Source organism: Athene noctua, chromosome 20, assembly GCF_965140245.1.
Source record: "Athene noctua chromosome 20, bAthNoc1.hap1.1, whole genome shotgun sequence".
Classification (NCBI taxonomy): Eukaryota; Metazoa; Chordata; class Aves; order Strigiformes; family Strigidae; genus Athene; species Athene noctua.
The window spans coordinates 3,537,802-3,675,400 of NC_134056.1; the positions used below are offsets into that span (position 1 = coordinate 3,537,802).

The 137,599-nt window shown below is 53.3% G+C and overlaps 6 protein-coding genes, 1 long non-coding RNA gene and 2 other non-coding genes across 17 annotated transcripts; 3 read left to right on the forward strand and 6 right to left on the reverse strand.

Moving 5' to 3' along the window:
- Nucleotides 1–8,409: 8,409 nt before the first annotated feature.
- EGFL7 (EGF like domain multiple 7) lies at nucleotides 8,410–29,636 on the forward strand. 4 transcript variants are annotated; one of them, XM_074923474.1, is made up of 10 exons: nucleotides 8,410–8,547; nucleotides 13,274–13,342; nucleotides 18,663–18,848; nucleotides 20,498–20,620; nucleotides 20,832–20,944; nucleotides 22,123–22,218; nucleotides 23,517–23,681; nucleotides 24,568–24,632; nucleotides 24,961–25,123; nucleotides 26,902–29,636. In XM_074923474.1, the coding sequence occupies exons 3-10, from the start codon at nucleotides 18,769–18,771 to the stop codon at nucleotides 26,922–26,924; spliced, it is 828 nt and encodes a 275-aa protein (XP_074779575.1). In that variant the 5' UTR covers nucleotides 8,410–8,547; nucleotides 13,274–13,342; nucleotides 18,663–18,768; the 3' UTR covers nucleotides 26,925–29,636. The 4 variants fall into 4 exon arrangements, with proteins under 4 accessions (XP_074779575.1, XP_074779573.1, XP_074779576.1 ...); XM_074923472.1 differs by having other exon boundaries at nucleotides 24,961–29,636; XM_074923475.1 differs by lacking the exon at nucleotides 20,498–20,620 and having other exon boundaries at nucleotides 24,961–29,636.
- Nucleotides 29,637–29,779: 143 nt separating this feature from the next.
- Nucleotides 29,780–38,220, reverse strand: AGPAT2 (1-acylglycerol-3-phosphate O-acyltransferase 2). Its single transcript, XM_074923477.1, has 6 exons — nucleotides 37,929–38,220; nucleotides 33,825–33,958; nucleotides 33,081–33,256; nucleotides 32,781–32,876; nucleotides 31,073–31,145; nucleotides 29,780–30,148 (listed from the first exon to the last, which is right to left on the reverse strand). The coding sequence occupies exons 1-6, from the start codon at nucleotides 38,123–38,125 to the stop codon at nucleotides 29,997–29,999; spliced, it is 828 nt and encodes a 275-aa protein (XP_074779578.1). The 5' UTR covers nucleotides 38,126–38,220; the 3' UTR covers nucleotides 29,780–29,996.
- A 12,369-nt stretch (nucleotides 38,221–50,589) lies between these two features.
- Nucleotides 50,590–57,638, forward strand: DIPK1B (divergent protein kinase domain 1B). 2 transcript variants are annotated; one of them, XM_074923404.1, is made up of 5 exons: nucleotides 50,590–50,781; nucleotides 53,585–53,719; nucleotides 55,703–55,810; nucleotides 56,002–56,178; nucleotides 56,819–57,638. In XM_074923404.1, exons 1-5 carry the CDS (start codon nucleotides 50,719–50,721, stop codon nucleotides 57,629–57,631), a joined length of 1,296 nt encoding a protein of 431 aa, XP_074779505.1. In that variant the 5' UTR covers nucleotides 50,590–50,718; the 3' UTR covers nucleotides 57,632–57,638. The 2 variants fall into 2 exon arrangements, with proteins under 2 accessions (XP_074779505.1, XP_074779506.1); XM_074923405.1 differs by having other exon boundaries at nucleotides 53,585–53,605.
- A 2,824-nt stretch (nucleotides 57,639–60,462) lies between these two features.
- LOC141968582 (uncharacterized) lies at nucleotides 60,463–65,937 on the reverse strand. 4 transcript variants are annotated; one of them, XR_012634906.1, is made up of 6 exons: nucleotides 65,915–65,937; nucleotides 65,491–65,663; nucleotides 64,895–65,029; nucleotides 64,049–64,098; nucleotides 62,865–62,910; nucleotides 60,463–60,601 (listed from the first exon to the last, which is right to left on the reverse strand). It is a non-coding gene; the product is annotated as an uncharacterized LOC141968582 (long non-coding RNA). The 4 variants fall into 4 exon arrangements; XR_012634907.1 differs by lacking the exon at nucleotides 65,915–65,937 and adding an exon at nucleotides 65,735–65,867 and having other exon boundaries at nucleotides 64,895–64,942; nucleotides 65,491–65,700; XR_012634904.1 differs by lacking the exon at nucleotides 65,915–65,937 and adding an exon at nucleotides 65,735–65,867 and having other exon boundaries at nucleotides 65,491–65,700.
- On the reverse strand, nucleotides 63,876–64,009 carry LOC141968892 (small nucleolar RNA SNORA17). The gene has a single exon (XR_012634950.1). It is a non-coding gene; the product is annotated as a small nucleolar RNA SNORA17 (small nucleolar RNA).
- Nucleotides 64,571–64,703, reverse strand: LOC141968891 (small nucleolar RNA SNORA17). Its single transcript, XR_012634949.1, has one exon. It is a non-coding gene; the product is annotated as a small nucleolar RNA SNORA17 (small nucleolar RNA).
- Nucleotides 65,938–66,433: 496 nt separating the features above from the next.
- MRPS2 (mitochondrial ribosomal protein S2) lies at nucleotides 66,434–70,176 on the reverse strand. Of its 2 annotated transcripts, none has more exons than XM_074923331.1 (4): nucleotides 70,100–70,176; nucleotides 69,948–70,025; nucleotides 67,714–67,843; nucleotides 66,434–67,331 (listed from the first exon to the last, which is right to left on the reverse strand). In XM_074923331.1, the coding sequence occupies exons 1-4, from the start codon at nucleotides 70,125–70,127 to the stop codon at nucleotides 66,782–66,784; spliced, it is 786 nt and encodes a 261-aa protein (XP_074779432.1). In that variant the 5' UTR covers nucleotides 70,128–70,176; the 3' UTR covers nucleotides 66,434–66,781. The 2 variants fall into 2 exon arrangements, with proteins under 2 accessions (XP_074779432.1, XP_074779433.1); XM_074923332.1 differs by having other exon boundaries at nucleotides 69,948–70,022; nucleotides 70,100–70,148.
- Nucleotides 70,177–70,212: 36 nt separating this feature from the next.
- Nucleotides 70,213–72,079, forward strand: PIERCE1 (piercer of microtubule wall 1). The gene is made up of 3 exons (XM_074923333.1): nucleotides 70,213–70,415; nucleotides 70,521–70,599; nucleotides 70,808–72,079. The coding sequence occupies exons 1-3, from the start codon at nucleotides 70,303–70,305 to the stop codon at nucleotides 70,991–70,993; spliced, it is 378 nt and encodes a 125-aa protein (XP_074779434.1). The 5' UTR covers nucleotides 70,213–70,302; the 3' UTR covers nucleotides 70,994–72,079.
- A 340-nt stretch (nucleotides 72,080–72,419) lies between these two features.
- PPP1R26 (protein phosphatase 1 regulatory subunit 26) lies at nucleotides 72,420–84,803 on the reverse strand. Its single transcript, XM_074923330.1, has 3 exons — nucleotides 84,606–84,803; nucleotides 77,568–81,677; nucleotides 72,420–72,892 (listed from the first exon to the last, which is right to left on the reverse strand). The coding sequence occupies exons 2-3, from the start codon at nucleotides 81,614–81,616 to the stop codon at nucleotides 72,874–72,876; spliced, it is 4,068 nt and encodes a 1,355-aa protein (XP_074779431.1). The 5' UTR covers nucleotides 81,617–81,677; nucleotides 84,606–84,803; the 3' UTR covers nucleotides 72,420–72,873.
- Between the last annotated feature and the right edge of the window lie 52,796 nt (nucleotides 84,804–137,599).

Genomic DNA, 137,599 nt, shown 5'->3' on the forward strand with positions numbered 1-137,599 from the left:
GTCCTTTATTTAAGGATACAAGAAAATAGCTAAATGCTAATTCAGTGTAGTGCTATGCACTTTAGCATGCTGCATGGCAAAACAAAAGAAGGAGAAACATATCCCCGCCCTTCCAGTTGAATTGTAAACTGCACACTGATTTGAGTATAATGGGTATTTATGAAAGTTATACTAAAACATTTACCAAAGTCCAGTGCAAGCCAAAACCCTTCAGTCAGGAAGTTTTTAGCTACCAAAAATAATCACCAGGCCCTGGCTAATATTTTTAACGATCATGCGCTCTTGGGAATTTCCTCTTCCCTCTGTGGAGATAAGTGATGAAGATAAAGGCAGTGGTCATTCTGATACACTGCGACGTGTCAGAGAAGAGACGTACCAACAGTTCTTTTTTTGTATCTTTTTCCTAAATCTTGACTTCTGCATTCACTGTCTGACTTTTAGGCTGAATTCAACTTCTCTATTATGTTGCTGAAATCCAGTGAAGTCAGCAGAAAAGCCATGAAAGTTTCCTGGGTAGGACTTTTAAGCCAAGGTAATAGATCCACTAATGGGGAGACAGTTATCTATGACATGACTTATTAATTTTTATAAAAAGGACATTGAGCTCTATTCAGCTGCATGTTATTTGGCTTAATCATTTCTCTAGAATGCCATTAGTGTAACGTCCTGTCTATTCTTCAGGTTTCCTCCATGGAGACCTCCTCTGGACTTGGTCCCACACAGTGAGATCAGAATGAACCGGCCCTTTGAGTGCATTTTTGAATACACCAAGTATTTTTGACATCGAAAACTTTTAATCAGTTGCGAGTGTTTTGTTCTGCAACTGGGCAGTTTTAAAATGTCAGTTATTATTTTCTGTAATGACCAGTAAGTGTTGCTGGGAAAGGGAGTATCAGCTGCAAGCAGGGAGGAGGAGGAGGGCTCTTAGCTCTCGGGACTTTGGTGGAGCATGGAGCAGCCCAGAAGAAGTTGCCTTCCCAGGATCTAACACCATTTTGTGCTGTGCAAATAGTTTTGTTGTGGTGAGAAGGAAACGTTTCCCCTTTCGGTGCCTTCACCCAGCAGCCAGCGTTGTGTGAGCCAGCAGGAAGGTGCTGCTCAAGACTCTGGCTTTAGGCACCAAGGGGTTCATGCCTCTGCACCACCCAAACCGTATGACTGCTCTGGTGTGGTGCATGGCTCTTTTGTCAGACCCTGCAAAGGGATGACTTTTGTTCCTTATCCTCTGCTTTCATGATATGCCTTTTCCTCATGGTGTTGCATAAGAAATAAATGGTCACTGAAGGTCTTCCAAACCAGGTCCTTGTACGGGAGGGCAGAGCACAAAGAGAAGAGCTGCGCTCCTGAATAGTGATAAATCATCCTGGAGAAATCCAGCTCATCCTTTTCAAATATGCACATGTGTCAGGGAATTTAAAGTACGTGGCTTGTTGCAATAAGATACAGCTCTCACTGACTCATTAAAACGAGCATTAATCTTGATTATCTCTCAAGATGTTCTTGTATCACCAAAGCAATCCATTAAGCTTTGAAGCAGGGAGAGGACGTTTTTCTTTTTGCATCCTCAGGATGAAGGCAGGTCTGTGGTGGTCCTTACTCAGTTGATCGTTTGGTGTTACTTTGTGGGGAGAATTCAAAATGCAGATTTTGGATCTTTGCTGAAAGAAAAGTATCTGCATTTAGGATTTGAGCTCTGTTGTCAAAGGATAGTAAAAATAAAAGGATGATTGTAAATGTATCCATCTGGAGAGATGCTGCTGGTACAAGAAAGGGGCAGCTGGTTTGACTGAGTGAAATTTTAGCAGTGGAAAATGTTTTCCCATCTTTCTGTGCTGGTGGGATCTGACTCCAAGGCAGGCAGCAGGGACGTGCAGGGACCGCATCTCCTTGTACCTCGGGGAATCGAGGGGGAACACGTAGGTTTCCCAGCCCAGTAAGGAGATGAGGCACTCAGGTCCCTATCTGGTCTGTGATAATTCTTCTCCATAGGGACCTGCAATGAGAGAGGCCCTCGCAGCCCAGTCCTACAAGCTGAGGAAACGTGCTTTGTCCTTGCATGAGCAAGGAGACACTGAAACCCCTGCAGTGTAGATTTAATCCACCCTGTGTGTCTTTCCATTGCACATGGGTTTCAAAAAGATATGGTCTTGCTCAAATATTTTCTGAATGCCTGATACCTTTCTGCAGCAAGGGGAGGTATCTGTGAGCGAGACAAAGCTGCTCTGGCAGGACAACACTGAAACCTTATCTCACGCCAAAGGGCAGATAAAAAAGCCCTTTACCAAGCCGGCTTAGCAAAAGGGAGGCTCTGGGCTTTTTCCCATCTCGATGTTATCACAACAGCAACAGCAAGGCACAGCCACATCCCCAACCCTGGGCACACCGGGGTCCCAGCGGTACCCCAGACCGCACTGCTGCAGAGCAGGGGCGTTTGTCCCCCAACCCAGGGTTTGCTGTCTGTGTGAAAGACACCAACTTGCACAATATTTAGTCTCCCTCACTTTCTCCCCCTCTCTTATCAGGCTTTCCTTGCATTTTTCATCAAGAGCAAGAGTGAGAGGGGAGGCTGGGCCCGCGGGGTCGCTCAGATGAAGTGCACCAAGGGCTGGCGTGCTGCTCAGCCCGCCTGCGCAGGAGCTGCCCACCACCAGTCTTACAGGAACATATTTTTCACGGAAAATAACACACAAGCTTTCTTGGTAACTAGTACACAGTCCTTGGCAGCTCCGTGTGTGGGAGTGCTTCTGTAGTGTCTCAGGGCGATTCTGATTCAGGAAAGCACAGATGTACGAGGTGCTTTATGGTAAGGTCTGGCCAATCTTTTGATGCCAGTCTTAATTTTGCTGGAGTTGATTTATGGGCCTGGACAAGCTGACCTTGATGACAGAAGCTCGTTGGCGCTGAGGTTCCCCTGTGCCTCTGACACAGCACAGGAGCATGTGCAGGGCTCTAAGCATGCACTCAGGCGTTGCCCACAATAGAAACACTTCGCTGGCCAGGGGTTGTGTCCCGAGCCCCAGGCCGGTTGCTCACGCACGTAGCCTTTGCTTTGGTTTATTTCCATGTTAGAAACGTCCTGGAAGAACCCACCAATCTTCTGTAGGAAGCAGTACTTAAAGTCGCTATTATAGAGGTCAACCTCCAGCTTTCTGTCACCACAACCCCAACTCCTTGTGCAACATGATGTTGAATATCTATTTAACAAATTGGTAACAATTAGCCTTTGGTGTTAATGAGCAGCTACTAGTACCAATGGGAGAGAGAAGAGGGTGTCAGGACACCTTGAAAAGTTTCTTTATTGCAAAAGTGAAAACTCACGAAGAACGAGAGACCTGCCCAAAGAGGAGGTCTTTGCCCGAAGTGGCCCAAGCTGACTTCTCCTGGGGAAGAGACCCAGCCACTCTCTGGTGGCATCTGCAGCCCCTGGTCCTGGTGGTGTCAGCGGCAGCTCCAGCCATCCCTGGATGACATCATGAGGTGCTTCCCAAGTGTTGAAAATCAGGAGTCTTTCTGACTCTCCCTGTCAGAGATAAAATACACATTTACTGTGAGATTAAAAAATCTGGAGACACAAAAAGCCTTGGGCAAGGTGAAATAACAGGGGAAGATCTTGGAAGAGGCAGCTATCCAAAGCATCTTTTCTATACCTCTCTTCATGATTTTTTTTTTTTTTAATGAAAAGGCTAATAATCAAATTGCTGAGGGAACAAACATTCCCCAAACAGCTCTGTCAGAAGAGCCTTCCCCAGTGCTGTGCAGGGGGGTCCTGCTGGACACAGAGCTGCAGTGACCCAAAAACCTCTCTGCCAGAAGAAGCCATCTCAGCTTGTCACCCTGCATCATGCCCCCATCCCAAACCGGCCATCATGTGCCCCGGCTCACGGCCTCCCCAGATGCTTCACTGGCAAGGTTTTGTTTTAACAATAATGCTTTTTTTAAACTCTTAGGTAAATTTGAGTGAGAAAAAATACTATTTCAACTGATCATTCAAAATTCGGGACTTTAAGTTTCAAAACTCAGTTTATGAACTTGGAGACTTTGATAGTTGCAGAGGAACTTTTTTCCTGAATTCTAATTTCTTTGAAATCTGCAACAATATTTGCAAAACGTGGATAAAATTCCTTTTCATAGAAGATTTTCACCAGGAAAAGACAGATCTGTTTCCCAGCCAGGCTGCAGTTGCCTGCCAGACTCCCAGGCTCTCCCTGCACAGCAAGAAGCACTAACGAAGAATACAATCTCTGAACTTGATTAATTACGTCTGTACTGCGCGGGTATTCCCAGGCACCCTCAAAACTTCTTGGTCCTGCCCCGGCACACAGGAGGCACACCATAATCTCCGGGCTGGACTCTGCCCAGCCCTGTCACCTGTTGTTTTCACCAGCATCTTCACCTCAAGGATGGGCTGGAGAGCAGCCATGTAGAGTTTAGAGGTGCCACTTCTCCCCAGGAGCTCATGAGGTCTGGGCGTGCAAGACGTGGTGCCTCACAAGAAATATCAGCGAGGGGATGAGTCGACTGGGTTGCAGCTCATCCAGAGGATGGTGGGGTGCACAGGGCATGTAAGAAAGGCTCCCAGTGCTGAAACCTGGCTGCTGGGGGTCTTGCACTGGTACTGGTGGCTCTGAGCACCCTGGCAATGGCATGGGCATGCTGCAGAGCGGCGCCAGGACCTGGCTCCGGGTCCCCACAGGTGCCCTGTGCATCCCATGTGCAGCATCTTTAGCGGCTGGAGACATCAAGAGGTTGTTAAAGCATGAGGATGGCAACCTGAGTTCAGCAGAGAATGAGCGGTGAAAGGTTTTGCTTTTGCTCCCCTGCTCCCTGAAGCTGTAAAAGGTTTGAAATACCATTTCCCCTTATACTTCGAGGCTCAAGCAAGCATCTGCATCTTCTGCTGAGAAATTAAACCCCATGAGAAGTTCACAACACCTAAAATTAGGAGTTAAATTTATGTAGGTTTCCTACAGGAATCTAAAATCAGTTCGTGGATGTTAGTCGAACAAGCAGCACAACATCCCTGCGATGGGACTGGTGCTTTTATTATCCACTGATGAGAAAGCAGGCAAGGGATGGTAAAATAGTTTTTCCATGGAGAATACAGGAAGTGGGTGGAAACAAGAACCCGGGTGGCCTGGATCCCATGTCCCCACCCTATGGCCAGGGACCATTCCCAGATGTAGTGTGCTCCCCAAGAAGCAGTCATCACTCAGGGACTTGGAGCGGCTCGAGCCTGGAAGCGTTCAGCACGGTGCTCCTAAACCCGACACAGGTCTGGGCCAGCTCCATGGGGGTGCAGCAGCGCTTTGCGCCCGCTGAGGCTTCGAGCAGTCCCTCTGTGAACAGCCTGCACCCCCCTGCCAGGCACACTGGGCTGAACTCAGCTCACTGCACTGGCAAAACCTGCACAAACTGAAGGTAGAGTTTTTGTCATCTTGCTTGGCGATTCATTTTATTATTTCAAGTATCAAATGTTGCTACGGGACAGCATTTTTCCCGATACTTGCTTGTATGTTGATTAAACCCCGACTGACCACAGCATCGCAGTGAACAGCAGCACGCTAGCAGAGAGCAGCCCAAAAATGCCAATAAAACAAACCAGGCAGAACTTCATTTCTCAGGAACAGCTGAGATAAGAGGGGAAAAAACACGCATAAGACAAAAGTTCCTGCCTCAAAACCATGGAGGAAAACCAGCAATAAAACAAACACCGCCTCAAACTGAAAGGATCAGCGTGGGCAGGTTGTATTCAACAGCAGCCACATCAGCTGACAGGAGAGCTGCATGCAACACTAATTGGCTAGTGCTAATGAGAGCTAAAGCCCCCTTCATCCCCCTACTCAACTCACGCCTGACAGGCCCTGAATGCAGCAGAGCCAGGGCAGAGCGAGCTGCCCAGCCTTTGGAAAAGCACGTGTCCCAGCTAGGGGCTGCCTGACCGCCTGGGTGCTCTGCTTTTGGTGGGTCCCACTGCCACCCGCCACCGTGGGCTACTGAAATTGTCACCTTGGGACAAGCTGAGGAGGCTGCCAGCAGCTTGCACCTCGGCGCATGCCGGAGGGGGTGTCAGCAGGAGGTTTGGGGTTGATGGGGAGGTGCAGGCAGAGGCAGGGGTGCAGACATGGTCAAGCACAGCTGGGTGTGAGGCACCAACACCCTGTGGCTCCCCCCCTCCTTCCCTCCCTCTCACACACCGTAACTGAGCCTTGGCTGACACCCAGGTTTTCCCCAACATCAACTTCCATGGGAGGGTAGCGGCAGCTCTGCAAGATGAAGCGTCATGATTTCAAATTTAAAAATACCCATTCGTATGGCCCCTGCCGACTGCTTCCCGCTCCAGCAGCTTCTACTAAAGATACTAAAGACTGGGTAAACAGGAAGTGTTTTCCACACATCCCGTTTCACTGCCAGAGCAATCCCGCTCCGTGCTCAGCTCCGTGTGTGCGTGGAGGTGTGGGTGACCAACATCCCAGCCATGCACCACGACCTGTGTCCATCCCGGGGCGGAGGACACGGGAGAGATGGCATAGGGCCAAGCGGTGGTTGCTGCAACTGGTAAAATTTGGGTCTAGAGTTTTTCTCATAGTCCATGAGCTTCAGTTTTTGAGGAGGATGCTAGGAGCCTTTGTGACGGCTCTGTACATTGCAGGACTGAGCCTGTGTGTCTGTGGATGGTGGAGAAAGCTGTCAGCTCTGGACCTGAGTTTCCAGCGTGCAATCTTTCTGATCTGAAAGGAGCATTCAGCGCTGCCTCTTCTTGCAGGCAGCACGTGCCGTCCACGCAAGCCCTGTAACTTTCCATGGGGAGCTGCTGCTTAAAACTCAGCCCCAAGCACAAAAACGGACGGAGATAGACCCTCCCTACAGGTTAATGTAGCAGGCACACATAAACACACACAGCTTTTCATGCACAGCTGAGCACAAACACACGCTGGTGTCTATAAGTGACTCCCCGGGACGGATGCACTCCCATGGAGTCCCTCAGCTGGCAGTGCTCACAGCGAGCAGCATGCAGTATAAAGTCACCTATTGCCAGAGAGAATGATGGGTGGCAGAAAACAGCCTTAAAAAAAAACATCTGCCAAGGAAAACAAGTGAGGTCTTTCTTCAGCCATGCATTTATGTAAATAAACACAGGAATATTTTTCAACTCCCAAGGGACTTGCCCGGAGTAATATTTTGCTGAATAAGGGTGGGAGTAAATCCTCTGCTCACCGTAAGCCTGTGCACAAGCACTTTGTGCTGCTCGGAGCGGGAGGATCCAGGCGTCTGCGGGGAGAGCTGGGGACGTGGCTCTGCTCCAGGGGAGTCCCAGACAACATGTGTCCCCCGACCGGCACCGAGTGCTCTGCTGGGACAGGAGGAAAACCTGTGGGCTGACGTGGGGGTCTTGCTGCCCACAGCAGCAGGCAACAGTCTGGCAGCCATGGGGATGCTCTCTTGGTGGCTTGGTTGCATCCTCTGAGAGAATCAAAAAATAATTACCACTTTCCCAGCCCTTGTGTTCCAAAATGCTTCCTTTCCTGGCACAGTCTGGATCAAAGTTTCAAAATCCAATTAAAAAGGTGTACTATTCCTCCTATGGCTATGCAGAACCAAGGTCATGCAGACATTGAATTTGAAATCGCACTCAGCTTTGCACCAGAACGGCCTTGGAAAAATCACAGAGCTGGGGCAGTTGTTTCCACACCTCTCTCCGCTGCTGAAGACACCATCTTTGCTGGGTGATGTCCTGCGGGTTTAGTGGCCTGAAGTGCATATATCTCACTCTTTCCCAACGCAGGGACAATGTGACAGGGGTGACAAGCCATCCAACAAACTGACTGAGCACTGCGTTTTAACCCAAATTTCAGGGGGTCGCAGAACATGCTCCACTGTGCCTGATGCCAACATGGCCCCCTCTTGAGAAGATGGCCGCCAGCCCCACCATGCTTGGCGCAGGAGGTGAGGGAGGCCCTGGCGCTGCAGGGGTCCCCAGTGGCCCCCCATCTGCTCTGTCCAAGAGGGAATGAGAGGTGGCTGTTGCGGGGGCTGCCGAAGTGTGCCCCATGCCAGTGAGGAGGGAGGGTGGGGGGCAGCAGCCATCTTAGGCCTAGTGTGAGGCGCAGGCGGGGAGCCCAGGCGGGCAGCCCGCTCCCTCCCTGTGTCCCCGGGGACGCGTGGCTGCCTGCTCTCCATTTTGGCACCCGGTGGCCGTCCCTGATGGGCACAGCGTGGGGGTGCCGCCCCACGGCCCTTCTCCCCCTCTGGGTGCGGGGCCAGCCCTGTTTGTTCTCCTCTCGGCGCCCGTTATCAGCGCACAACACACACAGGAAGTCCTGTCTGCGATTGTCCATCCCCAGCCTGATTTATACAGGAAGAAAAGCATAAAAAGCCGCCCTTCCACCTCAGCAGCCACCTCCTGCTTGTGTGCGGCCGGTGGCCGGCCATGCTCGGGCTGCGAGGCGGGTGCTCAGGCCCGTCGGAGCCGGGGCGGTCGGGCAGGGATGGCCACCAGGAGCCATCGGGGAGCAGGGCGGCGCAGCGGGGGACAGCGGGGCACCGCAGGTACCATACGACCCGCGGCCATCACCTCAGCGGGATTGGGGTGGGATGGGATGGGATGGGGAGCTGGCAATGGGGACAGAGGGAGTGTGTCCTCTCCAGGCCAGACCCTGGGGGATCCGGGTGGGTTTTTGCCCCTGCTCAGGCAGAGGTGATGGTGGGAGCCTCGGGGGCTGGATGAACACACAGCACTGGCAAAGGGCTGCTGGAGAAATCGGGTTTTCAAAACATCCTTCGGCTGCTTGCAGCGAGGCTGGCTCTGCTGTCAGCCACGCACGTGCCGAGCTGAGGAGCGTCTCCAGTGCTAGTTTGCTCAGAGCAGAGCCCAACCTGCAGCACTATTATTTTTAATTCACTCCACTGGCACTCAGGCTGTTTTCCAGGAGCGGACATCTCAGAGGGTAAATATTACCTCCTGTGCATGTAGAGAAAAGCTACAAACACTTGCACAGATACCTGAGAGATAGCTGGAAATTTTTAGCAAATCTCTTTCCATAACTCATTCACTTTTTCCATTTGCCTGCTCTCTGAACACCTTTGATACAATGCCACGTTGTTCATTCTTCTGTCTGCTCTCCCCTTGTCCGCTCTCACTCCCCTCTGCTGCTCGCCCTCGGTGCGGTGGGACCCTGAGCCACGGTCTCAGATTGCACCACGGCAGAGTTTGGCCCCTGGACGCATCCAGGTCAACGTGGGGCTGGATGGGGCTGCGGGGAAGGATTGTCCCTCCTCTCCCACAGACCTTGACGCTTGTCCTGGCTAACGGCCGAGCCTGGAGCGTGCCGGTGTGTGTGCGTGCCAGGAGCTCAGCAAAGCCTCTCGAATTTATAACTGGAGCTGGGTGATTTGTATGCTGTTTTCAGCTACCTGCAGACCTGTGAGTCCCGTCGTCCTAATTTGTGGCATCACACAGCGTGGGCAGTGAAGCACCTGGGATATTTTGGGATAAAAGGCTGGCTGTGGGTAGGAGCAGCTGGGATACCCAGTGCGAATATGGAGCTGGACCACACCAGTGAATGGCTTTCAGTAGCAATAACCTGGCATGCTTTTTCCCAGGGTCTAACATTCACAGAAGCAATTAACTGGGCAAAGAATCAAACATAAGAAGAAATAACAATTCTTTGTCAGTGATAAAATTAATTTAAAAGTGGATTGGGAAGCTCTGCCACCGCTTGGGAAGCTGTGTGAGACAGAAGCCCAAGTGCAGTGGCCTCCTCGAAAATCCGCTGCTCTTCTGGGCAGTAGCAGAAAACACAGAGTCTGCACTGAGAGATTTTGAATGTTATTCCCTGTGATCCAGCATTCATTCTGCTGATTGAGTTAGTCCCCCTCTATGCTGTTAAACTACCAGCTCTGCGCAAGTTTCCCTAGAGGTAAGGAAGACAAATTGAATCTGGGCTGTGGGCTCATTTGAGGCATTTCCCAGACTCTACCGCTGCAGATGGGGCTGGCTCTGGGGAGACAGATTTACAAACTGCAACAAATTAGAGTAAACGAACCTGACTCAGTCACACCAGCAGCAGAAGGGCATGGCAAAACACAAGGGAAGGTTTAATCTGAGGTTTCAAACCAGACAGAGAAAGAAAAGGGTCTCTGTAAACAGAAGTGGATGATCAGAAATGTTATTTCACTCTCCGTCCTCTTTCCCAAAGCGAACTTTTGGATTCTCAACTTGCCCATAGCCCGGGAGGTGACTGCAGAGAGGAGCTCTGCTTAGTGCAGGCTTCTGGAGCTGGAGGCTTTCTCCTGTTAGAGAAGGATAATCAGAGCAAGAAAAAGAAGTCTTGTGCTCTCTCTCGAGCGGCTCACTGGGACGGCCGTGATGAAGGCACCGAGCCGGGCACGCAGTTCCCAGCTTTTCCCACCACACTTCCCATGTGCTCCTCGGGGAGTGATTCACTGGGAAAACACAGAGGGGAACGATGGCGTGGGGGACCATTCCCCACTGACTAATGCCACTTTTTGCCAGGGAAATTTCACAGAAAGCCACAAAATTCAGTTTATTCCTGGGTGAGATGAATCATTTCCCAGCTTTTATGCAGCAGCCATTACTGCCTCCTCTAAATGTAAATAAGAACTGCTCTGTGTGCACTTAAGAGAAAATAAACCTGGCTACAGGATGTTGCCCTGTTCAGGCACTGGGTTTTGCACAGCTATAGCTAGTCTGCTGTATGTCTCTGCAGTTGTCTTAAATTATAACATACCAGTCCCAGGACACTTAATGCTTGTGAGGTTCTTAGGCAAAAAAAAAAAATTTAAAAAAAAATTGTGGGAATCAGGTCTCGGTCATAATGTGCATAGCACTGGGCAACTGGTGACGACAGATCGAGAGCTATGGGACAAGTACTTTTCTTGGTCTGACCTGCTTTGATCCCACTGACATCAATGGACTTCTCTAGATTTCCACAGAGATAACTGGTCTGCAGCTGACGCAACCGAGAACAATATGGGACATAATAGAATAGTGGGAGGTCATTTTCCTCTGCAGAACAGGGGCTGCTCCAAAGCCTAAACTTCAGTGTAAAATTTACAACAAACAGCCTTATGAAGAGCCTGAACAGAAGCGTTTGTCCTAAAACAGGAAAAGCCATTCCCTCTTTTTTCAGAAGCACCAAAAATTCCTATTGCTTTAGCAAGTGCTTCCAGTTCTGTGCCAAGACCCCTGCGGAGGTCAGCGAAAGCCCATTGTACGCAGCAGGTATGGGGTCAGCCGTGGCTTGTAGTAGCTGAAAAGTTTTGCATCTGTGTGTGTGTCACTCTTCTGTCTCCCCATCCATCCATCCATCCATCCATCCATCCATCCATCCATCCATCTTCATCTGCCACTTCAGCACCTCTGGCCCCAGCTGGGGACGTGCTCGTGTGCTTGGGCATGTCCCATTTGTTGTGATGGGCTGTAAGCACTCCTAAGCAAGGGTTCCTGATGTGGGACCTTAGTGCTGATCTCCTATTCATTCTTCTCCGTTAATCATTCCTTTGTCATGCCTACAGAGCCAGAGCAAAGTTGAGACCCCCCACCCCAGCCCCAGACACCCTCACAGCCCCTGAGCTCACCTAACTGCAGGGGGGACCGGCTGGCAGCCCAGCCCACCCTTCCAGCTCTCAGTCCACTGCGGATGCTCTCAGGGTGATGTTGGATCTGGAGCGGGTGCAGTGTGCTTGGCAGGTCTGCGGGACGGGCTCTAGGAAACGGGGTTGTGGAGGGAAAATCTCACCTTGACAGCCAGCCCGGTGCTCAGCCTGAGACCTGCTCCGGGCCAGCACTCAGCGTGCCTTGTAGCTCACACTGGTCATAAAACCGGTGGGAGAGGAGGAGATTTTGACATTGTTAAATCTAAGAGGGAGGTTGGGCAGAAACATTTCTTTCTTGGCCTGGAGACAAGCATTAATATTAGATGTCGTGGGAGTACACTTCTATCGTCCAAGGGAGAGAGCTTTGGAGGAAACATGTAAAACACTGGTCCAGGGAGGACTTCAAATTCAGATAGACTTGCAGTCAGGAGCCAAAATCCCTTACTGCCTTTGTCAGAAGCCCATCACACCGATATTAACAGAGCCAACAGATCCGATCTCCCCGCACTCTGAACTGGCATAACTCCTCTGCTTTCAAGGGAACTTTGCCAGGCAGTGTCCTGGGGGATTTCCTCCCTGCATAATGAATATTAACATATAAGATGCTGAGCCCTCCCAAAGAGCAGAGGATTAAATGCTCTTTTAATGGACTATACGTAGTTTTTAAGCAGCTGATAGGGGCACTTGCTCAAGCAAAGATTTGCCCCAGAAAATGGAACTGAAAAGCAAATATTTTGCAATTTGGATACTGGCAGAATTTTAAAATGCTGCAGTGCACTTAGGGAATAATTGCCTAATGGCTGAGAAGGCTCTAACGGAGACCCCGAAAGGCGACGTGCTTCGTCCTGCGCCGCGTGATGTTGTCCCACAAGGAGCTGAAAGATGAGTGATGCTCTGTTGGTGCCCCCATCTCACCACCAAATTCACACGTGGGATCCTGGGAACACGTGCAAAGGTTGTCTGGGCAGTTAGGGATTTTTGTCCTTAAATGAGCGTGCTGAAGATGATAAAATATGGTGTTGGGGTACAGCAGATGCAATCACAAATCAGTGTAAGGAGACTTGGATACACCCAGGAGAGTGTCAGCAGGAATGGGGGGGGGCACCCTGATCTCTTGAGGTCTTGGTAAATCCCAGCCTTGGGCACTGGGGAAGCTGTGGGAGGGGATGGCTTGGTGTTCAGCATAGCCCAGTCACTGCGTGAGGTGGAACCAGGGCTTCTGCCCTGCTCAGCCCTGCTCGTGCTCCTGCCTGCTCAGCCCCAAAGAGCCCAAAGGCACCGTGGGTCTGCCTGGCCTTTCCCACGGTGACCTACACTGCAAGCTCGTGTGAGCGAGGGGAGGTTCAGGACCCATAGGGTGCTCCTAAAACACCCGCTGTGCAGGGAAGGGATGGGCCTCCCCGTGCCCTGCCACCGGTTTGGCAGTGTCCGTGCCTCTCTGGCACACCAGCGAGCCTTTGCGGTGTGAGCTCAGCGCCAATGCCAGGCACGGGCACGCTGTGGCCACGATCCTGCTTTCATCCTCCACTCCACTCCACAAGGACCTTTGGGAGCATCCTGGGAACCCACACCAGGTCCTTCGTGGGCAAGGGCAGGTCTCTGATCTCTGCCTGCATGACAAGGGGAGTGTAACACTGGGCTTTCTCTGTTCTGACAGTAAGAAACCAAGATGCTCCGTAAAGAAAGGATCCCTGCCTGGGACAAATGATGGAGCACCGAAGATAAGGTGAGTGTCTCAGCTGTGAAATGAGATCCTGTGCTTTCAGTATGATCAGACAGAGAAGCTTTCCATTGGCTTCCAAAGGCATTTTGCAATCATTAGATAAGTTAACTATCAGGCTCTGTTCATCTCCCCCATACACCAGAAAAAACAATAACACTCTTTGCATAATAAGATAATTACCGTCCCTTCCAGGCTCTTGGGAAAAGTCGCCTGTGCTCCGTGCTTATGAGATTAAGTGAGCTGAAATCATTCCCCAGAGGATCCAGACAAGAGTAGGCAAACCTGTTTGTGCCGTGTGAGATGCTGTGTAACGTGGAGCTGCGCTTCCACCAGCACCAGCGAGCCTTTCCCCTGCTGCTGGGAGCCATCCCGTCTCCCACACGCTCCGTCCTCCCCGGCAGTGGAGCTCCAGCTTCACCAGCACGTCCCGGAGCTGGTTCCCCTCTGCTCCGCTCCCTTCCCCGGGCAGAATCTCACCAAAGCAGTTTATTCTCCTTTTACACGTGTCCACCTGAGAGCCCCATGCCAGCACCTCTAGCACCCAGCAGCTTCCCCGGAGGGTGCAGCGCGACCCGAGACCGCCCCGGTTCAATCAGCAGCCTCAGCATATCCATGAGGAAATACAGGGGATGGGCCAGTGATCTCAGCTGCTCTTTTGCAGCCATTATTGTTTAACTGGTGAATATTTCCCTTAAATGCCTACATGCTTTAAAAAAAAAAAAAAAAAAAGGCAAAGTTTAATGGGAACAAATATTCCCAGGGGTTTGTAGCCTGCCATTGATTTGCACATCAGACCCCTGCGATCTTTAAGGCTGGTTCTGAGCTCAGGCAGGCGCCTAAGTCATTTGAAAAACAATAAGCCTCTGTGCTTTAATTTCCCAGAGAAAAATGTAGACAAAACAAGTGGCAGTTTGGCACAAAGCAAACTGCAGAATTTGCTTTAATAACCGGGTGTTTAACGGGAGAAGCCTGTAAGCAGCTGGGGCTCGGCCTGCCTAGTCTGTCCCCGGGCAGGTGTTGGCAAAGCTGCGCCCTGCGTGGGTCTGGGTGTTGAATTTGGGCGTCTCTCCGGGTCGAGCCTCGAATCGCTCCACAGCTAGCAGGGCACCCAAGGAATCCTTTCAGCATCCTTTAGGCTCGCTGGAAACCAGCCTCCCCGTCCTGGCAGTTCATCGCCTGCTTCTGGAGGACTTTACTGTTGTAATGAGCTCAGGGGAATTAAGAATATAATTATATGTCTTACATGTCCTCCTGGGGAATGCAGAACCAGCTACAGTATTTTTTAGCAAAAAGAAATAAATAAGCCCTGGTCACTGCACTGGTGAGGGAGTCTGAACACCCCTGGGCCAGGGGCCGGGGGCTCTGCTGGGATCTGCCCCTCTCGCCATTAATCCCCTGCCCACCCGGGGGGGCAGGTCTTGGCAGCGGGGGCAGAAATCTTGTGTCTTGTAGCATGGGGTGCGCAGAAACGGACTGGCAGGGCTGTGGGGCTCAGCCTGCTGCGGGCAGGTTGGTGCCGGGGCAGGGATCCCCCCCAGCCCCGGCCTCGTCGGGGTCAGCGCGGTGCTGACAACATACAGCATCAGCGTGTCCCCCCCCGGGCTGGGCTTCTGCTCTGTCCCTGCGTGTCCCCCCCCCGGACCAGACTTCTCCTGGAGGGGCCCTGCCCTGCCTCTGCCCGTCCCCTTAGGACTGGGCTTACCTGGGGGGACCTAGCTTGTCCCTACATGTCCCCCCCCAGGACCAGGCTTCTCTGGGGGTGTCCTGCCATGTCTGCACATCCCCTCAGATACTGGCTTCCCTGGGGGTCCTGCCCTGTCCCTCCACGTCCCCCCCCAGGACCAGACTTCTCGGGGGGGGTCCTGTCCTGTCTGCATGTCCCCCCCCAAGACCAGACTCCTCCAGGGGGGTCCCCAGCCTGTCCCTCCATGTGTCGTGTCCCCCCCCCAGGACCAGGCTTCTCCGGGGGGTCCTGCCCTGTCCCTGTCCCGTCCCCGGGGGAGCCCGGTCACCTCGGCGGGGGCAGGTGGCGGCGGGGGCCGGCGGGGCGGGGGCAGGCGGAGGCTCCCCGGGCCCCGGCGCTTCCCCCCGACCGGGAGGCTCCGCTTTCCTCCCCGCCGGGAGCTCATTGGGCCGGGGCGGAGGGACCGGCTCGGGCCGGGGGAGGAAATGCGCGGGGGGCCGCGGCGCGGTGGCGACTCCGCGGCTCCGGCACCGCCGCCGCCACCGGTGAGTCCCGGCGGGCGCAGCCCGGGGCGCGGGGGGGTGTCGGCAAGCCCCGGGGGGGGCCGCGGCTGCATCCTCCAGCGGGGGGAGACGGGCGGGGGGGGAGCGATTCGCGGGACGGGACTCGCTGCCGCAGCGGGAGCTCCCGGGGGTCCCGGGGCGGGGGGGGGGGGGGTGGCGATTGGTGTCCCTGGGGTGGCGGCAGCGGGACTGCGGGCAGGGCTCTGTCTGCCCCGGCGCGGGGGGGGTGCAAGCGCCCGGGGGAGCGGGGCTCGGCCTGCTGCGGGCCGGGGTGAGCATCCCTGCGCCGGCCCCCGTGTCCCCCACCGGTCCCCGTGTCCCTGTGCCCACCCCCGCGGTCCCCGCGCCCCCATCCCGGCTCCATCCCGCCCGCATCCCTGTGCCCGAGCCTCAGCCCAGCCTGCGCAGAGAGCAGCCGGCGGCGTTTGTGGGGGGAAAATCCATCTCCGCGCTGGTGCTGCTGCCCCTCGCCGGGAGGGGTCGGCTCGCAGGGCACAACGCGCAGCTGGGAGCAGCGGTTTCACCTGCAGGACTAGGCCAGAGCTGTGAGTGCATCTCTCGCCTTGCCGGGAGGGGAACTGCAGCCTCTCCCGCACCACCCTGCAGCCAGACCCCAGTTCCTACTGCTGCCGTCAGCCGGGGTTTCCACCTGGGCTTCGTGGGCAGAGCTGGACAAAGCACGGCTCACCTGCACGGCGGGCTGCTGCGGCGGGTTAGGCAAGAGCAGACTTAGGAAATGCTTCTGACCCCCCCACCCCGGCTCAGAGCTGCACATGCCCGGGCCAGGAGACGGTGCTGCCCCCCCACCCCACCCCGAAACAGCAGAAGCTCAGATGCACCCACATGGTTTCACTTACCAGATCATGGGGCTTCACCTCTTCATTTGAGAGGCTAGAAAGGCACTGTCAAAAAAAACCTCTATTTTTTTTTCTTAAGCATGAAAAGGTTTGCCTTGTGTGTTTTAAACGAGGAGCATTAGAACAGATAGTGGCAACAGGTTGGAGGATCAGCAGCAGCTTTAAAGAGGCTGATTTTCATAAACTCCCCAAAAAGACAAGTATAAATTATCCTATTTTCCACTTTTGCAACTTTTTTTGGTATGAAGCAACCATAATTTTATGACCCAGAGGGATACTCTGACCACTTGAGGTAGGGCAATGCTGCTCCATTTCAAAGCAAAAAAACCATCTATATTTTAGGCTTGTGCCCTGCATTTCTTGCCTTCCCCACAGGGAAAGCTCCCACAGCAGTCACGGGAATCCTGTGGGAGGACGGAGATGGCAGAGTTTGACTTACAGACTTCTGGAGGAGCACTGCTAGTCCAGGGATCTGTGATTGTGAGGAAAATATGTGTCCCAGTATAGCCCTGGGAAAAGCTGGCTGGCTGAGCAGTGGGGAGTTAGTATGTCCCTGTACACTAGTGTCCCTGGGATGTCTCCAGGAGGACTGGGGAGAAAGAAGGTTTCTTCACAATTTTAAAAAAATTTTCCAGCAAGTCAACCAAGATTTGATTTCCTGACGGTGGAGATACCATATATTAATCATTAGAAGATGAAATTTATTGCTACATTTGGTGGAGAATGGTGGACTACAGGCTTTATATCACCAAAATCATCCTTACCTCCTCAAAGCTGGGCTTGCCCGGAGGTTCAGATGGGCCTGGGCTTCAGCAGTTCCCTGCTGGGCTGCGGCTCGGTGGGGAGCTGGTACTGCTGTGGGAGCAGGGTGGGCACGTTGCTGTCCCCAAGCCAGAGCCTCAGCTTCGGCAGTACCGCTGCATTCAGGGACTGACTGAGGGCCTGATAACGTTTCATAGCAATAAAGTCGATTTGCTGTGACACAAAACCTCCCTGTTGCCCAGCCAGGCAGGGCTGGTGCCCCGCTCATGGACCCAGACGAGTCCCTGGCTGGGTGAGGAGGGGCAGGGGCTGCTCGGCCAGCTGGCCGGCCCACTCAGCGCTGGAAATACGCACAAAATATTCGATATTAAGGGACAGGAAAGCACCAGGCAGGTTTCTTTCCAGATGTGGGTCTGCATCTCTCCATGCCTCAGTTTCTTCACCTGCACAAAGGAAAAGATGACACTGAGTGCCCTGGAGAAGGGCTTTGAGACCTGCAGGGTCAACAGAATTGGCAGGGTTATGCCTAACAACTCGGCTTGGAGTTAGGAATTGGCCCAAAGGAGATTGGGGATGAACCTGCAGCTCTTCAGTCCAATCCTGCCCCATATCACCTGGGGATTTTAGTTTATCTGCTTTTTCAGAAGGATGTTTCATTTCATGTTGCCTCCCCACAAAGCCACTCCTTCTCCAAGGCTTCATCAGAAAGACTGATTCTGTCTTTAATTCACATATATTTAAGGTGGGTTTCTTTAGTCCTCACTCCTTTAACTGCTGCCATCCGGAGGCCAGCTGTTTTGTTTTAAAGTAGATATTGTTTAGTTTAGATATTGTTATTGACCTTCTTCAGCCTTGTTTCATATTTGTCCTCTGCTAGAAAATCAAAGCCTCTTTATTCATGACTCGGTTAGCCCTGACTCTGCAGACGGTACATATGGCCCTTACAGCACTTTTCTCTGGCGAGAATTTGTATTTTAAAGAGAAGAAGATCAGATTTCAGTGTGTTATGTGGTGGGAAAATGCAGCTTTACAATGCTGTATGGATTAAGAAATTACAGGCCATTGTTTTGCCCTCGCTGCCTGGAATTGGCAGCGTATTTCAGAGTGCCACAGGTCCCTTTCCTGGCACTTGGTCCCCAGCGCCACAAGAGCATCTCCTGAGTGCCAGGCCAGACGTAAACTGCTGCCACACCGGTGACTTGAGTGGGGCAAAGCGGGTTTGTGCAGGGGGAGCATCCACCCTGCGAGGGGTTCACGGGACCCTCGTGTCCCCTGTGCTTTGGCACGTCCCCCTGCTCTGCTGCCAGCCAGCGTGCTCTGCCCCAGCCCCTTGTGCTGCCCTCAGAGGGTCTGTGTCCCTCCAACCCTGGGAGCAGGGGCTGGCCCCGTGGCTCTGTCCAGTGTCACCGGCCGGGGACAGACACCCCACGTTCACACCGCTCTTCTCTCGGTCGCAGGGTTCCCCGCTGAAGGACGAGACATGCGGTAGGAGCCAGCACTTCCCACCAAAGAGGGAGACTCGGTCGTGCTGCACAGCCCGGGGCACCGCGGGAGGGACAGGACATGCGCCGCATCGGCTGCTTCCTCTCGGGACTCCTCTTCATCCTCAGCGCGGCCAGCACCGGCGGCTTTGCCCGGGCAGGGTAAGGCCCGTTTTTGTCTGCATCTCCCGGGTGTGCCCACCTGCGTGTCACAGCGAGGCGCATCCTCATCCTCTCTGGGGGATGAAGGGCCCTGTTCAGCTGCACATGCATGGGAAGCTCACTGGGCTGGCGAGGAGGTGGGAAAAGGCTCTTCTGAGTCCTCCCGGGGCAGCCGGGGTTCAGCAGCCCTTTACTTGTGTTTGTTTTTTCACTGAAGCGAAAAAACCTCTCAGAGATAATGCCCTGGCTCCGTTTAGCTCCATGCAGGGGATACAAAGACACTCTGGGCTTTTTGTCTGGGAGAGTCAAAAGCTAATCAGGCCCCGAGCTGTTCATGAATTATTATCGTCTCCTTCAAGGACATCCTTGCACAAAAATATCTCACCAGTCAAGCCTTGCAAACGAGGCATCAGAGGTGGATGCGTCCAGGGGCTGCAGGCGTGGGAAGCCCGGCGGGTTGTTGCCTGCTGTGCCCTGTGCTCCTGGGGACGAGGCAGCTGCCCCAGGGTGGCAGCTCCAGCGATTCCCCTTCCCTTTCTGGGAAATGGGTCCAAGACGTGCCCTGGATCCCAGCACAGCCTGGGCAGGCACAGCCTGGCTCCCACCGGGTCGGAGGAAGCCCAGAGCTCGGTGCCCCAGTTTCTTCCCCAGCCAAAAGGAGCTTGAGCTCAACACCCACCCCCCCAGATACAGCTCACATCTCCTACAAAGTTTGTTTTTACACTGAAATACTCTCCTCTAGCATTAAACCTTCTGCATTCTGGGTCGTGACAGAAACCACAGGCTGAATTCCTTGCTCGCACGCACAGGCTGTAGCTATAGCTTTATTCTAAATTTTTCAAAGCAAACAATTGCCATTTAAAAATTGCATGTTCTATAGCATTCATCAGCGAGGCTGAGAGGAGTTTTCTGGAGTTAATGGAAGCCATCTGATGTCCATGCTGATTCCCAGGCTTTTTATTCTAGTTTCTAATTGGGCTGGGAGGCTGAGACAAGTAGACGAGTTCCTCAGTGGGACTGACCTGCTTGGGCTGGAAAATGTTGAAGGAAAGAATTTTTAACCAAGACCACTTTGGCTGTTAACCTTGGGAAAGTTTTTGACTGGATCACAGTTATCTTAGGAAGACTGGAGGGCAACTTTCATCTGGCCTCTACTCTTTTGCGGTGAGCCTGACCCTTCCTGTGAAATCATTAATTTTTTTTGCTGACCACAGGGGCATCCATTTCAGGAGTGCAAAAGTCTCAGACAGGAAAAATCCACCCGGAAAGTGAGTGATTTTAGGGGAAGGGAAGCAATGAATGGAAGGAAAACTTAATTTTGAGTTAAACTCCCTTAAATCTGGGCCCCAACTGCTCCCCCGGGACGGAGGGACTGTGCCGGGGTGAGTGTACGAGGAGGCGCAGGGGCTGAGGAGGAAGAGTTTGTGCAGCCAGCAGCGCTCAAGCTTCGTGTCGCTGCCCTGAAACAGCTTGAAGTAGCCTCCTGGGTCACTCGGGCTATGAGCTGCTGCCGTTTAAATAGCCCTCTGTAGAGAGGGACTGTCTGGCCACGTCCTGGGCTGGTGTAAATCAGTGGAGCCCCTTTGCCCCGAAGGGAGAGGCGGTGGGTTAGTTTTTAGCCGGTGTCTGACCTGCTCCCCTCTGCTCAGCCGCAGAGTCTGTGCCGTGGCGCCGCAGAACCGGGCGGCCGCTTACACCGAGTCCCACGTCCAGCCCGTCTACCAGCCCTACCTCACCACCTGCCAGGGCCACCGCCTCTGCAGCACCTACAGGTGAGGGCAGCTGCCTGCACCACCCACCCCGGCCCTCACAGGGAGCTGGATCCGTCCCAGTGAGGACTGGGGGGGGAGGTTCTGCCTCTGTCTATGAGGAAGAGGCTCCCAGCCCCTGGGCACGGGATGCCAGCGCGGGGGGACCTGACCCTGGCCGGGGATTTGGGGGGGATTCTCCATCACCCAGCTCAGCCCCATCCTTGTGTTGCAGAACCATCTACAGAGTTGCCTACCGGCAGGCGTACAGGCAGCTGCCCCCGCCCGCGGCCTCGTGCTGCCCCGGCTGGAGCAGAGCTAACAGCCACGCGCTCAGCTGCGACAGAGGTAAGAGGCTGCTGGGCCACCCTGGTGCCAGCACTCAGAACCCTCTAGGTTGGGAAAGACCTTGAAGATCTTCTCGCCCTCCCTCCAGATCCCGTGGGCCGGGGAGCTCAGGTCCCTGGATGAGGCCGTGGCAGCCAGCTCGCTCTCATTTATCGGCACTCTGCCTCTCAGGCAGATTCTCCCTGTAGGAAAGCATTTAAATTTTTGGCGTCACAGCTAAATGTGGTTCAATTTCTGATTAATTCCCAGCCTTTCTTTGCTGCCTCGCAGGCCTTTTTCCTTTGGGATTGCTTATTAACTTTATAGTTACCAGAGGATAAATAAAACGAGTAAGTCCTTTCCATATAAATCAGCAGTAATGGAAGAGAAATGCTTTCAGGAGGCAGTCGTGATGTACAGCACGAAACAAATGCATAACACATCAGTGATGAGCCCGTCCCCAGATGAGCTCAGAGCAGAGCACCAAGGGCTCCCCAGGGCCCGCTGCTGCCCACGGGTCCCCCTCCCTCCCGGCTGGGCTTGGCTGCTGGTGCCTCGGCCTCTTTCCAGGCTGCAAAACCAAGGTCCTGTTCATCCCACACCCACCCTGTGCCCCGCTCCACCGCAGTCAGCTCAACGCCACCACGCTGGGGCTGGTGCTGGTGTGTGTTCTGCTGTGTGCGTGTCTTATGAGGAGCGGCTGAGGGAACTGGGGGGGTTCAGTCTGGAGAAGAGGAGGCTGAGGGGAGACCTCCTGGCCCTCTGCAACTCCCTGCCAGGAGGGGGCAGAGAGGGGGGATGAGTCTCTAGAGCCAAGGCCCCAGCGCCAGGCCCCGAGGGAATGGCCTCAAGCTGCCCAGGGCAGGGTCAGGCTGGCTCTGAGGAAGGATTTCTGTGCAGAAGGGGCTGTTGGGCATTGGAATGGGCTGCCCAGGGCAGGGGGGAGTCCCCGGGATCCCTGGAGGGGTTGAAGAGTCGGGCTGAGCCAGCGCTGAGGGACCTGGGGGAGTTGGGAAGGGTCAGGGTGAGGGTCATGGTTGGGCTGGAGGAGCTTCAAGGGCTTTTCCAACCGAGCTGATTCTGTGATTCTGTATGTGTGTGTGTGCACAGTGTGTGTACACACACCCACGGTAGCAGGGGAGGGTGCTCAGGCCCCCCAGAGCTGCCCGATGACGCTGTGCTGGTGTTTTGTCTCGCAGCTCTCTGCTGGGTGCCGTGCCAGAACGGCGGGAGCTGCACCTTCCCCGGCAGATGTGCCTGCCCGCCCGGCTGGATGGGGCGAGCCTGCCAGACAGGTACCAGCCACACTGCTCCTCCCCTCCGGGCTCCCTGCATCACGCCTGCCCTGCCAGGAGAGCGGCCATGGGGCTCTGGGGGTCCTCTGCCCACAGACTGACCCCGTGGTGTGGGACAGGGACCAGCACCGTGGCACACGCCTCAGAGAGGGACCCTGTGTTACCCCTCCACACACACACACATACTGCTCCAGAGCAGCGATGCCCGATGGTCTGGCCAGGAAAGGCCACAAAACTCAGCTCCCAGAGGAGCTCTGACGTCCCTTTGGCTGCCTCAGTGCTCCCAGCCCTCATGTGCAGCCCCTGGCATCAACATTTCCTCTCTCTGCTGCTCTGTGCTGGCTCGGCGTGAGCAGAGGCTGTGACTGAGCAGCCCGCAAAAGGCTTTTGGGGTCGGTCTGAGACTGTGTATTTGTAATGACCCATCTCCCAGGCTTTGTAAACTCTCGTTGTAATCTAAGACGCCCATTTACTGCAGAGACTAAATCTGTAAAACGCAAATATCCGGGGGTGGAGGGGAAGCCTGGCGATCTCCCCGCACTGAGCTCCTCTCCAGCATGAGAGCGGCCCGACGCTCCTCGCCAGAGCACAGGGAAATCAGGCAGCTGGTGCACACCACCACGGTGCAACACCCTGCCACGGCGTTTCCCGGTTTTCCGCCCTCCCGCGAGGCAGAGGAGGAGCGTGTGGCATTGACCCACGCTGGGCCAGGCAGGGCTGAGCCCATCGCTGACAGCTCCGGCTCCAGCGCAGGGGGGAAAGGATTTTCCCACTGCCTAAAACAGATTCGCTTGGGCGTGGGAAGTGGTTCAGCTCATTTTGCTTTGTGGGAACAGCTTTAATAACTCCCCCGTGTGAGGAGAGGTTACTGGGTTTTGTACACACTGGAAGGGCTGATAGCTCCTCGCCACGGCTGGCTGGAACCAAAACCCCGGCCATAAATCCAGGATGAGAGCCAAGCGCTGCCTGCACCCGCCTGGCCAGAGCAGGGACGTTTCTGACCAAAGCTTTTGTTTTTGGCTTTTTTGTGGGGGGAGCAGGCGGAGGGGAGGAGACCAGCTCCCCCGTGGCGTTAGCCCAGGTTTACTGCAGCTGGGTGCAAGAGGAAAGGCTGCGCCAGGCGCTCACACCCCGCGGTGCTGACAGCCCCCAGCGCCGTGCCCAGCTCAGCCTGGGCCGTGTGGCCTGGGCCCTCGCCGGGGTGCCGCTGGGCCTAAGCTGAGCCACCGGCGCCCCTCGGCCCGGGTAAGCACCTCCTCGCCCCTCCTGCCCTCGCTGAGCCCTCCCTGTGGTTTCAGATGTGGACGAATGTGCCGGCCAGAGCCATGGATGCGGTCAGCTCTGCATCAACACAGCCGGGAGCTACCGCTGCGCCTGCCAGGACGGCTTCAGCCTCGCTGCCGACGACAAGACGTGCCAGCCTCTGGTGCCAGCTCCCGAGCCAGAAACCTTCAGCCAAACAGGTAACCTGTCCCCCCCCGCCGCTGCAGGACAGCCCTGGCTGCTCAGGGCCTTCGCTGGAAGCTGGGATTAACACTCAGCATCGCAGGGTGGCTGGAGCAGGAGGAGGGATGACAGGCAGAACCCCTCAGCTTTGTTCTCAGTGATCCAGGAGTCCCTCTACCACCCACCCAACCTCCCCTGCGCTCAAATCCAGCCACTGCTCCATCTGCAGAGGTGACAGAGCCTGGCTGCAGCATGCGGGGGCTGGGATGTGGCTGTTCTCTCCATCGTCATCGTCCTTCCCGCAGGGCAGGTCTGGAGCCACGAGGAACAGCGGGCGCCGCTGGTGACGGCCCATTATTACTTTTGGTACGCGCTGTGACACTTCAAACTCGTACCGTGAGTAATAATGCGCTGTGGCCAGCACTGGCATCACGCAGCAAACGCCTGGGAGAGCAGGACACCGTCCAGACGCGCCCCACAAGCCACCTGCTTTTATCCCCCATCCAGGGCCCTCAGCAGGGACGATCCTTTGTGCCCACCATGGGATGGGGCAGACCCAGGTGCTAACTGATGTGACAACCCATGAAAGGCCAGGCTTTGCCAGACATCTTATCCTTTAAGCATCACCCCACTGCCTGAAAAATTCCCCTGCTTTGTTGCAGGTACTCCAGCAGCAAGGAGAGGCTTGTGTGTGTTAGCAGCAGGACTAGATGCAGCGCTTGCAGCGGGCGTTGGATCCAATTGATGCCCCGGGGGCTGGTTCCAGCAGGGCAGACCCCGGGGGCTCGCTAGGAGGGGAGCAAAACGCAGCAGAGCTTGGCCTGAGCCCTGCAGCAATGTCTCTCCCCTGTCTCTACCTTCCACTTCACCTCAGGCAATGGGCTTCTTTTGGTCCCTTTGCAGGTCCCCCCAGTGAAATGAAGGAAGAAATGAAAGACCTGCGGAGCAGAGTGGAAGCGCTGGAGCAGGTGAGCGCTCAGCCCACAGCTCTGCCCTGCCCCTGTTGCAGCTCAAGGCCGCGCTCAGCCAGCTCCCACCCGGGGGCCGATGGCAGCCAGAGTTTCCCTCCGCCCCGGCTCTATTTTTAACACCGTGCTGGCCTCACGCCGCAGCGATCCCAGCTGTGCTCCACGCTGCCGGCAGCACCCACGCTGCAGCAATTTCAGCCCAGCGGCCCTTTGAACGCACCCAAATTTACCCCGGTGGGGTGCAGCCCTGCAGGCAGCGTGTTCCATCGCGTCGGGTGGTCCTCCTGGCTGCGGGGGGACACGCTCAGGGCTCCGCTTCTCCCTGCAGAAACTCCAGCTGGTGCTGGCCCCCTTCCACAACCTCATGCCATCCGCGCCGGAGGACGTCGGCGCAGACCCCATCAGCCGGCTGTCCCACTCCCTCCAGCAGCTGGACAGAATCGACTCCCTCAGCGAGCAGATCTCCTTCCTCGAGGAGCGGCTGGAGACGTGTAAGTGCCAGGAAAAAGCGGGGTTGAAGCATTTCACTCCACCCAGGCTGGCCACGGTGAGCAGATGCGGGCCAGCGAGATCAGTAACGCACATGCCCCTATTAATCTATATTTCCCTCCAGCTCAGCAGCCTGTAATTAATAGAAGATGAACACAAACAGCCCATTAGTTTCATTTCAAAGCTGTTTCTATGGCTGCGCCATCTGACTGCCCTTGTAGCAGCCAAAAATCCTGAGACTGGCACATGGAAACGGGGCTCTGGGGCAGAAGCGGAGGGAGCCCGCTCCGAGCAGCGGGTCACGGCTCGCGACCGGCACCCTCACCCATCTGTGCAGGTTCAACTGACTCCTCAGAGAAGAAACCCCAGCTCTTAGGAAATTAACAGTCCAAAAAAAAGTCCATCAGGGAAGTGGAGGGAGTGTGCAGAAGTTGGCAGATTTACGAGCCTGGGAAGTTTTAGGCATTTCTTTTCTGAAGTCTGGTCCAAGCAGCGGAGCAGAGAGGGTCTCCTGAGTAGCAAACTCTGAACAAGAGACACGAGGCAGAGTGAAATGGCTGACGTTGGGGGGTTCTGCAGCACCCCAGAGCGGGGCAGCGCTCGGGTCCCCGAGGCGGCGCTCTGCCCCCCAGCACTGCAGCTTGAGGCAGGGTAGAGCACAAACCATATGAACACTTTATTTTCTCTTTGCGAGCTTTTTGCAGTTCGTTTTATTAAATAATTCCAGTCAAAGACGCCCAGCTCGGGAGCTGCTGTGAAGCAGCAGCCTGGCGCTCACACAGAGGGGTGAAGGTGCTTGGAAAGATTGAAGGGGAAAAACTGTTTGAGGGCATGTCACGTCCCAGTTCACTGCTTGCAGTAATGGCTTAGATAGAAAAGACTTCAAAGAACTTGTTTGAAGACTAAGTAGCTGCAAATAGACACTTAAAAAACATCTCAGAAAGGGGTAATGATCAGAACCACTGAGTGTTCCAGCAGAACGAGTTTCCTGGTATTGCCCTGTACATATTATTAGTGACAGCACCGAGGAATGTGAGCAGTATCACAAGGTAACATGGATTTATTCCAGGGGATGACTCCAAAATCCTCAAATTAACTTCTGCCAAGCCCGTTCCAGCAAGCAAAACTTGTTTTTGTCCCTCTCAGGGTCTTGAAGGTCCCTGGAGGACACAAGACTCTCCGTTCACGCTCCAGCAAGCGCGAGGGCTTGCAGGGCATCCCACGGAGAGTGAAGTAACCGTCCATTTTCTGTGCTTTGCAAAGCATTTCACAACTGAGTGCAAAGATACAGCTGCACCCTCCAATTGTCTGCGCAGCGGGGATGCGCATAAGGACTGAAAACCGTTCTCTCTTCTTTAAACCACCAGTGAAGGCTCGAGGTCGGATCTCTTTAGGCCAGAACCATTTTAGCCCCCCCCCACGTCCGATTCACCCCCACGTCAGCCCAGGCTGTCCCTGCTTGGGGCAGGGGGGGGTTGTAGGCTCCCCACTGTGTGGGGCTGTGTCACCACCGCCCCGTCCCCAGCCCAGGGAGCTCCCCGGGCGCTGGGGCCCTCGGGGACCAGCAGCACCTGCTCCCACTCCCTGTCACACGGAGCCAGCGCCACGCTGGGCGCCCAAACACGGTGGGACAGAGCCAGCCTGGGGGGGTGGCAAAGGGACAGCGGGGGTGACATTCACAGAGGCTGAGGTCAACCTCATCCTTCTTGGGGAAGGAGACAAACTGAACCCAGGCTAACAACGTTGCTGGATTATTTTTGTTTTTTCCCCATTTCCTCAGGTTCCTGCAGGAATGAACTCTAACCAAGTGCATCCACAGCTCTTATCTCACCCTCCAGCCCCAGGCTGGGGATGAAGCTGCAGCACCGACAGGAAGGCAGAGGGTAGCAGGAGAAGGCTGGTTTCCCATCAGCACCTCCATCATTTTCTCTTCCAAGTCACCTTATCAACGGTCATACAGTTACTTCCAAACTGGACTCTGAGCCCTCAGCATCTCACCCCCTTCCTTGCTGGAGAGGCAGAAAATAAAATACCTTACCTCACGCCGTTAGTGCCTGGCTGTGCCAGGGAGACCGGCTGTACGCGAAGCCGCGTGGTGCCCAGCTTTGCCTGGTTTTTACTGAGCGTTACCCTGGGACATCGTCCCCCCAGGACCTGGGGGCACGGGGCGGTGCTGCTGCCTGCCCAGGGGAGCACAGACCTGGCCTGGGCAGGGCAGCTGCTGCCCCCACCAAAAACCTGGGGACAAATCCGTATTTTGGAGAACCACAGCAGTAACAAGGCTTCTCCACGGGCCTGAAGGTGCAGAGAGTCTGGTTTGACTTGAGTTAGCAAACCTTTCCCTGCGACGCGCCCACCATCGGCACAGAACAGGCAGGGACAAACCTCTGCCCCTGGGCTGTGCCAAGGAGGGAGGGACAGTCCCCTGTGCGAGGGCGGGTGCTTATGGGCATGGCCACCGGCTGCTGCGTTAGCCGGTCCCTGCCTGACACGGCAGCCACAGGCTCCTACCTCCCCCCAGCACCGTTCTGCCCAGGCCCAAGGACCAGTAGAGCTGAGCAGAGGTAGCCAACCTGGTACAACGCTTCCTTACTTGCCTCCAGCAGAGAGCTGAAGGGGTTGTACCAAAATAAAACCTCCTGCTGCATCAGGACCTGCCCGGAGGGTGCTTGCGCCGAGGCCCTGCTTTAACACAGGCACCACCTTCCTCCTCCCCTGCCAGAGGCCCCTGCGGGTGGTTGTCCCCCTAGTTCAGGCCAGGCTGTGGCTCGGGGGGGGCTGGGGGGGGTAGCAGCACAGCCCTTCTGCCTGGGGAGCAAAGGGGACAGGAACCTGCCCTTGCCCCTGGGTCACCAAACCCACCCCCTGCAATAGCCAAGGGCTCAGCACCCTTCTTCCTCCCACAGCAGCGCTCCCACACAAGACCAGGAGTCTCCTTTATTTAAATAACCAAAGGTGTACTTTGTTTTTCTTTAAAGCACATGACATTATTCTCACCCCGATGAAAAGTGAACAGCAGAAAACCGCACCCTGAGGCACCGCTCCCTCCTCCCAGGGACGGACGGGTGCTGCAGGAGTCGCTCGGTGGACGTGGTTATGTCCCCCCCAACCCCAGGAGCTCTCCTAGGAGCCTCCTGGGTTCAACCTCCACGACAACCCTTTATCTGCTGCTCTTACAAAGTGCTGGTTCCGTTCCCATCCTCCCACCCCGACCCGTCCCACAGCGGGTCTGACCCCTGAGTCTGTACTAAGGCCCCTCTGGTAAAGCCCCCTGGCCCCCGCCAAGGCACCAGCTCAGCCCGAGGGGCCCCAGCTCCCTCGGGGCCTCCCTGCCTTTCCCTGTTGAGGCTTGAGCCCCCAAATGCCCCACGACTGCAATTCCACCAGCGCAGCCCCAGCTGGGCTGCAAAACCCAGTTGCGTTGGTTGCCCCAGTAGCCCACCTCAAGGTTAAACACCGTGGGCCACAAACAGGAGGGCTAAAGCCTCCCTGACCCCGAGTGAGAGGGGAAGGCTCCCTGCAACCACGGCCCTGCCCCAACCCTGCTCTTCGCAGAAGGCACCAACACTTCTGCAGCTCCCAGCTGTGGATCCAGGAGCCCTGTTGACCCATCACCTCAAAGCACAGGGGAACCCCCTTTATCTGAACAGAGAAAAAAGCCCATTTGCCCCAAAAAGGAGAGCTGAAGCCTCCCGAGCCCTCTTACAGCTGTGGCTCTGTAGGAGTTTTACAAGCCTTGCAGAGCAGCAGCAAAGACACACGGGAGAGGCACCATCTCTTGGCCAGTGCTGACCATGACAAGTGGCAAAAGGAGCAACGGCAGGGCCCTTTGCATCGGCAGCTGAACCACCACCACGGCAGGGAGCTGGGGGCACTTTCCCCAACACCAAAGCAGCCCCGAGCCCACCCTGGTATCCAGAGGTGGGCCACAAACAAGTCACACACGAGGACAGGTTTGTCCTGATTTTAAAAATCAAGCTGGTGGCTCTGAGCAGTAGAAACAAGGGTGGGGTGTCATTCAGAGATGACTAAACTGGCAAGGCTGGGCAGTGTTCAGCTAAACTCGGCCCAGACCATACAATGCTGGCTTGGTCAGACTGCAGCTTCCCTCTCCACCGCTGTACCCTGCCCTGAGCAAGGGCCCCCGTTCAGACAAGGCAATCGAGCCCAAAGAAACACTGTAAGGCCCCACACCTTCCCTTCCGCAGCCCGGCTGAGGTTACTGGCCCCAAGTGCCTCCTTCAGAAGCAAAAGGCTTGGCTCAGGAGTGCCTGGGCAAGACAAAACCCCAGCACAAGGTGCTGCTGCCACCCGAGGACGACTCTCAAGGAGACAGGTCCTGCCCCTGGCACCGCCACGCCACAGGGCAGCGCTCCGGGAGGACATCGCGCTCCCAGCGAGCCAGAGCCTGGATTTTCACCGGTTTCTCAGCCCCGTTCGAGCAGCATCAAGGTTGTGCAGATACAAACTGCTGCCGGGTGGTTTCCATCAGGGGCAGCACGGGGCCAGGCCGGCACAAACACGGGTGCACTGACGTGAGGCAGAGCCCTGCCTCCAGCCAGGTTTTCATTGTCACCCCACATCAGATGCCTGAGCTGGGGGAACTCACCTCTCTGGTCATTGAGTCCTTTGGTAGCACAAGTTTGATGCCTGAGAAATTCAGAAAAAGAAGACGTTTCATTGCGAGATAATGAACCCACAGGAGAAATCCACTCAATGGGGAACCTCAGCGCTGGCTCGATACCCCATGTGTGTGCCAGTCTGTGGTGATCCCGGAGTTCGAAGTCGCTGCAGAGGAAGAGAAGTTCCTTGGGTATTTGGCAACAGACGGGTCCCTTCAGCCACCGCCACACGGTGACGCCACTGGAGAAGCATCTAGGATGAGTCCTTGGCCTCACTTGGACGGCCCGACAGCCTGAAAAGGGTGTCCCTCATGGTGCGGAAACATCTGTCAGTGAGGTCGGAGACATCGTCTGATGTCAGGCCTTTGGTCTCTATTGGAGGTAGAACCTCAACCTTGATTTTGCCTGGAAACAAGAGAAGAGCTTGTGAGAAACCCTCACGCCCCAGGAATGCTGTTCTCGGCCCCCCCAGGCCCCCTGCTCCCCCGGCCCTGGCCAGCCCCCAGCACAGCTCTCAGCCCCTCACAGGGCTTCAGGAGGGAGCGCAGGCAGAGCCGCACCCCTCTCAGGGCTGAGGGGCTGCTCTGGGATTCGACCCTGCCCTTGAACAGCTGTGCCATGCAGAGCTTGGCCACCCTTCTGCCCCAAACTGACACCCCAGCAAGAACTTGCCCCCTTCCAAGGCTGGTGGCCGCTCTGCTCGCACTCGCTGGCCAGAAGAATCGGGAGAGCCCAGGGCCACGGACCTGCTCAGCTCCAGGGCCGTGCCAGGCACAGCCTGACCGGGTGCTCCCTCCACCTGCCCCCCTCCAGCCCTCCTACCTTTGGGGGGCTCCAGCCACGTGGGAATGGAGCACAGCAAGCGTGGCTTTTGCCCAAAAATGAGAGTTACTGCTCCAAGCTGACTGCAAGCCAACTTTCTGCCCAGCACCTGCACTGACAGACTCCAGAGCTTTGATACAACCAGCTTCCTCGGCTTGCTCACAGAGGGGTCCCTGCTTTGAAGGGTCAGGAGGCAGAGCACGCTGGCTCCTTCCCCCAAGGCCTCACCAAAAGACTTGGGTTGTGCCAGTTATGAGAAGGAGAGGTGGTGTCCATTTTTTAATGACAACATCCCTCACTGTATTTAATTACATTCTTTTCTGAGTTAACCCAGCCCAGGCTCTGGTGCCAAGTGCTTTCAACTGACTCCACACATGCCCCGGAGGAACGACTCCTGTTTACCCCAGCTCTGCTCCCCTCTCCCACGCTAGTGAACCAGATCCCCACATGGCTATGGCATCAGTCCTGTCTCCAAGTGACTGTAAAGACCCTTAGGCTCTTTGATACCTGATGTAAATAGCTTCTTCTTTGGGTTATAGAAGGTAGTGAAGGAGGAATAAACCACAGGGATCACCGGGACCTTGGGGAAGAAGAAAAAGAGGAGTTACTTGCACTACGGCAACTCAGGGCAGGCCAGAGGTAAGCGGCAAATCCCATGCAGCAGAGCTGACCTGGCCCAGCTCTCTGACACTCAGACACTCACGAGGCAAGACCTGCTTCCAAAGGCTGGGAGAGTCAGGAGTCAGATGGGATCAAAACTACTCCTCAGCAACTCAAGGTACAGGGACACTCAAGTTACGTTTCAGGGCGTCTTGTCCCAAGCCAGGCTTCAAAACTCAGGTACCTATTTTGTGACCTGCAAACATCTGGAGGGTGCCTGTTTTGACAGGTCCTGCCGAGCTGTACAGGCACATGTCTGGGGGAGGCCGGCTGGTGTGCCTTCAGTGTCTAAAAAAAGGAGTCACCAGTCGCAATCAATTGCTCTCAGGGAAGCGTCAGACAGGCAGAGACACAGCCAGGAGGGCAGGCACACAGTCATTATCTCAGTGCTAATAACACAGACAGGATCTACAGTCGGTGACTCAGGGGGAGTATTAGCAGAGGTGGGTACCATTTCCACTGTCTTTTCCTTCTAGCAGCTGCCAGCCCCTGCCTGGGTTGCGTCACGCCGGCAGGAATGAGGATGGTACAACCCAGGCTACACCCTGGGCTTGGCCAGTTGAACCCAGCAAGAGATCTGGCACTTACTCCCTTCCCAGGATCCCTGCTGTAACACCTCTTCTAGGGAAAGCAGTTTTCCCTCAGGTCTTGAGTCATCCCAGTCCCAAGATTCGAGGCCAAGCACGCGTGGGAAGGCAGAGCGCCCATCTCCTTCCTCCCAGCCACCTCTCTGGCACATAGTCGCCAGCACCCGGGAGCCGAGCAGGGTGGTCCAAGCTTCCAGCAGCCGCCGGGGCGCGGGGAGCAGAGCCAGGCCCGCAGTGCCGCTGGCACACTGCCCCAGAGCCCTGCCCGGGCACGCACCACCGCTCCCTCAGCGGCACTGACAGCTCTAGCTGTCCAGAGCCAAGGAGCTGTTTGTCTGCTCCACCACTAACGGCTCACGGATCTCGTCATTTTGGAGAGAAAAGGCATTTAAGACATATCAAGAAATACGGTATGGCTGTCTGGGAGGGAGCAGCTATTTCCACACAGACCAAGCCCAGACGTTGCTCTAAAGCCCTGGCACTGCCAATCCTCAATCAACACTACACTATTGCAACCTGGGGGATTGAGAAATGCATCAACAGCTTCGGGATGCCCCAGGCAAGCTCACAAAGCGCAGCCCCCGCTGGGCTCCCTGACAGAAGCAAGCTCTGTGCTGCAGACACTGCACAGCCACGCTGCCAGGCAGCTGCCTGCAAAGCCCAAGTGCTGCCTGTCCCCCACACTCTGCCCTCCAGATGGGACACGGACTGCAGTGCTGGGGGGGCCAGGGGAGGGGACAAGGCAGCTTCTCCACCCGTCCACAGGGGTCAAGTCACTCCCGCAGGGGATGGAAAAGGCCCTTGGCTCCTGCACTGATCACACCTAAGGGGGGTTTAGTCGAGGAGCTCAGCTGTGGCCTGGGAACAGAGCTCATCTGAGAGCACATAAAGCACATCGCTGCATGACCCCTCTGCAATGCCACTGCAAAAGCACTCAGGGTCCCCGTGGAGGAGCAAAGCGCTGTTACCTGTGCCTGGACGGCGAGGTGAAATGCTCCTTTCTTGAACGGCAGCAGATCCCCAGTGCAGTTCCTCGTGCCCTCTGGGTACACCCACACCTTCACCTGCACACAGGGAGATAAGGTTCTGCTCCAGCAATCCACTTGCAGGTTCCTTTCCTGCTGGCCCAGCCACCAGCCAGCCCCACCAAGAGCTGCTAGGAGCTGTAACTGCAGGCAAGCCAGCACCAGGAGTTCCACATGCCCCCACGTCACCCCAGGACGCCCAGCCACATGCCAACCCCCACCAAATGCCAGAGTCACACTCACATTTTCAGTTGTCATAGTCTTGGCCACCTCTGCCATCACCATCTTGGCGCTGGTGGTGCTCTTCCTGTTGATGAAGATGACACCGCCGAGGTAGATGATGAGCCCCACGGAACCGGTGTACATCAGTTCCTTCTTGCCCACCTGGACACAGTCGTCGGGCAGGACCTCCATCAGCCCTAACACGATGGCAGAGGGTGAGACCCAGCAGCCACCCCCCTCTGCCTGCACTTGGAGGGGACAAGAGGGATGATCTGAGGTGTGGAGGGGAGCATCAGGGACAGACCAGTGCCTTGTTTCTTTGCTGGCTCCTGCTGCCATCAAGAGAGCAGAGACTCGACGCACAGCAGAACGACAAGGGGCGGGGTGGCTGTAGGTCACAGCAAGACTCCTCAAGAGGCAGCTCACTCCTTGGCCCCAGGGCACACAGCAGGGCCACCCCGCACACTGAGACGCCTGCTAGGCCAGCCAGGCTATCAGCTAGGCTATCAGCCAGGCAGGGAGGTAACAGGGAGCCGAGAAGCACCTGAAACTGAGCAGTACCTGGGGTGCTGCACAGGGGTGTGACAGCTCGGAGTGAGGGGAGAGCCTTCCTGCAGGCAGCACTGATAGAAAAAGCTGGAGCAGCCAGCTCAGGAGCTGTGCTTGGGGGCAGGGGGCTGCTTGGCCAGGAGATGAGAGCGAGCAGGATTTCTCTGCCCAAGAGCAAGAGAACTTCTCCCTCCCTCCCTCCCACCCTCTACTCACCCATCATGTCGAGGATGCTCTGGTGGTTGGACACAATGATAGCAGGGCCCTCCACCTTGAAGTTCTCCAGTCCCTTCACCTCAAACCTCAAGCCGAAGAAATACTTGAAGGTCTTGACCACAGTTTTGATGATCCTGAAGAAGAAAAGAGCAGTCAGAGAGCAGCAGGGCAGGAAGGCGACAGGGTCTGCTATACCCAATGTGGGTGGAAGGAGAAAGAGCAGCTCTGTGACAGAGTCCAGTCTCATTTTCCCTGGAGCTTCCAGCCTCATTTGCCCTGTGGTACACCCAGGTGTCTGTCCTGCACGGTCCCACGTGCTCACAGCACTTCAGCTGCATGCTAAGCCCTGTGCACTCCCAGGGTGGGAATTTTACTGGAAGCCCAGGGGAAGCTGATTGTAACTTTGAGGCTGGTACAGCCAGACTTGATGGTCCGTGCTTTCTTCAAGCTGACAGCATCAGCTCCCTACAAGCTCTTTGGAAGAGGAAAGTCCAGCCGAGCACACCTGTAAACAGAACTGGAATCCCTCCAACGTCCAGGAGGGAGAGATGCTGGTTTCAATGCGCGATCAAGGACAGCTCCTCCTCCTGCCAGTCCCATCCACTTAGTGCTGCTTGTTTCCCCCTATGCCATGGCTGTAGTCTGCTCCAACTCTACCCATGTTTTCCTCCTGCCATCAGCAGAGCCCCATAAATTGTTCAAACAGTTCTCCTAGGAGCTGCCACTCCCCAGCACATGTGTGTTAGCCTGCACACCCATCACTCGAGGAAGGAGCTGCCAGTTCTGCTCCTCGCAGTGCTAGAAGATGCTGCTTAACAATACAAACAAACACAGGGTGTCGTTACCCCAGGGGTGTCCAAGAATGGAGGAGAAACAGTGAGAAGCACTTCCCTGTACAACACAAGGATGCAAGCAGCAAACAGGATGCTCTGACACAGCCTGGCAGAGGCTGGGTGCCCCCAACAAACCCATCTTCAAGCAAATAGCTGTTGCCTGTCAGTTTACTTTCCCAGCAGATCTACGGGTCTGTCCACAAAGTTCCCAGCTTTCTTCCTGCGTGCTCGAGGGCTGGGGGCCCAGCTGGCAGGAGACACCAGCAGCTCCATTGCCAAAGCATCAAGCAGGTTGAGGTGCCCTTGCTGAGCACACCCAGCCCAGGCTCGCCAGCCAATGCCCTGCCAGCCCATGGGAGCAGGGCCCGTCTACACCACCCCCAGACAGGTGGGAGCTGGGGACCCTCCAACTCGGTCAAAGGACACAGCCAGAAGCTGGCAGCACACAGGGGCTATTTTGGGCTGGGGAGCAGCCATTTGCCAGGACAGGAGGCAGAGGAGCTCGCGCCTGAACAAAGCTCCCAGAAGCAGCCACCAGCTCTGCTCCGCTCTCCCCTAGAGCAGATTCAGGAGGTGACCTGCCCTCCAGCAAGCACCTAGATGCCCTTCCTCAGGGCCCACCTTCTCCCTGACAGACAGGAGATGGAGATTTCCCCCCTGTGGGAGAAGACCAAGGGACAGTGTCAGCTTCTCCCCCACCACAGGGTCCAGCCAGAGAACTGTGAAGCACCATCAGCCTGGGAAACATCCCTGTCACCTGGGGCGGGAGGTGAGCACCCGGCCAGTGTCTCATCCTGTCTTAGCAGCAGCTCCCAACATCTGCTGCCAAAAGTATCCCCAACTCTGCCATCAGCTCTTCAACCACACACCGCTGTCAGCATGACTCTCCCCAGCTTGCTCCTACCCACAGTGGGGTTTGTATCTCCGTGGGGTGCCCCACCATGCCAACCACCCAGGCACTGGCTTTCACACTGGAGTTCAGGCCAGGCCAATGCCCGCAGGTGACACAGCTGAGTGACACGGCTGCTATCAGTCCCCGTCATTTAAACCTGCTGTAGAGCTTAAAGCCGTGCTCAGGGAAAGGACACAGAGAAATGCACAGGGTGCAGAGCTCCCGGGCACCGCAGGCCTGCACCGAGGTTACGGGAGTGCAGTCCAGGTAAAGAGACGAGGGGGCAGGTGAGGAGAGACAGGGTGACACGAATCAGTGAGGTCACGGTGGATGCCATGCCACCAGACTAACCTAAATCCCACATCTCCTCCCTTCTGACTACCAGCCAAAAAAGAGGTCACTGCTCTGGAAGTCACACTGCTCAGGAGCTGCTGGGAGAGGCTGGTTACATATTACTCAAGAGCAACCACCCAACTTCCTCCTGCCAGTAAGGAGCCAGCGTTTCCTTGCACAAGATGTGGCCTGAGCCACTGAAAGAGGGAAAGGGGCAGAGCTCAGAGCAGAAGAACCATCGGGTAATCGGCAGCCCTGCTGGGCTGGCCACGTCATCCATGGGGTTAAACAGATGGGTCCTACTCCCCCCCCAACCCTGCAAGCAGCTTCTCTGCTGGTATGAATGATCCTGACTTGGTGCAGTCACAGCTGCAGAGAGCTGTAAATTTAACGGACTTATTGCCAGATGCAAGGAGAGAGTAGAAAAGCGAGAGGGAATGTGCCTTTTCATGCATCTGCAACAGCCCGAGTCTGAAAGCCAGCAGCCCCCAGCTTCACGTGCTCTGCTCCACAGCCTGTGCCAGAGGCCTTTTTAGGATCCTCTGATTTTCAAGGATTAATGAGGTGTGCTTACCAGATTGGAAGCTCTTGCAAGAGGTTCCGCCGCTAGATAAACAGCTCTATCTCTATCAGACAGAGGGCAATCTCTTCCAAGTCACACCAGCTTGGCACTGGAGCCAGAAGCACGGTGAGGACGGGGTGTTCTGCGCCGGGCAGTGACACTGTTATCTCTGTCTGTCCACCAGCATGTGCTCCGCTCCAACCCCCTTCCCTGAGCCAGAATAAGCAAACTGGGATGTTGTAGAAAGAGGGAGCTCGGTGGATCACCTCAGCCACAGACCTCCCAGGGGCTGGGATACATGACCAGGATCATCAGCCAGTGCCGGTACACGGAAACGATGAGCTTAAATTACAGGAAAAGGGCAGTTCTGGCCAAAATTCAGCTCTGAGTTTCAACATGAGGAGTTGTCCAGTGGAAGGAATTTTTGTTCCCAAAGAGTTCCTTCAAGTTTACAAGAGATTTACAAGTTTTAGTGGTGGAGAAGAAAAACAAACAAACACCCAGAGTGTTTCTGTAAGTGACATCATAAATTCTCCCAGCTGCAAAGCTGGTTTGTGCATTGGAAAGCTGCTCCTGAGCAAGCCAAGGCAACCAAAGCTGGAGACAGAGCTAGGCTCAGATCCTCCCCGCAGACTGCTGTTTCCAGCTCCTGGGGCCACAGCACCAGAGCGGGTGGCAGACGATGGGCTCAGGTGGGCAGGGCAGAGCCCGCAAGGCAGCGTGTCGGTGCCCTGCGCCCGCTCACTCCACCCTGAGCCCTGCCTGCAAGAGCAAAGCAAAGTCCAGCTCCACCAGCTGAGACGCTGCCCAACCTTTGATCCAAAAGGATGGACTAAGGCAAGAGAGCTCCGCTTTCCCCCACACCCATATAACTTGGCCTGGCCACGGATGGTTAAAGTAGGTAAAAAGCCGTCTATGAGAGAGCAAAGCAAGAAGCCCAAGTTCTCCTTTGCTGCCAGCAGAAGTGCCAGTTCTGCCCTTAAAAACTCGCCTTCGCCGCCGCCCCCAGCATCCTGTCAGAGGACGCGGGCAGCAAGGCCTGACAGCAACAACCTGGCGCCAGGCCGAGGGCAGAATATCAAACGCCATCTGCCAGCGGGCAGCCCTGCTTCTGGAGGGGGCAACAACCCCCAGACACACACCGCTGCCCTGCAGCTGTCCCCCAAACCCGCGCAGCCCCCGAAGCGTGGCCGCTCGCCGCCACCCTCACACCTTCCACCGGCCCCCCGCAGGCTCTCCGACGGGGAGGGCACAGCCACGGGGCAGAGCAGCCCCTCACCGCACACACCCCCCCCGGGCATGAGGCCACCCCGCTGCCACCACAGCGGCCACCCGAGGGTCTGCTGCCACAGAGCTGAGGTAAAGGAGGCCACCGTCACCCCCCCGCAACAAGCTGGGGCTGAAACCGATCCCCCCAGTTTGTGTTTCACCCGCCCGCGCCTCGGCTCTGCCATTACACCCCCCCCCCCCCCCCCCTCACTCACCTCATGTTCTTGACGGTGCGGCCGCCGTTGACGAGGAGGCAGACGGGCGCCGTCAGCGCGGAGCTGACGACACAGAGCAGGCAGTAGAAGCTGATGCGCAGCGCGAAGTTGACGGCGGGGCTGAGCTCCATCAGGACGGGGAGCAGCAGCAGCAGCAGCAGCACCGCCGCGCCCCACAGCAGCCACCCCAGCTCCATGCCGCCGCCTCAGACCGCGCAGCCCGCCCGACACAACCCCGCGCTGTCGCTGCTGTCGCTGTTGCCGCTGTCGCCGCTCCCGCCGCCTCCTTCCGCCGCCGCGCAGCGTGGGCAGCCCCCGCCTTATGTGGGCGGCGCGGAGGGGCCCGGCCCGCCCGCCGCTCCCCTCAGGCAGGGCGGGAAAGTCCCCTCAGGGCGCGGCGGGAGCGCCCGCTCACAGCGGGGTCCCCTCGCGGTGCCATCCGGGGGCTTTTGGTCCCTCATGGCGTGGTGAGGCGGCTTTGAGTCCCCTCATAGAGCCCTGTGGGAGCTTTGGGTCCCTCATGGGGCCATGGGGGGGGTTTGCTCCCTTCATGGTGCCACATAAGGTCTTTGGGTCCCTCATGGCGCTGTGTGGGGGTCTGGGGACCCTCACAGTGTGGTAGGGGGGCTTCGGGTCTGTTCACGATGCTGTGTGGGGGCTTTTGGTCCCTCATGGCGTGGTGAGGTGGCTTTGAGTCCCCTCATGGAGCCCTGTGGGAGCTTTGGGTCCCTCATGGGGCCATGGGGGGGGTTTGCTCCCTTCATGGTGCCGTGTAAGGTCTTTGGGTCCCTCATGGCGCTGTGTGGGGGTTTGGGGACACTCGCTGTGTGGTAGGGGGGCTTCGGGTCTGTTCACGATGCTATGTGGGGGCTTTTGGTCCCTCATGGCGTGGTGAGGTGGCTTTGAGTCCCCTCATGGAGCCCTGTGGGAGCTTTGGGTCCTTCACGGGGCCATGGGGGGGTTTCTCTCCCTTCATGGTGCCACATAAGGTCTTTGGGTCCCTCATGGGGCCATGGGGGGGTTTGGGGTCCCTCGCAGTGTGGTAGGGGAGCTTTGGTCTGTTCACGATGCTGTGTGGGGGCTTTTGGTCCCTCATGGCGTGGTGAGGAAAACTTTTGGTTCCCTCATGGAGCCCTGTGGGGGGCCCCATAGTGCCATATGGGGTCTTTGGGGGTCCCTCATGGTGCCATGTAGGGTCTTCAGATCCTTCATAGTGCCATGTGGGGTCTTTGGGTCCCCTCATGGCATGATTTGGGGATTTTGGGTGCCCTCTTGTTATTATGTGGGTTTTTGGGTTTCTTCATGGTGCCATGTAGGGTCTTCAGGTCCCTCATAGTGCCATATGGGGTCTTTGGGTGTCCCCTCATGGTGCCATGTGGGGTCTCTGTGTCCCCTCATGGCATGGTGTGGGGGTTTTGCTTGCCCTCTTGGTATTATGTTTGGGTTTTGGGTCCCCTCATGGTGCCATGTGGGGTCTTTAGGTCCCTCCTGGCGTGGTGTGTCACAAAAATTCACAACTGACTGAGCTCAGCAGGGGTCAGCTGCGAATTTTTGTGATGGAGCCCTGCTCGCCACCTCTCCCTGCTCCTCATCGTGCCCACATTCTCCACTGGTGCTTGATGCTGGTTTTCCACCGGCACAAATGTGCTGAGTGGGATGGAGCTTTCCCCGCTGGCACTGGGGTTAGGTCAGGATCAGGCCCAACAGCTTTGTGGGCGCAAAGCTGGCAAGAGAGATGAAAGCATGTCTGTTGGAACCGACACAAACTGTTTCACTGGCCTCAGCAGGTTTTGCAATACTTTTTATAGCAAAACCCCAGTCCCACGGGTGGCGGTGACTTCACCAGGGTAGGATGTAACCCTGGTCCTGAGCATCCTCTTGGCACCTGCAGCTTTGCAGCCCCTGGAAAACTCAAAGAAAAGTGAATGTCTTTCCAAATAACCGTTGTTAACAAAACATCTCTCCCTAGACTCAACAACAGAGGTAGCAGGCTGTTCCCAAACGGGCTGTCACCAAAACAGAGAGGGGTTCGCTGCATTTTCACTGCCCCTCAGCAGCTTTAATGCCTAAAGCAGGAGACAAGCTCCTTCTCTCTGCCAGAGAGCTCAACGCCGGTACTCCCTACAGCTGCCAGGCAATGACATCTCAGAGCTGGTCTCATGATTCCTGCTAATGCCACAAAGAACCCTTATTGTATTAGCATCTCAGCGCAGCATTAGATTAATCCCTCCGGCCTGCGTCGTACAGGCTGTTCAGAGAGCCTTGCTCCAGCACCGTGCCAGCCAGCATATGCCTGGGAAGTCACCGAGACCTTTTCAGCTGAACATACGCTGGCCCGGAGCAATTCTACATTATCCTCGTGACTTTCGCTTTTGTTGACACGGGAAGAAAGTCACTGGTGATCTGCCACTGGTGGCATCGTGCGAGCTGATCCGCTCAACTCGTAAACGCCGGCTGATGTGAGGAAACTGAAATGCGAATTCCAGCGCGGCCACGGCACCGGTGGCAAACGGCTTTTAGCAGAAATGGCGTGATGGGGATGGCAGTTGCGCGTTTGCTTCATGTGTGGGCTCCTAAAGGAGCTTGGCTGTAATTCCCTTCTCCCCACGCTTTCCAAGAGATTATCTGGAGTAATGCAAATGAAATGTTTAATATTAGTCTGTAGCTCAAGGAAGGGGAGTGATTTCTGATGCCAGATTAGAAGCCAGACATGGGCCTGCCTGCTAGCAGAGCTGTCACGCTGAGTTATTTCATAAGGCAAGCAGTTATGCTGCCAGATGACGACAGCCTGTGCATTAACGTTATCGTAACTATTAACTGTCTGATGGAAGAGGGCCCACGAGCCTCAGCGTGCTGCGTAACGCAGCAGGGATGTCATCACCACGTGTCCTGAAACGTGTCCGTTTTTGGGTAGAGGAAAAGGCAACCCCCTCCCTGCCCTCCCAAGCTCCAGCAGCCAGAGTGAAGCGCTCCAAATTCTTTTAAAAAAAACCCCCAAGCTTACTAGATTGTGCTGCACGTTTTGCATATTTAAACTACTTGCTGAATTATTTAGATGCGTGGCAAGTGTAGCCTGCAGGTAGTCGAGCTGAGCAGGGTCCAGGAACACCGGCAGGAGCAAGCACCCAGCCAGCGCTGAGCAGGCAGTAAATTCTCTGCGATGGGCGCTGCCTGTTGTGGGTGTGTGTGGCATCCAGTGCCTTCTAGCACCCTCCGCGGGGACCTTGAAAAGCTGCCTGGAAAAACTACCTGGAAATGGTAAAATTGTGCTAACACCAAAACATGGTGGGCAGACGGGTCCGCACGGCATCACTGATGGTGGGATTTCTGTGGCTGAGTCTGTGAAAAGCCATAAAGCCAAGAGGGTTACCCTTGGCCTTAGTTTTCTGGTGTCTCATAATAATCTGGCTGTGTTTTTTTATCTTTTATTTGTCTTAATTTATCGCTTCCCTTGGAAACAACATGTGACCTCCCTTTTGATGACTAGCTTCTGACTGGAAAAGAAATGGAGCCAGGAGAACATCTCCCACGCACGCAGGGAGAAGGTGAGCCGAGAAGGGAAGGAAAGCACTCAGCGGGGTAGGAAGGAAGGAGAGACCTTACCCATCGCCTGGCATCGCCGTGCAGGGCTGAGCAGGCTGTAGAGCAGCGGGAGGCCGGGCGGGTGGGTGCTCAGCGAGGAGCCCCCTGGGAGGCACAGGTTCCCTTGACTTCCCGCGGTGTCTTTGGCTACCGGGCGGCCTGCTCCTCCTCGCCTCCTGCCAAGGGACACGTGCTGGAAGCAGCAGCCGGGTTTGTGACATTAAAGGCAGGGGGAAGAGGAGGTGACCAGCCAAGCTGCTTCGTTCTTGGCCATGTCAAGGCATGCACATGCGCAGCTTGTGAGCCCCCCCAGGAAAGGGCACACGAAGCCCTGGGTTGCTCAAGCTTCTCGACAGCAATCCCTGCTGCTGGGTGCTGCAAAGCAGCCTCAAGCCTCAAGGACTTGGGGACAGTGAGGTGAACCACACACCTGATCTAACTTCTCCCAGACCTCTGTCAGTCTGGCCATCCACACACTGATCCATCCTCGTCCCTCTTTAACTGCCTCAACTACCAGCTGGCTTTGAGAGACGGCTGGGAGCTTGGCATCGCTGCGGCTCACCTCGGGGTAGCTTGGGATACATAAACCTGCCCAGCATCGCGATACAGATGTGGTTACGCTGCTAGAGCTTGCTCCCACACAGGCAGGGCTCCAGACTGGTCACCTGGACCATCTTCTCATGAGTGTGCAAACCTGCCCTAAGGGCATCACTGAAATCTTCTCCTGGAAGCGTTGTCCCAGCAAAGCCAGCGACGAGGCCTGACCTGGGCTGCGCTGTATCTACTGCTGCGCACAGCAGGGCCCGCGCCAGGCTGCTCGGCGAGGCAAGGATGGTGGCCAAGAGCAGTTTGTGCAAAGGATGTGGGCGAATCCCATTTCCCACTCACTTGTTTCAGCCTGAAAGGGCACCAGCGCACGGGAGGTGAAGCCCTCCTGCCGCTCCTTGTGTGGGCAGCACGGAAACCCACGGCCGAGCCCACGCCTGCACGGGCAGAGCTTCAGACTGACCCCCCCGCTGCTGCGTTGGCTCCTGCTGCCCCGCGATCACACTCCCTTTAGTTGCCGTGCTTGTAAGTAAGAACACGTCAGCGCTCTCGTGACAACAGAGTAAACACTTGGGGAGGAACTGGGCTGTTGACTCAGTGTGGTGTGAAGGCGAGCGCTGCAGTTACCCGCAGGACTGTGCAGGAGCCGGGTTACCCAGAAACCAGAGGATTGCTAAACTGCCCTGGCCTGGGGTTGTGCGTGCACAGCCTCCACTGGCCACTGGAAAGAGTGAGAGGCTGAGGGAGTTTGACTCTGGGAACTTGCAATTAAGAGAGAAACGTATTGCAAAAGTGTATTAGATAATCGGAGCCTTCCTGTAACCTTTACACACCTGTAGATAACTACTGAGAAAGTAATTGCATTACCTGCTCGGACGTTCACTCCAGCCCGACGTGGTTTTATGGTCCCGTTTGTCAGGGACTGGAGCCCTTTACATGTCTGAGTCCCCACACAGGTAAAACCCCTTCAGGTGCCTTGGCACACCCAGCCCTGCTGCTCCCCACACACCTAAAACCATTTCTCAGCTTTTTAAAGATCTGCTTTCTCGGAGCCTTGAAAAAGTCAACCCATTATTTAAATCTACAGAAGATACAAAGCTGATTTGGCGTGATGCGTCTGCAGGAGGAATGCCACACGAGCCGTCCCATTGAGTGCCAGGGTTCTGCTCCTCTGGCTGTCAGTGAGGCTGGAGGTTGGTGTTTGGAGAGTCACTGCACCATCAGTCAAGGCTTACTGCTAGGGCTTACACCCCACCATGCCCCCCAGCACTGGTTTTTATATTTTCTCCTAGCAGACTTTGCCAAAAACAGCAGGCAGTGAAAACATGAGACTGCAAGATCTTACTGTTGCATTTGTATTTGTACACCGAGGCTGGAAATCCCCCTGCACCTGATGTTCTCCACAGGACGTGGTACTACCCGCCCCAGGCAGAGCTCTGAGTAAAATGAATGTCCCGAGCCCAGGACACAGCCCTGGAAACAGCATCTTGTCTGCCTGCAGTTTGAGCTCCTCTGGGCCCAAGGCTGTAAAATTGGAATTACTTTTTTTTTTTTCCCCCCCAGTTTCAATAGGACTAGGCTCTTCCCCCGATATCATGTGTAAATAAAGGAAATTAAATTGTTTCTCATGGGTTTTGTGCTGGTGGAAGGGGTGGGTACTCAACCCGGAGACTGAACAGGGAAGGCAAAGCTGTTAGCCAAGGGCTTCTCTTGATGGGCAACCTGGGACTGAAGAGGGTTTTGCTCTGTCTCTCATCTCGGGGAGCCACCAGCCAGCAGCAGTATAACCTGCCCTGTCTGGGCCCGATTCAGGTGACGGTGCTGAGCCCTGTGCGGGTGTTGTGTGTGTTTGCAGGGCTGCCACTCTATCAGGTGCTTAGGGCCAGCGTGTGCCTGCTGCGTGCACCGCCACCGCAGCCTGCTTCTGAGACAGCAATCTCCTCATCCCCTCCCCTCCCGCTCCCTTCGATCCCTTCGCCGGGGATGTGTGGCTGTAATTACAGCACAGATGAAGATCCTGTTTCCCCAGAGAGCTGCGGTAATTACCACTGCGCAGTGGCCCGTGAGAGCTGGAGCGGCGGGAGACTGGGGCTTTGGGAGTCGAGGCAAGGTGTGCCCCAGAGAGGGAAGGGTGGCTGATCTCCATCCCTGCCTCCCAAAGGGCATTTCCCTTTCTCTCAAGCAGCCCTTGGTACCTGCTCCGTGCAGGCCCCGTTAGCAGGACCCGGGCCCTCTCTCCCGTGCTCCCTCCAGTACGCTCTTTGCAGTCACCTTTGAAGGCGATCCTGTCCTCCTGCTCCTCAGCACGTCTCCAGCTCCCTTCTCCAGCTCTCCAGGGGAAAATGGGCTCCAGCACCTGCACAGACACTTGCTGGAGCAGAGAAGCTGCTTGGAGGAGAAGAAAAATGGGTGTTGCCACCACAGAGCAATGGAAATGTACTGATGCCTTGGGGCAGGGTGGGAGGAAGCGGTGCAGCCTGGGGTGCTTTCAGCACAAAGACCATTTCTCTAGCAAACAACTCCCGTCTTGCCACGGGAAAGAACTCTGGGTCTTGACTACAGCAGCAGCACCACGGGCTGAGCCAGCGGGCAGGGGCTGAGCACAAAACACAGGGCTGGATTGCTGAGCAAGCTGCTGGGACCCATTGCACCACGGCCAGGCGGGCACTGGATTTAGCAGAAGCACAACGTGAAACCAGTACCCAGCGTTTTGAGTATATGAAATCAGTACCTAGCGCTTCCTGGGGTGTTTGTGTGGGAACAGAGGGGCCGGGCGGCGTGGGGTGCTGGGTACGATGCTGGGGTACCTGGAATCAGATGCCACGAACTCCCCAACTGGTCTGCTCTCATCGCACAGCCTGGCCAGAGCTACCAGCGTGTTGCAACCGGCTCAGGATCTCCTCCAAGTACCAGAGTCCAGCGCAAGGTGAATTCTTTTCCTGGCAGGCCTCCCTGGCCACTGGAAATAAAACATGCACACCTCAGCGGGCTAAAATCCGCACGGGGAATATGTCTCCATGAAACAAACAGTTTCTCTCTGTTTCCCCTGTTATTGATTAATGCCTCTTAATGACTCCAGCTAAAAAAATCTCCTAGTTGCTGCCTGTCACAGAAGATCAATGGAGCAGCATTAGCGAGAGATATAGAGGCAAACTGTCCCGGGCGAGTTCTCTGCAAAAGCCATCTCTGGGAGCAGCACCGCCGTCTGCTCAATCAATAGTTCATCATGACCTCTCCCTCTTGCTTGCTTTTTTCCCCTTGAGCTAGCTGGGCAGCAAAGCCTGCTCCAAGCTTTTGCAAGGACTAGATTATAACTATCCCAATTGATCTGATATGTAAAGAATAAAGGGGCCTCTTAAGCCAGCTGTCTGCCTTGGAAAAACTCAAGTGGCTGCGCAGACAGGGTCAGACCCTCATTAATGCCTGGATACTCGGGACCCCGCTCACCCGACACGTGAAACCTGTACCACAGCACCGGAGAGAGTCAATTAGTCATGGCAAATCCACTCCAGCTTGTGCCCGGAGCTTTCCCAGTCAGGTGCCTGGGCCTTTCCACCAGTCCATCACCGTCGGAGCCACCACGCCCTGTCCCTCCTGGCACCCTTTTTGTGATACATCCTTGTTTCTTTTTCTTTCTCGAAATCACGGTGCTGGGGGTGTGGGAGGGGGAAGAAGCCCTCTGCTGCTTCCCACATGCCCACGGGCTGGTGCCTGTGCCATAACATGCCATGGGAGCAGGCGTGTGCTCCAGGTGAAACGTGGCCATGTGTGGGGGTCCTGGGCAGAGAAGGTGAGGGGGCCAGGTGTCTCCTTTGCTCAGGCAATCGCTGCCTTTTTGAAAACTCTTGCCCTGTTGCACATCAAGCCTCCAGACTGGAGCCTCTCCCCTGCAGCCGTGTGAGGTTAATAAACAGGGAGCACCTGCAGATGAAGGCTGACTTAAAAACCCACAAGCTGAGTGTTTTTTCCCCCAGCACAGCACCACTTAGAGATGCTGTGATATTTCACAGCTCAGGTGGGCACGTGGGCTGTGGCTCCAGATCAGATTAATTTCCTGCTCCATGATGGTGCAGCTGTGTTGTGCCGATGCTGTGGGTTACTTGATGCGGTCCAGGTATCAGCTGAGTGAGCCTGACCCCTTGTTAACACATCAGCACCCTGGGCACAACCCCGGGAGGCTGCAGGGGTGTCTGTGAGCATCTGAACTGCGTTTGTGGGGTGAGGGACCAACCACCGGCTGTCGCCTGGGCTGTGCCACACTGTGCTGCCACCCGCTCTTGTTTGCCGGGGAGAGGAGCCCTGAACGGCCGACGTCGAGCCAGCGTGGGTTTGGATGCTGTCCCTCCCTCTCTGAGCACACTGGGCTGTGTGTGGCTGCACGCCGTGGCTGCTCGTCCCACCTGCACACCTCTGTGTCCTCTGTGGCCAACTGAGCCCCATGCCTGCCCCCAAGGAACGACTTGCTAGCCAAGCCTGACTTTGGGAGCCAAAAGCCCAGGGAGAAAGCCACGTCCTGGCTCTCGCAGCAACAGGAGCGCTCTGGCTTTGGGGGGAGCCGTGTGGAGGGGCGGGGGGCTGGCAGGGGCTGTCTGTGGGCACCAGCGAGGGAGGAATCCCCTGGGTTGTGTCTCCTAGAGCAAGCCGTGACGATGAATAACTCCGTAACCAGCTAAGCCTGTGCAGGGATCTGCTTGCTCAGCCTCCTTGTCCATGCTGCTCTGCAAGCTCCTTTTCCTCCTCGGCTGGGAAGAGCCCACGGTTGGCACATGACAGAAATCCTAATGAGAGCGCCTGCCCTTCCAGAGCTGGGCCAGCAGCGCCGCAGGGCTCCTGGCCACAGCCACCACCCTTTGCCTTTAAACTGCAGCAGAGCCCTTGGGCTGCCGCTCTTCCACCCCATGGCTCAGTGCCGGGGCTCTCGGCGAGGAGCAGGGGGTGTCCCTGGGGTGTCCCCAGCCCAGGGGGCTGGTGGTGAATGGAGGGTGGGACCCTCAAAGTGTCCTCAGCAAGCCAGGAGCTCTGCGGGGGCCACGCGCCTGGCCCAAAGCATGCAGAGACCCCCAGCAGCCCCAGCTTTGGTCCCCCCTTAATTCCGTAGGGCTTTATTACACGTAGCAGGGACTTGGAGAGGAAGCGGAGGGGGCGAGCATAGGACAGATTGGAGGGAAGATTGTGCTGGGGGTGGCAGGGCTGTCAAGCCAGAAACACAAGAGCTGATTAGCATTTCTAATTATAATCAGTGCGCTCAGCCCCATCAGGGCCCCGTCAGGCAGGCAGAGGCAGCTGACGACGTTGTGCGGAGCCAGCTGTGGATGCCACGCAGGAAGCGCGGGCGATCAGCCTCAAATCCTTAAAGGATGCACAGAAAAGAGCATTAGAGCTCGGATCCGTCATCTCCTGGGCTGCGGCAGCGCCTGGGAATGCCAGGTGCCATCACAGCCCCCCGGGGGCAGAAACCCCTCTGGTTTGTGGCCACGGGGCCGATCCTGAGGGCACGGCTGGGAGAGGGGAGAGTGCGGGCAGGGGTGAGCATGTGCCCCTCTTTCGGTTCTGGGGCCTGCACCCCCCTGCCAAGCAGCTGCTCTGGGCACTGCGGGTGGTGGCACAGGGCCACGCTGTCCCCGGCTGCCCCCCACCACTGACATCCCACCCAGAGGAAGGTGGGTGGCAAAGGGTGCTCTGGAAGGGACGAAGGGACGGGTGGGTGGAGGTCCTTGCTCGCAAGTCAGGGTGCTCTGTGAGCACTAGCTGGCAAGATAATTTATCCAGTTTTGAATAACATTGTCATGTAATCAGGTAAATACTGATGACTGTTATGGGGCTGTGGGTGTCCTGAGAGCTCCTGTGTCCCGAGGGCACAGTGCTCTTGGGGACACTTGCTGCCGAGCCACAGCATGGCTGGGAAGTGGCCAGGGGTGAGTGTGCGGCACGCTGCGGGTTTAAGAGGAGATTAGCAAAGTTTCCGTGGGCTGAGTGACCCGGAGAAGCTGAAGTGACTTAATCAAGGGAGCGAGTGAAAGATTCCCAGGGAGGACATCAGCGTCGACTGCTCTTGGCATCCTCTGGACGCTGACAGCTCCTGCGGGACCACCTTCCCCACCTCCATGCCCCATGGAACAGCTCCAGATGCCTGCCTGCTGCTGGCAGCCCGGCCTGGCAGTGCTCGGGAGGGGCGTTTGGGGAGGGGAGAGACCCCCTGCCCCGGGGGCAGCCCGGGCTGTGGGAGTGGGGCAGCAACGCGAGCATCTCCGGTACCACGTCCTCCATGTGCCTGGGATGTAAACGGGAGACAGCAACCGCAGGGAGAGATCTCGCTGCCCTTGCGCATTGAATATAAGATATAATCACACCTGCAGAATTTTTATTACTCTTTTGATTGGATTAATTAATCATTCAGTGATAACTGCTCATTAGGCATTCCAACAATCAATACTAATCACTTAATTACTTGGCATATTACAGCTCGGGAAGATCTGCTCATTCCTAATTAGATTCTCTGGACAATCCACCCCTGAATGTTGCAGAACCCTGTGGCAGAGATCCGTGGCATTTCAAGCCTCTCTCAGCTTTGGCCCTGGTGAGGGTTTCATTCTGCCGGCGTGCACCACGCTTGGCCCCCAAAATCGAGGTTCAGGGAGCAGGAGGGTGAGCTGGGGAGCGCTCGTGGGCAGCGTGGGGTGCTGCTGAGCCCAGGCAGCGGGAGAGACTTCGTGCCACGGGCACTGAGGGGACTTCACTGCAGGCAGCTGCCCTGGCAGGACAAATACCAAAAGGCATCTCTGTGCTTAATTCTGTCGAGGCTCAGCAGCAGGAGTTGGGGTGGAGGTGAGGGGCCTGGGGTGGGCAGGGCAGGAAAGGTGTGGGCCGCTGCTCACCCCCCCAGGATGGCACCGAGGGTGGTGGGAGGCAAATCCCGCTGAGGAAGGCTCAGGCGAGATGAAAATAACCATCTTCGGGCTGAGAGGGAAATAAGGAAATTATTGGGTCTGGAGTAGAAGAGCAAATCGCTATAGCTGTGACGGATGTAGCAGCATGTCACAGCACTGGGACCCTCCTCATCCTCCCAGCTGGCTCAGCTACCCGGCACCCAGCGATGCATCTTCCTCTCCCTGATGTTTTCCAAATTACCAACCCCATCGTAAAAAAAACAAACCCAACCAAATCACAGAGACTTTCTCTTTTACTGCGCTAATTAAAACTAAAAATAATCTGCGTAAGCTCCAGAGAACCATCCTGGCTTCAGCAGGACGTAAAAACCTGCAGGCAGTCGGGGCGACGTTAAACCCGGCCCCGTTACCGAAACGACGCCGTGGGCAACGTCCGCTGGCTCGGGGGCGAGTGCGGAGGTCGGGGCGCTGTGCCGGCCCCGCGCAGCGGGAGAGCGGCGGGGATGTTAAAAGAAGGCAGAAACAAGCTGCAGGATTCGGGGTGGTTTGGATCAGTTTTGTTGTGACGCTCATTATTTATCACGGCTGTCTGGATTAGGCCAGCAAAGGCTTTTGGTGCTTGACACCGAGTCGGAACCACGGGGGGATGGAGCGACTGGTTTGTTTTCAAAGGTCATCTGAACCGAATTCAAATGGAAAGAAGCAATCCGAACGGTGAAAAGGGGACAAATGGATAATCTGAAGATTTACTAATAGTGAGCAAGGAATTATCTTGACAATGGCCTCATGACCGACCCTCCCAGATCATTTTCCATCATATTTTTGCCTCTCTCTCCCCTGTGCTCTGGCCTGCCTATGGACACCGTGTCCCCCCCCGGGTGAGGGGCTGTCCCTGGCCTGTCTGCTCAGTGCCTGACACAAAGCAGCTCCTGTCTTGCCTTGAGGTTTCCCTGCCCAGACGCAATGCAAACAGGGAGCCGCTGCTCGGCTTTAGGATTGAGAAGGGACACGGTGATGAGGCGGAGGAGCAGGAGCGATGGCTGGTCTCAGCCCTGGGGGGGGGTGCAGCCCCCCAGGCCCTGCTCGCATGTTCCCCGCTGCCACCTGCAATAGTTTTAAATAAAACTCGAGTGCTGGGGGGCAGGAGGATCAGCATCTCCATCTGCCATGGTCATCACCCAGCCCCAGGGGCTGGGGACCCAACGTGGGATCCCCGGACAGTGGGTGAGCCTGGGGGGGTGCAATCCACGGGTAGGCGGGACCCCCGGGTAGTGGGGTGGGACCCTGGGTAGGATCCTCGGGTGGGATCCCCGAGTGGGTGGGACCCCCTGGATGGGATCCCCGGGTGCGTGGGATCCCCGGGTAGCGGGGTGGGCTCCTCGGGTGGGCTGCCCGGGGGGGTGTGACCCCCGCGGGTGCTCCCCAGATCGGGGATGGGGACGGAGTTGTGTTGCCCCGCTGTGGATGCGCCTCCCCCGCCCCTCCCCGGGACGCGCTGCGAGGATGCTGGTGCCGCGGGGCCGAGCCGAGCCGTGCCGGGCAGCAGCCCCCCCCTCCCCGAGCTGCGGCGGAGCTGCGTGCGCCGCCCCACGCCGCGCCGAGCCGGGCGGAGCCGCGCTGAGCCCCGCCGGGCCGGGCCGGGCCGGGCGCGCTGCGGCGGGGCGAGCGGGCGGTGCGGGTCGGCACCCCCGGGGCCCCCCCCCCTGCCCCCCCCGGTGGCGAGGCGGGGGCCGCGGCCGCCCCGGCCATGCCCCCCGGAGCCTGAGGCCCGCAGCATGCGGAGGATCCGGCGGCTGGTGCATCTGGTGCTGTTCTGCCCCTTCTCCAAGGGCCTGCAGGTACCGGGGGGGGGATGTACCGGCACGGGGAGGGCCGGGGGGGGTGATGCACCGGGCCCGGGGAGATGGTGGAGCGGGATGGGGCGGGGGGGAGCCGGTGATGCCCATCTCCGCATCCTGGCACCGGCCGTGCACAAAGGGACTCTCCGCCGCCGTTGCCCCCCCCCGCCGGCCGGTGCGTGGGGTCGGGGCACCGGGGACCGGCTCCGGGAGCCGCGGGCGGTTGCATAAGCCGCGCTGCCGTGAAGCACCGGGGCAGCCCATCCGTCAGCCCGCAGCGGTGGCTGAAGCAGCCGATGCAGCAGGGCTGGGCAGGGAGGGCTCCTTCCCTCCCTTTCTTCATTTTTTAAAAAAATTTTTAATCCTCCTCTTCCCATCCCTGAGCTGTCGGGGGATTGGGGGGGGGTGTGCTGGGGACCTGGCTCACCGCTCCGGGGACCCGACGGTGACAGGGCTGGGGATGCTGCCCTGTGCCCCGGGTGTTTTGTCTGCAGCTGTGGGATGAGAAACCCCGAGTCTGGTGAAGGTCCTGGAGGTTGTCCCGCTGGAGGGGAGAAGGGGGGGACACGGGAGGGGGTATCTGGAGGGTAGAGGGTGCTGGCAGGAGGTGGGTGCAGAGCTGGGGCAAAGCCCCGGGTTCACTGGGTGCAGGAAGGGCCGCACAGCCGAAGGGAGCGTTTAGAGGGGTGGCTCTGTGGGTCCCCAGCGCAGCCAAGAGCTGGATGGGTGCTGCTCCCGGGGGAGATGGGCCTTTGGCCACTGAGCCACCCTCACAGGTTGTCATCTGCTTCCAGGACAGAAGGCCCCAGGAGCGGTTGCGTGGAGCCACGGCGGTGGGCAAGGGGCTGGGGACTGGGTCTGACTGGTGGGAGCTGGGGGTGGCCCTCGCGCCGGGATGGCCTGCACGGATAATCCCATGGGAAAGGGGGTGACAGCCACGCCAAGCCCCCCCTGGGACCACGCCAGCCCTGGGACGGTCCCCACGGTCAGGATCCACCACGGAACAACCCCCATGTTCCCAGGGCACCGCAGGGGAACCACAGGGATGGGTGGGGTGGGGTTTTGTGATACTGCTTCCATTTTGCCTTCAAAGTCAGCTCCGGCCCAAAGTCACTACCAGGTCCCCCAGAGTCACCCTAAAATTAAACACAGCGACTCAGACAAGCGAAGGGTAACGCCCTGTGGCACAGGCTGCCAGCCCAGGAGGCAGGCAGGGAAACCCCTGTGCCTTGAGACTGAGCCTCTGGAAGAATCCTTGGCGCCAACTGTGAATCCAAAATACTACCAAAGCCCGGTGGAACCTCCCGTTGCAACGCATCCCCCTCCTTCACATTTCCACTATTCAGGGGACGGTGAAGCCAGCGCTCCCCATGCTGTGCTCAGGTCGCAGTTCTGACCTCGCTTCTGCCCCAGGAATGTGATCTGTTCTAGGGCTGAATAAGCAAAAAAGGACATTTTGGCCATACTGGATGTGTCTCTAGTGGAAAGCCCATGGAAAGGGCCCCCTTTGCTGAGGGCGGGGAGCCTGATGGCTCACGTCCCCACCACTGGGCAGTTTTCAGGGGGCTGCTGCACTGGGAAGATCTCAGAGGTCGCAGTGGTGCGTCTGACTTCAGGGACTTGGGGCGGCTTTCAGCTCCCAGGAGCAGCCACCCCATCCTTTGTCTCTGCCAAGCCCTCGCCGTGGTCGGGTTCTCTTTAACGGGTGTTAATTACTGGCGCCATCACTCGCAGCCGCTTCACGCTTGGACATTTCTAATGAACACGCGAGGGGTCGGGATCGGGATCGGGAGCAGACCTGCCCCTCGAGTCCTGCGAAGCCGCTTCCTCGGGGCTGGGGCCAGCCGAGTCGCTGGCCACAACCGGGGTCTGGAACCCGCTGGTTACTGCCGCAGGGCAGAGCCCCCGCCCAGGCAGGGGGCCGAGGAGGAGGCATTTTGGAGGTGGTTTTGGGCTACAAGACCCAAGCGAGGATCCCTGGCAGGTTGTAACGGTGCCGCAGCCGCTCGGATCCAGCCCCATCCCAGCTGCAGGTTGTGGTTTCACCGGCTTGATGCCGTGCAAGGAGAGGGGAGGGTTTGGGGGTGGCCACTGGCCAAAGGCTCTCGTGGCCTGGTGTGAAGCAGGAATTATTTATAGAAACTGGAAGGAATGGGGTGTTTGACGCAAGGATTAATTCCCTGCCTTTAGGAACCACCGGGGATCTGCGCTGTGCTATAGAGGTCAGGTAAACAACCTATACTGCGGGGATGCAGATGGCAGCAGCGCTGCTGTTGCAGGGTCAAAAGGGAAGAAATGAAGCCAGGAAAACAAAATCACACCGCGAGCCGCCGAGTTGTTTGCACGGAGTAGTAACCCCCGCGCTTCCAGGTTCGTTACTCGCCCGCTCCCACGCGGGAGCTGGCGGCAGCAGCCTCCTGTGGGGCTTCGCAAGGCGGGGTCTGCCGGGAAGGGTCTCCCCAGGCAGGAGCAGCCCCGATAGTGACCCCCCCCGGGGTTGCAGAGGGCAGCGGGCTCTGCCCTCACGCTGGCAGGAGTGTGGGTGGATGTGGCAGCGGCTCCCAGGCACGGGGATACGCGGCATCCAGCTCCTCGCAGCCCACTGCTGTAATCTCCCTGCTTTTAGGGAATTTTAAGTGACCTACTTGTAGCAGGACTTGCATAATAGACTGGTGAATATATATAAAAAAGGCCGAAGCTTTCACCAACACTCAGGTTGGTTTGTATAGAAGTTGGCCTTGTCCAGCCACCCCGTGCCCTGTGCAGAGCCCTGACCTTCACCAGCATTTTCTTTTCCTTCCAGAGTCGCCTCCCGGGCATCAAGGTGAAGTACCTGCTGGTGGTGTGGCTGGGCATCTTCGTGGGCAGCTGGGTGGCATACATGCATTACTCGTCCTACTCCGAGCTCTGCCGCGGCCACGTCTGCCGGATGATAATCGTGAGTGGTGGCCAGCAGCCCCCGCGGCCGCGCTGGTCCCGATTTGGGGTGCTGGAGTGAGCTGGAGACCCATTTTCCAGCCCCCCCCCAAGCCGTGTGGGGTGCCTCGCAGCCGGGCAGGCAGCGCTGGGGCAGCGTCCTGCACAAAAGCTGGGCCGAGGAGCCCTCCTGGCAGCTGCTTCCCCAGCACCGTCCCCGGCATCGTGCGGAGCTCGGAGCGGGAGAGGTGACCTTATCCTGCCAGGGCGACGGTGAAACAATTTAATGAGATGTCGGAGGGAAGCGGGCCAGGCAGACGTGGGCAGATTAATGTCTGTGGAGATGAAGTTGCAATGTCAGGGCGGTGAGCAGGATCTGTGGGCAGGGAGAGCATCGCACCAGCCACCCCCCCACCCCCCCCCCCCCCGAGCTCTGCAGAGCCGGAGCAGAAAGGGGAGCAGGCAGTTCGTGGGTACCTCTCGGTATCTGCTGACGTGCCCTAAAGAAAGGACCAGCCTTCACGAAGAGCAGACCCCTCCCCGGAGCTTGGCACGGTGTGTTTTGCCCCTGCCTGGGGTTTGCAGTGGGGTGCAGCCTGCTCCCCACAGCATCCCCGGGGCTGGCAGCCAAGCGGGGCCCGCCCCAGACCAGTGTGTGTGTGTCCCACGGCAGGGGAGCAGCCCCGGCAAGGAGGGGGACGCCCGGCTCTGTCTGAAAATGCCTCGTTCATCAATCCTTCGGCAGAGAAGGGAGGCAGGAATTGCCATAACAACAGCGACGATCGTTTAATTTGATTTTCTGCATGACTCTGACCACGGGGTCTTGGGCGCTAATTCCTGCTCTGAGCTGCGGTTTAAGCTGCCGTGTCTGGCCGTGTCCCCTGTGAGCGGGTCCGAGGGTTAATTTCCATCCATGTTGGGGAAAAAAAAGAGGAGGGAAAAGATGCAGAGAATTTCTGCAGCTCCTGTTTTCAGCCCTCAGGCTGTTGTCCCCTCACTGAGACGCTGCAGAGCTGCAGCTTCTCCTGCCCAGGGATGCCTCCAGCTCCCTGCTTGCGGATCACAGCCACCACCTGTCCCTGCCACCGCCTGGACCGGGGCCAGCCTGTTTCACTGAGCAGCCCAAGCATCCTCATCCTCACCCAGCTCCACGCTGCCCTCTCCTCCAGCCCTGGGAGCTCCCCTAAACCCCTTGGGGCAACAGGAGCCCCCAGGAGCAAATCCCCTGCGGTCCCTCCAGCAGCAGGATGTCTCCCCATTAAAGTCCTTGCTCTGGGGCCAGTAGGCATCTTTGGGTTTTAGAGCTGGAGAAGATTTTGGGCTGGTAGTTCTTTGCAAGACAGAGAGTGGGGAATTTGGGGGGTGCTTGAAGGGGCTGGACTCTGAGCAATTGGCACTGCAGATCCCCAAGGAAAGTCTGAGCACAAGGCACTCCCCTGCCTGCCAGAAACCCCGCACTGGCCGACATGGCTGCTGAGATGCAGACATTGCCCGAAGGCACTTCTGTGTGGTGGTGGCAACGTCGGGGTCCCCTGCAGCAGGTGGCACATTGTGAGCTGCCAAACGCGAGGCCAAAGTGATATTGGGAGCCCCTCTGTGCTCGAGAACATCAGAATCCCAGGAAAGAAAGATATTGTTGGTAACTGGAGGTCCTGTTCCTGCCCCTGAGCAGCCTGTGGCTTTGCAATAAGCTGTGCCTCTTTTAAAGGGGGAAAGGGGGTTTTTCTCTTATACAAGAGACTTGCCTGAACCCAGAGGAAACGGGCTCACCGGGGACGCGATGGCGTTGATGATGCTTTTGGTTACACATGGTAAATTGAAAAACCAAAGTGCCAGCGCCAGCCCTGCTGCAGGAACGGGTGGGTGAAGAGTTTGGGCACGACTGGGGATGGGAGCAGGGCTGGCAGCAGCACAGGAGGCTGGGGGGCAGCTCACACCCTGAGCGGAACAGGGTGAACGAGGAACTGCGCACACTGAGCTCCTCTCTCTGCCTTCCCCTCCCCAGTGTGACCAGTACAAGAAAGGAATCATTTCGGGCTCCACGTGCAAAGATCTGTGTGAGGAGCGCAGCCTCCTCTTCCAGCACTGCCTCTCCTCCTCTCCCACCCAGCAGGTAGGTCTGTGCCCCGCCAGGGAAAGCACCACACGGCAGGGGATGGGTGCGAGCATCGAACGCAGGAAACGTCCCCCTCCACCCACCCGCACGCCTGCTCCTCACCCCGCCCCTGGGACCATCCCAAACCGAACCACAAACCGCTTCTCTGCTGTTTTCCTCCTGTCTCCGCCGTGTCCCCTCTGCCGTAGGTTTACAGGGGGCTCTGGAGGGAGAGGGAGGTGATCATCAAATGCGGCATCGAAGAAGCTTTGAAGGCAGACAACCACCCGGACTCTGTGCCCAGGAGGGACGTGGTCCTCTTCGACAAACCCACACGGGGGACGTCGATTGATGAGTTCAAAGAAATGCTCCTCAACTTCCTGAAGGTCAGTGCAGAGGGTCCCTCCGGGAGCCTGCAGGCCCGGATGATTAATCACATCTTTCCTCCCCCTTAAACAAGAGCTCCTCTGGGTACCGGGCAGGGCTCCTTACCCCCTACTGCAGAGCACGTACTAGATGAGCTGAGAAAATCCTCCATTCTCACACAGGAATTCTTATTTGTGAGATTTTAGCAGCAGCACTCCAGGAGGCTGCTGTACTACGGCTGCGGGTGGGATCTGGGCAGAGCTTGGTCACAAGCCCCGGGGCGGCCCTGGCAGCGCCAGCACGGCTGCAGCCGTTACCCCCGCGCAGGGTTTTGGCTGCAGCGGTGGGTTGGCAGCACTGTCCGGCCTTTGCTCTTGCTCCCACCCGGGTCTAGAGCAGCCCTGAGGCTGGTAAAACTCTTCTGGAGCTGAATCCATCCAACTGTACATGCTGAATGGCACCAAATTTGCTCGAGCACGGTGCCCGTTTCTGCCTCTCCCAAACTCTTCCAGTTGGACTCGATGTTAAAGGTCTTTTCCAACTGAAATGACTCTGTGATTCTGATTCTAAGCTCAGTTCTTTGCTTCCCCAGTTCAGTTTGTGATACGAAGCCCCAACACAGCTGCAAGGGTCTGATGAGACCTCTTGTTCTGTTCGCAGGCCAAGCTGGGAGATCAGCCTTCTCTTGCAGCCCTGGTGAGCCGGATCATCACCATGGCAGACGTGAACCACGATGGGAAAGTGTCTTTAGCAGAGGCCAAATCCATCTGGGCACTCCTTCAGCTCAACGAGTTTCTTCTCATGGTCTCCTTGCACGAGAAAGAGCACACTTCCAAACTGCTGGGGCACTGCGGGGACCTCTACGTCACCGAGAAGATCCCCCATACCTCCCTCTACGGAGTGAATGTCCCCCCCTTCCTCCAGTCGCTGCTGCCTTCGGTCGTCCACCAAATCATCCACCAGTGGTTCGCACCAGCGTGGCCCCGGCGGGCCAAGATCGCCATCGGCCTCCTGGAGTTCGTGGAGGAAATATTCCACGGGACCTACGGGAACTTCTACATCTGCGAGACCGGCTTTAAGAACGTGGGCTACAACGATAAATACGACTTCAAAATAGTCAACCTGAGGAAGGTGGCGACGGAGATGACAATCAGAGGTTTCCTCAAGGGCCGTCACTGTGAGCAGAACGTGGACTGCACCTACGGGAAGGACTGCACGGCGACGTGCGACAAGCTGATGAAGCAGTGCAAAAGCGACGTGGTGCAGCCCAACCTGGCGAAGGTCTGCGGGTTGCTGCAGGACTATTTGCTGTACGGAGCGCCACTGGAGCTGAAAGAGGAGCTGCAGAAACAGCTCCGAACTTGCATGACCCTCAGCGGCCTGGCCAGCCAGATGGAAGTGCACCACTCCCTCGTGCTGAACAACCTCAAGACCTTGCTCTGGAAGAAGATTTCAAACACCAAATATTCCTAACGGCGGCGACGGGGTGGGGAAAGGACATCCCTGGAGTTTAGAATCTGCAATCCTGGAGTAAAGTCCAAGGGTTGAAGGCCTGTTTCTCCATCCTCTCCCCCACAGGAAAAATACACCCTGCGCAGGGAGTTCAGCACAGCTTCTCCTTCATGGAAAACCAAGCGTCATGACTTCCACCGCCCAGCAGGATCATCGGTACCGTCGGCGAGAGCGTGCTGCAGAGCTGGGACACGGGCAGCCGGGACACGGGCAGCTGGGCTGAGCAGGCTGGGGGGGAGAAGAGGACACGGAAAGAAGCGAGAAGGAAGCGGAGCCCAGCTGGACGCATCTAACTGTTCCTTGATGAGCAGGAAAGCAGCGCAGAGAGAGGAGAATGAATCATTCATGCTGTACATGTCACATCTTCTTTTGATGAACGTCTCTGATGTAAATAAATAGCTTTTACGTGAATCACACCAGTACATCAATAGCGAAACAGCAGCCTTTTAAGTACCAGCTTGCTCGTGATCTAAAAAGGAGAAAAAGGTAGATTTCCCTATTCAGAAGTCTCTGCTTAAGTGTCTGAGTCATCCGCCATCAGCGCCAGCTGTAGCTTAGGAAGCAGATACGCTGTCTTTTCCACAGCGGAGAATCCTGCCAATTCTTTCACTCCTTTTCTAAGTGCCTGACCCCAGACAGTGACGCGATGGCTTGTGCGAGGCTCCCACCCGGCTGCTCCTGCCTGCAACCGGCAGCACGGGCCGTTCCCCCCCGCGTGTCGGCTTCGGAAGCACCTAAGGCCAAGAATAGCTTAAAGGAAAAGGGCTAAACATGAACAATTCTGAGCAGTTAACGTATGTGCTCCGTGTGTTACTTCCCACAATACTCAGAGGAGGGATAAGCCAACTTCATGGCTTAATTCTAAAACTAAGCTGGGCTTGCACTGCAGAGGTTAAAAGATTAACACCAGAATAACCCAGTGCTTCTCTCATTATTAAAATGAATTTCCAGGCAAGCTCTGAGCAGGTTTCAAGACATTTATTTGGCTACTATTACATACTACCAGGTCTCTAACTACAGTCTGTTTCCTTTAAACGCACAATTACAGCAACCCTTTAAAACTACAGGTAGAGAGGAAGAGTTTATGTAAACTACTCTGAGCTTGCTGTTGCCAGCACAATCGTCCTCCTGCTGATGGACCATATGCCAGTGCTCTTGCCAACAATTGCTTAGGTAAGTGGACCATAGATCTGAAGTAGAATCACAAAGAAAAAAAAAAATACATCTGACAGGATCTATCACCCGTGAAGGCAAGCAGTAGCGTCATGGCTACAAATTTATGAGCCCTTTGGAGGAGAGATATCAGTATTTCCTTCTATTAGTTCTATAAGATCATCATTACCTCTCGCTGTTATTTATGGAGGAAACGTTTCGGTGTCAGCAGTGCTCTAAATCTAGCAGGGAGCCGGCGCAGCTCGCTCCCCGCAGAGTTGGCTTCACGACGTAACTCATCTGGGGGAGGCCAAGCGGCTGGCGGGCTTCTGTGTCTGAAGGGAGGCAAGTTCCTGAGCCCGTGGAGTCACCCTTAATCCGGTACAAACGCCGCAGAGACGGGCGATGGGGGGTGCAGGTAGGTTTGGGGGTGAAGGCTGGAAGTAGGTAACGAGGCTCCACGCAGCCACTCCAGCTCTATTGTCCTGCATTCCCATGGCAACCAGCTCCACCGACAAATTAATTTTCTTCTGCTATTAGAAAAGGGAGCCTAACAACCAGGCCAAACCCTCTCCTCGGAGTTTCAGCAAAGCCATTCTTTACCCTCCCTTCTGGGTCTGAAACCTACTAGTAAATTTTGTCCAGATATTCCTCCTACACTTAATCCCTGCTGCTCCCTTCCCCAAAAGCAGTGTTGGATAAAAGTGGCGGGAAACCATGTTCCTTGCTTATCCACATAATCTTAAATATCAGAAACCTTTTAAGCATTTATAAAGATGAAGCTCAAGGAGAAAGACAACCCCTGTCCATGAAAGAACTAGCCAAGGCAGCTTCATTCAAACAGACACTTGTGACAAGCACTGTCACGTTACCACACCATCAGCCTCCACGCCCCAGAGCAGCAGTGGACGCTCCCAGGAATCTCTTACCCCACGAACACAGATTTCTGTGCAGCACTAATAAAAAGCACAATTGTTTTCAGACACGTGCTTATGTTTCACAAGCTACACTGGGAGAAAAATGACTAAAGGCGAAGCTATTTCACACTCATGCCTTCTCCAGATTTTCCCGCATTAGCTGGAAAGAAAGAAGACAGAACACGCAAGACTGACAATCTGATCTCACCAGATGCCATTCAGCAGCACAGGGGGTTTGTGCCACAAGGGAATGGAGGGAAGGAAGCAGCAAGACTTCTACCTTTCATTGTTTAAAGTAAAAAAAAACATCTCAGTTCTCATATCCCCAAATAAAAGTCTTAAATCCTAGAATGGTTAAAAATTAGTATTACTTGGGGTGCTACAAATACACAAGCATAGTAATTTCAGACTTCTTGTAGGTGGCATCTTTATTTAGCGGGTTGTTTGTATTTTTTTTTTTTTTTTTTTTAAATTCTTTTTACCACGTAGAGAAAACACAGATCCAAACCACAGTGCTTTAGAATACGGCTGTGAAAGCAGCACACGAGCTGAGGCGACTCGGCGAAGGGCAAGATTACAGCTCGTACGACCGCTCCACGGGAGTGCAGCAACAGCAGAAGGGACGCCTGGAGCACAACAGCTGCCATTTGCTTCAAACCAACATTGGAGTACCCAGGCTGGAGCAAACACTGAGAGCCACGAGCAGCGTGGCACACACTTTGACTGGCTGTAGTGTGCCTGAACCCACGTATGAGAAAAGACGGAAGTTTTAGGAACCTATAAATCTTCGAATGCAGACGCTGCCAACTGTTTCTTTTGCTGTAGCCAGGTTTGCTAGAGATTCTAAGACTCAAGGCATGATCTGCAAATAAAAAAAGGCCCGGGATGTTAAGATAGCTTCAAATACAGCCAGTAAAAGTTAGCAGTAAATGTCAATACTAAGAAGCTAATTAATTAATCTGTACCATCCAGACTGCTGCTGTTCACCTGGACAGTACCTGAGCTCAGGCACTGCAGCTGGTCAGGACACAGAATTGCTTTTCATTATTTCAGAGACATTTTCACTTAATTGAAGAATTATATCAAGGTTCGTCTTGGGACTATCCAAAGATTTTTTTTTTTTTTACATCCCAGAGAAAATAAAAAAAGCTTCATAAAATGAAATGGCATTTTAGGGAAGTCATTAGCTGGGCTCAATGATGATGATTCACAGGGAAACTGCAGAAAGGGATTTATTTCAGTCTGGAGGCACAGGAACACAACTCGCACCGGCTGTATTCACTGCAGCCCGTGGAAGCCAAGTGCCTGCAAACTTGGGTGGATCAAGACACACAGCTGACAGAAGGCAGATGGCACTAAGAGATGAGACTAATTCAGGAGATTCTTTGCCACTAGATCAGAAAGGTTTTGGGAAAAAAAAAAATAGTATCTTCTGGCTAAGCACAGTGTACTCTGGCAAGTGTAGGAAAGGGATAATTTAGCAGCACAATAGTTGGAGCCTGCTCTTTGTTACTCTTTCACTCTTAGGCTCCCTAAAACCAAAAGTGAGTTTGCCAACCTCAGTGCAGAGGCAAGCTATTAAAAGTGCTGAGGAAGAAAAGCTGGTCTTGTTCCAGCATTCAAAGCCATGACATAAACCAGTTCTAAATGATGCAGGACTAAGTCAATGTGCAAAGATTTTTCATTTCTCTCAAACTCATTTTAACACAAAATATTCATCTTTTCCACAGCAGAGAGCCAGGTAATTCTTTCAGCAAAGCAACATTAATAACCTGGGATTGCTGCTCAGCCTTAGGAAGATGGTTAACAACAAATGCTATTAGGAAAATTTTAATACCCATCCTATGCCTCACGCAGTAAAGTTCTAAAGAGAGACTCAATAGGCACTCACCACCCCTACACGACCCTTGATGCGAGTCAAGTCTGATGAAAAAACTCAAATATGTATTTCAGGGTCAAAAAGTCAGGAAATTTAAATAGAAGAGTCACATCTAAAAGCATGAAAGCATGTCTCCTTGCATAACCATGTCCCCAGCCACCTTATTAGCATTCTTTTCCAAAGCCACTGCTGGTAGGCAGTGACTTTTCCCAATTAAATGGCTCATTTTGCAGCCAGCAGCAACCCGCTTGGTTAATGGCACCTCTGGCCCTCATAATGCCCATTTAATGAGGACATTTTCCACCATTTAGCACTGCCAGATTTTGTTGAGCTATTAGTCACTGCAAAGCCTCAGTTTCACAATACTATCTGTGTGTAGCCAGAGCTTCTCTCACCACTTAATAACACTGCCACAGCAGAGGCTCAAGTGCACCCTGTCCCCCAAGAAAGGGCAGTCAAACATGGAGCTATTAGGATTTATTGATACCTGTTACTCTTTAGCAGGTCACTGCCTTGGAGGTTAAGTTCCTCTGCCATCATGCTAACACCTAAACACAGCAGAAACCAACTAAAAAGTCACACTGTACTCAATTATATTTTTGCTTTTCGTCTGCTGTGTTACCAGCTAGAACCTGATGCACGAGGAAGCCAGTCAGTCTGGGGAAACAGCAAAGCATTCCACTGCTGCGTTTACTGCAAGTTAGTTTAGAAGGAATTTAACAAGACTTCAGGTTTCAGCATTGATTTTTTGCTCGGATTAGTGAATTCAATCACATTATGCCTAAGACAATCTCATTATCTTGCACATCTGTGACACTAATTTTTTCCAGTAGCGTTTTGTGTCAGACTGCAGTAGTACCAAAGCCTGTTTTGATCTTACATAAAAGTGTAAGAGCTCAACAAAAGTGTCTTGTTCTCACAGCTGCCCTTAGAAGGATGAACTTCGGGAGCTGAGAATGGCAGTTTGAATTCGGAAAGTTCATCAGAACAGTGTTTTAAGATTGCTTACAAAAATGACTGCATAGCAAAACGGAGGAATCTGAAAGCACTCCACCTAAAGCAGATTTGTCAGCAAAAAATATGAAGTTCTTCCTTCAAGTATGCACTAGTAGACAAATAAATTTTTTACTTGTCTATGTCCCATAAGTTGGAAGGACAAGATGTACCAACCCAAGGACTTCCAGCCAGACAGTTTTGGTAACCCACTGAGGTTTAGCACGTTTCCAAGAAATGACACAATACCCACCTTCACCATCTGAAGCAACTTCCCCAACTCAGTCCTGTTCTCCAAACTGTAAGAAGGAAAAAGATCTTCAGTGTGGGTTTTTTGGGGGAAGGAGTATTGGCTTGGGTTTGTTTGTTTTGTGCCCCCTCCCAAGCAAAACAAGATGACTATAAAGCTGAATTTCAGATTGCTGATTGCACCTTCTGCTCAAACTTCAGCACCCTTGGAAGTCAGGATGCTGTTGGCCGAGTGTTTTATTAATGCTGGGAACAGGGTGCAATTTCCTCCATATGCCAAATCTACAGCCAACTGTTTCTAGATCATGCCAGTACTTTGGAAACAACAATCTCCAGTGCCTGTTTCCCCTATCCCCTCCACTTCCAAGTGCCAATTCTTGGCATCTGCATAATGCTAAACCCTGCAAAACTCAAGAGTTGCCCTTCCACAGGCAGCAAGCAAGGATGTCCTGCAGGCCACGAAGGACCGCTGAAGGCAAAAATAGAATTCAAGAATAGAGCTGTCACTTCTATTTGTCCTTGCAAAGAAAAGGAAGGACTCTCCCCTGAGGCAGTTAAAATTGGCATAATTTTAGCTGCTTTTCAAAGGAATTTTGCTCCATCTTCCACTGATCCTCTGGAGAAAGAAATAATCATGGAAACAATGTCAGACTACTAATCTCTGAGCAGTTACAACTTCGGGCACAGCAAACCCCCTTCATCTCTGACCCCTAATGATATTAACATGTCAGGAGAGCAAATCTCCAAGGACTCAGGGCTATTAGAATAAGGAATACGGAGTCTGCCATTCCTCCATAACCATAAAATGTGATGCAAGAAACCTGAATTAGCTTTTAACATAGCGTGTTAGTAAAACATACAAGTTTTACTTCTAAACATAGACCATGACAGCAGAGAAGGCAGTGGTTATCTGTCACATAAACAACATATTAATTGTGAGAATGACTTGTGTACCCTGTCCCAACTTCACGATTTAAGATTAACATTAGAGAAAAAACAGGAAAAGCAATAAATAACTGTAAGGTTGCTCATCATTCCTGAGTGCTCACAGGTTTCAGAGCACTAGCAAAGACACAGCCTTTTCCTTTCTGCCACCTAATGACACAAACGTGGCACAACAGCCACATCTGCAACACGAGCTGGGGCATGGAGCTATTCAGCAGGGAACGTGAACACACTGCTGCTCACCTCAGGCCTTTGGGAAGTCCTCCTGGCCCTGCCACATCACAACGTTTTCTCTGAAAAAGAAGCAGAAAATACATACAGCATTTATTTTATATATTTAGACACACTTCAAAGCCTGGTTACTTTTTCACTGACAGCAGAAATCCGAAAGGCCGACTAGGAGAGGGAAGCTTAAGGAACAAATGCACGGCACAGGCAGATTTTTACTTTCAGATAGGAAAAAGGTCAGGGCTGCCAGCATACAACTCCCAGCACGTGCTCCCAGTGATGTCCCCAACTTGCCACGTGGCTTTACACAAATCATTTCAACTCCTTCTGTAATACAAGTGTACATACCAACAGGATCCTACCGTTCTCAAGGCTAAACAACCAGAAAGCCACACACAGCCTCTCTGCCGCACATCCACTCCAGGACAAACAACTCCTTTCTATTCCATTACACACAGATCTCGCGTTTAAGGCAATTAAAAAATTGGGAAGGCTTAATTTCTCTGACGTTCCCTATTAACAGGCCTATTTATAAATAATGTCAGGCTATCAATCACTCTGAGTGCTCACGGGTTTCAGAACAATCGAGCGTAGAACATAGCCTGTCTCTCTCTGCCACCTAATGACACAAAGATGCCACAGCAGCCACCTTTGCAACGCCGGTGGCAGGTGGGAAAAAACCCACAAAGGCTGAAAGAAGGAGATAGGTACAGATATTTCTAAGAACAAGATTACATCACCTACCCAGAAAGTAGTCCTACAAAGGCATTTGTGCACCTGTAGATACTAACTGTAACACCCCACTGAGAGAGCTGACAAGATGGCCCAAGCTGACTTGCATTTGTGATAAGCACCACTTACCCTTGTTTCTTCAAGACAGGCAATCTTTTTCACTTCACCCTTTGTCTTCTGCCAGGCTGAAGACCAATAAAAAGAAGAACGCAGTTATGAACGAACAAATGTTCAACTGGATGCGAAATAACCTTTTTTTGTGAACTGCAACATTTAACAGAAAAACAGAAGATTGAAAGGTAATTTTAAAAAATCGTTTGAGTAATTTACTTTAATCAAATCTTTAAAGTTTCCCTCAAAAGCTGAAAAGGTGGCAGCCTCTCACTCTTCTCCCCTCCATTACTGAAGCAAGGTTTACCTTCACCCTAGTCCCTTCCCATGTATCAGTTTATAAACTCCTGACCTGCCCTGAGCACAAGCAGTGCTTGAAGCAAAGGGAGCGCGGACTGGGCCCAGGGGACCTGCGGTGTGTCCGGCTGCGCGGGGGACGCTTTGTCCCGTCTGAGGCCCAGAAATCTGGGGAGGGGGAGCAGGCAAGGGGCTGCGGCCTAAATCCCGATTTTCCTGGGGGGTCGCCCAGGTCAGCGCCTCACAGGCAGGCAGCCCGCCTAGCTGGACACCGGAACCACCCATACCTCCCCTCACACCTTCCTCCTCCTCCTCACCCCGCGCAGGGGGGGGCTCTGCCGGCCCGCAGCCATGTCCTCACGCCGCAGCCTTCCCTCGTTCAGCGCCGGGGGAGACGAGGAGAAGCGGAATCAGCCGCCGCCGCCCAAGAACCGCCGTCAGGGCCGGCCCTGAAGAACCTTCGCTGCAACATGGCGCGGGAAAGAGGCACCTGGGGAGAGCGGCCGGCGGTCAGGGCGGCACGGGCTCTGCCCACAAGGGCCCTCCGCGGCCGGCCCCGGCCTCCCCGCTGAGGGGCCGAAATCCTGCCCCCGCCCGGCTGCAGCCTGAGAGAACAGACCCTCCCTTCTCCCCGCCGGGCCGGGGCAGGCCCAGGGCACCCGCCCGCTCCCCGCCGGGCCGCGGCAGGCCCAGGGTACACACCCGCTCCCCGCCGGGCCGCGGCAGGCCCAGGGTACCCACCAGCTCCCCGCCGAGCTCCGCGCCAAAAGGGCGGCCCGCCTCCCGCCTCCCGCTTATATAGGGCGGGCGGGCGGAAGCGCCGCGGAGCCGCTCTGCGCAGCGCGTTCGCTCCGCGGGCGCCCCCTGGTGGGCGGGAGGACACGGGGCGGGGAGAGCCCGGTGCTGGGACCGGGGACACGGGACAGGGACCGGGACCCCTGGCCCAGACCCCCCACCGCTGCACGACTGCCCTAAACCCTCCCGCAGAGACACGAGGTGCGTTAGGGACTGGATTTCCCCTTCCTCAGCTGCACCCTGCAGTCCCCTGCGCCCCACGGCAATGGCAGAGGTTGGACCCTGGGACAAAACGGGGACCCGCCCTCCCCCGTGATGGTTTGTCGTGTGTGTCCCCCCCCTGCCCTGTCCTGCAATGCCCCGAGGGTCCCCAGGCACCCCTTCACCCACCATCCCTTGACCATAAACATTTTCCAGACTCTTGCCCCCCCCGCCACCTTCCCCTTCCACAAGGGAAGAAAGAAAAAGGATCACGAGGCCCTTTATTTGTCAAGAAGAAACGTGAGATACAAGTGGTTCCACGCGAGGTCACAAGCTCAGGAATAGGGAGGCCACAGGGCAGAGGCACCTCCCTCCAACAGGGACAAACACAAGGACAGCAGCTGGGTCTGGCTCGGCTCTGTCTCCCCTTGCACCGCTCTGGGCAGTTTTATTTTAAAGCAGAGACCCCCCCGCCACCCCGCAGCCGTGAGATCTCAGCGCAGCAGCAGAGCTGGGGGGTCCCTTCCACAACCAGCCGGTGCTCTGGGGTCAGTCCCACAGCGCCCGCGGGAGCGGAGCAGGACGCCCGTCGCCAGGCTGCTGAGCCCGTCCCTAGGGGGACTTGCCCTCCGCTTTCCTCCGCAGCTCCTCAAAGATCTCGCTCTGCCGCCTTTTTTCCTTGGCACGGATGATGGTCATCTTGAAGAGCTTGCAGTAGAGCTCCATGGCGGTGGGGCTGTCGTCGTTCCCGGGGATGGGGTAGGTGATCAAACAAGGGTTGCAGTTTGTGTCCACCACCCCCACTGTGGGGATGTTCATCTTGGCAGCGTCCCGGATGGCCACGTGAGGCTCGAAGACGTTGCTGAGGCTGCTGAGGAAGATGATGAGGTCGGGCAGGCGGACGCCGGCCCCGAACTGGATGTGGGCGTTGGTGAGCAGGCCGCCCTGCCAGTAGCGGGTGTGGGCGTACTCCCCGCACTCCCGCGCCATGCTCTCGATCAGGTGGCAGAACTGGCGCTTGCGGCTGATGAAGAGGATGATGCCCTTGCGGTAGGCGATGTGGGCGGTGAAGTTGAGGGCCAGCTGGAGGTGTTCCATCGTCTGATCCAAGTCGATGATGTCCTGATCCAGGCGGCAGCCGAAGATGTAGGGTTCCATAAACCTGCAGGAGAGCGACACGAGGGGACGCGGGGACGAGGCGCTACAGGTACTGAACAGAGTTTCGGAATGTGGTGTGGCCCCACAGGAACCTTCCCAGGCTCCAGCTCCCAGCTGATCCCAGCAGTGCTCTCTGCAGAGCTCCGCTCAGCACCCGTCGCAGCTGGGCTCGGGGGGCTGCAGGCCTCACACCCCCCTCAGTGCCCATGCCGAGCGGGCTTTGGGATTTGGCTTTGGCAGGGCTTTGGCAGGGCATAACCATGCCCAGGCAGAACCGTGGATCTGTGTTCCAGACCCAGACTGACCTGGTGCAGCCCCCAAAGGGTGACACAGTCTAGAGAAACAGTCCTGATGTCACCAAGCAGGTCACTCAGCAGGTCACTCACCTATGCCGACATCCCTTTTTGTGCCCCAGGTGCACGCGGGCGTTGAAGAGATCTTTCAGGGAGAAGAGCTCCTTCAGGTTGAAGAAGTCGGGGTGGCTGAGAGGCTTGGACAGCAGAGAGTCATCCACAGCTGAGAGAAGGAGAAACAAAATAAATCACTGTTCCCTCTTGTGTTTGCAAGGGATGAGCCGGGAGTGGAGAAAGGGCCCCGATGTGCCTGGCAGAGTACACTTCGCAGTAGCTAGTAGCCACGGTTAATAATTGTGCTGGTAGCCAATAGTCACTGCACATATGGCGACAATTAGGAGGTTTCGAAACCTGGTTGAAGATGCATTTGAACTGTGGTTGAGGCCACCTTGATTATTGATAAGAAGTTTATTAAATACAAGCTTTGATCTCCAAACCTTAGACAATAAGCAGAACATCCTGGACCATAAAAGAGAATGTGTGGGATTGTGTTGAGGATGCAGAACATCCTGGGCCATAACAGCGAATGGCTGGATTACTTAACTTGGCAATGAAACTAACTTTTGAGTGTCCTGAAAGTGAACTACCTTCATTATAATACTAAAAACCACACCCACGGGTTAAAAAGATCCCTGCCCAGGTTAAGACCCTTCCCCTGAGCACGCGTAGTACAGAAGCATTATGTAAACTGTATTATAATTGCATGTTAATCACTAACGAATCAGTATCTAATGGCTCTGCACGGAGAAGTGCTAACTTCTGATTTTTGTGTACAAAAGGAACATGAAAACCTCCTGTTGGTGTGTGGAAGAGTCCACCGAGCACCCAGGCCTGAATAAATACAATCTCTCTCCTGAGCCTGGTTCATTGCACGCTGGGCACGAACCCGCTTTTCAGATAAGATGCCCACGGCCACCTGACTGCAACAAGGGCCTGGGGATGCCCTAGATGTCGGCAGTGCTGGGCCCCAGCACTGGGCCCCCCCCCTCCTCCGTTACCTGAAATAAAGACCCTTGAAACCAGAAATTGGTTTAGAGAGGAGATAGTGCTTTACCCTGTGCAGGGAGATGGGTGGAAAGCATCCACAAATCAAACACCCCACACCAAAGAACTTCCAACTATTTATAGACTCCAAACGACGTGATTATTATATATTTTCTACAATGATTATTGATTAGTTGCTTATCACTTCTATCCCTTATTGGTTAGTGACATACAATGGGGTTTAGCTTTGCGCAAGCTCAAAGGGTAAGGGTCTGCATTCGGGCAGGGGTCTTAAGCTGATTTATGTAAAACAATTTTAACAAGCTTCCACATCCCAGGACGTTTCTCTTCTTCAAGGATGGTAGCTCCTCATTAGAAGTTCCTTACTAATTGCTGTGGACAGATCGGACCTATCCTGTGTGTCCAATTTGTCCTCGTGTTACCGTAAAAGCCAGCAGAGGAACTCTTTAAGGCTCATTTTGGGGTTTTAGGAAGCAGGCATTCTGTACTGCAGTGCTGGATGCACGGGGGAGCATTCACACTGAAAGTTTACCCTTTATATACCTTAAAGACATGAATATTCATACATTTCCCAAGAAGTCTTCACCTATCTACTATATTTACATAATACTGGAGTTGCAAAACTATACTATGCATATATGGGGGTCTCAGGTGATCATCGGTGGTAGTTTGGGGAGTTAGCTCCCTCCTTCTTTTTCCTATGGTCACAAATCTTCTGAGGACAGTTTCTTCTCCTTGGATGTTTTCCAACTCTGTTGTCCGGCCAAGCTGCTCTTTTTTATTTGCCTTGTTGGAGCATTTCTGCCAGGATGTATCTATTTTCACGGTTAGGAGCTTTTCCCTGTACATGTTAATAGCTCAGGCTTTGTTAAACACAGAGTTAAACATTGTTTTGTAAATGAATTCCTTAGTATTTCCTCCTCCGAGACATCCAGGTATACACAGCTGGGTACTGCATGACTACATAAGGTATAATGGAACGATTCTCTTATCACTGAATTGTTACAGGCCTCAACTGGCAGGCACAGGCATCCCTTGTGTCTGATGAGAAACACCCAAACGGACAACAACGTGTCCTACGTGGCCTCGGGTGCGAGGAGAAGCACCTGTGGGGTCTGCGATGCCCGGGGAACACCACGCTCCTTCCCACGGGCAGCGAGCCCGTCAAGTTCCAGCAGTTCTGACCAAGGTCATTTATCCTGGGTAACACACACACTCCCCCCCACTCCCCGGGGAGGGGGCCGGTACGCGGCAGCACTCACCGCTGGGCTGGGCCGGGGCCGGGGCCGGGACCGGGACCGGGACCGGGGCCGATACGCTGCTGTAGAGCCGCGGGGCTGCTGCGGGGAGAGAAACACGGGGGTCACACGGGTGGGGGGGCCGAGCCGGGCCGGGCCGGGCACGACCCGCTCACCTGCCCGCAGGAGCCGCAGCACCGCCATGCTCCGTGCCCGGCGGGCGCAGGGCTAGGAGGAGGAGGAGGAGGAGGAGGAGCAGGAGGAAGGTCAGGCCGTGCCTTCCGCTTCCTGCGGGCCGGGGGCCGGGCCCGGAGCGGTCGGTGCCAGCCCGCAGCGTCTCGTTGCCGGGACAACGCGGAGCCCCGTCCACGTCCCCGCCATGGCCCTCCCGGAGGCCGCGGGCAGCCCCGGTCCCCGCACCAGCGACTGGTACCGCACCAGCCCCGGCCTCCCCGGCCGCTTCCAGCACCCCGCCTGCTTCCGCGGCTACGGGTGAGCGCGGCCCCCGGGCCCGGGCTGCGGCCGAGGGCGGCCCCCCTCTCCCCCCCGGCCCCCCGGCAGCCCCGCTCCCCCTTTCTCTGCTCTCGCCCCCCGCAGGAAGCCGGAGCCTCCCCCCCGGTACCGGACCACCAACCAGGTGTACGGCAGCAAAGCCCCCACGGTGCACGAGGTGCCGGTAGGTAGGAGGGGTGCGGAGTGACCGAGGCTCCCCCGGGGGTGTCAGAGGCAGGACCCCACCGTTTTGGCCTCTGTCCCATCCCCTGGCAGCCAGCTCCCCAAAGCAGGTGAAGTGCCCTTAGGAGCGCACCCCAACTCCCGCGTGTGGCAGGCGCTATCGGTGCTGCCATTTAAAAAGTTTTTCTCCCCTTTTCTCACCCTCGCAGACCTCCTTCTATGTCACCTCGCATGCGTTTTCCAGCACTCTGGGACAGTGTGGCATGTACAGAAATAACGGGCTCAACACCTCCCTGGAGAAGAGCCACGTCACCGGCCCGGGCAACTTCATCACCAGCTCGGACCACCTCAACTTCCATCCCAGCTACAACCCCAGCGCCCCGTCGCACTGTTAGATCTGCAGCAGTGGTGACGACGGCATCAATCTCCTTCAGCTTACTGCTGGCTGCCTAAATAAAACCCCAAAAAACCTCCCCAAAACCCCATAAGCAAGCAAACAGCCCTGACCTTATCCTAAATCTCTTGCTAAACCTCATCTGGATGCATGACAGGAGGCACAACGCTGTCACAGTACAGCCTGTAACCTCGTTTAGCAGCTATTTCATCAGGAATAATTATTTCTGTCGGGCCCTGTGTCATCAGGCTGGGACAGGGCACTCCTGTCAGAGCCCTCGGCTTCAAGTCACCCCTCCTGAACGCAGACTTGGGGGGGCACAGTTGATACACTGTGGAGGGTAAAACTGCAGGCTGTCAGGAAAATAATTCATGTGGCACAATAAGCAGCGGCATATTAACACACGTGCTTCACGCTATTAACTACCTAAGTCAGGATTTAATGAGAATTTTTCTCCTGAACAGAGAAAAAAAAAAAAAATCTTTCAGTTTGGGAATGTGAGACTTGCTATTACAATGGGATGAATAGCTACAAAATTAGCAGGTTAAAGGAAGTGGTGCATTTCTAAAAATAACCCCCCAAAACCCTCAACCATACAACAGTTTAACAGGACTCCTACTAGTTAAGGTCACACATTTAGCTTTGGGAGAAAAGCAGTTTAAATCTCTCGTTATCAAAACCGAGCTCAGTAATTTGTTGGGAAAAACACAGCGACTTTGCTACTAGATGAAAATCATTAATTTACAGAATGAATGTTACTAGGAATAACAATTTATAAAGATTTAATGGGATTAAATGTCAGTTAAACAGCTCGTGCACCGTTTTACTTAATTTATAGGCAGCATAGAGTTACAAATACCACAGCAATATACATTACATATGTATGTGTTCCCTTAACCTTCTCTCTGTTACTAATGATCCTTTAAACTCAGCTCATGGACCACAATCATTAAAAATTAAGATCTTTAAACTGTTTCTGTACTGTTTAATGAATAACCAAACTGCATGTTTTCCAGAGGTATTCATTAAGCCTTCGGATTTCCTGTAGCAAGCACGTTCATCTTTCTCACCTCTCAAAGCTACTGTTTTAAGAAATTATTCAAATAAAGACAATTAAAAAAATATTTTCAGTTTTATTGTAACAACTGCAGTTACCAAGCCAGTGAAACGGCACCACTTAGTAACTGCACTAAAAGGAGCACCTTGGCACATTTGGCACAAAAACTAGTTTTGAAGAGAAACCAGTCTGCCTGGTTATGGGTGAGAAATGGCCCTACCTTACAGGTAGTGATAGTATATATTAAAAATGAGCATAATACTGTTCTAACTATTTCTAAAAAAAATTAAAAATGAGTGTAATAGGATGCCTGAGTACCCCTGCAAATACTATTCTTCAAACGTTAGAAATATTCTCTATTTGTGTCATTTTTATATAGTCTTATAAACCACACAGGCTGCATGATGATGATCTATTTAAACATACTGGCGAGGTAGAGGGATTCTGTTGACTTAATAATGTCACTAAGGCAAAACCTGAAGTCCAAAACTGAACTATGCATCAGGCCTGTACTTGTGCTTTTTTTAAACACCCAAACCCCAGGGTAGCTACATGTTCCTGGCCCCACCAGCAAGATTTCAGTCACATCTACCAAAGAAATCCAGTTTTCACAGCAATGCCTTTGGTTATCTCAAACAGAAGAGTAGCTGGCGAAATTCACATTTGCTGAAAACACAGCAAATACACTGGAACAAGTAAATATACTAAGCAGGAATGGGCCCAAGTTCACTTTAAAAATATTTAACGTATGAAAATAAATAAGCGACCCTCCATCATTCATTGCTATTCTTCTGTTACACTCTAGACAATACCTTGAGCTTCTCCTAACGTCCCTTTCTTCTCCTGAAATGAAAAATATACGAAAGTGTAGAATTAATATAAACACTTGTGACAATTTTACATATATTTTTATCCACGTTTTTTTCTGCAAGTGGAATAATTTAGGGGTAAGATTGCATCTTAAAAATATACATTTAGTGGGTTTTCTCACATATTTTCCACCTGTTTTCATACTTCATCTAAAAACACCCACCTCTTTTCTTCCTTGCCTTAATTTCTTCCCTTTTTGTTTTATTCTTGAACCAAAACCAGTTGCTTTGAACAGTTTTGCAGGCAGTTTACCTTATGTCACCCTCATATAGACTCTATCCTCAGATACCGTACAAATTCAAAATATCCTAAAGATGTCAGGTCTTCTTGCAGAGAACCTACCCAGACCAGTCTCTTTCTACTCTATTTTGAAAGCAAGACTTTCACATTTGCAGATAAAATTATGTGAGGCTGTACTAACCAAGACAAACTGCAGTTCTTACAGGTCTGAAAAATTAAAAAGCATATACATTAATAAAAGAAGTGGTGGCAGAGATGGTGTGTTCCTCGTTTAAAGCAGCTACATGTCAAAACACATCTTCCTAAAATAGCAGCAAAGGACTGTTTATAAAAGATTAAGGTAGTCCTTGTGATCCCCTGAGGATCCTTGAAGACTGCCCTTCCTGAAGCACAGAATAGTCACTGGGATAAAAATAAAACAATATCCTTATTTTCAAAGACCTGGGCAAGCACAGATTTTCCTGAGAACTTTGGTATTGCAGTCAGAATGCTGTCACTTACCGGGAGCCAGAATAAAATATACCGAGTAGTTAAATAACATCTAAATGAGCAAGTTCTCTTATTTTATTCTGAAAAATAAAATCACTGTGCATTTTTAAAAAGTATAAACCATCATTCTTTATTTATTTTTTTTTTTTAAAAAGTAACTTCTTTACATGCTTGAGGAGACCTGAGTTTGTGGTTCCATGCATGTACCTACTGCAGTAGATAAAGGATCAAATTAATCTCAGGAGGGTTAAAATAGGGGAAAAGAGCTTGTTTTGGGCACTCACCAGAGCTACCACTGGTGTGCTGAAGAGGGCCAGGAAGGTTGTATGGTCTGTGCCTACTCTAGGGTTGGCTGCCTGTTACGATCAGTATCAGTAGGGGAAAAAAAGATGCTTTTGGTACTGAATCTATCAACATGCACCCTCGAGAGATTTGTACTGCAGTCCCAAACCTGGTACTACACGCGTGGGACTCTTGCTCATGAATTTATTCTCACTCAGTGTAATCCTTCTACAACCTTTAATCTGTAATGTGTAAGAGTGATTCCTTACTGCTCCAAGACACCAGACTTGTCTTTTTTGAATGACTGCTGAGAACTGTTCCCAGAATGACGATAGTGCCAGCAGAGTCACGGCATCCTTCTCATGGAATTCCAATTCCCGAGATGTTTGTTGACACTCTTTCGAGTTCCAACCCCTGTGGGTGCTTGCTCCTCCTCAAGTCAGCAATTCTCATAGGACAAACTCTAGAAAAATCACTTGCTGAGACTAAATACAACTGGGAGGACTTGAAGGCAGAAAGGAACACCCACAGCATGTTGGTGCAGGAACACCAAGGGTGACAGGCTGCTTGGCACACCAAAGCAGCAGTCTTCCCTCCTTTCCACCCTAGCTCAGAGGAACCTCGCTTTCCAGGACAACCTCAGGCGTCACAACGTCCCCTGTGAGCAAGAAATCATGTTCATCCCATCTCCACGCCATCAAGAGCTCCCAGACCCACTACCACCCGTCTTCACAAGCAGGGCAGGAAGGATTGTGAGCTAATCCTGGAGGCTAGGGAAGCTGTGCTACAGAGGATGCCGTTGAGAGATAAACCCAGGGCCTTCCAACTGAATCACAGATCTCACCTGCTAAACAGTGCCTCAAAACCAGCGTCTCCTCTAATGGAGAGGGCCAAGCCCAAGGCAAGACTCCACTTCTTGATCACAAACACCAGGAAAGAAAACTGCTGTTAGGGTTTTGCTAAAATGACAAGCACCGTTCTTGACCCCCAGAACTGACACCACTTTTTTTGCCTATGTACTTTGTAGGTTCTCCTTGTTTTTTGTATTAAGAACAACATTCCCTTAAACAGCCCCATCTTTAAAGATCTGGATTCCGTTTCAGTCACAAGGAAAGCACACGCTACTGTCACATAGGAGATGACAATCTCAGATGGCGGGTGGCTGAAGGCAAAGAGGAGGCAAGAAGCAAGAGCGGCAGAGGAGCTGAGATCCTGCTCCCAGGTTCAGCAAACACGATCCCCTGCAAGGGTGACATCCTTTACTCACAAACCTTACTGGCATAATTTAATTACATCTTCAGACTACAGTCAGGAGGGAAAAAAAGCTAACACAAAAATACTACTCACTAAAGACACAAACCATAGGAGCACTCTGGTTTCATGGTCCATGGTCAGAACCCCATTTATTAAACATTATAAACTTATCAATGTACACCATTTCCTATATACAAATCAAGTTTATCAATTTAAAAAAAGTGCTGTTTGAAATTAGGTTTTATTTAAAGCACAAGGTAATCGGAATTGCATCTTAATTGAGAGTGAATCAGTTCACGAGTAGCATTGAGAACACAGACACATCGACAGGGGCACAAGACACCTTTTAAGTCTTAACGTTGATTTACTGAAAACTTTGAGGAGAAACATCCAGCTTATTTTATACAAACAGTACATAGTGCTTCCATCATCTCTATTAAAATTAAGTATACAGTTTAATCCTTTTAAAGCAAGGTACTTGGAAAACTTCTATTTTAAAATACCAGCCTATTTACCTATTCCAAACAAAAGGCCCAAATCCTGCAACTGAATCAAGGCAGACAAAAATATATGCCTGTGTAGACGAACTGCAGGCACGTGAGCTAAGTAAAAAACACTTTTCCAGGGTATCCTACCACAAAAATGAGATGATCTAGCATACTGATCTTTTAAACAAACCAACCAACCCACCCAAGGACTATAAAAAGGTGGCCAGACAGTAAGAAATGTCAAGTGACCACTATAAACATGTTTAAAATGTAACTGCACAACAGTATAAACACACAAAGGATGTCGTTTATTTCTCTACATGCCACAGTTACTTGTTCTACTCTATGCTATGCCGTAGTTTGCCAATATTCCGCAAATGCCATCACACCAGGGGATACTACGTGATACCGGATCCTTTCTTGACTGCTTTTGCTCCATTTTGCAACATTCTGAAGTGACTGAGAAACAAAGTGATACTGAGTGGTAGTTTGGCTGAGAGAAGTTCTGTAGAAGACTAGATAAAGAGAGTATCAGATCAATTCACAGGGACAAAGATGTAAGAACAAACTACTCAAAGGACTTCACTACACACAAATGAAAAGGAAAGAACCAGCCAACAGCTTAAATTCACACTTTTTGGATTTTTTTCAGTGAAACCAGCGCGGGGGCACTTTATTTTTTTTTTGTGATATGATCGTGCTACTTCCATCCCATTTAAAGTTAGTCCAAATAAAAAAGATAACAGTGAAAAATTGCTTTATTCTGGCTGCTGGAAACGGAGGCAGAGAAAGCGCTACCAGCATGAAAGAACAGTGCTGAAAATATCCTTGGCGTTTATATTAGGAACTTCCTACAGCAAACCTAGCTTTGTTCTATTGCACAAAAATTGTAAATGAAAACAAAAAGTTCACAGAAACATAGCATTTTAGAAACCACTTTTGAAAAAAAGGTAAGTAAGGGCACTCAATTCAAGAAAGTTCATCCAGGAAACCAAAAGCCAGCTCTGGGTGACTGCAGGGCATCCAAATGAGACTTGAGAATAACGAGGAATTGTTTCAGCCTTGCAGGCCCAGCAGTACATAAATCTAGCAAAATCCAAAGAAATCATGTTGTCTGAACCGACACAGCTCCTTCACTTTCCTCAAAATGCCATCAATTGTGCTTGGAATCATCTGCCAGCGGGAGGGTTCAGGTATTCCAAAGGTACTTCCAGCAGCTGCTGAGATCGCTTTACACGGGACGTGCAGACAGACTGATCCCACTTTATTGACCCCAATTTGCATTTGTATCTTCAAGGATGGATCCCCCCCCCAACCTACAGCTGCGCTGACTTTGCTGGAATTCTGCTCACTGAACTCCCCCAACCGTCCTCGGGGTGGGAGAACTGAGACCCCAGCGTAAAACCGCGACACAGGATTGTCCTAAGGCAGCTCGGATGTGAACAGATGTCAGATAATCTGCTTCAAAAGCACAGCACTGCTATCAAATGCTGTGTTGTCCTAGGATCTCTTAACAGATTGACAAATATATTCTGCGTGCAAACAGGTTTCCTTTTGATATATGATTAGAGGCCTCATAATTTAAAGCGTGATTAGCCAGTATCTTCTTATCTACAGTAACTACAGCATCCTGTAGTAAATGCAAGCCCTAAAAATCATTATAAAAAATATTTCCTTAGAGCACTTTAAATAATTTACAAAATTCTACAAAAAACTATGTATGTTTATCCATGATATCCCTATTAAATAGAAGCATTTTTCACATTAATGTGTATATGATATACAGATATCAGCATCTCCCACTGTCTCTCCTTCCATGTCTCAAGTTTTATCAAGGTAATTACAATGATAGTTATTTTCTAAAAAGACTGTTACTGTAAAAAAGGTGTACTTACATATTTGAAACATTTCTTTTCAAGGGGGAATCTGGGCAGTCCCCTGTGGGTATATCAGTAAATTTTGCACAGGTTTCGTCTAAAACTTCCTGTCCTTGGCCCACTTCACAAGCAGTTTCCCTATCCTGCAGGGCAGGTATTTTTCCTTCCAAACTGGAGCTGGATACCTGAATTTCTTCCTGCCTCTCACTGTCCTGGCAGATAACTTTTTCCTTCTTAATGCACAACTGCCTACTGTTATCTGTACATGCTCCTCCACTAGTTTTATCCACTGTTACTGCTGTGACATTGAGTTCCAGCAGTGGGCAACCTAAACTTGGATCTGGCCCGTTGTCCTGCTGGTTATCCTCACCCTTCCTGCACACACATATGCTCTGCTGGGACGTGTCTCTGCTAACTTGATCTGCTTTTCCCACCGCCATACTGTGTTCAGGGCATGGGGGATCTAAATTTGAATCGGCCCAGCTGTCTCTGTGGGTATCTCCTTCCTCAATCCACATCTGCGTGTTCTCAGCTTTGCATGTTTCTCTGCAAACCTTATCTACTTTTACTGCTGCCACACTCTGCTCCTGCAAGGGGAGACTCGAGTGTGAATCCGAGGGGTTTCCCGAAGCACCAGCCGTCCCGCAACCCTCTGCTTCCTCCCCGATATACAAAGGAGCAGCCTCCAGTCTGTCACAGGTTTCTGCTACGTGGGGACTCGACACTTCCGCAGCGAGCTTCTGAGAAGAACTGGATTCTTTTATCGCTGTCGTACTCTCCCCACTAAATTCACCTTTTGGCAAGGGGGCTCCTCTTCCCTGGCTGAGCACGTCTGTATCCCGGGAAGCGACCTCCGCTCCTAACGCACTGCTCTGGGCAAGCAAACGCTCTGCTTTCTGCCTTTTGTTCAAAAGCATGGATTTCTTCCTGTCCCGAGCATATTTGAGACCTGCAATAAATTTACTTGAGATTTTTAGGTGAAAGGTATTCTTTCTTTTAGATCTAGACTTTGCATTCATTACTTTTCGTACTTTACAACCTTCGCTTTTGCTGGTTTTAGGTGGGAGCGTTTTCTGCCGGGGCTGTGTATTAGGGACATCCTTTTTACCTGTTGTGTTTCCAGATAACTCACCACCAGCAACACCTTTAAGCCCCACCGCACCTTGCTTAGCTTTTGACTGACCAGTAGTATGAAGATTAACATTCTCTGCAGCAGAAGCAGATCTCCCACTGCCATGTAACATTGCACTTTTCCCTTCTGTTCTCTGAGAGTTCTTCAACTCCTCAGTTTGCTGAGACACCTCAGTCTTTTTACTCTGACCCAGCATGAGGTCAATCTCACTTTCAACCGGCTGTTGCTTTGCTTTTCCTTTATTAGTAGTTTGTTTGGTCACTCTCAATAGGTCCAGAGTTGCATCATCTTTCGGTGCCTCTGAATTGCTTGCAGAGTCTTTAGCCTTCTCTGCCAAAAACTTCCTAATTTCTTGTTCGATGCTGTCATCGCTGTCCACTGAACTGCTGTCATCAGCATCTGACGCAGCTGTGAAAGCACTTTTTTTATTTTTAGCTACCTGCAGATTATTCGGGTTTGAAACTGATTTAGGTTTATAACCTTTTTTAAGCTGCAAGTTAAACTCCAAGTTCTTCACGGTTTCTGGTTTTTCATTGGGAAGTTTGATATTTATGTTGTCTGGAGGATTTCTGATGGCATTCTCTTTCACAGCTTTTCTAGGTTTTGAGAGGCAGCTTTTCAGTAGCACAGGATTTTTACATTTGCACTCGTTCTGTTGGAGGCTACTAAATTCATCCAGCAGCTGAGTTTCTGTCTCGCTAAATCTGACCCTCTTCTTGCACTGAGATTTCTGGTCCTTGGACTTCTTCTTTAATTTTCTTTTAGACCGTAAAAGGTCCTTGATAGCACTATCAAGGTCCTCATCACTATCCAGAGAACTGCTCTCATCATCGGAACCATCCCTCTCTTGAGTCTGGATGGTATTTTTCATAAGGTTTCTTGTGCTACTCTGAACCTGCATAAAAGGGTTTACAGAGTCCAAGGCCACACAACTGCCAACTGATCCGGATAATTCCGAAGTCACTGGCTGCTGCTGCCTAGTCTCTTTGCTACTGAGCCTTTGAGCATCACACAGTGCTGCAGGGCTGCTCAGGGCACACTCCTCTTGGAGCACAGGAAATTTTGAGTAGTTACCTGGCTGGAAAAGTCCTGTCTCCAGCTGTACGGGTGGTTTTGATGCACCTTGTTTCGCTATTCTGCCTTCCCTTTTAAGTCTCCTTTTACGACTCAGAGATAGCTTCAGCGTTTTGGGAAGAGAAGGCTCAAGGGTACTGGTGAGGCTGTTTTGATCAGAAGGCAAAGGCATCTGGATTGAATGTGACAGGCTGGGAGGCTTTGTTCCAAGGTTTTCTGACTGTGCTTTCAGAGCCAAAAAAGCCCTGATTTCTTGCTCTATACTATCATCACTGTCCACAAGGCTGCTGTCACTTTCGCAACGGGAGGAGGAGAGAAGCTGGGGAGAAAAGAAGGAGTCTGCAGCCAGTGATCTGTTGTCACTTCCCATTTGGGATGGCATGATGGTTTTGGAAATATCAAGGATCGCTTCGGCGCACATGAGTTCTGCAGATGTGTCCGCTCTGCAAGAGGCCTGCAATGTGAGCTCGCAAGCAGCAATCTTATTTTCCGGAGGTGCAAAATGTCTAGCTTTTTTCAGTGGTTTAAACAGCTTGTTAAATTCATTGCTGGTACTTTCTAATTCTGTTGACTTTGAATTAATTTCTTTTCTCTTGTTGCTTATAGGGCTTTTATGGATTTCTGGTGAGGCACTTTTTGTTGAGCTAATTGTCAGGCTTGCAGAAATGTCCGCCATTCCCTTTGTATCAAATTGTTCCCTCTGCAAAGGGACACAGTCTGTTGCATGACCTGCCTCCTTCCTGATTTTCTCCAGCTGATAAAGCTGAATGGCTTCTTCAATGCCATCATCGCTACTCGAGTCAGACGTGGGCATACTCTCGTTCATAAGCGCTCCCCTCGTCTCCCAGTAATTAGTTCCACTTTCTTCATTTTGCTCCACTAACCAGGGCTGGCTGGCAGTGCCCATTTCTAGGTACGCTTCATTCACCTGGCTGAGATGACCAGGCTCTTCTTGGATTTTAGACTGCAAACACTTGGACTGAGTGCTGGTTTTCTGTAGCTTGGGATGGTGTCTCAAGAGGAGCGCATTACAACCTTGCTTTATAGCACCACAGTGTCTGTTTGGTATTTCTTTGTTGCATTTTAGGACAGATGTCACATCGGAATCCTTTTTATCCTCCACAGTCACACACTTACTAATTTCTTGCTGCTTCTTCTCGTTCAAGAACTGCACTATTTCAGCTTGTATGCTCTGTTCAAAAGAGTCATCGCTACTGATGCTCTGAGGGGAAGCAGGCTGTAGCCTTTTGCCAATGCCAAGGTGGTCAGACAGGTACTCTTCAGAGAGCATCTCCGCTTTGAATTTCACAGGGAGAAGGTTACTAGCCATTTCGTTCTGGGAGAATTCTCTTTTAAACCTTTTGTCTCTGCTTATATTCTCAGAACACTCCGCGTCCCTTTCTAACGACTGGTCGCTTTTGCTTTTTGCTTTCAAGTACTCCTGGATGGCTTCCTCTATGCCTCGGTCGACAGAATCATCACTATCGGAATCAAGTAAGAGAGTCCCAAACCCCACATTCTCCTCCACTTCAGTGTCGTCCAAATCAGCAGGGCAACCACACTTGGTATATTGAGGATGCTTCCGTAGCAAAGTGGTGCTCGATGGGACTCTGTTACTGGTGCCTTTTTCTCCCTTTTGTTTCTTCTGCATAATACAATCATACTCATTGTTCATACCCAGGGGAGACTCTTGACTTTGCAGGTTGTTTATGATCATCTGAACTTTTGCACTTACAGAGGTTCTAGTGACATCCCCTTCAGATTCAGAGAAGCAAACGGGGTATCTACAATTCCTTGCTGGTCCAAAGGACTCCCATTTTGTCTGAAGAGCTACCAGAGGAGAAGCATTCATAAGGAACATTCTAGCAGACAACAGCAAAGTCCACAACGGAACAGTTTTTCAGACTGGTCTCTCTTCCATCCTACAATAAAGAGAAAGATATTTTTTATTATGAATCTACCCTCTAGAAGTTCCATGTAATAATACTGGTAACATTATTGTACATTATTAACACTCAGACTTACTGTGCCAGATAATCCCAAGAGTTACTCCTCAACATCGCTTTAATGGGTAAATCAGTCTCTACTGCCATTAAGGCTAAGACACACCACTCATCATTTGTGGTTTCCAGTATTGTCTGGCACAACCATAATGCAACTCAGGTAATTATCTTCACTTCCAAAACTCTTCCTGCCAAAACTTTTCGTTGAAGGTCGTGCTCTCTTTTGCACATGCTCCTAAATAACCACCTATTGTCAAGACCCACAAAGAATCACTCTGATGACACTTCAGTGCACGGGTGTGTGTGATCCCCTTCTGCACTAACGTTGTCTGAATATTTTTGCAATGAACTTTGTGGCGAGAGAGAAAGAACAATTTTAAGGGAAATTTTCATAACAAAGTGGAATTGGTGGGAGTGGAGAACCCCGCAAAATATTCTGCTCCTTGTGTTTCCTTTCGCATAATTGCCCTTTTGAAAGAACTCCCACCACGCATAGCTCAGCTTTTCAGTTTTACAACAAAAACAATGTTGGCTGTGTCCACATGGTATATAACGGGTGGATGTGAAGCAAGCTTGCCCATGATCTGAGATGGTGCAGCACAAACCAACTTTTATTAAAGAGCAGAGTAACTGTGCTAGCACGCCTGGACGCACACACTAGCCCAAGACAGCTTTTACCAGTTCTGGCTTGGCACTAACTGAGCACAGCTGAGGGACTTGGGGCAGCTCAAAGAGGAGGAAGGGAAGCTTATTTCTTCCTGAACCATACTACAGCAATAACCCCGAGACATCAATCATCCTGGCCTTGCTGCAGGATAAAAGCTCTTGGTAAATACAAATCTTTAGGAGTTTGTAAAAACACGGTGAAGATTACTAACTACTCTTTGTATTACAGTAGAAAACCCCGAACGAAGGCCTGTTTTGTGGAACAAAAAAAGCCATCCAGAAAATGCCAGACAATGCCCCAAAAAGTTCACAACTTCCACGACGTCCCATGAGAGCCGAAGGTTTCACCTGCAGCACCATTTAGTAGGATTAAAACTGTCTGGTGGACACAAGGCATGCAGCAACCCCAACAAAAAAACTACAGCAGGTGGGTGGTTCTCCAAGGCCGACGCACAGTCTCCCCCACAAACCCAGAGCAGCACCGGACTCTACCGACCACAGAGACATGCTTCTGCCTCCAAATCCTCTCTGACCTTGCCCTTGTCAATTATTCTCTAGGTCTGGTTTCAGATTAATCAGCGGCAATAAGTATTTTATAGAATTAGTAACTCTCAACTTTGAAAACTTATATTTATTTGCCACTGAGAATAAGGTAACAGACAACCAGGGAAGATAATTCTTCATCACTTTTAAAGAGAGCGCGGTGCTCCAACAAAGAACATAGTATAACATGACAACTGCTTTTGTCAAAATTATTCTGGGACCCGCGCTCGTGGAGCAGTTTTATTGCCATCTTGTTAGTAGACTAGAATATTCTTGAAATGTTATTGACCAAGGCAGGGTTGGCCTGAACATGCCTTACATGACGTCTGCGGAGCGGTTAGCTCCAAACCCACCACTAATAACACTCGCTGGTTCTCTGCTGCAGAGCATCCCAGCAGAACACATTTTAACTCACGCTCCGGAGGGCATCCATTTCTGATTTTCTTTTCCTCAGTGATAATTCACCTCAAAACATCATTGTTACAGAATTAAAATTTGGAGTACAGCGCTCAAGGACAGCCCACCTTGCTGGCTGCAAGCCGGAGCAACACAACACACGCTGTTTTAATTTCCACCTTTTAGTCAAGTGAAGATAGTTTAGACTGACTTCTGCTCTACCCCTGCCAATAAAGCGCAGCGCTCCCGGCCGCTCCCGTATTCGCCCGTAACTAACCGGGGAAGCACCTTGCCATGACCCGGGTCAGACCCCCAACTTTCAGAAACGTGTGAATGAACGCACAAATTCTAAAGCAGCCTCCAACACATTCATTAGGGCAAACATAAATTAAAAACATTTTTCCTTGTAATAAGCAGCTGAGGATCGAAGAGACAGGAATTAGAATACCTAATTATCCTGAAGAAATGCAATTAACACACTTAAGCTCCCAGCTTCATTAGAAAAAAACCCCCACAACTTATTTCCTATTAACCTATTTCCACAGTTTCCAGGTAAGGGGCAGGTACCTTCGTTGTCCTACGCCGGGGTTGTGGTCGCCCTGCAAGAATTACACAGGACTGGGATGAATCTCCCTGCCCCAGAACCGCTTCAGGGCAGGGCACCCACCCAGGGGTGCGGGCTCTGAGGGGGCACCCAAACGAGGGCACCCACGGAGGGCGTGAGGGGACATGTGGGGACACCCACCCAGGGGACAGCCACCGAGGGTGTGAGGGGACGTGAGGGGACACCCACCCAGGGGACAGCCACCGAGGGTGTGAGGGGACGTGAGGGGACACCCACTGGGGCTGTGTGAGGGGACACGAAGGGACAGCGCCCGCCGAGGGTGAGGGGATATGAGAGGACACCCTCCTGGGATGGGGGGGGGGGGGGGCAGGTATCCTCCGGAGCTCTATGAGGGGACACGAGGGGACACCCACCCGTGGGTCACCCACCTCGGGTGTGCGAGGGGCCACCCACCCGCGGGGGACGCCCGGAGGCGGCGTGCGCGGGGCCAGCGCCGCGGGGGTCACCGCCCGCTGCCCGCCGGCTGCCCGCGGCCGGCCGGGCCCTGCCCGCGCCGCCATGGCTCCCCCTTCCCGCCTTCCGCCGCCCTCGGCCGGCCGCGCCGGGCCCGGACCTGGGCCTCGGCCTCAAGCCTCGGCGGGGCCCTCCCCGCCCGACCCCCCCTCCCCGGCGCTCACCTGCCGCCGCCGCTGCCGCGGGGGGAGGCCGAGAAGAAGGGGGGAGGCGGCGGCGGGGGTTGCGGTGGTGGTGGCGGCGGCCGGCCCGGGCTCGCCGCTCCGCCGGGCTCCGCTCCGCCGCTGCCCGCCGTGCTGGTGCAGGGGCGGGCGGCGCTTCCTTCCCTGCCCCCGGGGAGCGGGAGGCATGCGCCGCAGGGCCCCGCCGGGGAGGCGGGAGCGACCGCCCGGCCCTCGGCGGCCGCCGGCTCTGCCCGCGGGAGCGGAGGGGCAGGGAGGGGCCGGCCCGGGCGGCCCCGGCGCCGGGGCACAAAGGCAGGCGCGGCCGCTCGGCTGGAGCCCGGCAGCCGGCGCGGAGGGGAGGGCAGGCGGGCAGCAATGAGACCGGCAGGAATGAATCCGGCAGGCAGGCGCCCACCGGGGAGGAAGGGGGAACCCCCCCCGCACCCCCGGCCCTGCGGAACCGGAGGCCCAAGGCAAGATTTGGGCTCCAACCCCTGATTCTGCAGACACCGACCAGCTCTGTCCCGGCGGGGACTTGACAAACGCACGAACCGGGGGTTGGCGGCGGTTGCTTTGGAGGCAAGAGTCGGCTACAACGGGCAGGAGGAGAATCATTCCTGGCGCTCCCTCGGGGGTGCGGTGGGGGCTGCTAAAAGGTGGGGAAAACTCAAAACACGCCACTGACCGTCCCAAACCCAAAGTTTGGGGATGCAAAACTAGAACTAAGAGAGCTGAGGCCTGGTTTTTTTGGGGTGGTTTTTTTGTTGTTTGTTTTTTTTTTTTTTTTTTTCAATAGAAGCTGAAGCTGTTAGTGCGTTGGAGATTTCGTGTAGAAAACCAGCAGAGTTTTAGTGTTCTGTTTCTTCTCTGCTTTGCTGGCAAACAGGCTTTCCCCGAGGATTTGCTGCCAGTCGTGTCCTACCAGCCCCGTGCTCCCCGAGAAGAGCCAAGCTGCCAAATCCTTCTTTTCGGGACACCCGTTTCAACCTGCTCGTTCACTAAAAAAAACACAGAGTGAGTCATAACTCTCGGTTTGTAAATCTTCACAAGCATTTCCATTCCTAGTTTCTGGCAAATGAAAACCTGGTGCCTTAACCCAAAGCGCTGCCTATTTTCACTTCGACAGTGCCTTTTTCTTACCCCGTGGTGCATGAACACCTGTGATGCTACAGGTAGAAACCAGCATCTTTTGGCTGGGTGTTGCCAGAATCACAGGGGAAATGCTTCAGGCTAGAAGATGTCAAGGGAGCAGCAGGTGCAAAGGGTCCCAGGCTGAAAATGGGGTGACAGGTTGTGGCAGTGCAGACTCACACATCACTCACATCATGCTCACACCCCACTGGGCTCCTCTGCCCTCAGGGGAATTATTGCCAGCGCACAAGAATGAGGTGGGTGTCAGAATCAGGCCCATTATCCTTAATAGGCGTTATCACATACAATTATTCACTTTCTGTGTCGCTTTTCGTTCAAAGCTCAAGACAATTTGCTTGACTGATGTTGCTGTTTCTGCCACAGCTTTGACAGCACGTCACAGCGCTGCAGCACGGTGTAGAAGTTTAACTCAAGAGTTAGAGGGCAGTTTGCTGGTGCAGTGTTGAACACTGGTGAGAATTTAGCCAGGCTCCGAGGTGAATCTTCTGTTCTCGAAGAAAGAGAAGGTGCTGCTGGAACTGGCAATGCGGCTAGAGTGCACCTGCCCTGTCCCTGTCCCTGGTGCCAGTGCAGGTGCTGGACACTGTGGCTCTTCAGACGTTTTTGTTCTTGCTCTGCAGCAACACATCGCAGGGTGTGGGGCTGATGTATGCCAAGTGCTGTGGAATAGATTTCCACCTGCTTTTACCCCAGAGATGCTTGTTTCGGGGAGCACGTGTATTTTTATGCAGAGGAATTGTGCCCTTTCGCAGACTCCAACCTCACATTCTAAATTTTCTTTTCCCCAGAAGTCCTACCTACCAAACCAGGTCTGACCCAGGGGATGTGGGTCAGACCACGTTTCAAACCGTCGGACACAGTTATAGACTCATATTAATTTATCTCTGCTCTTACAATAGATAAAACGGAGCTGATAAGACATTCGCCTGTATTCTTGTCCCTGGGATATGTAATATGCTTTTATATTCTGAAATGGCTCACTTGAACAAGACTGCTGAAAACAGCACAGCCAGCATCTGTGTGCAGAAAGAAACAATGAACTTGCTTTTGCTTAGCTGCAGAATTGCAGCCTGGAGGTGAGGAAACTTTGCTCCTTTCACCATATTCCTCCTAACGCCATGCCAGAGGAAAGAAAGGGCTCTTGTATTCATGTATCTGCTCGGGCCAAGTCCATTTACATGTGAATGCTCTTTAAAAATAAAATTAAAGTCAAAGCTATGGCCAGAAGCCTGATAAATGTTTTTGTGCACGTGCAGTTGCTTGGAAGGGGGGAGGCTGCTGCTGGAGGGCTCTGCTGTTACCAGCGGAGATGTCATTTTATGGCTTTGCAGAGCAAGTTGCCTCCATGTGCAGCCTTTGACTTGAAAGAAGAGCAAAGCCTCTCCCCGAGGTCCCATTAGGGATGATTTGTCTTCCTGATCCGTGATCTTTGCGGAAATGAGAGCAGTGGTCCCCGTCTCTGTGTCCCCACTGGACGGATGACAAAACCACGAGCACTAATTGGACCCCTTGTTAGGATGGCCGGAATGGCAGGGAAACATTCATGTTTTCAAAATGAAACATCTTCCCCGGCCTCAGGGTCTGCTCATCCCATTTGCAGCTTATTGCAGGGGGTAGGAACAGGTGCTCATTATAGTTGGGTCTGGATACATTAGAGGCAAAAGCTGCTGTGGGTTATCAGAAGGCTGAAACTGGATCTCAGGTGATGGCTATTTTTTTTTTTTTTTCGGCAAGAGAAAGGACAAGATTAAAAACAAAATAGTAAGAATAAAAGGACTTGCCTCACAGATCTTGTTGTTGGGTAACCTGTGGCTTCGTGGCCAATTACTGTTCCTACATGGAGCCGTGTTAAAACACCAGGCATTTCTGCTGTGCCGCTGTTTCTTTGGGAATATGAGTCAGACCTGACACTGGCCGAGGGCACAGCTGTGTCTAGGACACAAAGGAAGTCGATAGCCTCAGGTTCTGCAAACCCTTTTCTCTGCCAGTGGCAGTTTTGCATTCCCTGAGCACATCTTTGGGTTTTGGGGCAAAACTAATCCATAAAAATGAAATCCTGCTGTGACAACTGAGTTTTTGGTGGAAAAAGCAGCGGGGAAAGGAGGTGGATGAAGTCTAGACTGAACCTTGAGCTCAGTCAGTACTTGGGGTCCGTGTATCATGTGGCTCCACTGAGCTTCAGGAGGCTCAAAACTGTTCTGGAAAAAGTAGTGCCAGCATTTATTTTAAAATAAATGAAGCAGACTTCTTACCTCTGGTTCAAAACAGCTCAGGTGTGGCTTGAGCACTTGTTTCCCTCTTGCAGAAATTTGCTCGTGCTACGAGCTGCAGTGAGTCCTAGGCACATCCCGGGTGGCAGAGGGTCCCTTGGAGCAGCAGGACGTGGTGGTGGCCCCACTCCTACCTCCTCCTGCCCCGTTCAGCTCCTTCAGTCTGGTCGCAGGTGGTGTGTTAGATGGAGTACAGCTGGATCATGTAGTAACATGGTAAATTGAAGAGTTTAGTTGTTATTTAATAAATGCCAAGGAGACTCATGAGGCCTTGAAGTTATAATAGAAAGATCTAATTTAGAAAAAAAGGAAGAGATAGCCGTGAAGGCTGCTAGCAAACAGCCTGGATATTGAACATTTCTGTTTACCCTCTGAATGGAGCAGAGATGGCATGAGCTTCCTTACAGCAGGGCTGGATGCTGCCTGGGGAAGCAGCATCTGGGGCAGGAGGAGGTCCCAGGGCAGTTTTTGGTGGAGCTTAGCCCTGGGAAGCTCTGCTGTGTCTTGTCTTGTCTTGTTGCTGTAAATTGCCTTTGGATGCCAGGTTTTTTTAAGAGACGAGACCCACTGGCTCCATGAAATGCATTGAGTGGAAAGTGGAGCGCAGAGGCATGCTCACAGAACACATTTAATGTTTTTGAGTCAAATCTGATGAACTTCCAGTTCAGTACTGACCACTATACCAAACGTAGCTGAAGGTCTCTGTGGGGCACAGCTGATTGCTTTTGGAGATGTCCCTTTTCAGTAGTAACTCGCAGTGTATCCGGCATAAGAATATAACCTGAGAAATACAATTTAGTGCCAAGAGGTTTGATTGCAACCCAGACCCTTTCTTGCTCTCATATGGCGAAGACCTCTGAAATTTCAAAGGAAATGATGGCACCTCTCTCATATTCCGTACCTAGGACTTTTTAATAGTTTTCATACAACTCATTCCTATCGAGGTTAAATTATACATTTTTCATGTTTACAAGCACGGAAATGTGCCGTACAGGCTTTTAAGAGTCTTCTTTACGCAAGTCTTCCCTTTCCGTCCAGCTCCGTGGGCTTTGCTCGGAGGCAATGCTGTCTGTATTCCCACCAGGACATTTCCAGCCGGATCCTGTTCTTGTCACAATTCTGCTTGTGCCCATTAGGTGTCAGACTGTTATCAGCACAGTTTCCTCCAGTTTTGGGGCTTCGAGGAGAAGTGAGGCAAGTAAGAGAAGCCAGGAGCTGATGTGACTCGTCTAGGGTGCCAGCTGCATGCTCGCCTGTGGGTCCTACCCCACCACTGGGCCACCAGATGGGGACTTTCTGCTGGCCTTGGCCCAGGCTTTACCAGCTGCGGTGCCTCCAGAGCCACTCAGGGCTGCAGGCTGAGTATTCCCGGCAGCGACTCTTGCCCCGATCGTGCAGGGTTTTGCAGTGCATGTTTTAGATCATGTTTAATTCCATTCTTCAGGTCAGCTCTTCATATTGCAATAGCTCCATCCTTCTGCTCTCGGAACTGCAGGGTCACTGAGGTGTTGCTGGAGCACTGACGGGCCTCTTTCCACCTCTTCCATCATCCTTTTGGGGATGAGCTGTTGAAGTTCAGTGCTGAAGGTTGGTGCCAAGCCACGCCAGCAGCGTGAGTGCAAGGTGCCAGAACAGCTCAGATATTTCCTGCATCTTAGGGCCCGGGAGCACTGATGAACACACGGGGATTCATTCAGAGACAGAAAGTCAGTCTTTTTTTTTTTCTTTTTAATGAACCATGTGCAGAATTTCCTACAGCAACACTTTGATTTCAGCCACAAGCTGGGATATAAACACAGGCCTTAGGTGCCACGAGCCAAAGTGGATGGTGATGAAAAGGGGTCTGTGAGCTTTAAAATGGCCTATTTAAAGGGCAAGATCAAAGATGCACAGTGGGATAGATACCTTCCCCACTACACGAAGAAAAGCCGTAATGAAACGGAGATGCTGTGCTCGCTATATATTTCAAAAGGAAACTGTTCTGCTTTGACTTTGTGCTGCAATTGCTGAGAGCTTTAAGGGTGCTGGGGCAGGAAAAAAAACCCCACATTGTGCTCCAGCTCCCCTCATTACTGCTCCTCCAACTCTTCTGCCGAGATGTCCCAGCACAGCTGTGGATTTGTCCATCTGCAACGGTCATGTCTTGCATTTACAAAGTGCCTTTCCTGACCGGCTGCCTGCTCAGGAGCATCCAAGGCACTGCCAGAGGACTTCTGTGGAGCAACTCCCGGTCCCCGGCAGAGCCATCCCGAGTGCTGCTCCAGCCCCCATGAGCTCTAAGCCAGTGTTTTTAAAAGCCATCTTCACATGTAGGAAAGCTTTTCACATCACTTTCAAGGAGAACTCTATTTTTAGCGTCCATGGACTCTCTTGGCTGCAAACAAGGAAAACCTCTCTGCAGTGAATTCACAACAGGGCAACGGGCAGGTGTTCAAAGTCTCCAAGAGAAGAGCAACACAAAGGAAGCGACTTGTCCCCGATGTCCCTATGGGGTGGGTTGAGTCCATGCTGCCGCCACGGGATGCTGCCCACAGTCACGCTGGGGTGAGCAGTGGGGAAGGCAGACCGGGGCTGCGGGGCACAGCGGGTCTCCTCACCAACGCCTTTGCAATTGCAAAATGCACTTTGCACAAGCAGGGCTTGATTGAGGATTTGCAAACAACTGCTGTTTGGTTCAGTGGTCAAAATGCTTCCTTAAACAAGTCTTGGATCAAACCAAAGCTCACCGCTGTTTTGAATCTTCATCAGACTGATAAAGCATGCCTGGCCAGGGAGCCCGTGCAATTCTTTAACTCGGGTTTTCCTCCAGCAAACCAGCACAGAGCAAATCGCCCTCAGCAGCGCAGCCACACAGAGCAAAAGCCTCCCTGCCGCTCTGCAGGGCGGAGGGACATCCCAGGAGCAGTTTCAGGCTGGTTGAAGCAGAATTTGGCAAACACGCTAATAGTTATTTTAAGTATTTCTTTTTCCCCAGTCCTCATACTGCTCTCCCTGTGGGCCAAAGTCACTTCCCAGTGCTCCAGCCAAGAGAGGCGGAGAGCAGGAGCCCTGACTACCCTCGCTTCGTGCCAGCTGCAGCTGCACACACTCCACATTCACACCCACGTGTGCTCCTGCTTTTACACGGGGCTTTTAGGGCCATGGCATATGTCCAGTGATGGTAATTTTGGACTAAGTGCAGTGTCAGATTCACCCGCCCATTCTGCAGAGCTGTCAGGGATGGAGGAGTATTGACTGGGCCCTACAGATGCCTTCAGTGCAACAGATCCATAACAGCTTTGGGAACGGAGGCGGAGATCGAATCCTGTCCTTCTGCTAAGTGTTAAGAAAAACATGGTATTTAGAGAGGCACTTTCTCCTGGGTGGGGCTTGTGCTGCTGTCATTAAGGGACAGCCCTTCTGAAGTGTTTCTTTATCTTGGTTTTGCATCCCCTGGCAGTGGTCTTAGCCCCTTGGAGAATGACCCAAACCCTCTCCAATCCGTCCAGCACCCCTCGGGCAGGTGGCTCCATGATACCAGGAGACTGGGAGCTGCCGAGCTGAGATAACAGCGTGGGTCTACAAACCCTGACCCAAAATATGGGGTCCAACAACACACTGATACCTGGCTTTTCCAAGGGGAAAAAAAAAAAAAAAAGCCCATTCCCATTACCTGATGTACTTTACATTTTGCTTTCTCCTCACTGTACCCTACTCTGTGCAGGGCGAGGGCTGGATTTGACCCTTGGCCAGGCTTCCCTGCCTGCCATCCTGCTTGGCCGAGGCTCAGAAAACCCACAGGCGTGGAAGGGAAGGAGCAGAGGCAGCGCCCTGGGTGAGCTGTGCGTGCAGCCGCGCGTGGGACGGGAAAGCCGGAGCAGCTTGCAGACGTACGTGCCGCAGACCGGGAGGAAAGAACCGGCTGCGAGGAGCTCGTGGGAGGAGGAGGAGAGAACTGGGTGTCAGCAAACGAGGCAGATTGAGAGCTGAAATGTGTTAGTGGTTGTATTTGGGATGTGATCAACGTTTCCTTGTGACTTGCACAATCTGCAGGGGCCTGAGAGGTACAAAAAAAAAAAAAAAATCAGTGGGAATGGAGCTCCTACATCCCCTTACGCTGCAGGAGGCTGCTAAGGAAGGTGAAGCCCTCACACCCTGTGCAAGGGCAATGCAGATCAGCACGGGCTCATCATCTGGCTACCACAGGGCAGGAGGTGGGCGAGCTGGTGGGTGGCAGGGGGAGTCGGTGCATGCCTGGCTGGCGGGTGCTGCCGGCAGAGCCAGCCCCATGGTGTGCAGCCTCCTTTTCCTCTGGATACCTATGGGTATGGCCCTGATGGTTCAGTCCCCAAATTTCTCTCTGGGGAGTTCTCCAGCACCAGGGGAGAGCTGCTGCCAGCAGAAACCTGCCGCTTGTTTGGGGTGCTGGGCAGTGGCTTGGCCTCGGCACCCTGCGGAAAGGGGAGCCGGGAGCGTAGAGGGGAGCAGGGCTGCTGCCAGGGTGGGAAGAGGGGGGAGGCCTTTTCTTCAACCACTCACATCTCCACCGTGGTAATTCATATGAATGTCACCGGCACATCTGTTCAGAGAGAGAGAAGCAATACAGGTCCAGCTGAGCGATGAAATTGCTTTCAGGGCTGCTGATTCCCGGCTCGGGGGCGTGCGGTCAGCTTGACTGCAGACTGTGGATTTTTAATTTAGTTTTTCCCCTCTCCCTTGACCTGTTCCTTGCAGCCAGCAGAGATCAGTCACATGTAAAGCAGGTAGGGCCAGCATCTCTGAATCCTGTTCTCCCTGTTCCCATTCTTTGGGAAAGATGGGCCATCTGGGCTCATTCGTGAGACCCTGAAATCGCTCACACGGCGCCTCGCTGAAGGTTTTGCATCTTGCTCATGACCTGGCTGCTCTTCTCATCCTTTTCCCTCTGCTCTGGGACCAGGACCCGTTTTTCCTCTAGATGGTGCAACTGCCATTGAGCACCAGAACAGCACCGAGCTGCAGCCAGACCCCAGCCCCTGCAACAGAATGTGGGGTGCAGCCACCCTCAGGGTCTGCCCCCAGCTCCCCGCAGCCCCTTCCAGGTCTCTCCCGCTGGCAGGATGGGTGCTGTGGGGCACGGATTGCTCACCCGAGGGCCTGTGCCAGATACCTGTGGAGCATCATCACTCCTCCAGCCACAGGCACAGGGCTACGTGGAAGTGAGGGGATGAGAAATCTGTCTCCCGCTGTTCCTGGCATCGCTGTCCTTGGCAGAGCATGTCCCGGCAGTGCCCGGGGGAGATGCTGGCAGAGCACAGCGGAAGGCAGAGGAGAGGGGACAGATCCTGGGGGTGACCCCGTGCCTTGCATCAGGCTGTTTCCGTTCATGCTGAGTGTGAAGCAGGCTGGCCGGAGGAGCTGCAATGCCAACATAGTCTTCTGTTAGAAACCCCGCTGGCCTGCCGTCCCCTGACTCATCTCCAGGCGAGGAGGGATGCGGCTGCCAGACCCGCAGGGCTGGGTGGAAGAACGGCCCCTGCCACGGGCCGCTCGAGGCTGGGACACGCTGAGCTGCACCGTCCCACCTGGACATTGAGCCTTTCCACCCAGCCGATGGCAGCAAGAAGGGGACACACACACACAGAGATGCTCTTCTCCTCTGGGGCCACCACTGTAGGAGAGGCGTCTCCTCGCAGCAGCAGGGCTTTTATGGCTGAGGGGTTGCATCAGGGCAGAGTGAGCTCCTCTGGGTTTGCCAGCCCCCGCGAGCAGGTGAGGACAGCCACCAGCAAGCCCAGCAGATTGGATTTGGGACCTTGCAGACACGAGGAGATTCCTAAGCACAGTTCTCCCCATTTGTTTAGGCTAAACCCAAATAAATACAAGCTTAATGATTTGAGTGAAACAATAGGAGAGATTCCAGCACAAAGAAAGATTGCCTCCTATTAAGCTTTGCTGGCAAGCTTTAGAGCCTGTATTTTAAATAAATGTTATGGGTGCATTTAAAAACACACCATATGTTCTTCTGCGGATCTTTCTGGTAGTTGCTACAGCATGGCTCTCGACTGGGTCTCCTCCTCCCCGTGCCATCAGCTCGCCTGGGTGTGTTTTTCTGAGCCACCCACCGTGCCCAGGCCAGAGCAGAGCCCCACGCCCCGACTCCTCCTCGCACTGGTGAAGAAGCCACGTGTGGGACTCCCCGTGCCCCACGGCATGGACAGCGGGCACCAGCGTGTTTCGTGTAGTCTCTGCTGTGAGCATGGGTTGCAAAATAAACTCTTATTAAAGGTCAGGGTGTTTTTGCTGGAGAGCTGATTAACTTGCTGGGGACCTGCCGCCGCATCCCTGCCACGATTCCTGTGGCTCTGCCCACCGCAGCCTCACCCTATTTTTGGGGAAACGCCCCAAACCCCATCCAGTCCTTTTCTGTCTCCAGCGAGGTAAGGGAGCGTGCTCCCTGTGGGAAGGCTGAGCAGAGGGAAGGAAAGGCCTGGAGCTGCAGCAGGACTCCGGATTTCTTAGTTCCCCCCGACCGCTGTAGATGGCACTCGGGCCCCGCCGCCCGCCCAGCTGCCAGCGAGCCGTAATGCATGCTGGCAAGGAGTCAGGGGATGAGCTCTAAGTTTACAGCAGATTTTCCCTTCTGACAGATTACTGCTTCATTTGTAAGAGGAGAACTTCTCATTAAGTACATTTTTGACATTTTGTTGAGAGGGGGGAAAAAAAAAATTAAAATCCTCGTGATGCCGAGCACGCTGGAGCGCAAGTGCGGCTGAGCCTTCGCGGGTTTGGGGGCTGGGGTTGACTTGTTTCTTTTTTTTTTTTTTTTTTTTATGCTTTGGCATCAAAGTCCCTTTTCATAATTATTCAGCTCTGAGCACAATTGCTGCGGGTGGGAGGCATGTTTAAAACAGAACCCAGCTGAAAAGCCAGGAGGACTTTGTGGTGGAGAAGCGGCAGCTCTCCGTTCCAGCAATGCTCGGATTTCAATGCTAATCCAATAAGGTTTGATTAAAGTGTATTTTCAAGGCAAAATCAAATCTAACTGCTATTATCATTGCTCTCAGCGCTGTGTGAGTGCCTGGGCATGCCAGGCTTTGGCTGCACACGGGGTTGGTGATCACAAGGCACAAAGTCAGTCCTGGCTCTGCCAGGGCCCCGTGGCTGCGTGTCAGGGACCTGGGGACGTCCCCTGCGGGGACCCGGTTTGCCTTGGGCGAAGCTCTGCTCTTGCCAGGCTCCCTTTGCAAGCTGTCCTAATCGTTAGGACAGAATGAAGACTAATTTTAGTGTTAATTATGCAAACCAGCCTTGATGGGAAACTCCGGAGTGAGGTTATTATCACTCTTTTTTCCAGGGTGGGGAATAGCCCTTTTGGAAAATCCTTCTTGCACAACCACAAACCTTTCCTCCCCTTGGGTTTCTTTCAAGTAAAAAATTGCTGAGCAAGGTTGTTGCCATAAGCTCCTAGGACATTTTCATTGATCCAAACCATACTTTTAGAGAGAGCAAGTATCAAAAAGCACTGGGTGAGGTTATAGATGTATTTTAATTATGAAAAGTGTTGCAAGCAGCTTAAACAAAGCGAGCACTTCGCAAGAAAAAAAGCATTTCACTTCTTTTCTCTCAGAAAACACTTTTTCTCATTATCCAAGCTTCTGAAACCGTGTGCTCCTCAGGGGCAAGGACCGTGCTGGCCTTTCCCAGCTCGCGCCGAGCGCAACAACATCAACAACAAAATTCTATTAAAGTGCCCAGAGATTTTTCTCTCCTTCGCTAATTGCTTTTTTCAGCCCAGACTCTTCCTACCCCCAGTTCAAACACAGGTATAAATCACCTTGGTGTTGATGCTTTGTACAGCCCAAGCAAAAGGAGGCTGCCCCAGCGATGCCCAGTGCTCCTGCAGGAGCTGCTCTCTTGTTTAGGTGTTTTCTGCGAGAAACACTTTTAAACCAGCTTTTGAAAAGCATTTTGGAAACCTGGTTTCCTTGTATCAACAGCTCCGGATGCAGATGCCCCGTCCCTCTTACTAATCTCTGCCCCATCCCAAGGTGGGATAAACCCTCAGGCACTGATGGTACAGACCCTTCCTCTCTGCTGGTCCCTGGGGGACGGCAGCCATGGCGGTGACACAGGCTGGAGGAGGTGACACGGGCTGGCAGAGGTGAAACAGGCTGGAGGAGGTGACAGGAGCTGGCGGAGGTGCCTGCGGGAACAGCCCGAAGCGGTGATGGGCTCGGGGCTGAGCTTGTCTCCTGGCGAGCCGCCCTCTCCCAGGTGGGTTTGTAGCTCCTCTCTCTTTCGCAGAGGTTGCTCGCTCTGTGCAGAGCACCTGTCTCAGCAAAGTTGATCAAATCCTTCTCCCCTAGTGAATGACACGCTCCTGCCCGAGAAAATCAGATTACAGTATCTTTTATCCATGACAGCTTGAAGTGCTGCCGCTTACTTCTTTCAGGGAAGGACTCTCGTAGACGGAGACAACCCTACTGACATTTTACCCTGGAAAAGAGTGTGAGGGCTGAGTGCTAAAGACACACGTGAGAAGGTGCTTTAAGCCACAGACCTGGTCACCTTGTCACCCACGGGGCCATCGCTGCAGCCATGAGGGGCATCTGCAGAGGGGGGACAAAAAGGAGCCACTTGCCCTCCTGGGGAGAAATGCAAGGGTTGCTTAAGTGCAGCTCTGTTCCAGCCCGAGACAGGCTGAGTGGGCCCAGGAAAGGGTTTCAGGGTTTCTCTAGCGAGGGAGGGATGCGGCTCTGCACATGGCGGCACGGCTTCCAGCAGATGGTACACCCGTCTCATTGCACTTGATGGGATGGTGGGAGAAGTTATTATGAAAGACTGCTGTGACATTCACAGCACAGATCTGCCAAATGGTGTCTAGAGGAGATGGAAGGAGCACATTGCAATGCTGCATAAATTGGTGCAGAGATATATCTGGTGCTGTATTTCATAGCAGGGCGGAAAGAAGCCTTCAGCGAACGGTGGGGATGGTGTGTCCGGCTTCAGGCCAGCACCGAGCCTGCGAAGGGGCAGAGCAGTTGTGTTCCTGTTGATGCCTTTTGCCATCGGGATGTTCATATTTTCTAAAAACTGATCCTGCCATGATAGTGCCCAGGCTCCTCAGACAAATGCCACTGGGAGTTCCTCCCAGTCCCCCCCTCAGCTCCCAGCTGCACAGACCCTCTCAGATGCCCTGTCCCACCCACGGCTCAAGGTCCCACAGAGCCACATGGATCCTCCATCCCACGGGCCCATCCCAGGGGAGCAAGGGCTGCCTGTCCCAGGCCAGTGTCCCTTGTCACCTGCACTGCAAGCCCGGGTCAGAAGAGGGCTGTGCTGTTGCTTTCTCTGTTCTGTGGAGACAGTTTCTCCTGGAGTTCTCATTTCTGCTTTTTTGGGCAGAAAGCAAAACAAAAGTTAGAAAATCCCAACCCCAGCGAGAAGATGGTCTGGCTCAGATTTAGGTGGGATTTATTTCCCCGCTTTTTCCGTTGCTTTGCTTTCCAGGTCAGTTCCCCTCCACAGTTGCCCACCTTGGGCAGCGGAGCAGAAGCATTGCCACAATCCTCCTCTTTCATTTTTGCTACTTGTTAATTATTTCATTAGCTTTCTCTGAATCTTGATGAGGGGTTTTATTTTTCCATGGCAACTGCATCCACGAGTCCTCCCCACCCACGGACCCACGCTGTGGGAGGGCCACGCTATGTCCAGCTCCGCTCCAAGCAAGACCCACTCGCTGCCAAAGTACCTGCCCTACAAATTCAGGAGGTTGGGGCGTCAGAGAGACCTGCCCTTGGGGGGACTTTTCCCACCGAAGCAGGAGGATCCCTCCCTGGGATGCCCTGCACTGCTGCCTCGGTGGGCTCTGCGATGCAGGGGCGGCAGGGGTGGTCTCCCCGTGGTGAAGACGAGTATTCCCAGCTGGACGTGTGCCTTTGCCGTGGCGTCTCAGCAGCCGGGAAGCATCAGCCCAAGAGCAGAAGCTTGCCCCGTTCACATAAACAGCCGATGAAAATTAACGCCCACAGGGACGACATTCATACCTACAAATTATCTCTGCCGTGAAGCTGCAATTAAACATGCCTCCGCTGCAACAGCAGTGTAATGAGAAACCCGTGCAGCTCCCACCCCACAGTGCCTCCTCTCCCCATCCTTGTCCCCATGCCAGCTCCCCTGTACCCTGACATCCCTTGTCCTCCTTGCCTGGGGCAGGGCGGGTGCTGCTGACCCCTCCAAGAAGTGCACAGGGGGGATGTGCATGCTCCAGGCTGCTGCGTGGTGGTATTTTTAATTCCCCAGGGGCTTTTCCAAGGGTGATTGGGAAGGAATCTGTCCTGCGGGGTGCAGTTCCCTAGATCTACAGCCATAAAAGTAAGATTCGAAAGGGCCCGATCCTGCCCTGATAGCCAGACCACCACCAGCTTGAGGAAGGAGGCAGAGGAAAAACACCCCTGCACGTTGGACCAGGGCTGATTTCTAACCCGTTTTGCCCATCCCAGCAGAAAACCCCAAATTTCTGACCATTCACCATCTCCCCACAAATGCCTACTGGCACCTCCCAAGTGGTGGCACCCGCTGTCCCCAGCCCAGGGTACCCAAAATGTCTTATCATCTGCCTTGAAATCACAAAGGAGGAGACAGGGATGGGGGGTGTCAACAGAGCATGTGACAGCGAGGGACTGCAGGAGCTCAGGGGACCCCTGGACGCCGTGGGATGAGATGTGAGCCTGGCTCCCTTGAGCAGCACGGGTGGGGAAGAGCCCCACCAAAGTCCCCATCGGCTCTCAAGGGATCCTTTTCTCCCCCCTCAAATAGCTGGCAGCAGTGGGGCACCCCCAGGACACCCTAAATCAGGTCATTGGGATTCTGGAGCAGAGGCGAGCACTCCCGGGGGCACTGCAGAGAAGGGGAATTTTGGTCCAAACTTGACATTTGCTCATCGCAGGCTTTTAGGAAGAAATAATTAGCTCTCTGTTTTTCACCAGGAGCTTCTCCCCCTCCATGCCCTCTTTTGCCAGGATGATGTGTCATCACGAGAAGCTGCAGGATCATTTCCATAAGATAAAAAAATAAAATAGCTCCTATTCATCACTGGCATTTGTGCTAACAGCCCATGCTCTTTAAAGAGGGAGCATGGCCAGGGCTGTTCCTGCTTCCATCTTGAGGGATAAAGGATCTCTTTGCACTCCTATAATAGCCTCTTTCATCTGATGTCCTCAAAGTGCTTTTGGACATAAATTAATTAAGCCTCACAACACCCTGTTGAGCTCAAGCTCACTCAAGGGTTTTCATCATGTGTTCAAACAATTCAGCGCATCTTTGCGTCGCCAGTTTTCGGCAGCCCAAGGGTCATGTCCAGCTGGGGTGTGAGCAGGGCCCATTCAATTATTTCTGCCACGTGTCCCCTGCTCCTGCCAGGGCTCGGGCTGCCCTTGGGGTTAATGCTCCGTCCTTAGAGCTTCATCAAAAAGCATCTCAAAGCTGCACGAGCTGAACCCGTGGCACAGCAGCTCCCCGAGGCTGCACAGCCTCACCCAAACCTCTTGGTGAGTACCAAAATAGCCCCACATACGGGACTTTTCCACATTTCAGCACTGTGGGATTTATGACCCACGCAGTGCCCCGGTGGCATCATCAAGGCTGGCTCCAGTGGTCCCTTACCCCATGCAAGCCACGGTCGCGTCCTGCTTGAGGAGATGGGCTGGGCCCTGCTCTGCTGCAGCTGAGTGCAGTTTGGCAGCAAACACACCGAGGAATAACACCCAAACCCCTGCTCCTGCTCACTGTGCCTGCCCCGAGTAAAAAACCCGTCGCAGAGGTGCTGGCATCTCGTCACAAAAAGTAAAATGCAGATGGAGAGCCCTCGGTGCTGGCTGCCTGCAGCTGTGTGGGCAGGGCGGGCAGGGAGATGGCCCACCGTGCTGATGCTTCAGGTTTGCTCCTCATTTCCTATCGCTTCTGATGAGGCTTTTGCAGGATTTAGGCTGGGATTTGCCGCGTGCCTCAGCTCCGTGGAGCAAGGGGTCCTGTGAGAGGAGAGGGGGGAGCGGGAGCTGCCTATGTGGAGACTGCGGTGCTGGGGCTGCAGAGTGGCTCGTCAGTGGCTTCGGAGTCCTAATTATATCTTTTTAATGAGCACCCACACCGTTATCAGGGGTTCCTCTGGGGCTAAGCGGCGATCCAGGCTCTTCTAATTACTTCTGACTCTTAATTTTCATGTCTGTGCTACTCCTTCGTAGTTCCCCTTCGTCACTTGATACAAAGGACTCATTACCAGGAAATGCATCCTCCTCCTCTCCACTCCTTGCACAAGTTCTTTTTTCCTTCTTTTTTCCTCCCAGATCTTACAGAAAGACACGGAGCAGATAGAAGCTGCCCACCCGCAGGGCCTAAAGGCAGAAGGAGTGAGGTCAGGAGGGGTTTAGGTTTCCGGAGGAGGTGCCCAAGGTGGTTGGGATGGTGAGACCATCTCCTGCTGACGCAGAGGCTGGACCTGAGCCTGTGGGCTGTGCTCGCACCCCCCGGGGCTCAGCACACCCACATCGGGGGGCATCAGGGACAACACGGGGGGCAGACTCTTCCCCATGGGCACCAGCTGTGCTCAGCCCCGCTCCCCAGCACAGCCAGCGAGGGGCTGGGCACCGGTGGCTCCTCATGCACAAGCCCATCTTGCCCAGGAGCCCCCTGCACCTCTCCAAGCTGGGAACCCCAGTGATTTGGGGTCCTGATGGTCCCCAAACATTGGCTTGGCTGCTCAGCATCCCATGATGCCCAAGCATCCTGACACCCACCGCTGGGGAGCAGCAAGGGCTACCCCTAAAAGTGCCATTGTGCTGCTTTTCCCCATCCCTCCCTCTGCTGTGCAGGGACAGGCAGGCCGCAGGCAGGTCTGGCAGCTGCCAGGACTTGGCTTGAGAGCAGCACACAAGTGTCTTAGAGAGGTTTTAGTTCCATTTTTGGATTTTTCTGGCCAATCCTGCTAGTGCAGGGAGGGGGCACTGATGGAGACATGAAAGCACAGAGGTGCTTCAGAAGGATGGAGGAGAGGAGGACACTTGCTGGGAGAGAAAGCCCAGGCTCTTAGCGCTACCCCAGCGGTCTTTGAAAGCAGACTGGGAAGGCGTTTGATCTCCAGCCAAGTCCTCAATATTTTTGTAATCGTGGTGAGACCTCTCTTGCCTGGGGCTCTTGTGAAGCCGCCTGCTCGGGAAACCCTTCTCCAGGAGAAATCCCTCACTGCTGGCTTTAAACTGCCCTCTTGCAGGCTGGCCTTCACGGTGGGGTCCTGGGGAGTGCTTGGAGGGGGGAAAAAAATCTTTGGGGGCATTTCTGCTGCTGGCACCAGGGTGGGAGGGCAGAGGCAGAGAGCTGCCATCGGTCCTAGTGCTGCCAGGGGGGGCAGGAGGGGCTGGGGGGGGCTCTGTGTGCCCCCCAGCCCAGGTCCCAGGTGCTTGTGCTGGTCCCCGTGGGGCAGTGGGAGGGGGTGCCCGTGTCCTTGCAGGGTGGTGACGATGCCGGTGGCTCCAGTCCTAGAGAAAAGCACCAACCCTGGTCCAGGGGCAGAGCCTGCTGTGGGTGGTTGGGGGAAACTGAGGCACGGAGATGCTCTGAGCCTTGCAAAGCACTTAAATAAGCACTTAAGCACATGCTTAAATTAAGCTGGTGCCCGGGGGGTCCACACCCGAGCTGGCCTCCCCCCCCGCCCTATGATGCTTTCCGCAGTTTTTTCCTTTGACTGAAGCGAAAGGGTTTTCAAAAGTGGAACTTGGGCCTTGAAGTGACAAATAATTGAAGGTGGTAATTAAAGGCACAGCTGAGCGCTGAGTGAAAAAAAGAAAAATAAAGGAAAAGTGCCAGTTGCAATTTTGCAATTTAATTAGGTTCACTTTCTCTCATAGCGGGGAGTGTGGCAGGCAAACCCCGAAGGCACGGGACTTTCTGATGCTGCTGAAAACAGGGGGGAGGTGACAGAGTGTTCTGCAGTTGGCTTTCCCAAGGATAGCTGCATAACTCCACCATGCATTAGAAGGCAGAGATTAGCGATAGGCCTTTTTAATTTTTTTTTTTTTTTTTTTCCCCCCGAGAACAGGAGAACTTCTTGAAGCAGAAACTTTAAATAATTAAAACAGGAAAAAGGAAAAATAATTACTGTTGGTATGAGAAGTATATGAAAATAGCTCTCTGCTGACTTCCCTGCTCTGAGATACTGTCATCTGGCAATATTTTAAATTTCTTTAATAAGAGAGCTCAAGTTGGCGATTTTGGCAGCACTGGGAGGTGGAAAACATTGACTTGAGGGCAAGGCTCACAGGGTCCGTGTGTCTCTGGAGCCACCTGGGCAGTGAGTTGAAGCCGGGGGGGGTCAGTGCCAGCCTTGCAGCAGGATCCCGGGGTGTCACCTTGGCTTTTGTGGGGCACAGCCCATGCTGGGGGTGAGCAGGACCCTTGGCAGAGCCGCTCTGACGGCTGCAGTTTGGCATCGGCATATTCTCACTTGTATAAATTATATAAATCATCCCCCCCCAGATGAGGGAGTGTGCACATAAATATGTAGATTCAGGCTCCAGCCCTCATGACTTATTCACCAGCAGCATCATATTGTTTCTAACTTCGGAGCAGTTCCTGGAAACTGTTCGTTCTTCAAATTAAAAAAAGATATATGAGCGCTGCTGGAGCAGCCCGCACGTTCTCCTGAAAGCTCTGGGTTTGCTGGGGAAGGGCTGAGCACCAGCAGTTGCCTCCCACGAGCTTGGGCCAGTCCGAGGGGCTGCACACTCACCCGGGGAAGGGAAGGGAGGAACTGGCCGGCTGCAGAGCGGAGATTTGCAGGATCCTGCCCTGGCTGCTTTCCCCACTTTTCCTGCCGTGCCATCTGTGCAAGGCAGCCCCTGCGTTAAACCTCCGGCTTGCAAATAAATGGGTGGAAATCTTCGCTTTTGCAGCAGCCGGGGCACCTGAAGCACCCTTGGTGGTGGGTCCCAAGTGACTCAGGAGCTTTTCCCACATCCCACTGCCTGCGTGATGCTGGTGGTGCTGTGAGGTCCCGGCGATGCTCACACTGCATCTCGCCAGCTTCCACCCCAACTGCTCGCCACTAAACTCAGCTCCCATTTTACTACATTTTTCTGAAATCAGGACACAAAGACGTGCTGGTAGCAGCATCCAGCCCATAAACGAGGCGCTTTCACCCAAGGCGGATGGGTGAGCATCCTCTCTGCCAGCTGCCGGTGTGCGGGGCCATTGCCCAGTAAATGAGCAGCCCCAAAAACGCTTAACGACAGCAATTGTTGCACATCCCAAAATATCCCGCTTAATAGACTCCATCAAGTAAGTATTGTCCTAAATGGTTCAGAGGGAGGAGCAGCAGAGGTAGTAACAATGCGGACATGCCATTTGTGGAGAAATTATGCCTTGCAGAGATTTATTGAAGAGCTCAAATTGCTGTTAATAAAACCCGCTTTTGCTGGTGCAAGGGAAATTAGTGTTCGTGGAGGCTGGAGGGATCCAAGTGGAATATTCCAGGTATCATCTCCAGTGCAGCAGGGAAGTGGGCTCTCTGCTTCCCTCACCTAATGTGGGCAAGGCCCAGGAGGCTGCATCCTTCACCCTGTTTTGCCCAGCTGAGGCTGAGGTTGGGGCAAGACCCCGGAATACAGGGACTTCCCCTCCTGGCCTGCTGCTGGCTCCCAGCCATCACTTAACTCCTTCACGCTCCAGTTTGCCAGCCCTTAAATCTTATATTGTGTATTTTCAATGTATTTTAAATTTCTTTCCACTCCTAAAAGCTCTCTGAGAAAATCCCCCATCCACAGCCTCTTCCAAGCCTGCCTGCTTTCCTCCCAAATTTCTTTCCCCGTGGCTGGCTGCACTGATCCTCGTAGCACCGTGCTGCTTTCATGAGCTGTGAGAGACCGGCCCCTTGTTTTAAAGCGCAAATAAAGAAGCCATCCTGTAATTCCTCCTCTGCGATTGTGTTATTTTCCTTGCCTAACCCGCGTGTCTTGTGTATTCAGGGGAGCGGGTGCTATAGAAAATGCCGCAATTTGATTTGGGAATCATTCTGCTCAGAGAAACTGCAGAGGAGGAGAGTGGAGATCTCTGGCATCAATAAATCATGACAAGTTGGGAGTTTCACAGCCCGGCATAGCACATTGTGTGGGGCGGGATGGATGTGGGCATCCCTCGCCCCTGGCCCATCTGCAGTGGGACCCTCGCACAGAGATGCGTGAAATGGGGGATTAATATTTATTTAGTTTGTTTGCTTAAGAGACAAACATTTGTTGATGTATTCTTGGCAAATCTGTGACATTAATTACTGGGTACCAGAGCACTGGAGTGCCTGTAATCCACTCCACACCTTGGCAAGTCCCTGCTCTCAGATCTGCTAATCCAATACTTGGAGGACAGCCCGCATGGAGAGCGTCGCAGAGGAGGCTGAGACCGAGTTTTGGGACAGCCTGCGGGGAAGCCCCATCCCAGGAGATGCCGGGCTCCCCTGCGAGCCCCAACCCTTCAACAGAACCTTCTGCTGCCGTAAGGCCCTGCACTGGCCCAGGGAAGCCCAAGGCACTTGGCCTTCGTGGGCTTTTCTGTTCCTCTGCGAAGCGGAGGGTTTCCATGGGGAGCAACGGGGTGGGCTCAGTCCTGGGAACGGGCTGGGGACCCCCAAGACCTGCCGCCACCTCCCCTCCCAGGGGTGCTGGAGGAGCTGAGCAGCCTGCGCTGACAGCAGCGACTGGGAGATTGCTGGAAAATTTTAAAGCAGAGGAAAAGCCACGTTTCCCTTCCGCTCCTTGTGGAAATTAAACCAGAGATTGAGTCGCTCCAGAGAGCTGAGCCGCCCTCACTGCTACTGTCGGAATATCAATGACAGCGAGAGATAATTGGTTGAGCTCCTCCAGTCCTGATAATGAATTGAACCCCTCCAACCCTGATAATTAACTGAACCTCTTTGACACCAATAACCAGTTGAGCCCCTCCAACTCTGGTATTTAGTTGAGTCTCTCCAACCCTGCTCAGGGCTGGGCTGCCCCAGCAGCTTGTCGTCTGGAGGGGGGATGCTGGGGGGCACGGTGGGTCCCAGGGAGCTGCTGGCGGGTTTCCCCAGCTCTGCCCACCCCTGGCCTCCCCCCCATGCACCAACCAGGGCCAAGCTCCTTCCCAACAGTCCCCAAAACCATCACAGCCCAGGAGCAGGAGCCTTCCTCCCTGTGCTGGCTCCTCTTGACCAGGGAAGACTTAGCAAAGTGCTAAGAGAATCTCAGGGAATTTTTCTCCATGATTATTCATGTCTAACAAGAACTGGCAGCTTTTTTATTTTCTGCTCTCCCAGGCTTTTCCAGAGGCGCCATCCCCCCTCGCCCTGCAAGGGCTTTCAGCAGGTTTCTTAAGTTTTATTGCTTTGATCCCATAATGTGCTGTTATGCAACGAGACAAGCTCTTTCCCGTCACTTCCCTGACTTCAGCCAGGCCTTTTGCTGTAATAGGCACAGCACTGGCTTGAAATATTAATGAGTTTTACCTTAATTACCTTTCGGGCTTCTCAGGGCTCTCTTCATTTCACTTCTCACTCTCTTTTTAATATCAGCATTGAGCAGAGGCAGCTGCTTGGCGAGGCTGGGATTTACCCCCCTCCTCTCCACCCTGCGCATCAGATGCTGCTGCGGCGCAGGGGGCTCCTTGGAGGTGGGGGCAGCCGGAGCTCCCCGGGCACTGTGCTGGCAAGGCAAGGAGGTTATATTTTATCTTACAGTAAAACATTTCCCCTTTGAAATTTTGTTGATAAAGAGAGCTCCTTACATTTTTCCTGCATTTCAGATACATTAACCTCTTACCAAACGTGGAACGTGGGATGCTTCGACCCGCGCTACCCAGAAACAGCCTTTCCACCCTCCCTGGCGCAGAGACCTTTCCCCTTTCCCCGCAGCCCTGTGCCCATCACTGTGGCGGGGGGAGAAGCAGCAGCTTCCCACTCCCCAAACCTGGGGTGAGGGTCCTGGGGCACCTCTCCAGCCATCCTCATGCTGTCACTGCTACTGGTGACACTTCTAAATTCCTGCAAACACTCTAGCGTTTATTAGCTCAGTGCATTGGGGCAGCAGCAAAGCAGTGGTGTATCTGAGGCACTGCTGAAGCTCATCGCCTGATTCATTCAAACTTCTCAACAAGAAGAGTCCTGGCCCTGCTGGGGACGGTGCTCTGGCTCAGGGGGCAGAGGGTGAAGGACATGATGGTGGGGACTGACTTTGTTACACACCCCAGCCCTGCAAACCCAGCTCCTTCTTAAGACACAAGCCAAGTGGGGGGACTGGATAGTATTTATTAACGTGCTTTTTGGCCTTTTTGGTTTAGTAACACACATCCGACGTGTTTCCTGCCATGAAATTCAGCATGGAGCGTGTGAAAGTAGGGCACGTTAGACACTAATAGCTCTCAACAAGGAGGCTGATTCATGGCTCTTTGCTGCAAAACCCCCGTTTGGTTCCCCAAAGACTGATTTTACATCTGCTGTCATGTTTCATCAGAACCTGTGGATGTGGGCTGGGTGCTGGGAATGGTGGGATGCCAGTTCCTGGTGGGATGGGGGGGTCCAGTGGGATGCTTGGCCACGGTGCAGCGCTGCACAGACCCTGCACAGGAGCAGCGTCTCTCCTGGCCTCTCCCCATGGTTGAGGTGTTTTATCAGGGTTTTTCTGCCTGTCTGCTGGGAGCAGGGCTGGCAGGAGGGACGGGCTGGGAAAGGACAGCATCTCCAGGTGCCTGTGTGGGTGCAGTGCCAGGGAAGGCACCAGCCCACGAGCGTTGGCCTCTGTGGCACCAGGTGCTGGTGGCTGTGTGTCCCCCCAGGTGGTGACTTTGGTGACGATGACAGCACAAGCTTTGGCTGAATGTCCCCAGGACTTCGGTGGTGTTTAGGCATTGAAGGAGACCTGAGCCAACAGTAGCTGCTTGATTTCCTCCCCAACATTTTAAAAATTCATCCAGGACATCCCAGCCTCTTGTGACAGCCAAGAAATGTCACCAACCCGGCTCCCCGGTGCTTCCCAGGCAGGCAGCTGAGAAACCGGCCACATTGCTGCCTGCCAGGGCAGAGCCCGGCTCCACACCCAGCTGTGCCCGGTGGCAGGGGCCGAGTGTGCCAGCTGATACCTGCTGTCTGAGCCGTACAATTCCCAAGGCCTTCCACGGACTTGAAGGTGCCCTGGAGAGAAAGACAGACTTTTATATCCTGAGCCCTGCCCCAAATCTTCCTCTCCATCAGTCAAAACTCAATATTATTCCACAAAGCTGCTCCTTCAGCTCCTGCCCCAGATGTGGCTGCACCACGTTGGGCAAAGCAAACTTTTCCTTCCCACCCCCCCAGGCAGCGGGGACGCGGGCTGCGATTGTGTTATTAACGCTACAGACAGCTGTGAACTGAAATCAGCCACTTTTAAAATGGTTTATTTTTTTTTCCCACACAACTTGATCATCTCTTCTGCTCAAATCTGCGGCCGCTCTAATGAGCTGTCTCACACGGCTGAGCAGTCGGGAAAAAAATGGGGCAAGCAGAAAATCGGTGTGTAATATTGCAGAGAGCATCGGCGCTGGCGGCTCCCAGTCCCAAAGCCCAAACCCCTCACCTGGCACAGCGGGGGTCCCTCTGAGCCCCCAGGCTTTCCATTTTGGGCCTTTCTTGCGTGCATAGATATTTTTCTAAGTAGCAAATAGGTGAAAATCCTTGTATCCTGTCAGAGCAATGGACTGCCACATCAGTACAAAATAAATGATAAATCCTGTTGCAGGGAAGTAATTTTCTAATGGATATTCACTTTTTCTGCTGCCATATTTTATTTGAGCCTTAATTTTTGGAGTGGTGAGGAGTTGTGATGGTGACCTCAGGTTATCATTGAAGCTACTGGGCTAAGGGACTGCCCAGGATGGGATGTACCATTGGACCCTCTGTGATGCTTTGTACATAAAAGATGGGGAAGGGGACAGGGATGGGGACACAGAGGCCTGCTGCTCCAGGGATCACTGTCCCTCCTCCCTGAGCAGGACTCTGGCAGACGAGGCTCCTGGTGCTGTGTTTCACCATCCCCGCTCCCCCTTGCAGGCTGCTATTTCTGCTGGAGCCTCTTTCCCTCTCCCCTCCTCCCCAGCAGCCCCCAGCGCTGCAGGCACCAAGAGCACCTGCCACCATCTCAGCCTGCTTCGCCTCAAAAAAATGTACAGATCAATACCTTCAGCAATAGATTTTCCTTCGCTCTGTTCCTTACACGACTTGCTTGGTGAGAGCTTCTGTTGGGGCAATGTAAACGAGCTCCGAAACAAGCAGCACTGAGAGCAACAAACAGCCGCGCTTGAAGGGACCAAGGCTGTCAAAACCAGAAAAAAAACCCAATTCTCCCCCAAATCTCAGTGTGTACCACTGACTGTGATGCAAAGCAATACAATCAGACAACTGGGACACACGCATGAATTAAACATTCCCCCGTAACTCCTGGGGAATAATTCCCTGAAGGCCAGATCTGTGGATTTTAAAACCATGAGGGACTGTTGTCATCATTTAATCCCATCTCAGGCATTTGTGTGGGGCTGGTGACAGCCAGGGACACCCCTAGCATGAGGTGAGGGGAGAGCTGAAGGGTTGGGAGGTGAAGGGGACAGCCTGAGCTCAGGGGTGGCAGCCCCCGACGAGTCCCCCTGCTCCTGCAGTGCTGGGAGCATCACTTGGCAGGGCCGTGCATGAGGCAGGCAGGATGAATCCTCGTTTCGGAGCCTCCTCATGTGCCAAGGTTAATTTTTCTAAGCAGCTCTGCGGAGGAAAGGACACTGTGTGCTGGGGGCTGCTGATACACGGCCAGGCTGTCTTGGCACCACTGTCACCACCCTGCTGGGGCTGCCAGGGAGGGGACACGTGCTATCAGTGTCCCATCGATTTACCAGGGTGGCTCAAAGCTTCCCCCTGTGTGGCCACGAAACACCCAGAGCAGCATCAGGGGCTCATGTCCCCAGGCTGGGGGATGCTGAACAGAGGGTACGGCCAGTTTGAGAGGCAGAAGCTCTGGCCCTGGCAGTGGGGGGGCAGCGGGCACCATGCCACCCACTGCCCAGCACCCTCCCCTCCTCCTTGGGGTGCTCCATGCTTAGCACAGCCCGCTGCCAACCATTCAGGCAGCTCTGCCAGCCTGTCCTTCTGCTCTGTCCTCCCCACTGCTGTCCCCCATGGGGGTACAGAGCAGCACTGAGGGACAAGGGGATGGAGCATGGTGAGAGACCCCCCCAGGCAAAAAGGGGTCGTCCCCTGGGGCAATAAGTGGTGGGGAGAGGGGTGAGACACCCCCCCGTTTGCAGCTGGAGCATCATCTGCAAGGTGGCTGTAGTGGCACCCGGCTCTGCTCTCCCAAGGCAGGGGATAGCAACAGTCCCTGTTAGATTTTTTCCTGGATTTCTCCTGGTTTGGAGCATCTTTTCCACCAGCAAGTTTTGCTGCGAATGAATGGGCAGCATCTGAGAGCACATCGCCTATGTGGTTCATTAATTACTCAAGTTATAGGGCTATTACAGCCAAGAAATTGCATTATTAAAAAGAAATCTTTGCAGACGGTTCAAATGCGTCAACCTATTCAATAGCTGACACTGGGTCATAATTAAAAGTAAAAAGTATGGGCCAGAATGGGACAAAAAAAATGGCAGATTTCCTGAATATGGCTAATGGAAACATTATTAACATTAGGAAATTGCATACGAGAAATCACTGGCTCCTGGCCCAGTTTAAATATGCATAAGGCTCCTGATGTGTGCCTGTGGTGATTAATAGCATTAACCAAAAAAAAAAAAAATTTAATTCATTGAGCTGCCTTTAATGGCCGCGTCTGCGTGCGGCTCCTTTTGTTCCCTTCATCACCTTCAGCAGGCAGCGAGCGGGCAGGGTCGCTCCTGTGCCCTGGGGTGTTCGTGCTCCTGGGATACTTGTGCCCCCCTGGATGCTCGTGCCCCCAGGATGCTTGTGCATGGCAGCGAGGGCGCCCGGCGGGTTTCTTGCTCCTTGGCAGCTTTTGCAGCCAAACCAAGTGGAAGCCAGAGCCCAGAGCTGGGCACGGCCACCCGTGGAGGGGTGTTGAGGCTGCCCAAGGCAGAGAGGATGAAGATGGGGGAAAATCCCCGATTTGCTCCCCACTCTGTTACTCCCAGCCAGGCTCTGTTGCCCGTTTGTGTCCCTGTTCCTCCACGTGAACAAAAGCCTCTGCCCAGGTCCCTTTCGTGCCTCAAAAGAGCCTTTGGCTGAGGCTTGTGCTCCCTTTTTCTCAGCTCAAAGCTCACAGTCTTGTCGCCACTTTGCTTTGCTTTTAGGGTTGGGTTTTTTTTTTGCTTTTTTACATCTGTTCTTCATGAATGTTGCTGTGAATCAATCTGGCGTCAGGCCTACTTGCCGCCTAATATTTCTCAATAATTTATTATCAGTGGTTTAATCCTCGTGGGAGCTCCCTCCACATTAAAGCCCGTTGTTCAGTCAGATCATGTCCTGAGCTGGAAGCACTTCCATCCCTTTGATTTGTTTGTGTTTTATGTTTTTGTTGGGAGAGCAGTAAAAGATATGAATTTTTCCCCCTCTTGAAATTAATTCATCTTGGTTGTTTCCTTTATTCTCTCCAATTGAACCATAACTTTCTGGTTGCTCTCATCTCCCTCGCTAGCGGCCCTATTCCGTATGGATGCTATTGGGATGCAGCGGGATGTAAATGTGGAGCAGAAATCTTCATGTGCACCCAGTGCCGGGGCATCCTCTCTCCCCTGCACACTCTTATCTCTGATATATTCCAGGGCACAACAGCAGTTTGTTGAACCTCCTGGTCTGGCTTGCTTAGGTCATGCTTGTCGATATCCCTCACTCCTTTCAACCGAAACCCAAATTTGGGTTCAAAAAGTTTAAAAAGTGCGAAGGAGCTCAAAAGTTGGCCTGAGCAACAAAGGATTTGGGGTGGGCCTTTAACTGCCTTTGAAAAGAGACTTATTTTTGGAGTAATGCAGCCCTTAAAAATAAAAAATCCCCAATTTTGAGCCAGCCCTAAGAAGGGTTTGCCCCTCTGCTCCATCCCTGCTGCTCCCTCTAGACTGATGCTTCACTCTGGGACAGGACTGTGCTGGTTTTTGATGGGAGAGACCAGCTCATCCCACCAGACTTCCTCACATCTCCATCCTGCTTCTCCTCCCAAAGTTTGAACAGAGTTAGGGCAACTCATCACTGGCACTAAGTTACACAGCGCTGCTGCCAAGTGTTTCTGCAAGGTCTGATTAAAACTGTTCATGGAGAATAATATTAATCAACACTATTACCCTCTCCCTAGGAGAAATTAGCTTCTATGTGCTTCTCTGTCTTGTTCCTTGGAGCAGTTTTTAATCCTACATGCAAAGCAGCGCGCCTGTGGCTTTGGGCAGGGAAAGCGTTGCTGCCCGCAGCGCCCATCAAGGTGCCCAAGGTGCTGCCCAAGGCGCAGGCCCCTGCAAACCCCAGAAACGCAGCAATTTTAGCATCCCCCAAAACAACATAAACCTCTGTTGTGGTTTTCCACGCACAAAGCAAATCCTTGGAGGCTTTTCAGTGCGGAAAAAGGCAAAACCTGCCCTCCGTCCCCTGCACCCACTTTGAAAAGGGGTAATTTCTTCAGCTTCAGGAAAGAGTTTCTTTACCCAAAAGAGAAGGGCTAAAGCACAAGGAGAATCTCTACCAGGTAGAACCCGGTTAACTTCAGGCACAAGTTTAGATGACTGCAACCTGCTGCTGCACCGTGGCTGTCACCCGGAGAAGCGGCTCATGGATGAATTGCAAGCACAGAACCGGGACAGTGGCACTGGCAGGGGACACGGTGCCATCCTGGGTTCGTCACACGCTCTGTCACACTGCTCATGGGCTGCGGGAGAGATTCAAAAGCATCCAGAAAACTTGGAAAAAACTTCGGCGCGGCAGAGGAACACTGCACACGTGACGTCTTTGCACCCCGGAGAGGAGCGTACAAAACAATCAGCTTTAAGCAGAAACAGGGGCAGAGAGCTGGAGATTTCCGTATAAAATATTGAGATCCTGAGACCATCGGAGTGGAAGGCAGAGCCGATGTGGCTCCTGAATAAATCATCGGAGCTAACACATGTGCTCACTCGCAGTGACGTCTGAGGGAAGAGTGTGGGACTGAGAAAGGGGAAAAATAAAATGCAATAAAACAAAATACAGGGCACTTTTTCCCCTAAGAGCTTTTGTTAGGGAAATAATTAGCTCATCTCAACCTCCTCTAACATGTCAGCCTAAATCTGCTCCCTTGTTTGTCTCTCATCAGCCCATCCACCGTGTCCTCCTCCTTCACTGCCAAACAGGAGCGTGCCTTGGCAAACCGCAGCGCTCGGTTAAAATTTCACGGTCTCTGGGTAACCATGGGCCTGTTAGGAGAAACGCTGAAGTCCTGGGACCACAGTGCCCACCCAGAGCTAGAGGATTGCTGCCAGGGGCTGTGGGCAGAAATGACACGCAGAGAACACCACACGTTCAAACCTTTGTTCAGGAGATGCTCTAAAACTCAATGGGCTGCCAGGTGAACCTGAAACCTGCTCCCATTACGTGTTTGATTGCCTTCCAGTGCATCTGAGGGGCAGGCGGTTGTGGCAGCAGTGAATATTTAATTGCAAAATAAAATAGATGGCTTGGTTTGCTAATGTGCTTCAGCATTTTGCATGAGTGAAAACTGGTAACAAGACTGACCCGGGAGGGATCTGGGGTTTATTTCCCTTTTGCCTGGCAAGGCCAGGGTACTGCCCGCAGGCTGCTTGCTGGAAGGAAAATAATTTTGGTGATTCTAAGAAAAACTCCTCATTTTCCATGCTGCCCAGTAAGGACATAAGAAAAGCCATCCAGACTAAGGAGATCCTACAGTGGCCCCAGCACAAACCTTTGCTCTTCTGGGGTCCTTCCCTGGGCAGGGTCCCCACCAGCACAGCCCCAAGCTGGGGGCAGCAGAGGGCCAGCAACAACCTTGGCCAGCACAAGCCCTGTTGTAACCTGTCTTTTCTTCATCAGATTTTCTCCCTGAGCCTCAAAGGCTCGGTGTAAAGCAAAGAGGAAGATCGAGAGCCCTAACAAACTTCTAAGCCCTCTCATTGCCAAGTGTTAAGAGAGACAGGGAAGGGGGGGAAGGCAGATATATGTACTAGAGGATGTTTCTGAGCTTGAGGAGTTCAGGTGATGCTAATCCCAGGAAAATGGAGATGTGCCCTTGTTAGGAATCAAATGTTTCCCAGAGTGTTAATTCTCATCTAATTAACAGCTTTGGAGATCCACAGAGGACTGGTTTCAGCTGGTTCTCAGTCCTCTCTGGAAATGATGTTTTCCAACATCTCTAGCATCATCTTCAGAAAACGTCTCTGGAGTTAAATCCTCAAGACAGAGTTGGGTTTTTAAAAAATGCATCGCGAGTGCATCATCATCAGCACCATCACATGAGCAGGAAAGTAGGACAGGCACGATGTGTGCCGTGAGCTCTCCTACCCCCGCCAGTGCTGGGCTGCTGGTGCCACTTAGGAAACGCTGGATGGCCCGAGTCCTCTTGTGCCACCGATGCCTCACCTCAAATCCAGCCCTGGGCGAGGAGCTCAGGCACTCGTTTCTCCTGCGAAAGGCCCAGGAAGCACTGCAGTGAGTTTATTACCTTCTAATCTGAAAAACAGAAGGAATAGAAAACCCTGCAGCTGGCCCAGGCCACTGGCAAATGTACCATCAAAATAATTTCTGAGGTGCTGGGTCCGGGCTGTGGCAGTGGGGTGTGTGCACGGGGAGGGTTTGAGCTGGGTCAGGTAGCAGGTCTGAGTAGTCACAGCAAATTAATGTGATTATTGGGAAGTTTTTGATGTGCTTTTGAAGTTAAATGATAAGGGTTTGCGTGCTAGATGGGGGGGGGGGGGGAAAGAAAGAGTCTGCTACAGAAGTGAGCTGTGCTCAGATGCTGGCAGCGGGTGTCCCTGGGATCCCCACTATTGATAGGGGTCAATCAAAGAAAAAAAAAGGGGATCCCCAGTTTTTAACTGCCTCGTTTTTTTGCTGGGCTCCTCTCTATAATTAATCCCCTGCTACCATGTCCCTGTGGGCCCCTGTGCTGGCGCAGGACACGGCCACAGCGGCTCCTCAGGGCATCAGAGGACTCTGCTAGCAGGGCCCTGTACAGCACCAGGGCTGATTGCTGTAATTAAGGTGGTGCTGGATGGAACGTGTTGTGATAGGAAGCAATTATATGCAAATAAGAGACTGCGCAAGTGTGAGTAAACATTCGGGGCTGTTTTTTTCCCCATTGAACTTCTGTGATTTAAAAGCCATTAAAGGGCGCAGCCAGCGCACTGATGTCAGCAGTTTCCCAGTGCTGCTCGTGGCTCCAAAAGCCATTTGCTCGCTGCTGTGGGGCTTCAGCAGCTCTCGGGTCCTTCCCTTCCGGCAGCTCTGCAGCACAGGGTGGGCATCAGCTGCCTCTTACACCATCAGGCCCTTCCAGCCTGTCACCCCACATCCGCAGGCACACTCGCCCCGTGCACGCTCATCCCCTGTATCCTCGGGCACGCTGCTGGGGCACCCGGGGCTGGGTTCCTGCAACAGGAGCACGTATTTTTCCATCATACTCTGCCCCGTTGAGTTCTGCTTCTCGGGTGAGCATCGAGCGGGGCTTGCTAGGTGCTTTCAAAAAAATAAGCAAAGTCTCTGCCCCTCCCTATCTCTGCTAATAAAGTGGCAGTAAAAACAACAGCTGCTGTTAATGGCAGGATGGACGTGTGGGGGCTGCAGAACCAGCGGGTTATTGCCTGGGTCTGTCTGGTGTTTCCTGCTGATGCTCAAGAAGCGGAGGCTGTGCTCCCACCTGTGAGGACCGGCCACGTCTGTGCAATGTGCCTGCCGGGTCCCCGGGGGTTCGCTGCTCCGGTAACGTCCTGCGAGCTTTGGGAAGGGCCAGCAAAGAGCCTGCCCGCTCCTGTTGCTGGGTGAGAGGTGAGATGGGGCCTGGGCAAACCACCCTCCATGGGTGAAGGAGCTCAGGGGAGCAGCAAAACACTCAGTGAAATGCCTGCGGCTGCAATCCCAAAAGGCGCTGCTGGGAACGGGTTTTCCAGTGGGATTTTTGGGGTGAGGTACAGCAGGTCCTGCTGGTGGTTGGGGGAGAGCTGCAGCCACAGTCCTTGGCCATGGGTTCTTCTGCTGGTGCATGCATGGGCATTTCCCCTCCGTGTTCTTAGGGATAATTATAATTTCATCTCCCCTGCAGCCTCCCTCCAAGAGGCAATGCAGGACTGATCCTCACATCCTGTCCTAAGCTGTTGGTCAAACATTTATCTCTCTGGTAACTGGGGACATGTGTTAGTAAAACTGCAACTTAGACCAAGGAAATCACGGAGAAAACAAATACAGAGCCCCCATCCAGCCATTTGTAACACATCACGCTCCTGACAGTGCTGCCAAATAGCAAAAAAAAAAGCTTCAGCCTTGAAATTTTTCTAGCGCGAAGATAAATGAAGGAGATTCATGTCTCTGTTGGTGCTACATTGTTTTGCTCAGCTGGCTGCAGAGCAAATAAGATACGGTGGCGCATTGATTTGTAGTCTGAGAGCTGTCCTCGCAAATAGATGTGCTCGGAAAAAACTTCATTTGTGACTTAAAATGGAGAATGCAGCAAGTGTGGGGAGGGGGCACAGTGGCCAGACCCTGGGTGTCCCGCTGCTCCTCCTCCCCAGGGGGACGTGGCACAGGGGGGTGCAAAACCAGGGCTGTGGCTCCAGCTTTCTCTCTTTTTCGGGATGCTTTTCCTTAAGGCTCTGTGGAGTCTTCCCCGGCCCCACGTGTCCTGCTCAGCGCTCGCTGCCCCACGGCTCGGACACGGTGCCAAGAGCAATAAAACTTGAATCCCCCACGTCCAGTGGGTTTTGGGGGAGGGAAGGGGAACCTGCCCTCTTTCAAGGCTGAGCGCAGCCCCTCTTCTGCCCCATGTCCCCCACCAGCCCCGGGCTCGCCCTGCAGGGAGGTGCTGAGAGGGAGGTGACCCCAGGGGGGTCTGATCCTGCAGCAGCCTCAGCGGGGCAGAGCCTGGCTGCGAGTACCTCACCGTGGGTCGTTCCTGGGAGAGTCTGAAGGGAGCAGACGGATCCGTCACCGCACTCCCGCCGCTCCCAGCCGAGCGATGGGGCAAACGATGCTCATCAGCGCTAATAAATGCATAAAAATACCAACTCAACAGGCAGAAAGAAAAGAACATTGCAAAGCTGGCACTTCCCCTGGGTCTTCCTGTAGAGGGTCGGGGATGTCCAACCTGCCGTCAAACTCCTCCAACTCACACCCCCAGGCCACGACAAGCAGAGCAGCGCCCGGGAAGAGGGCAGAGGGAGGATGAGGAGGATGAAGAGCCTCACCCCTCGTGTGGCTGCTCCCGTTCCCTCCCCGTCAGCCCTGATGCATCTGACGCAACCATTGCTCAAGAAAAATCCCCCACCGCTCTCACAAAACAGGAGGCAATTTTAAAGACCCAGCGTTTCCAAATGAAAGCGATGCTGGCTGTGCCCTAATGGAAAGACAGCCAGTTTTATAGCAGAATGCAAATGAAAAGGTATAAATAAACAATCGCTCACAAATAAGTGCTTGCCTTTAATGAATATTTCATATACAAAAGAAGTCATTGACATTTTGCTGGATTGCTTCAATTAGCTCTTGAGCCTCGTGTTCATGCAAATAATAAGCTCGCTTTTCATAATGCTTTGTTAATCTGTTTCATAGTGTGAATTTATACAGTAATGCATCACACAGACCTCCTGCTGCAGCCTTTATTGGATATAAATGACTTAGTAATTGCTATTGATCATTAAAGAAGTGTGATGTTATTTTGGAATTACAGTGTGAGGAATCTTTGAAAGACTGAAGGAACTGGGTGGTTTGCTCCATGCAAGCCTGGTTTATATTCAGAGGAGTGACTAATGGGTCCTGGGGAGGAAAAGCCAAAGTGTGCCAAGATTGACTCTGGGGAAAAACACTGCTAGAGCCATTGCTGGCTTCACATCATGAAATGCTCTCGGCTATATATTCAGAATATATCTCAACATATTCCATTTCACACATCGATCCTTATTCCGGCTCAGGCTTTGCTAAGATTAGCCAGGAAAATACTAAGGCTTCCTGGGGCAAGGCAGCAGCACATTGGATCCGGGGGGAGTTCGGCAGTGAAACACGACGTGGTGGCTGCGGGAGCCCCGGGTGCGTGGTGGCCACGTCGGGGTGGGCAGGGGGAGTCCAGCAAAGCCACCGTGGTCCTTCCCAGGGCTCCCACCGGCAGCCCCAGCGAGGCTGCGGGTCCTTAACCTGGGCTTGCTGTTCAGCTGCAGTGTGCGAGTAATTAAAGCGAATGTTTTACGATCACCCAGCTTGCAATATTGGGTGTATTGATCACTGCGCTGGGTCCTGCAGTCAAGTGAGTGTGAAGGTCTCTGCTTTCCCAACAGGGAGATCCAGGATGAACCTCCTTTCCATCACTCGCTGGTTTTCTTCCAGCCTCCGACATCAAAACCTCATCTCTTTGTAATTAATAAAGCTGGGGTTGCTCTTTCAATTTATATTCTCCATCTTTTTTTTTTTTTTTTTTGGTTGGCATTTTTGATTTTCTTCCAAACTGTTTTCCCTCTGATCCTATTTCCTTTCCCTGGAAAAGCCCTTGTTGGCTCACATGTCCGGGAGAGCTGCGTTCAGCGCTGGCTCTTGCCTTGCTCGGAGGGCAGCGGAGCTGTGAAATCACTGCTTCTTAAATGCCCCAGGAGGGCACCCTGAAATGCTCCCCCCTCCACGGGGTGGGGTGTTTCATCAAGCTTTGACGTACACATCCATCTGGAAAATGGTTAGGGGCATTAACTCTTCTCTGCCTCGAAGGCGTGTACTGGGACTCAGTTAATTAACATCTTGAAAGGACTGCTAGATTCCTCCATGACACTGTTTTTATTAAAAGCCTATATACACATTTTTCCCCTTCCAATTTACTGCATTTCCCCCCTGGATTGTGCTTTGATTTTTAAGCAATTTATAAGTCCTCAGGCTTTGCCTGGAAGGTAATTTACACTAGTTTGTGTTTTTATGTGTGTGTACATGTGCTGCAGCACATTGGGAAGAAACACAAAAAGCAATCGACTGTACTGAGGCTGGTATTGATGGAATAGCGGTGCAGGAGTTGTTTCCAGGAGCTGAGAGCTCGCTCCGACCTGCCCAGGCAGATTCTGTGATGCCGAACTGCAAATCAAACCAGCCCTGGATGGAGCTGTGCACCAGCAGGACCCAACCTGAGGGGTGTTTCCTGGCCTTGGCCCCGGGAAGGGCTTTCCCTGTGGGGTCTGGATGCCCACCTGGGCGAGATGCCACTTGGATGGGGTTACCAAAACCAACCAGGTTCCTTTTACAGCCCCAAAAAGACCTATCGAGGTGTCCAGCCGTGCGCACTGTATCCGTCCTTTGCTTGCTGGTGGCTTTGGTGTGAGCCCCGTTGGAAGGCTCGTTGGCCCAGCTGGTTCCCAGTGGGTGATGAAGCAGGCTGGCTCTTGGGAGAGGTTGTTCTCTGTCCCATCAGCACGGCTTTGCTCTTGCCTCATCACCGGGAGTGTGATCCTGGTGGCATTAGCAATGCTGAAATGTTCCCAAAGTCACCCCGGGGTGCCCTGTGGGCCGTTCTGATGTGAACTTTTGCACCACAGAAGTAATTTGTTTCAGGGAGTTTTATTTATGCAAATCTCCAGCAGTATTTCATGCCATTCACATCTCCCAAGGCAGGTTTTTAATAAAGGCTGGGAGGCGAGAGGATGGCCAAGGAGGCAAGCGGGTCAGAGCTCCGGGAGGTGAGAAGCTGCCTGGGATTTAATGGCACCACATCGATTTATGTCCTCTGGAGATGTGACCCTCCAGCCTCCCACTGACTAGAGCTGTCTGCATCTCTATGACTGCTCTTCAGAGCAACTATTCTCTTTTTATTTGTGTTTCGGATCAAACCGCTCAGGACCCGCTGTGGGATCCCACCTGCTGCACTTTCAGCCCCCTGGGTCTAACACTCATTTCCTCACCTTGCTGCCTGGTTTCTCTCACACCTATTGCTGTGAAGCAAATCTCCAGGCTCATTTGCAGCCAGAGAAGGTGAAGGGAACTGGGTTCTGTGCTCAGGGGCCCTGGCAGCACCCGAACCGCAGCACCCTGACTGAGCAAACCCTCCGATCCTGACCAGGGATGGAGCAGGATGCAAATGGACCGGAGCGGAAGTGCTGGAGAGGAGAGTTGACTGGAAGCTGTTAAAAACTCTATTTTTCTGGGACAAGATTAGATTTTTTTTTTTTTTCAACTGAGAGAGATGCCTGAAAAGTGGATGGAGAAGGAATGGTGCAGTGGGGCTCCTACCAGAGTATTTTTCTCCCTGCAGAAGTAATTGAAATTGTGGGAGCAAAGGGGCTGATGAGATGATGCAGGAGGGTGGAGGAGCTCAGAAATCACAATTTTTAGCCAAAACTGGCTGCAACCTCATCATTCCCACAGCTGACACCTGAGAGCTGGGTTTCCCATGGTGGTATGAGGAGACGGTGGTCACTGCAAGGTCACAGCAAGGTCACAAACTCCCTGTGCATCCAGCCTCCCGCGTGCCCTGTCCCTGGAGCACACAGACCCCACGGGCACCAGGAACATGCCCTTTGCTTCGATGTCCGTGGCTGCAGCTGCCCACTCAGCTACACAATGCTGGATGTATTCCCTGGCTGAGCTCTCCTCTCTTTGTGAAATTACTGGGAAAGGGCAGCGTTCACGCTGCGGATGCAACACACCCACCTCTTCTGGTTCCTGGGTAAATAGGAAAGCTCTGCCATTAACTCCTTGGGTTTTCAGGGGCATTTAAATGCCAGAAGGAAATTCAAATCCCAGCTCAAATATGTGGAGAGCGGCTTTTTGCATCAGCAATTTGCATCAGGGTGCTGTCGGGAGGCACCCGTGGTACCACCAGGCACAGCACCGCGAGGCTTTCAAACAGCTGATGGGTTGGGTTTTTCCTTTTGTGCTTTGAGAAGTGTTTGTGTTTGACTCAGACTCTCCAGGCAGGATCAGAAGAGAAGACTTGATCTTGTTCAAAGCCCTTTTAACTCTGCAGACATGGAGGGGTGAGTCCCCTCTCCAATACAACACCCAATGGGTGCTGGGCCCAGGAGAGCATCGCTACCTCTCAGTCACCGATGGATTTTCTTCTTCAGCTTTCCCTTCTGTTGCTTTTATTATTTATTTACAACTTTTATAGATGTTTCCAACATTTCTTTTTTTAAAATCACTTTTCAAAGAGGAAAAAAGAGCAGTAGATTTCTCAGCCTTGTGCTCGCAGGGAAACATGTCTGGTGCTTTGAAGAGTGGGACTTCACACTCGCAGTGGATTTTCCCCCCACACCACAGAGTTCAGCCTCGCTCTCCCTCCTTGTTGGGGTGCTGAGGGCTGCAATTATTTCTTCTACTTGCTTTGGTGACGATGCTTGGGTTCAGTTCAAACTTTTGCTCCAGCAGCAGCTCACTCAGACCTGCTCGGCCTCTCCCCAGCAGCATCACTTTGGATCTCACTGATGCTCGGTGGCCCTTTTTCCCCTCAGAGAAACTGCTGTCCCCCTCTCACACCCAGTTTGCTCCAGATATTGGCATTTCTCATATTCCATCAAGCATGCTCAGGCAGGTGCATGGACCCAAGCACACGGCACGTCGTGATGCTCCGGTGCGGTGCAGCCGGCCTGCATCGCCCCAGCCTTATTTCTGTTACTTCTTTGCTTTGTCTGTGCACCAGCTCCTGCCCTGTGCCCTGCAATGAGAAAAGCAAGGACAGAAAGAAGGATCCCCCCACCCCCCAGTAACAGATTGAACTGGAAAAAATACAATTGCCACCTCCCAACAACAGGGAGAAAGTGAATGAGGAGTGCCAGAGCTGATCTGCATTTAAAAGATGGGGAATCAGCAGAAGGGAGAGGAGAGGGGAGATGGAGATAAAAGGGAGAGGGGCCTGAATTTGCATGTTGTTTTTCCTTATGGCAAAAATCTGAGCACAGACCAGCAGCGCCCCAGGGAAATTCATGGTGCTGCTCAGCACTGGGGACATCCTGGGCTCTCTGCTATTTTTCTCCTTTCCACTAGGTCCAAAAAGGCACCAGGCCCAGAGCCACGCACGTTTGCTCAGCCGAGAGCAAGAGCAGTCTCTTCCCCGAGCCTCAAGATGAACACACACCAGCTTTCCGATGCAATTTTTCTATTGCAGAATAAATTTGTCTACAGCAATTTCCCTTTCCCATAAGAAAACACAGTTGATGAAATACTACACTTTTCGCCAAACTGATTAAAACAAACAGTGAAAGCATGGAAAAACAGAGTCATCCCAGTTTTATCCAGTTTCCCATGCCCTGAGAAATTCAGGCAGAAATGACTGAATGACAATGCTGTAACCCAGCGCCCGCACTGGGAATCTCCCCGAATGGGACCCCTGAGCTGCCTCTCATGGCCTGAGCCAGCGGCTTCTGGGCCAGTCACAGGGATGAGCTGCCAGGCAATGCTGCTTTTTCCGTCACTTGCTTTTTGTCCCTGCATTGAAGACTCTGCAGAGCTCCCCTGCAAAGCCTCAATGCTTTCAGCACTGCACGGAGCCTCTCTTGGCTTTGTGCTTTGCATTAAAGTTGGGAGCTGCCGTAGCGGTTACGGTGATGGAAACGCCACCAGAAAAAAATAACTTGGCCATAAACTCCCGGGCTCTTAATTATTTCACTGTTTGAGAAGGATCCTGCACAAATATCACTGCCCTGCTCCATCTCCCTCGCTCTCTGACGGGGAGAGGGGTTGGGGAAGGAGAGAAATCACTGCACTTAATAGCTGTAAATATTTCAAAGTTTTCAATTAAATAGGAGAACCCTGCTGGGGCTGGGAGAGGACCATCCTGGAATATGAATTATCGAGAATCCTCCTTCCCAGATGTTCACTCTTTCCACCCCAGCCCCCAGGCATTTCAGACAAATAACATGGAAAAATAAATCCAGGTTTAAAAAAAATTCACAATGGCAACAGAACCCCGCAGCAGCTGAAGAGCCTTCCTAGCCCATCAGCTCCTTTGACAGGGACAACTTCCATCCCGCTTATTTTTAAATTAAGAGATCTGCTGCTATTTGAAGTGAAGGCTGTTCGGGGTGGGGGCCGGGACACCAGGGGCATTGCTGGCCCTGGCATCGCAGGCACCAGCACCTCGGGGGCTGCTGGCAGGGGCCACCGAAGCAGAAAGCCAAACCACATCATTTCGATGCCTTTCTCCTTCCCAAAACGAACCTGTTAAACCCCAGCAAGTTCAACACTTCCTGGTGGAAACTCATCAGCTGGAGACACCCATGGCAGTTTGCAATCTCCAGGAATTCCTTCCTGATGGGATATGAAAAATTAAAAAAAACAATTTTTTGGGGAAAAAGGGCTGTGAGTGGGTGAGGGGTGCTCACCAGGATTTACCTGTGGCCGTCTGGAACAAGCTGATGGTTTTAGGGGTAACTGGTTCAGTTTTACACTGGACCAGCCCGGTTTGGCAGTGCTGGGTGCCCGGGTGCCTGGTTCCCCATCCCGCACCTCAGCCTAAAGGAGCTGCTTCTCCTCTCTCTGCTAGATGGGCTGAGGCACAGGCACTCAGAAAGAAGATACTGTTTGAGATGTTTCTATTCTGATACTTTTGGGAACAGGTTTTGACTGGGCTCTGAAGATGGGCAGGTAGCTGAGGATGCCTGGCAAAGGCAACCCACTCCCTACAAGCTCCACAAATCAATTAAGTGGTGCCTCCTGAGAGAAGATTAAGTGGGTACAATTGGCCAGGATTGACCTCAATGGATCTTTCTTGATTTATCCCAGCTGGGGAGCTGATCCAGCGCATCCTGGGCACTGACGTTACGCAACGCCTTGTCCTCAGAAACCTGGGGCATGCCTTCCATGCTTGGCTCTCCCGTATGGAGCGGAGCAGCAGACAGCCCTGCTGAGCTCATGCCAGGCACAGTATCTAATCCAAACCAAGGCTGTTACAGTCTCAGAAAGCAAAGGCAGAGCTTTAAAGAAAGCCAAAACCCCAAACCTGGTCAAATGTCATGAATCCAGGAGGGCTTGGTTGACCTGAGGTCAAACACACAAGCAGTGAGAGACACTCATTGCTCACTCTTTCAGAAACCAATCTCCTGCTGATTAACTAAGTTATATTTGACAGGTGACGTCCCATGTAAACGATGACAACCTACACCAATCCCTCAGAGAAAAAAAGAGGTCAGAAACAAGTGAGATGCTTTGCACAGTTCTTTCCCTGAAAATGCAGCTCAGCAGCTTTCTGTCTCCCCTCGCTCTGCCCTGGGCAGTGCTGGTGGTCAGCACCAGCCCCAGCCTGACCCCAGCCAAGCCCCCGCCTCCAGAGCAGACGGCTGCTGATGTGCCAGCAGAAGCTTTGTGCTGAAGCCGGGGGCTCACAGTGGGGCAGAGACAGGCACAACTAGACTCATGGATAATGCCAAAACATCTGCATCTTCTCCAAGCAAATGTGTCACCTCCAGCATGAAGCTGGTGTCTGGAGCAAAGCAAGGCACCAGCAGGGAGTAGATGAGCCTGTGCCATCATGTGATGTTTATAATTAGACTATTTGGCAGCCTAACATATATTATTAGCCTCTTTGCTAATAGACTTCTCTAATAAGAGTGCCCTTAAGTGACCTTGCTGAACATTCGTCTCCTTCTAACTAGATTTATAATTGTGATTGATCTGCAAGGTGCTGAAGCTTTGCTTGTCTTGTTCCACATCTCTGCTCAGTCGCAGGTAACTTGTTTCCTTTGACCCAGGCTTCAGGGCTAATATTTCCTTTGAACAACTCACAGTGACCAGGTACCAATTAGCGACGCAGCTCTCCCTTGCAAGCAAGACCCCCTGAACCCAAAGCAAATGGAAATTCCCTGTCTGGGTCCAAAGCCGTGGCACGGAGCTTTAATCTGACAAACAACCAGTCGCATCCTCCTGCAGCACAAATCAGCCCTGCATGGATGATGCCTGAAAAGACTTCAAGTAGTGCTTTGAGCTGGTCTTTTCTGCGCAGCTGTGAAATTGGTGGATAACCAAAGCTTGTCCCTACATCGCTGCTCTTCCACAGGACGTGAGCTCTTACACCACCTCCCAAGCTGGTTGCCCACCTATAAAATGATGAGAACAGCTCCGACCCCTTTGGCTTCACCACTGTATAAATTATAGAGAAGAATTAAGCATCATTACAGATGCTTCTTCCTCTCCTGCCCAGCCAGACACCTTTAGGGAGAAGCTAAGACTCATTCAGCACATCCCTGGGGCTGCGAGAATGCTGCTGCCCTCGGGATGCTCTGGAGCCCAGATGAAGGCAGTGACTCTGCTGCCATTTCTCCCCTCACACCTCTGGTGCTGGAGCTGCAACATCAGCTTGAGCTGGGATGGGAGGAGGAAAGTGAATTCCCTTAAGGTGGAATTTGAAAGAACTGTGAGCAAATAAACAGACATTTCAAACGGTGAAAAAGAGTGTCGCAGCTAAAAGAGCTGTGAAGCGGCCCCGTTCGCCTTGTACAGATGTGACTGAGTGTTGATATGCAACGTAATTTGACATGACAAACATTAAATTCACCCTTGGTTTTGTCAGGAGCCTCCTTGTGTGAATTTTCTGAGAGGTGATGAGCTGGGGAGGCTCATGGCGAGCTTGCAGTGAGCTGCTGGCTTGTCCCCACACCCGTGCGGCCCCTTTGCAGGCAGCAGCCGTCCAGAGCAGGCGACTGGTTGTGATGGAAACTCCCCCTGCTCCCAAAGCAGCTATCCAGAAGGAAAAACTGTGACTTTCCTTCAAAGAAAGAGCAGGCCGATTTTTTCAAAAAGCACCTGCTCCGCTGGGGGAGCGACAGCCACCAGGGCTGAGCTGGCCTGGGCATTGCTGGGGAGAGGCTGCAGCCCTCCTTAGCTGAGGATGCTGATTAAGTGCAGACCTTCAGGGACCTTTCATTCTTCCCAAGCTAATTGATTGCCATTTGCCACTGGTGATCTCTCTCTCCCTCTCTCTCATTTCATGTCAAAAGAGTAAATTTGAGGAGGCATTTGTGGCTAGCAGCTGACCTGGCTGTCCCCATATCAGCCCCTGTCTGATTCCCTGCCTTTGTAATTGTATGTTTAAAAGGGTTGGTATTTTTGCTATGATTTTTAATTGGATGCTGAAACCAAACCTGGGGGAATATTTTTATTTTTGGAGCATTGGCTATTTGGTCAATACCCTTCTCGCCTGAGAAAGCCAGTGCAAGCGTGCAGCCTGACTTCTTAAGGGTAGTGATTTTCCATTAGCCTTTGAAACTGAATTGGCTCCCGAGCTGGGTGGGAATTCTTTATGGACTGTGTTTCTTGATGAATCTGCATCCTGGAGCAATAAGCTAAACTCTTCATGAAAGAACAGTTCTGTTGAGTTGCCTCACTCAATATTTCCCTTCCATGGGAGGTGGAGGGAGGAGAGAGAAGGATGAGAAGGGAAGGTGAAGGCACTGGGAAAATAATCTAGAGTTCTCAAAACTTTCTTGGGGATCTGCCTTGTAAATCAAAAGTTTGTTTTTATGTCGAATCAACCTTGTTTCAGAATTTTGGTAAATGCGTTTGCTCTAAGGCCTGCAGCAAAGTGTTGTCTTGAAAGACCTGGTGACCTCCAGATCCTTTAGTGGGAGATATTGGAGAATCTCTTGGTCTTGCATGAGAAACAAAAAGATTCTCCTCGGATACTCCAGCCATCATGGAGCATTACCGCCAGCTCATTGCCGCATAGCACATCCCCAGTTTAAAAATGGGTTTCTTCCACATGAGAATCTGTGCTAGCTGCTGCTAAATAATACCAGATGAAGCATATACACTGAGCACATTGTTATTAGCCCGAATGCTTTGGCTTTCTTTCTTGCTTTCTATTTTTTTTTTAATTCATGCTGTCGGCAAGCAAAACCAACCAGCTCCATTATGTATAATTTATTCTGGATTAAATAAAAGGAACAGTTTACAGGATAGGTTTGGGCATTATTATTATTATTTTTTTTAGCTTTTTCCATTTTTTATAAATATATATTTATTTCCCTCCTCCTTCTCCAAACTCCCCATTGCCTTTCCTCATGAGCAAACTATAAATTATTCACCAGCCCATACAAGACAAGTGCTCCTCAGGACTGGAAATCAAATCAGCCCCAGCCCTGGCAGCGGTGCAGAGTAGGAGCCTGGTGTTTTTTTGGGAGTGGGGACAGATGCAGGTGCCATGGAAAGTCTCCCCTGGGACCAGGCTGGGGTCGTGCTCTGGGACTCTGCGCTCTGCAAACAGCCGCAGCATCCTTGTCCCTCACCCTGCAGTGCTCCGCGGGCCAGCTGGGACCAGGATGTCCCTTCCATAACTGCATCAGAACGTTGGGGGGCTTTTTGGGAGCAGGGTCTTTGGGTGGCAGCGTGGGCAGGTCACAGAGGTGCAGTTCCCATCAGCGTGGGGGCTGCCAGCCCCCCCCCAGTATTGCCACCTTCGTGGGGACAGGAGACACGCTGAGAACGAGAAACATCAATCCTACGCAAGCTTTTGGTAACAACGAGGACTTAAAATTTACCCCTGGCTCTGGCCGGCAGAGGTGCCCTTTGCAACCCTGGGCATGCTTTGCTGGGCGCAGAGCTCTGCACAGCTCGGACCTGCCTCCTCCCTTGGCCTCCCGTTTGCCCCTGCAAAATGGGACGATTTGCTCTCAGATGGTAAAATTCACCCCCACGTCCAGGCTCTGCCTTGCTGAGCAGCACCCAGGTGGGTCGGCAGTGCCCTGGGGAAACACTTTTGCTTTTCTCAGCCCTCCTACCTTGCTTAGCATAAAGCACAGCACTTCTGGGGTCTTGAAACCTAAACCTTTTGGTTTTTGTAGCTGATGCAGGTCATTTATTACACTGCAAAGTCATTTTTAAAGCCCAGCAGAATGGTGTGCTCTGGGAATGGGGCTTCTGAGCAGCCGACAGCTTGCCGGTGCTGTAAAAAGCTAATGCTAATTTAGCAGGAAGCTGATCTAGGGAGGCATCTGCTTGCCTAAACTATCATAATCTCCCAGGCACTGCAGTGTGATACTTAAGAATTACTCACCCAGACAAGGCTTCCTGCAAGGGTGATGGGGCTGCAGGCGCTGGGGTTGTCCGGGAACCTCTGCCCTGGCATCAGGTGCTGCGGCCGGAGCACCCACGGAGGGATTGATCACCCAGATCCCCTAAGGGACCCGGATCCCCTAAGGGACCCCTTTCCCGGGCTGCCTGCCAAGGGTTCACCTTGCAGGGCTGGGCAAAGACGGCTTCACGCCGTTCAGGCTCTGGCTCAGAGGCTGCGGACTTTGGCAGGGGGGTGAGCTCCTTGGGAAAGTGCAGTCCCAGACCCGTGGTGCGGGTGACATGGGAAGGAGAGGGTGCTGCACCCACTGGGATGCTCACGTGGGGTTTGGGGTGCATCATTGCTTCATCCATCTTCGTTTGGGGAGCAGCCCTGGCCACAGAATTGCCTCTCTCCTGTTATTGCTCCCCGGAGCAACAACCTCCCAGCTGCTGTTCTCCCCCAGCAAAAGCATAAGCTGCTCATCTAAGCGTTAGGTGGGTCTGAGCACAGTCTGGGGGAGGATTTGTCAAATTTATGAGCCGTGCTCCCTCACTGAACAGCCAAAGGTGGCCAGCGGATCCTACCTCATCTGCTTTTCCTTCTAATGGTTTTATTGTAAATCTTTTCTCTTATGGCTGGGGGAGATGTGCTGTGACACTCCTTAGCTGGATGGAGATTTAAAGAGCATCCAAGTGGGACACAGCCGGGAAACATTTAAAAATTCTGCCCACCAAGTTATGCTTCCCCGGAGGGAAGACAGTGCCTTTTGGGCTACACTGGGGAGGGACCCCTGTACTCCTCCGGGGCTGAGCCGCATGGGGAGGGCTCCGCAGCTCCTCACTGCTCCTTCAGCCCACCCCAGCCCCCTGCCTCCCCTCCCAGGGAAAGGATCAGGCCTTTTCCCTGCTCCTGAGATGTGTATGCACAGGTATGGATCCATACCCATCACACAGACGTGCCCCAGACATCACAGCTCCCCTGCGACGGCTGTAATCAGAGATTTAAAGCCAGCCAGAGCCCTTATTTAAAGGTTGATCCACAGTGAAGCCAGGAAAGGCTTTCTCAGTACAGATGTGAAACAGGCCTGGATTAGTTATGATCAGTAAAGTGAACTGATGCATTTCTTCTACGTTAGGTCAAGCCCCAGACCTGCCGGCCCGGAGCAGGCTGTGTTTCCCATGGCAGGAGGGCTGGGATGGGGTTTCCTGCAGCCCCATCCCTGTTGCTGGAGGGATCCAGAATCCCCCTCCGAGCACCTTCCCGTCCATTTGGACCAGCCCCAGCGGTGCCCCCACAATCCTGCTGTCCCTGCCGTCAGTAAATGGCTCTTGTCCCTTCCAGAGCTGCAAAGACAAGCAGATACGGATGATTCCCAGACAGGCCAGGCAGCCCCAACGTGTGCTTGTTTTCAGGATCAAAAATGGGTCAAGATACAACAGAAACATCTGCCATTGATCTGCGCATCACGACAGAACCAGCAAATGATTGTCTCTTTGAAAATCCATTATCACCTCCACCCTCTTTTTAGCTTGAAGCTTTCAGAGCTGACAAGGGCTGTGCTTTGAGTGCGGATGGTAAATATAACACCATATGGCCGAAGTATTAATGGGCTCCTAATGAAATGTCATTTCTATGCATATGCATTAATAGCTCCTGCATCTTTGGTGGGTATGTGTATATATGTGCAGGGCTTGTTTATCTAACATCCTTCTTTTACAGGCCACTTTGCCTGGGTCCAGCATGAGTGCTTTGTGCCAGACACTTTAGCTAAAAACTTTTACGGGAGTATGAAAAGGGAAAACCAAACATCTGAGCCCAGGTAAGACCTGTAGAAGATGCCTGATTTTTGTAGGGGATGCTCCTGGCAAACTGCTGCGGGGCTCGATGGCCCCGGAGGCAGCGTCTTCGCTGAGCCAGCCCCAGGCACACAGAGGGAATTATTTACTTTCCTTTAATCTCTGCTCCTCTGTGCTTTCCTATCTTCAAACACAGGTTGTTTTGCCAAGGCGTCTGCTGGCTGTTTGGGCAGATCCTCCCTCAGGAGGAAGCAGGCTGGGAGCACACGCACAAAGCGGGGAGGTGTTGGGGACACGGGAGTCCCCAGGCCAGCATCACCGGCGGGACAGGGAACCCCACAGCCCGTGTGGGGACACCACAAGACCTCTCCTCTCCAGATCAGCTGTTGCATCCCCAGCTCCCCTCTTCTACAACATCATTTTTTTTTTCGCGAAAATTGCTTTCTCCTCAGTGAAATACAAGAGCAGCCCTTCTTGGCAGCAGAGGGAGGAAGGCTTTTCTGGGGGAGACAGGACACATCCATCCCAGCCGGGGCTTATGCTGACTTCCCAGGAGCCCATCATTCACCTGAGGCACCACTAGCTTGCCCTGGGCTCTGCCCTCCCTGCAACCTCCCTCCTCCTTTACCCCCCCCCCCCCCCCCCCCCCCGAAAATCGAATTGACTAGAACATTCTAAAAACCTCATTGAAAGGTGAAAATTGTCTCATTGACAGGTGCTGTGCAAATTACCCTGAGATTCATTACCACGGCAGGGGAAGGCTTTAGGGAGATGCCTGAACATTTCTGAAGTGTTGGGTTTAATGTGATTGGATTTACAATGACTTTTTGATCGCCTGCTCTATAACTCTTTACAGACTTGGGGGCCATCTCTCTTGCTCCCTGGCCATAGATGGAAATTTCACCATTTTTATTGTGCGGGTGAAGCTGGCGGTGGGCTGAGCCTGTCAGGGGAGCAGAGCAGGCACACAGGGCTCAGTCTTCTGGGGGTGTTGTGGAGCAACTCACCTCTTTCTGCCTCTGTTTTCCTTTTTACTGGATGATCCACTCTACTAATGTCCCATTTTTTTCCCTAACCTTGCACCCAGCTTGGAGCCTCCAGCCCCAGGGCAATGCTAACAACCTGCTGCTGGCCATAGTTCAAGTGACTCAAAAAGCGCTCCAGAAAAGATGATTGCCCTGCTCTAAGACAGGAAAACCCAACAGAGCCCTCTCACACTCATTTCCACCCTGGAGCAAGGGGTGTGCAGCAGAGGGCAGCTTTGGGCTGGACACTTGGGGCCCCAAGCGCTCCTGCTTCCAAGAAATCACTGCAAAACTGGAGCCAGCAGGCAGGTTAGTTTTCCTGAAACACCTTAATTTTAATTTAATTTTGCTGTAGCCCCCTGCTGAGCTCCTGGACCACTGGCCTGTCCCTGGAGGGAGCAGACAGGACCCTCTCGTGCTCTGCAGTGTGCAGAGCTGCTGTATTTATTAGCATCATCTTGGGAGCGCTCACTCAGTGGCATTTGGTGCCTGAGCCGTGCAGCTGCCCAGCGGTAATTAATGGGGCTCCTTCTACCCCTGAGCTCTGCATTAGCGAACTATCAATTATTGAAGCCGAGTTGTACATTTCTGAGCTTGTGAATAAGCAAAGGGACTGCTGAGAGTCCAGAAGTGGCTGTCATCTTCTCATTAGGTATTTATTAAATGTAATTTAGCGGCTGTGCCTGCGTGTTAATGGAGTCACAGCAACACCGCCGGATCATCGGAGCGGCGCCTGCACGCGAGCTGCCCTGGCGTGGGAGCAGGATTGGGCCCTCCGGGAGGCTGCGGAGACAAGCCCTGTCCTGTGGCCCTCGTCCCTCCCTGCGCTGGGGGTAACTGCCCAAACCTGATCGTGGTGCCCCCAGGCAGCGAGGGCTGGGAGCAGGCAGGTAGCACAGCCTGGCAAGGAGGCGTCCAGAAACGCTTCCAAAGGTGCTCAGCTGCGCACTGCACGAAGCTGCCCCAGCATCTGGGCTTCCCCAGGCCCCATCAGCATTTCAGCCTTTTGCTCCAGAAAGCAAACCCTTGGGCAAATCGTTATTATTCTGGCTACTCTTCCACTCTCCCATCTCCCCGTCTTCCCTTGCCGATGCATTATTCCTTGTTACGCTCTTCTGAATAATCCCTCTCTCTTTTGATCACTGCAGTTCCTTGGAGAAGGTTGTAACAAGACCAACCACCGAGGGCAAATTTACTATAAACTGTCTGAACTTCTGGGTGAACGTAACCTAAACTGGAAGGGCAGCTGAGCTGGAGCGGGGGGCTGCAGGGTGAGCAGAGCTGCCCTCAGCCTGGCGGGCTCAGGGACTGCTGCGAGGATGCTGCCGTCGCCAGGCTGTGAGGAGGGTCTCGGGACGGCAGATCCCACCAGCACCATGGCCTCCTGTCGATGCCCAAACCTGCGGGATGAAACATGATTTGGGAAACCTGAAATCTCTCCATCCTCCCTGCCGTGAAGCCTTAATGCTGGTTTTGCAGCTGGGAGCAGGACTTCATCAGTCCAGAAAGCTGCCGGCACCCAGGGCAGCGAGGGGACTCCCAGGATTTCTTTGCTGCACTTGCTCCCCTCTTCTCTGTCTAAACATGTGCAGTGACACCGGGCAACGCTGGAGCCCCGCGGGGCAGAACCAGCATCCCACCGGAATGCTGGAACCCCGGGAGCTGAGGCTGCACTTCGAGCACAGAAACATTTTGGCTGCACCGTGCTCTCCCCATGCATCTTCCTTCCCTTCAGCCTTTGCATCTGTTACACAGCTGATTAAATCGCTCCAGGAAAGTGCCTCTGTCTGCAGGAACGTGTACGGGCTTGAGCAGAGAAGAGATTGAAAACAAAAAGGAGCAGATCCTTTCTCAGTATTTTGGTTTTTTTTGTTTTTGTTTTTTTTTTTGTGAGAGAGGTTGGGGTTTCTAATAAAAAAAAAAAAAAGAAAAGAAAAGAAAAGAAAAAAGAGTGTTTTGCAGTCTTTCTGCAAGGAGAAGCTGCTTTTCTGATTCTTCCCGCTGCTGAAATCGATTGCCAAAATGGGATGTTTGCAGCTGGGGCTTTGGGCAAAATCCAACAAATTCTTTAAAAACAAACAAGCAAACAAACAAACAATGAGGGTTCTTTGTGTGTGTATAGAAACACATCTCAGGGCTGGAGGTTTGGGAGAGGCTTTACTCCTGTTGCACATGTCTTTATCTTGCTGTGGCTGCCCAGAGGGGTTTGATCACAGCTGGGAGTCTGTAAGCTGTCTGTAATCTAGTAATATTCATAAATGACGCTGCATGTTCCAGCGCCTTTGTCCAATCCCTTTTTATCCTGGGCTTTAGGTATTAGCAGTGGAGCTGTAAATCATCTCTGGCTCCCTCCCCAGTGGGCTGGTCCCTGGCTTGGGCATGGCCAGCGGGCTGGGGGACACGAGGGGCAGCCGGTGGGTCCCCACCGGGGGTGATGCTGGCAGGGCGTGTTGGACCGTTATCCCACTCATTGCAGCCAGTGCCACAGGGCTTCTAAATCTCCCTGTACCAGGGCCAGGAACAAGCAGATGGGACCTGTCCACATGGCTCTTTCGGAGGTTTGGTTGCTTTGCAAAGCAAAAACCCTCCCGGGCAGGAGGCTGGAGCAAGGCTGGGTGAGACCCAGCTGCGTGTTCTCCCTCTGTGCCCAGCCCCGGCAACGCGCAGCCCTTCCACCCCAAGGCAGGAGACAGTGTTACCCCTCGCTGGAGCCGTGCCACAGCATCCTCAGCCCTCACAACCCTGTCCTGGCAACTCTTTAGAAAACAACATTTCTCGGGGTTGCAGAGCCCATATCCCTAAATCCCACCCAGACCAGTGAACCCCAGGTTTGCGCTGGGCTGGGAGCCTGGATGATGCTTCCCCGAGGCAGCGGCGCTTGCCGGGGAGCTCCGTTCCCAGCAAAGATGCAGCAGGGCTGTAATTGCAAATCATTTTTGTAATGCTCTCACTGTAAACGCTACTTAAGATGTCATCAGTGATTGATATATTTGCTAATTGAGACTTCCACTTGGTCTGATAGCTGGAGCACTTTATTTCTTTTATTATTTTATATGTTATTTTATGACTGACATATTTGCAGCAGCACTTCTTTAATCTTCGTTAAGCAAACGCCCCGGGAAGATGCGGTGACATGTACTGCAAGGGCTGCCGGGGCAGGGTGGGACGAGCTCCAGAGCCTCTACCTGGCACAAAAGCAGTGAGGGATGGCCCAGGTGTGAGGGGCAGGCAGGAGGGCACTGCTCTCTGGTGCCCTTGTTTCAGGGGGACACTCACAAGAAGGGAAGATCCTGCCTGTGCCTCAGTTTCCCTATTGCTAAAGGACAGCTCAACTATTTAATACAAAGCGGGACTGAGAGCTAATGGTGACCTGCAGCTCTGCAGAAAGCAAAACCCTGGCAAAAGCCAGCACTGGGAAGGAGAGAAATATTTCATCATTTTTACATGGGGGGAGCTGTCTGGTCAAGCATCTCGTGAAATAAGTGACCACTTCAGTAATGCCCAGGTGGCACAAGGGGGGAACCTGCTGCCTTCTTCAGGTCTCAGCACCCACTGGGTAAATTAGCCCACAGCTGGAAACCTCAAATTTGGCTTCTAGGTTCCGAGGAAGGAAGGAAGGGGAGGAAAGGAGGGAGGGAGGGAGGGAGGGAGGAAGGGAGGAAGGAAGGAAGGAAGGAAGGAAGGAAGGAAGGAAGGAAGGGAGGGAGGGAGGGAGGGAGGAAGGAAGGAAGGAAGGAAGGAAGGAAGGAAGGAAGGAAGGAAGGAAGGAAGGAAGGAAGGAAGGAAGGAAGGAAGGAGTTCCTAGGAACTGAGGTGTCTCAGCACCTAAACCTGCCCAGCACCCAGACCTGCCCAGCTCCCTGCAGCAATGCCACCTCGCGTGATGACGGGCGGCGAATCCAGCTCATTTTGGGGCAGCGCTTTGCTTTTGTTCAAAAACATACGTTTGTGCCAGGAGGCAACAAGGCTCTGCGCTCACTTAAACCAACAATTAAATAATGAGAATCCCCTGAATGGCATCCAGACTTGCACTCCACTTCAATGCTGCCTGTCTTGGAGGGGCACCAAGAGCCAGCTGCAACATCTGCGTTCCCTGCCCAAGAGAGCTAATCAAACCTGCAGGAAAACCGGCCCCCTGCCACGCTCACCGGGGCTGCTGGAGGAGCAGGGGATGCCTTGCATCTCATTTGCCTAAATGAGTATTGGGATCCAGCTTTATTAAGGCTCTGAATTCAGGGGCTCGGTGTGGCAGCCGCTTTGGGCAGCTGTGTGTGGGCATGCCAGCGGGCCGGGGTGCAGCCTTAGTGCCCATCTGGTGACGGGAGCGCCTGCGCTCGCTCGACATTCTGCTTGCGGAGCGAGGAAATGGGTTTGCAAATACGGGGGGTATGAAATAAATAAATAAAGCGTGGCTGCCCGAGCTGTGAAGCAAAAGCAATTCTCTTTCGGCGCTGGCCCATCTGCCACGATTCCAGGACACCATCTTCTGCGGTAAAGAAAGATGAGTCAATACGGTGGCAGTGCCCGAGAGGGTGACCCTGGGTGAGGGTCTGTACCAGGTGGGTGCTTCGGGGTGGGGGAAGCTCCTCCGGGGTTCACTGTAGCATCCTTTGAGATCCATTAGGATGGGCGGGGTTTTCCAGCCCCACTCCTGCTCCCACCCTGGGCTGCTCCACAGCCATCCACCATCCCGCTGCCCTGCCAGGAGACACAGCTGCCTCCCTTACACCTCTGGCAGCTTTTCTCCTCACAGCGGGGCTGGTAATAAGCTATAACCAAGACATAATGAAGGCTGGCATGCCCTTCCGAGCACCCACTGGAGCAGCCCATCCCCACAGAGGCTGCTGCCATCCCCACAAGCCCAAGGGCGCTGGGATGAGCGGCGGGACAGCTCGTTTCATCAGCTCCAGAGGTTTTCACCAGCCTGGGAAGTCCCAGCTGTGTCGGGCATGGAGGGCACGGAGGGTTTTGCTGTGGCATGCTTGCTCTGCAGCGTGCTGGCCCCACGGGGGCTCGGGTGCCTCCCTGCACCTCCAGCTCTGGGACTGTGCGTGCTGGGGGGGTTAATAAACACTCCATGTCGTGCTTAGAGCTGCAGAGGGTCTGTCCTTGGACAAGAGGTGGGTTAATAAGGAGCAAGGGAAGGGTGAGTGAAGCAGCAAGCAAACCTGCAGTGGCTGATTTGCACCAGCACCCACAGGGGAGGGTTGAGTCTCCGGCCAAGCCCTACAGAGCCCATTTGGCACCCTTGGGCTTGGCAGCCCCCCCTGCCCTGGGGGTGGCCCTGCTTCCCAAAACCACACAGCTGCAGAGCAGCCCACCGAGGGACCCACGGCTTCGGCCGGCCCAAGGGAGGATGCATGAAACTTGCTTTGAAGCACAACCTCTCTCCATGAGCATCCAACACCCGTAACACGCAGTGATGCCGACTGTCATCGCTGCCTGATCGAATGCGACTGATAAATGGGGAGTGGGAACTTTAAGGTTTTGCAGCACCAGGAAAGAGCAGGTTGCCATGGTGATGCCAGGGTTTCCCCCCCCCCCCCCCCCTGTTTTTTTTTCTCCTCCCTTTCCCCCTCTTTGGGATTGAACAGGAGGAGTCTGGCAGGCTGCTGGGGGGATTTATTAGCTCCAAAATAGGCCACGGTTCAGGAAAGGGGGAGAAATACTGCTGCGGTGAGCAGCGTGAACTCGGCCCTAATATACGACATGTGCTCTCTGGGAAGGGGTGTAAATCAGGGCTGGGCAAACACTGGGGCAGCACAAAAGTGTCTCACTTGCCTTGCCTCATCCTCAGAGGGGATCTGTGGAAAACTCCTAAAGGATTTAATGCCAGTGCTGATGAACAAGGAATAATAAAAAGAGGGGAAGAGGAGGGCAGACATTTTAAAGCCAGCTGTACAGCTCTGGGCTGGTCGTGGTTCTCTGGAACCAGGCATCCTGCTTGGTGCCAGCCTGTAGCTCCTTCTGCGGGTAATTTCTGCATGAACCTGGCTGGTTTTGGTGGAGCCTTGCTGGTGCCATCCTCCTCGGACAAGCCTTTAGTGACCAGGCAATATGCATCAGCCTGGTGAGTGGCCGGACCCTGCGAGCGAGCACTGGGAGCTGGACCAGGTGCCTCCACATCCCTCAAGCCAGACCTCTGCCTCCCTGCCTGCATCCTGCCAGCCCTGCCCAGGCGGCGCAGCACCGGCTCCTTAGCCACGTGGGGTTTGGGTTTTTTTAAGCTTCTAACAGTGCACTTGAAATAATTAGCCTGAGTAGTCTAATGAAAGGAAATGAGAAATCCTTTACGGACAACTTGCGTGAAGGTGGTGTGAAGGTTGCAGACCCCTTGCACTGCTCCCAGTTCAGCCCAGCCGGAGCTGCCTGAGCCATCCCTTCGAGCCCCAGGCCCTGTCCTGATGGCATGTGGGATCCCCTCAACTTCAGGCAAAAATCTGGAGCAAAGAGAGGTCTCAGGACAACCTGATCTCCCTGAAGACCCTTTCAGCTCTATTTTCTTTGGCAATCCCGCCAGGCACTGCCTGCATGCCCACTCTGGGGTATGCAAACAGCAACTGCCTCTTCCACAGGGACGTCAGAGTGGCTTCAGCTCTGCTGCTGGCTCATGTCCCAGGGGCTCTGAGCAGGTCAAAGGGTGTTTTTCCTCCATGCAGGAGCAGGGAACAGGTGAGTAAATGAGTCCAGCAGAATGCCCTGAAATTCCTATTCTCTCGCTTCAAGTGCTGGGAAGAGAAATCACTGATCAGTCGTGAAAGAACAAAATAAAGAAGGGAAGGTTACTGGGGAGGATGCTTGAGGATTCACAGCCACGAGTCGGTGTAGACACACGTAGCACCTTACATCTAATCTGAAACTCTTCCTAATCACCAGCCACGGGAATACATTTGTTTCGGGCTCCCAAATTGGCTACTCTTTTGCAGCTCGACCACAGCTCTCCGGATTTGCAGTGACAAGGTCATTTTTAACTGTTAGAGTGAAGTCTCTCTGCTGCAGGCAAAACAGTAACTCCCCGCTTGGGCTGGAGCAGCGGGGAGGTAGCACTGACCCTGGGGGGGGCTGTGGGATGTTGGCTGGGATTGTTCCGGGCATCACCTCTGGAACACCAGCCCCGCTGTGTGCCCGTGGGAGGAGGCAGGTGGTGGGCAGGAGGGCCAGGGGCAGGCAGCCTGCCCGATCCGGGGGGTACCTCCCCATTTCTGAAGTGCTAATTGCTGCAACGCTTCCTCAACACCAGATTTCACACCGCGCTGACTCCCATATTCTCCCCGTCTGCATCTCTGATAAGGATTTCAGCTCATCTATGCCCAGAGAAGACTCACCCAACACTACTTGCCCTCTCCTGGCATTTGTGGGCCGGCTTATCTGCAGGGTTAATTTCCTTCTTCACATCATGGCTCCTTTTCCTTTTTCCAGAGTCGCTATCACCTTTTCATTTTAGGCTCTGCGAGCATCTCAAGGCAAGTTAATCTTGCGTGGCAAGCCACAGACCAGGGCCACAGGGCCGATGGCATCTTGCAGGCTGCAGGAGAGTCGTGCTGCTCGTGTGCCAGCACGGTGCAGAGCTGGCTCTGGCCCGCTCAGTCGGACTGTGTCTTGGTGTGAGCAGCATTAGCA

Coding starts and splice junctions, on each gene's coding strand:
- EGFL7 (XM_074923472.1), top strand. CDS start 18,769: ATGCGCCGCATCGGCTGCTTCCTCTCGGGACTCCTCTTCATCCTCAGC. Junction 18,849..20,497: donor GGCGGCTTTGCCCGGGCAGG/GTAAGGCCCGTT, acceptor CCCTCTGCTCAG/CCGCAGAGTCTGTGCCGTGG. Junction 22,219..23,516: donor GGGGCGAGCCTGCCAGACAG/GTACCAGCCACA, acceptor CTGTGGTTTCAG/ATGTGGACGAATGTGCCGGC.
- PPP1R26 (XM_074923330.1), bottom strand. CDS start 81,616: ATGTTCCTTATGAATGCTTCTCCTCTGGTAGCTCTTCAGACAAAATGG.
- DIPK1B (XM_074923404.1), top strand. CDS start 50,719: ATGCGGAGGATCCGGCGGCTGGTGCATCTGGTGCTGTTCTGCCCCTTC. Junction 50,782..53,584: donor CCTTCTCCAAGGGCCTGCAG/GTACCGGGGGGG, acceptor TTTTCCTTCCAG/AGTCGCCTCCCGGGCATCAA. Junction 56,179..56,818: donor TGCTCCTCAACTTCCTGAAG/GTCAGTGCAGAG, acceptor TTCTGTTCGCAG/GCCAAGCTGGGAGATCAGCC.
- PIERCE1 (XM_074923333.1), top strand. CDS start 70,303: ATGGCCCTCCCGGAGGCCGCGGGCAGCCCCGGTCCCCGCACCAGCGAC. Junction 70,416..70,520: donor GCCTGCTTCCGCGGCTACGG/GTGAGCGCGGCC, acceptor CGCCCCCCGCAG/GAAGCCGGAGCCTCCCCCCC. Junction 70,600..70,807: donor CCACGGTGCACGAGGTGCCG/GTAGGTAGGAGG, acceptor TCACCCTCGCAG/ACCTCCTTCTATGTCACCTC.
- AGPAT2 (XM_074923477.1), bottom strand. CDS start 38,125: ATGGAGCTGGGGTGGCTGCTGTGGGGCGCGGCGGTGCTGCTGCTGCTG. Junction 33,257..33,824: donor GAGCATCCTCGACATGATGG/GTGAGTAGAGGG, acceptor CCATCGTGTTAG/GGCTGATGGAGGTCCTGCCC. Junction 32,877..33,080: donor AGACTATGACAACTGAAAAT/GTGAGTGTGACT, acceptor CCCTGTGTGCAG/GTGAAGGTGTGGGTGTACCC.
- MRPS2 (XM_074923331.1), bottom strand. CDS start 70,127: ATGGCGGTGCTGCGGCTCCTGCGGGCAG. Junction 70,026..70,099: donor GCTGCGGCTCCTGCGGGCAG/GTGAGCGGGTCG, acceptor CTCTCCCCGCAG/CAGCCCCGCGGCTCTACAGC. Junction 67,844..69,947: donor GGCCCCGGCCCAGCCCAGCG/GTGAGTGCTGCC, acceptor TCCTTCTCTCAG/CTGTGGATGACTCTCTGCTG.